This window comes from Gymnogyps californianus, chromosome 14 (assembly GCF_018139145.2).
Source record: "Gymnogyps californianus isolate 813 chromosome 14, ASM1813914v2, whole genome shotgun sequence".
In the NCBI taxonomy this organism is placed as follows: Eukaryota; Metazoa; Chordata; class Aves; order Accipitriformes; family Cathartidae; genus Gymnogyps; species Gymnogyps californianus.
Window position 1 is genome coordinate 13,576,501 of NC_059484.1, and position 121,704 is coordinate 13,698,204.

The 121,704-nt window shown below is 43.7% G+C and overlaps 4 protein-coding genes across 5 annotated transcripts; 2 read left to right on the forward strand and 2 right to left on the reverse strand.

The window, feature by feature from the left end:
- Positions 1-60,046: 60,046 nt before the first annotated feature.
- On the reverse strand, positions 60,047-69,640 carry MRPL22 (mitochondrial ribosomal protein L22). Of its 2 annotated transcripts, XM_050905271.1 has the most exons (8): positions 69,581-69,640; positions 69,451-69,496; positions 67,409-67,544; positions 65,362-65,427; positions 64,766-64,843; positions 63,847-63,916; positions 62,392-62,624; positions 60,047-62,267 (listed from the first exon to the last, which is right to left on the reverse strand). In XM_050905271.1, exons 1-7 carry the CDS (start codon positions 69,606-69,608, stop codon positions 62,413-62,415), a joined length of 636 nt encoding a protein of 211 aa, XP_050761228.1. In that variant the 5' UTR covers positions 69,609-69,640; the 3' UTR covers positions 60,047-62,267; positions 62,392-62,412. The 2 variants fall into 2 exon arrangements, with proteins under 2 accessions (XP_050761228.1, XP_050761227.1); XM_050905270.1 differs by having other exon boundaries at positions 60,047-62,624.
- A 110-nt stretch (positions 69,641-69,750) lies between these two features.
- GEMIN5 (gem nuclear organelle associated protein 5) lies at positions 69,751-88,531 on the forward strand. Its single transcript, XM_050905619.1, has 28 exons — positions 69,751-69,910; positions 70,184-70,338; positions 70,877-71,058; positions 71,813-71,964; positions 72,187-72,318; positions 72,510-72,642; positions 73,124-73,283; positions 73,924-74,136; positions 74,896-74,981; positions 75,487-75,581; positions 76,237-76,373; positions 77,568-77,641; positions 78,041-78,222; positions 78,325-78,464; positions 78,898-79,069; positions 79,332-79,559; positions 80,085-80,198; positions 80,641-80,769; positions 81,357-81,452; positions 81,752-81,889; positions 82,442-82,589; positions 82,707-82,826; positions 83,583-83,793; positions 84,413-84,670; positions 85,336-85,498; positions 86,126-86,702; positions 87,147-87,243; positions 87,912-88,531. Exons 1-28 carry the CDS (start codon positions 69,751-69,753, stop codon positions 88,065-88,067), a joined length of 4,608 nt encoding a protein of 1,535 aa, XP_050761576.1. The 3' UTR covers positions 88,068-88,531.
- A 1,233-nt stretch (positions 88,532-89,764) lies between these two features.
- CNOT8 (CCR4-NOT transcription complex subunit 8) lies at positions 89,765-97,755 on the reverse strand. The gene is made up of 7 exons (XM_050905535.1): positions 97,716-97,755; positions 96,655-96,854; positions 94,835-95,028; positions 93,198-93,359; positions 92,211-92,355; positions 91,433-91,543; positions 89,765-91,139 (listed from the first exon to the last, which is right to left on the reverse strand). Exons 2-7 carry the CDS (start codon positions 96,769-96,771, stop codon positions 90,990-90,992), a joined length of 879 nt encoding a protein of 292 aa, XP_050761492.1. The 5' UTR covers positions 96,772-96,854; positions 97,716-97,755; the 3' UTR covers positions 89,765-90,989.
- Positions 97,756-105,274: 7,519 nt separating this feature from the next.
- Positions 105,275-115,456, forward strand: FAXDC2 (fatty acid hydroxylase domain containing 2). The gene is made up of 9 exons (XM_050905520.1): positions 105,275-105,330; positions 106,432-106,479; positions 109,350-109,441; positions 109,544-109,647; positions 110,387-110,508; positions 110,835-111,040; positions 112,573-112,678; positions 113,772-113,938; positions 115,195-115,456. The coding sequence occupies exons 2-9, from the start codon at positions 106,432-106,434 to the stop codon at positions 115,382-115,384; spliced, it is 1,035 nt and encodes a 344-aa protein (XP_050761477.1). The 5' UTR covers positions 105,275-105,330; the 3' UTR covers positions 115,385-115,456.
- The last annotated feature ends 6,248 nt before the right edge of the window (positions 115,457-121,704 follow it).

The window sequence follows — 121,704 nt, forward strand, 5'->3', positions numbered from 1 at the left end:
TGATAAAATCATGAGTGTTAGCAACTGTGATTACAGGTCATTTCATCCTGCCTCCCTGATTTTTCTGCCTTTCATCCATTAGATGTCAAGTATATTAGGTATCACACAAGTACAACAGCTGCTAAATCAATTCAAATGCCTATTTTCAAAGTGACCACACTAAATCCCCCTTATGAGGAAGAATCGGGGAACATAGCACTTTGAGCAGTACTGAAATTTCCTGCTGTCTTCAACTTGCCTCTCTGCCCAGCCTTGTCTATAGGATATCTTTGCACAGAGCAACTCATGGGGATGGAAAGGACTGCAAAAAAGGCATGGGCTCTATGCTTCTGTACTCTCCTAATCCTATCATGGGTGACTGGGACCTGTTCTTTTGGGATAACTAGCGAAGTCTGAAGGCTGCTCTCATTTGTGCTGCAACAGCCCAAAGCTGCAGCCAAGGATTAGCCTTGTATTAGCTGTACCGGTTAGTTACTTTTTTTCCTTTCACCGTATCTTTTTTGCCCTGTTTGATCTGTAGGAGGGAAAAATAATATTCACAAAAGCTAATATTTAACTGACACCTGGAAGACACTTGGGGGTGACTTACACCATCATTTGGGCCAAATTGCATCTGCAATGCAGGTAACAACAGTTGCACCATCTGGCCCATAGTATGCACACTAGCATATAAACATTGATATAATCAAAAATAATTATAAACTGAAGTTTTCAAAGCCAACCAGCAGTGTCTGGAAATGCTCAATAAAAATCAATTCTTGACTTCCTCTCTGCAGCGCAGGTTTCCCAAGATGTGAATCCAATCACTGAAGGCTAAACAGGACTTATACAAGGCTAGGATGTTTTCAAGGGATGTCCCCATGAAAAAGCCCTAACAAGAAGCACATCGGCTTCCCGACAAGCCTGGGAAACAGTGCTCCCAGCTACCTCCAAGCATAGGTGAGCTACTGCAACTCTCCTCTAACTGCAGATCACGAACAGCAGCCCGAGCATACGCTGGTCCAAGTCCCCAGAAAAACACACAAAACCATACAAACCATGAAATTCAATACCATCTCTCCAGAGTCACCATTGCAGTGAGGAGCAACAGTCAGCGTGGATCAGAGCAGGGCTTTGCAAAGTTGTAGTGAGCACAACGCAACAGTTTCTGTAACCTGGGCTGGGGCTGCCTATTCACAGCTGAAGTGTTAAGAGCTGAGCACTGTCATTAGAAGAGGGGAGAGAGGCCTGATTGCTTCTTCCTTTGTGTACCACAGTAGAAAAATTGCCTTTCCAGACAGCAGAGGATGTGGGGATGGCTCCCTGGGTTCCCCTAAAGGTACTGGTCTTCAGCGCCTGCTTTTAAATTGATTCTGTGCATGACTGTCATGCAAAATCCTTCCCTCACATCCTCTGTTCATTCCCCTCTGCTTTCTCTGATCCCACAGACTGCACTGATTCTTCCTGCAGCCAAGAAAGAGGTGGGGGGCTGGCCAAAGCATTTCTCATGTTGGTTATAGAACAGCTGCTTAAAAGCCAGGGCTAGGTGACACTGTCCCAGGAGTTCAGCTTCCTTTCTCTAGTATTCCCAGCTGCTGCCCAGCTGAGGTTTGAAACAGGCTGGAGACTTGGTTTTAGCAATGCAGCAAAGCAGGACTGTGCCAAGCCTCCTCTTGTCCCCCTTTCAGAGAAGGATGTCAGTGGGAAGCACGGGGAGGTACTTGCTGTACCACGGTGGTCACCTAACTCTGCCCAACCCATTTATTGGACTTCCAGAACCAGGACAAACTAGACTGGCTTGGCAAAGCTCGGAGCAGGGGCAAGTCTGGTGGCTTCAGGTTATCCAGAAGTAGCTGGAGGTGCTTGGTTTGCCCCCACACTTTGTGCAAAAGCTGCCACTGATTCAGTTTTCCCATTAGAGGCAACTCCTGCCTTCAGCACTGCCCCACAGGCATTGCCAGCATCCCTGTGGGCCAGAGCTCAGCTAGCAGTATAAGCCCTGGGCTTCTCTCCCTTCAATAGCTAGCCAAGATCCAAACTAAGGAGAGAAAGCTCACCCCAAAGCTGCCCAGCTAGAGCCTGTCAGATTATCATGTTTGCCTCCTGAGTCTTTCATGCTCCACTCATCTCTACTTGTTAACAGGACGACCTTGCACCTACCTCCACTTCTTGCGGATATTGGAAAGGGCTGGCTGCGACCCATTACTAGGCAAAAAATGGCCCCAATTTATACCAAGACAAGGAGCATAGATCTGCCCTGCTGTCAGCTTTTCTATTTGGTGTAACTGGCAGTTGGAGTAGAAGTCGTACAAAGAAGGCCAAGGCATAAATAGTTTTCTAGTGATTTACTGGAAAACCCATGAGCCAAATTCATCCATGTGGAGAGGAAAAAAAGGCACCTATTGACTCAACTATATATTGGCAGACTGATGCAAAGCACTGAACTTTCTCTCTACCAGCCTGAGAAAGTGCTGTTATGAGATGCTAGCCACTGCACTAGTCTCCTTCCTCCCAACCTTCCCTAGTCTGGAGTATGCCGTGCACAGCCCAGCAGGACAGAGCAGCCATGAGCTTGAACTAAAACGCTGTTTCTAAGATGCACCTGACATTTTTTACCTTCAAAACTTTAAGAAAGGTTTTCTTTTCAATTTTGTCAGCAGGCACCAGATGAGCAGAGTAAAGAATAAAGTAATTGAAATCTTGCAGAGTCCCAGAGAATATATCTAACCCTGGGTTCAACTGTAAGAAATATCTATAGGGCCAAATTTGTTACTGCCTCATACCCAGTGGAGTAAGGGATGTAAACACATGTCCCAGTGCCAAGTGGATGTGAAATGCTGCCAGATCAGATGCAAAGGAACATTTTGAGCCCGCCTGGCATTGGTGTGAATGATAAACCAAGGTGCAAATGAGTGTAAAAATCAGGCTCTAGGAGCCTTCTTTAGATGCACGAAGAATTCACCAGAAGGAAAAAGGTTTAAAACTTTAAGCACAGAGCTCCTGGGAATGTAGTTGTTTTGTCTATAGAAGAACAGAGCTGTCAGAAGTTAATATGTTTTCAATTTGTGAAATCCATGCTATTGGAGCAATCCTCACTGGGTACCTTTTATTTACTTCTTCCCTGGCAAAGTCCAATTACTGAGATGCTCCATGAGTGATGCTCCTGGCCATCCCAGGTGACAGCCAGCTCTGCTGGTGAAAGCAGCAGCTTTTGGGGCTTTTGTGGATAGATCCATTTTATCCTTCTATGTTTGTCCAAAGAAAAGAAAAGCACTAAACGTCCTGGGAGAAATCATGCTTAAGTAAGCTTTCTACATAGAAGAACTGCAACAGAGCTATTATTTAGGAACACTTCCTTAACAATACACCCACAAACAACATTGAGATTGCTAATGTGCCCCAGGATGGCTCATGCTCCAGTGCAGTCTCCTAGGTTTTCCAGGAGATTCCTGCTCCTTCCCTTTCTTGTCTTTCTCTCTCTCTTTTCTCATACGGCAGAAATGACTGACACAGAAAGGGAGACCCGCCTCACTTAAAGTTGCACAAGCATTAGTGATTTGGCACCAAGAAGCACAGTGGCTCCTTCACTCCTGTGCCAATCATCAGGCTACTTTGGCATTAACAGCTTCGTTTTGTAATTTGAGTTGTTCAGAAAAATGACTCCAAAAAAAAAAAATTCTCTGCCTTCCCAGACCACCGAGCTGGCTCTTCCTGCCTTCCCAGCACCTTGTTTTGTTCACAGCTCATCCTGCCAGCGGAGACGTGTTCAGAAACAGAATCGAGTCTCCGCGGCGCTGGCGACGCGCATAATTCACAGCTGCTGAGCAGAAACTTCTCCTGCCACAGCTCCTCTGATCTCCGCGAGGTCATGTCAGCCACGTGCCTGCAAACCGTTTAACAGGGGGATTGCTAGCACAGAGCATTAGTACTTGTCCCAGCGTGACCTAGGTCACATCTACGAGCTCGCCCTGGCCTTAGGTCTCTGCTGAAGAAGAGATGCACAGGGGTCGTACTAAGTGCATTAGCCAGCTGGGGGGAATCAGAGAGCCCCTGCTCTGCTATAATGGGGAAGAGGAAGAAAAGGAAGAGGTCCCTGGGAGGACAGAAACTGGCTGCCAAGCTCCAACATCATTCTTGGGACTGCAGGGACCAATCTGACCTCCGCTGCAGCCCTGAGCATTACTCTACCTTGCAGACAGCCCTCCAAAAGCTCAACTTTATACAAGAAACCCTGGAAGCTCCTCATTTCCCAAAACTGAAGTGCCTGTGCAAGTCTCAGCAAAAGCATAGGATGGGGAGAGCTGGCTGAGCGTCACTTTTTCCTTCTCTCTTGGTAGACCTGGAGATCTGCTCTGCAGGGGAGATGCATTGCCTCAAACAGATGTGAAAGGATCCCAGTGCACAAAAGAAAGCAATCTCAGGCCACAGCAGATGCTAAGGGCATCTGCTCTTCCTTTAAGAAGGAGAAAGGATAATGCTGAGAGAGTTTAAAGAAACTTGTCGTTTAAAGTGTCTATTGTCTACTAGCCACAGCTGCTCTGGCCCAAACATCAATCAGCTGAAATGTTTCTCCCCTTCCTGACTAGAGAAAGTACAAACGAAGGGGAGCATTTGATCTTCAGCTCATCATCCCTTCCTACCTGCCCTGAATCCCCTTTTCTAGGGATAACCATCTTTATCACTTCCCTCTAGTCAAAGCTATATTAAAAATACACACACACACAACATCTGGTGCCTTTTCTGAGCACTTACACTTCAGAAGGACGCTTTTTGAGAAACCACAACACTGGCTTTATTCCCAGCTATCACTCTTTTATCCCCTTTTTACTTTCAATAGCCCTGTCATATATACTGGATTTTTTGATCTCTAGATGCAAGGAGAGCTGCATGCTAACAGGGACCAGCAAGAAACAAGGGTGAGGAAAAAAAATAAATATTCCTGGAAGGAAAGAGAGGCACGATGAACTCCAGTGTACCTTAGAGGTTTAAAATGAACTGTGGTTGAACCCAAATATTTGATTTTTCCAGAAACAGTGTGGTGTATCAAAGACTACTCCTCAAAGCCACATTTCTCTGACAGCAGCTCACTTGGCAAGGTCGTCCCCACACAGCTCTTGGCAACCTCCAATTTGGACACAGACAAGACCTGGTGGATGCTTCTAACCCACCTTCCTGAACAGCTACCACCATCACCCCTGCTCTCCAGAGATCACTGCTGGTTTTTCCTCACCACTGTCATGTCCCTTTCTCAGCTATTTTAGTGATAAGAATCCTGATGAGGGGAGCATAGGAAATGCAATAGTGTGACCCCAATCCTGTCCCCTTTAATACCTGTGCACATGCAGCTCACTTCTATTGAGCTCCCCACGGAAATACAGGGTATTGTTCAACAACTTACTCACCTATTTGATGAAAACATAAATGAGATCATTTCAGATGCTATTTGATGCAAGTGAAATTTCAATCCAAAGAGGCAAACATTTACACTCAAACTTCTCTTTTGAGGACTATCTCCTGCTAAGAACAGAGAGGGTAGCATGTGACCTATAAATGTGTTAGAAATTAGTTAATATGACCAACATTGTGAATACAAAGCACATCTTGCAGCCAATGAGACTTTATTTCAAGGCACTACTTGAGGCCAGGTTTTGCTGTAGTATGCATTCAGATTTGGTAGCTTGTTTGGAGATCGTTCCACTGACATAACACATGTAAACTAAGGACCAAACAACAGATTGCATCTTCAAAGCTAAAATATATCTACATATTTAAACTTATATATTTAAAATGCATCTCTTTTTCATTTCAGTGAGTCTGGTGAAGAAAAGAGAGCAGAATAAAAGCCCTGAAATCCTTTACCAGAGTTTGCAACAAGCTCAGCTTGAGCACCAGCAATTCAGACTTCATCAACTCGAAATGCCAGTGTGATTGCAACTGCTCCAGGGCAGTCACCACTGCATCAGGTTGGTGGACCAGAGATGACACAGCATTGTACCGTTCCCAACTCCCATTCATCCTTGCCATTAAGGGGAGATAGTGCTATTTCTGTTAGAACTCCATTTAGAAATCCTAAATTGCTAGCCGTCTTATGCTAGCAACTGCACAAGCGTTATTAGTTTGGTTATTATCTACTACCTGGAAGCTGATGGGACTGTCACCCATTGACCAGGGGACAGGGATGGACCAGTGCTGCCAAAGTTCATTCCAGCACCAGGCACAAGCCACATCCAAAAGCTTCAACCTCCTTTTCGTATTCTCACCTTACACCTGCAGCAATCCATTTACTTAGGAAAAAAATTAGGGTTTTTATTAAACCCATAATTAGCTCATTCTTCTAATAGGGTTTAGCGAAAGGAAGACAGTGATTTACTTCTAAAAAACTTTTAGCGATATAATATTTAAAAGTTTTGATATTTTTGTTGCACAGGTTGATGGGAAAGCCATCAACAATTCTGCATACACCTTATTAGAAAGGCTGCCCACATCCCAGCTCAGACAGAGCGAAGCCTGATAAAAAGGCTTAATACATAAATGCTTGTTTGTGTTTGGAAAGTTCCTGGAGCTTAGCCAAACATTCAGTGTGCTGAGGAAATACGGAGAGACAAGGGCCTGCTTTTAAAGCAATGTTTGTCTGCAGCTCTGTATTATCCTGAGTGACAATTTGTCCAAGTACAGTAATAACACACGTCCTTGCCTGCCGCGAAAGCAAAAGCCAGATTTTAATGCCTGATGGAAATGTTCTTGCTTTTGGGAGCATCCAGACCTGGGAAAAAACACTCTGCTTATAAAAATTCTGATTTCTTCATGTAGAAACGAGCCAGTTTCCAACAACAAAAGCCTCTCAGATAGTGGGTATAATCTCCAAGCTGCTGCCATGACAGTCTTTTAGTAACACCTATAACTTATATAGAAATGTTTTACCACAGATTGCAAGGAGGCAGAGCACTTATTGCTCCAACTGAGAAACAGGGAGCCTGGAAGCACAGAGCAGGGCAGTGACTTTCACCCAAGCTCATCCAGCAGGTCAGGACCAGGAAGACCTCCAGCCTCCTGAGTCCCAGCAGACCCCAGGCACAGGGTTACAGCTGAGCCACCTGCAAGGCAACCGCTCTCATCCTGATCCAGGGAGAAACCATAAGCACATGGTTTACATGTGTTTGGCTTTTACTGATGTCAGTGATATGCAAGCACAGGAGGAAGGTTTGACCAACCTGCTGAGCTAAGTTCACATGCACATCTAAACGACGTACCAGGCAATCTCACCAAAATATGGCATCTATTTTTTATCCTGCTTCCTTTGCCCCTCTGGTCAAAGGATGCTAGGGTTTAGGGATGGGTCAAGGGATGAGCCGTCAAGAGACAAGTCTCAGGAGAAATCCAGAGCTGGAATTAGTTATCAATCAGAGCCCTGCCATCAATAAACTCCCAGAAAGTAATGATTTTCTCCCTAGGGTGTTGGGGAGGCATTTCTGGCAAGTGGCAGCAAACTCACTGCTTCCCATTGTAAAAAGTTACCCTAAAAAACATGCTTATGCCTGCCTGAATAGTTGTATGTGTGAAAGGCAAGGCTATGGTAAATGCTTCCTATTGCAAATAGCTTCTTTCAATATCATGGATAAGAGTGCTACTTTCATTGCTAGAGTGCTCCCTTTGAGGTCCAGAGCACTGCTTGATGAATCTGACCCTGAGGAGCAGCTCTGAGCTGGCCTCTCTCATTTAACGGGTCTGAATTTCCTTAAGGGCTCTCTCTAGAGTATGGTAGGAGAGCGATGGAGGGGGGAGTAACAGGTCTGTAAAATCAGGAGTGGAAAGGTAGTGAGAGGGCAACTACTCCCAACTTAATAAATGGGGGTGAGGGGTGGAATTTGATGAAATGATCAGCCAGCATGTCTAACACAAATTAAATAAAGTGCTTTTTTACACAGTTAATTTATGGAACTTCTTGACACAAGTTATTGCACAAGACCAATGTTTTTAAAAGGATTTAATAAGGGACTAGACAAAGTCATGAAGACGTAGTACCTAAGGGTATGGCTTGAAAGGCTCTAAACCAGCAATTGCCAAAAACTGGAAAGGTTTATCTGAGACAGGCTCAATGTCTATTTATTTCTCATGCCTTTTTCTACACATCTGCCACTAGATAGGCTTTGGCTGACCAGGTGATGGCTACTTCCATGTCATCCTTAGCAGTGAGCAGGGGCAGAGGAGAGCACGGAGATAAGCCATTGCAAGGGAAGATTGCAGGAGCCGGCCCTTCACACGCAGCATTGGCCTCCAGACAGCAGGACCACCAACCCATTTTCTCCTAAATCACTGCTGAGGAGATTTCTTTGCTTTTCAAAGAGAGGGGCTTTAATTTTGTCTGCCCATGGAGTCACTTTCCCACATGTACATGCCCAAAGGCCAGTCCCATCGTGGCTCATAACGTGACTAGCAGACGGGTCAGAGCTGTCCTCTGGTGGTTTTCATACCACTGCTTAGAGGATCCTTATTAAGTGAAAGAAGATATTTTAAGGTCTTTTTCTCTTCTCATTAAAGCCTCTGTCACCAGAATTACTTGTCACCACAGGTTTAATCTTCTGCAGAGTCCAGCTTTCATGTGTTTGCATTCATGAGATGAGGGACAGAACATGAGGAGGAAATTGGACCAAATTAACCTGCTCCCATGACAGGCCACAATAATAACAAAAGTGGGAAATGGCAGAGAATTAAACTGTTCTTGACAAAAACTGTAATGACCTCCAAGAATGCCTCTAAAGTAACTGTCCAAGTAATAGTTTCCAAGTGTAATTTCAAGGATAGGCTATGCAAACTCCCCTTGCAGAATTTCAAGCTACCGGTTAACAAGCCTGAAAAAAGAATGAATGAGAGGAAGACGTAATCAATACTATAATTAGCAACACTGTAATCTGAAACAGGCTGATTTGGTTAAATAAGAACAGGTAGATTGGATCGGGAAAACTCTAAAGAAAAGAGAAGAGTTTAAATGTGATTTGGTTTTAGCACTGGGAAAGAAAACACTTTAAAAGAAGTTGTACAACAGGGTGCCCTGCTCCATTTCAAACTCAAAATAATAATTGAGTGGAAAAAAACCACCCAAACAAAAAACCAACAAGCAAAGCAAACTGATTTTAGATAGGATAGCCTTAATTAGTCAATCCCCAAATAGAGAGATAGCATCAATCAAAGTCAGAGCAGAATTAGAATGAAAGACCATCTGAGCCTGGGCCAATCCTCCAAATAAAAAGGATGTCCAAAATAGAAGTATTTCCACTGCGTGAAGAATAGAGGCTGTATGCTGCATTTTCCCTTTTAAAGCTGGCTGAGGTAGCCAGGGCTATGTTTTCCAGGGATTAATAAAGGAGAGAGAAAGAAAAACCTTGTTATTGTCCTTGTAACAATGGCTGTGGCACTATCTAAATGCTCCTGTTCAGAATCAATATTTCTGAAAACGGTGTCAGTTGCCATCATGTCAAAGAAGAAATTCAAGAGATTGTCCCTGAATCACAAAAAGAGACTGAAACATCGTCTTCAGGATAATGCTGTGTTCTGACACACCAGCCACAGGCCACATCTAGGTAACATAAAAGCACCCTGGCCATATCAATGCACAGCTGATCACGGCTCAGGGACAGTAGAAATATAAGTTATTCCTTCAGATAAAACCGAGTAGCGATACAGCATTGTCATAATACACCTCCTTAATCTAGTCAAACTCTACAAGAAGAAAGTAATCCTCAGAGGATTTCCACTAAGTATAAACAATAATATATTACCTAGGGGCTTAATACCGCTATACTGACAAAAACCTCTGAAATGTAGTACGACTGAGACTCCCAAATTCCAGTTCAGTACAGTGAGCGCTTCATGTGGGATTCATCTGTCCAACTTCAAATACCTGCAACACGAATATTTACATATGAAAATTCATTTAGACTCCACACATCGAAGAGCTAGGTACTTCTGGAGGGAAATCCCTTTCAGTCCACTACTGATGGATAGACCAAAGCAGCATTGCAGATGACTAACGCTAAAGATAAATCCCATTTCTCCAGTCTAAAAAACCTGGAAACTAGCTCTGTGGCCAAGATATAGAATTTTCTTCAAAACGTGTATAAAACAAAAAACTAAGAAAGCCTCGGTACCAATTAAAAAAAAAATACAGCATTGAGTTAGTCACCAAGTCACTCTTGTCACACAGAGTGAACCAAATCCTTCTTTCAGACAATATCCTCCAACATCATGAGAGGTGAGCCCAAGGGCCTTGCATAGAAGAATATTGGCCAAACTTGCATTTCTTTCTTTAGATACATCTCAGTCCCCCACACAGACAATTAATCTCTGTTTTAGGCGTCAGTCTATGGAGCACAGTTGCAGTCAAAGCTATCATTGCCAAATGAAAGCAGTGGGTAGATGACTTTGTGTTAGATCCCTGATTTTAAACTGTTCCTTTGATAAAAGTTGGCTTTGAGGCAAAAAACCAACTTGGTATGAAGACACATAAGCAAGCAAAAGTCTGAAAGGCACTTGGATCTTGGTGTTAACATCCCAAGACAAACCCTTGGACCAAAACCAGGTCAGACCATACCATAAAATAAAGGAAAGGGAGAGGCACAAGACTTAGACATTGTTTAACATGTCAGTGGATCAGTTCAGTATCTGTTTCTATACTCCTCCCAATTTGTTGAAGCTGATTTTGCTAAGAATGCAAGGGAGAAAAGCCCTGCAATTTAAATAGACCTTTCTGACTGTCAGTTAGATTGATTACAGTTTTCTGCAAACAATACATTTTTAAATAGTTCTTTATAGAGTTTATTTTACTCCCAAAATTTTCCCTATTATAAAAACCTCATAACGAATGCAATCACATTTCTATTCACTGCCTCTCCAAAGTCTTCCTCCCTCCCTTTTCTCTGGCCACCTGTTAGCTCTTTCTTCTCTAAATTTAACTCCCTTAGCTTTGTTTGGTAACCTTCTCCTCATGCCCTCATTATCCAAATTCTGCTCCTGCTGTGGTAAAGCTGGTGGGGGGCTGGATCTGGGTTGTTATTTTGGAAACGGGTGGGGGAGGAGGTAATGAATCAGTCCATCAGTAGAGGTTTATTTATGGATGGTTTTTCCTTTAAAAAAAAAAAACAACCACAACCAACCACCAAGGTCTCTACCACCTTTTACAAAAAGTTCACAGCATAAAGATAACATTGGAATGTATTAGAACATCTCAAAATATGGCTCATTTCTGGGTATCTATTACTTTGCCTGAGTAGTAAAAAGGCATTGGATAGTCCTTTACGGCTGTGAAGGTAAATAAAGCATACTGGAATTGTGAGTCATTTGTTCAACGCTTGCTCAGTGTTAACACAAGTGACCATGGAGAAACTGTGGACAGCACAGAGGCACAGTCCCATGGTTGCCCAAGGCCTCTGCCTATAGCAGGTAACACAGTCCCATTCTCAGCTGGCTGCTGCTGCTTACCCCCATATCTAACTCGGTGCATTGCTTATTCAGCAGTAATTCCCCTCCTATCTGTCACGACATGGTGTTTAGGCAACTGCCTCCTTGAGGAGGCAGGTAACTCCCTTCTTCCTATCCCATCCCACTGACCACAAACGTTCCTCACTGATCCTTGGCCAAGGTGGGCCTGAATGCTGACTTAAGAGTCTCTCCACGAATTGGTGATGATATCCAGCCACCCCTCAGCAGGCACATGTGTGGAAATATATGGTTCAGAGAAAAAAGGGAAGACTTGCAGAATGAAAAGGCAGGGAAGCGAGGACAAGGCAGGTCTAACTGGAGACCTTTGTCATCGGTCACTTCCCAAAAAGGATAACAAATAGAGTACACCACTGAGCAAAGAATACATTGCTTTAAATATTACAGTTCGTCTTGCATTTCACTCGCAGCACTTTTGCCCAAACTTTGCTACATAAACTGCAGCTCTCTGTTGGAGTACCCCATTGACCCATTACACACACAAAAAAACCCACAACCCCGTGGAGATGGAGAGAAGCTCCAGGCGCAGCATGGTTCAGCCATCCTGACCATCAGGGATGCAGGAGAAAACTGTAGGTAGCATGATCCCAATGGAAGGAATAATTGCAGCCTTTCCCCACATCATGTTCAGCGTATCCCGTTCTGCCAGCCCTGCCCAACACATGATGAAGTTTCTACAAACTCCTCGACTGCCCCAATAAATCTAACCTTGAGCTAGTACAATTTCAAGACTCTATGGAAATAGGCTGATGCACATAAAAACCACACAGCTAATGCACAGTGAGGTTACTAAACGAATGAATTTGGATGCAAGTAGGAAAATAAAAGCTATATTTCACCTACAGAGAGAGCCTGGAAAACCCTGCTCCCACAAAGCACAGAGTGATTTTGAAAATATAGTGAGCTTGTATTGGGACACAGAGGGGAGATATTTTTAAAATGCCAAAGTCGCTGGCATGGCACCAGGCGTTGGTTTAATTTCATTCTCATACTTGCTCAGAGCCACAGTGAGTCATCTTCCCCATGAAATATGAATCTGTACACAATGCTAGCTGTTAATTACCTTTCCTGTCTCCATTAAAGAGCAAAGTGACAGTTTCAACCTCTCCCTGGGCGAGCATTGTGTTCTCTCGCTGTCTCCATCCCTCACCAACAAATCTGCTGCTACCACTCAAGTAGCACTTGAGATATTCAGTCTAGCATTTCAACAACAGTATAATAACTGATAATTTGACAACAAGAAGCCATCTTTAGAAAACTCAAGCCACTTGTAACCACAATAGAAACAAATGGAGGTATTTCTTCACAAGGCCTACCCACAGAGAAGCTCCTTTGGCCCTGGCCAGCATTGATCACCCCAAGGCTGGGAGCAGTCATCTCCAAAACATTGCTGTTTTAGCACATTGGCTCCATTGAATCAGGGGTTTTATCTTTCATTTATTTACATGGCTATACCATTATGTACATAATGTTTTGAGAATAACAGGACTCAAAGGACATGATATCTGGCTACAGAGTGATTGCTCCAGGCATCCCCAGCCCAAATACCACTCTCCAGCTCAGAGGAGGTCACCTCTACAGCTATGCTGTCACCTCAGTGACCAGGATCCACTTCTTCTACCACTCATATCTCCCAGCTCTGTTGACATCAGGTAGTCCACCAAAATTTCACAAGTTGCTCAGATGCCTTTTTACCTTTGCACAGTGCATTAACTGGAAGGAATGCAAGGGTTATAGCAGTTGCCACCAATAAACAGTCAAAAACCCTGAACCTTCCGTATTCCAAAAATTACAGTGGCTTCAGACATGACAAGCAAAAACTTAGTTCTGCTTGTTCTCTGGGCTTTCAGTTATATGGGAGAGTCTCTGATTGGGCTCTCAAGACTTCTTATGTAACTATGAAGGGCAGAAAAATTTTTTTTCAATACAAAATAATGCATTTTTGAAACACCCTTTTGAAGAGCTTTATCTATAAAGTGAAATAACATAAGATTTAGAATATAATCATAAGGAAAAAAAAAATCAGGCAACACTGAATTTGCTACTCATTTACAGTTGTAGCAGAAATTCCCTCCTATGCAAAGATGAATCAAGATCCATACAAGACTTAGCCCAGTAAGCCCTTGGGATTCAAATAGATTAGCGTACTTATGCTGAGCCTTCCCAGAAGGGCAAACCTCACCTTTGCGTGCATTGCAGCAGTTAAAGAAACAAAAATTTGTTCGAACTGAAAGCATTGGAATTTGAAAGGCTTCAAAGGCAGCAGGGAAAAAAGTAATATTCACTTCCATTTCTGTTCATAAGTGCAATGTTTTACTGAGCCAGAACAACCTCCACCCAAAACCTCAGAGCAACTTGCTAACCCTAATCAGGTCTCACTGGACACCTCTACATTAGATAACACAGTTAATGCGTCTTTAATACTTTGTGTCACTACAGGAGAAGATTAATGTGTTCACAGCAAGGTATTGGATCGTTTGCTTGTACCGTGCCACAGGTAATTCTCTAAGCTCAGGCTGAAGGCCACTATAACAAACTAATTTTTTTTTTTCTTAAACTAGCCGCACCTGATTTATTTACTTATTCATCTGAATGAGTAAATACATACCTCAGGGTTGACATCTTTATAGCATCTTTCCCACTGAAGAACTAGGGACTCATTATATCAGGATACCCACTACTATGATAAGCCCTTTTTGTTGTGAATTTATTAGTTTGTCATAGTATGTTGTGTATTGAGTAGAACAGCTCCAGCTGAAACCAGTTCATTACTCATCTACTCTGTGGCTTACGGGGGAAAGCTCTGAAATTATTAAAAATAAATACACAAGAGGACTAGCATTATTTCTCAGAGGCAGGGAAATTCCAGTTACCACCCATGTCTTACCTAAGAAACTAAAGAGTACAAGAAAATAATAAAAGAAATTCTTGATCATTAGAGTAATTTCATGAGGGTATCTAAAGAACAATGCAGAAGACTGAAATTCAGCCTTGCAAGGTTAATCATAGAAAATTCATCTATGTGAAACACACTGCCTAGTTTACTGCTGCCATTTTTTTTTTTCCATAAAATAGTTTAAAGCTAGTTATTCATTTCATTGAACTTTTCATAGGGTTGTTCATCACATTTTACCATTGTGGCGAGTGACTAATGACCTTGAAAAAAATAAAAAGTAGCCATATGAGCATTAGCAGAATAATATATACTCCAGATTAAGGAGGGAATGTTCAGCTTTTGCTCAGTGAGGTATGTAGCTTGCTCAACAAAGAATGATTTATAGGGAAAGCAACAGGAAAACTCATGATGTTTTTGAGATACAGAGTAGGCATAAGCAAAGCTGCGGCTCAATGCAAGCAGAATCCAAGGCAGCCACCATGGAAATACTAATACACTTTTGTGCTTGAGCTCACCTAGCCCGTACCTGTCCTATTTAATTCCCTGAATTCAGGGCCATCATGAGTAATAGGCTCTGTTGCATTTTCTTCCCACATACTGGGGAAGAAACGGGAACAGAGTCACAGCTAAACAGGGTAAGACTAGGATCTACTATTTTCCTTCCAAACAAAGGAGGAATTATTCCACAGTGAGTAGCTGAAGGTGCAAGATGCATTACTACAGACTCCAGTGGTGTGGCCTGCTCATTGACAGCTGACTCATAACTCTCACTGTTTAGGATTTTTCCCCTGAAACGTGAGTCATCTCTCAATCTCTTTAAAAACCTTAATGCTGCTAATACTGGCTATCTAATTCCAGGCTTTCTTATTCAGGTAAATAACAATGTTCCCTTCCTGAAACCTTTGGGGGTATGTGTGGGTTTGTAGTGATGAGCTCCAATGATATAGGAGAGCTGTGTGCGGAAAAGGAAAAAGAAAAAAAAAAAAACACAAAAAGGAATTGTAGAATGGCCCTATTTTCACTCTGTCGAGCCTCATCTCAGTCATGCTTTAATGCAATTTAAGTGCTGCCCAATTTGATTCTTTATGCAGCCCCAGCAGATGACAATGTGTTACCAAACCTGAAGATACCACATGCAGGTGAAAGTGCCCAAGCAGACTTGCCCCAGATAGACCCTGGTCAGGAGAACCCAATGGCTGGAAGCAGGGAGGGGGAACCAAACAGAAACAGAAAAAACATAGGATCTTTAAGGATGCCTCTTTTCATCCTGTTTCTATTCAGAGAGCTCATGACTTCAATACAGGAGCAAAAACTATTTTTTCTTTTAATTTTACAAGATTTCATAGGTAGATTAAAGTTTCTCTGTAGTTATTCTCTCTGCATTTGATCTGTCTTATTTCTTTTAATATCAAGAGTTAAAAGAGAATGCATGCCATCTATTTTAATGGGCTTAGTTTTTCCCACTTTTACTTTTTACAAGAACAATCAGTTAAAAGATAAAAGGTAACACTACTGTTCTGACCTGGTAGAATTTTACATCTACTCAGCAATCCTAGAGGTTATTTCAGTTGCAAGCTAGCCAAGAGCCGGACTCTTGCTTTTTGGCTGCCACCAAAAAACTGCCAAATGCAAAAGGAGTTTTTCCAGGTAAAAGTGTTTTGATGGATGCGCGTGTAACTGTTGCACCCTGAAATGCCTTTGGAAACATAAGACACTGTGCCGAGAGGTTGGCCACATATAGATTACTGATCTGGAAAATTATTTTGCACCTAAAGTATCTGTACTTCAATTTTATGGGTAATTAAACCTAATGTGTTGCCATTCAGAAAGCAATTAAGTCCAATATCTAGAATGCGGTGTCCCCTTCCAGTGAGTGATGGGGAGGAACCAACAGGATTCACTGTGCCGATTGATCATTTCTGGGAACCCCCCTTGCAACCTTAGGTCCTCTCATAAAACAGGAATCGGGCAAAACGTGGAGGTGGAGCAAGAGGATGTCCCTTGGGCTACACCTTGCATGCGTTATCAACTGCACGCCCAGGGTGGGTGCATTAGCTGACTCGGGGAGAGCCTAGAAAGAAGATTTCCCTAGCAATTAGACAGCTTTATCTGGATATTGTGGTACTAAGGAGACAGGATTGGCCAAAGATAACAGAGACCAGGGCTGCAGCAATGATTTCTGTTCTTTGTGGACTTCATGTCAAACACACTGGGTACCCTGGAGGTCTTTTCATTTTTTCTGTTGGCAGAAGACACCAATTCAATCTGGCTAAAGGCAGCGAATCCATCAACAGAGGTAACACAGACGTTGCTAAATCACCTTGACCTAGAGCTGTGCTTAGCATGAGGCTCTTAATTCTTAAATACCAGAAACTACCCAACCCTGAGCAACGTACCATTCCTGACATGATGGGGAGCAGCTCCCAGGCCATGCCTACAGCCCCAGACAGACGTGAACCAAAATGGCTGCAGTCCATGACTGGGTGCCCCTGAAGCCCCCCACGCATCCTGCACAGCCCACCTGCAATGATGCAGCAGGAGCTGTGGTATCCACTCCAAGCAGAGGTGCTGCTCTGGGCTCCCTCAGCCCCATACGTTGCATATGGCCCACAGTCCTCGGCCATATGAAGGCTTGTGCTTGGTCCAGACAATCAAGAAAGGTGGCATAAAGTAACCAAACAGCTCAAAACACAGAGGTCAGCTGCCACCAAGGTCAGTGAAAGCTCTGAGTTGTGATCTTCTGAAAAAAAGAGGCAGGCTTATGTCAGAGTACCCATTAATAACACAATATTTGTTTTAAATTCTATTATTAAATATTATTAAATTTAATAACACTGGTGCACTGGGACATAATTGTGATCAAAAGCTTCAGCCAAGGTTAGAAAGAAAGTTGGTTCCAAAGTCACAAAACCAATCTAATCTCTTGCTCTGCAGTCCTATACTTTGGGAGGAAGATAATTGTTACTAAAGCTCAACAGCGGGTAGTCACCATGAATAAAAACTTAATAATTGAGAGTGTGTATAATGCCTATTTTTTCAGCATAACTATGGAACAGGGAAAGAGATCAGTAGGAAAAAAGCAAAATACATCTACCAAACAATACCTCCACAAATATTGCATCAAATCGCATCTCAGAGATGCTATTACAATCGTACTGACCTAGCCAAAGCATTGGTCTTCTTAATAGGAAAAGTTAGCACCAAGCAGAGATTTCTTAAAACATTTTTCTCTTCCTCTGTTATTTTTTATACTATTATTTGAATTCATCAGCTTGCCACTTCTTTCATGACTGGGCAGCTTAGTGATAAGCCAGAGTATTACAAATCTTTTCTCCCTTTTTGAGAGCAATATGTAATATCATTAGATTTCCACAGTTTGCTTTGGCAGTGATATGTTCAACGGACAAGGTGGTCTCCCCGTTGTAGAGATGGGACCGGCTCCGAATAAGCAAGATAGAAGAGGAGCATTAGCAGAAACCTATTATCTCTGTTCAATTTTCCCAAATAGTAACCAAGGCCTCTTCTGCGACAGAGAATAAATGAAAACATTTATCGTCTGATAAAAATTAGTAAGCTGCTCTAACACCTGCCCATACTGGCACATTTCCTTGCCGATTACAGTGCAATAAGGTGGCCTCAGGCGATGAGCAGCAAGCAGCGGTGACAGCCTCAGCAACCGCAGCTCCCACCACCCGAGGACCTGGCTTGGAAAGCATGAGGGTGAAGCTAAAAACCCTGGCACCACTACTGAAAGGATTCATCTAATTGGTGTACGACTCACATTTCTGCAAACAAAACAAAAAAAACCAGTCCTGCTCCTCTGCCTGCCTACACGCTCGCCTCCTCCTTTTGAGCTGGCAATTACCACATCACCACTGCCCAAGCTGCTTTTGGGCCACCAGTTGCTGCACCGTAACGGCAGCACATTCAAAGTAACGTCACCCCTTCCTGGGCACTTCTGGAAGATGAAATTTCTCAAGGTGCCAGGCTTGCAGTCTGTTGCATTGCCTGGCTAGTTTTACACCCTGGCCCATCCACGAGAATATTGACAACATATGAGGTCTGCTAATGGGTTGTATTTCTGCATCAGATCCTCCCGAGCTCCTGCACAGGCTGGCAGTGATGTGTGACACATCAGGAATTTCCCAATTTGTTGACTGTCACAGGTTTGCTTTCACCTTCCTAGAAAATCAGTCCCAGGAGTCGAAAGCCAGATTTTCACTCTCTACTTCAATGCCTCCGTTCAGCATGTGCCGGTTAATGATGGTGCGTAATAATCAATAAACAGCTCTTGGCTTTCAGCTGATGGTGCATTACTGCCAGAGAGGAAGGGGAAGGTGAGCCGTGCAATTTCTGCTAGCTGGGGAAGGCTCGCTCTGTGCATACACAACCCCTAACACCCTCCCTACTTGTCCTGCTGATGTCGTAACCACTCTCCTAGCTCTTTGCTGTCAGCATATCGCTGTATTCTGGAATTAAAAGTCAGAAAGTCACAGTGCCCCCAGTGTTTATTGATATACAAACAGGCAGCATTTTGGTGATTTCCAAAAACTATGTCCCAGCATAGAAGCTGCAACAAGGGTGATGGAGACAGGTTATCCCAGAAAGCTTTATGCTTACAAAACCTGGGGCCCATGTGAATTTGAATCGGGACCCAGTTGGAGCCTGTGGCAGGAGAACATTGCTTCATACAGTACGGGTCTGCAGTGCTCATACTGCAAGAGAGCACCAGAGTTCAGCAGTTGCTTTCTGTTTGTCTCCTGACAACCTCATTTGACCTGATAATACCAAATGTTAAGAATGAAGGAGAAATGCTTTTTGGTAAAAGCAGAAACACACACATCAAAATAAAGCATCCTCCCAGCTGCACAAGATAGCAAAGGAAACGGCCTAAGATTTCATCACACTTATTATCCCATTTCATACCTGCACTTGATACCAAGAGACATATATCCAAACTGTCAGACTTCTTTCCATTATGCAGAGGGACAGAATATGCCACATGCTGACACCTTGAAGCACTTTGAGGTTGTAAGGACAGAAGCCAAAGGGCAATTAAGTGTTTCTTGCATGAGATCAGCCAAGTGCCTAAAACCCTTTGCCTCATAACTTCCAAATAACTCCCACTTGACTCAAGCAAGGCAGCAGGGACACATTGGATACCAAGTTATAAACCAAAAAACCCCTTTCAGGCTTTAACTCCTCAAGATAGATTATCACTCACTACCTACATAATCCATTTGATCAAGTTTGATTCTGCATATGGTTATTTTTACCAGCAGCACTCCAGAAGCGGTACGAGCACCCAGCGGAGAAGCCATCTGAAATGAGTTCCCAACACCAAGGACAGACGGGCAGAGCCTGCGCCTGCTTTGCACGATTCAAATGAGACCTGCCCAGACACGATGGAGCCACACCATGCTCCAAGGGGTAGGTTTAAGCTCTGAAACAGGCAGGATCCTGCAAAGTCAACGGGTAACAGTCCCCTTCAGGTCACTAAGCAGCACTTATCTCCCTGCAGCGTCAGTCAGGGTGAACAGCAGACACCGAATTCAGCCAAGCTGGCGTGAGCTAGTGTGAGCACTTTGTGTGGTGCTCGTGCACTGATGATCAATCATTCATAAGCTGGCTTTGTGCTGAGAAGTTCTCAGGGGCTTTTCTGCCTATTGCCAGACCCACGATGCACTGTGACTGTCACACCGGGTCCTGACGGCACCAGCTGGGTGACGTGCCCTATTGTAGCTGTCACATCTGCTTTGAGGACCTGCCACTTGTGACGCAGCTTGATCCGAGACAGACCGAGTGAGGCGTTTGCTTTCGGAAATTGCAGACTTCATGCCTCCATGGGGAAAGAGCCCAAGAAAAAGGAGGAAAGCAGCTGGGGCAGCACAGATTGTTTTTATTTTACACCCTCGCCCATTAAGAGCAGGTCCAGCCACCACTAAGACTGACGAGCTGTCTTCTTGTTAAGAGCCAGGTTGAGGAGCAGTCAGGTCTGCAAACCCACACAGAGGCCAGACTCTCTGCCTGGGTGAAACAACAGCATAAGGTCTTCGCTCCAGGGTGCGGCTTTGAGAGAGGCAGAGGAAACAGCAGCCCAAGGTTGCTACTTGTTTGCTTTAGACTCCAGGTATTTTTCCTCTCTTACTGAGGACGCTCGGTCTTACTTGAAGAGCAGGATCATGCTTGAAGTCACTTTTCTGTTATTATAAGTTAAATTGTCAATATTCAGCATGTCAGTGGGCAGAGCTTTTTTCTTTTTCTTTTTAAAAAAAAAAACAAACCACCACTGAACTCCCTGTACAAGATTGCAGCTTCTGACAAGCTTTGTGGAGCAGATGATGTGATGCAACTGGAGCAGGTGAGGGGACACAGAGGACTCCCATACTGTTTACTCTCACACAATAAGGGACAATCATAGCAACTCAGTAGCTTAAATAAAATTAATTTCACACCTCAGGTCAGCGTGGACTGAATGGCTGCTCCCATCTCCCTCATGCCAGTGCAGTGAACCTGGGACAAAGATGCATTGTTGAGATACACTGAGACAACAGGAATTTTTGTTTCAGCTCCTGCTAAAAAATTAGCAGAAGTAGCCTGGGAATGCTGCAGAATAAGGCCAACACTTCCTGCATTTCTTTTCCCAGCAGGAAAATAAAAATACAAAAAAACAAAACCCAACCAAACAAAACAACAACGCAGCTGAAATACATCTCAACATTTCCTCGCTTACTATGGCTTCTTCTCCAAACTAGATTCAGCACATGGCATTAAACCCATTTCAGAGCAGCTAAGTGCAATACAAACCATTAACCTGAAGGTGACAAAAGCCATAGCCCATTCCAATGGGCTATTAGGTGCCCTGTGTTGAACACTTCCACAGCGATTAAAGTGTTACATTATTGAACATCGCTTCTCCTATAAGAGTTATACCATGTCATGTTTCTTTAAAATACCAGAGAAAGCCATACCAAAAAAGGCAGACTATAGCCATGGAGAGGAATAGTCAAATAGCCGCCAAGGGAGAATCAAAGCAAGCAACAAGCCACTTTTCTCATCGCTTCTTCTTGATTAGATTTCTTTCCGTCATTTGCGGATGTGGTTCTCCAGTTTACCCCACCACCACCACCAGCTGTTTTTTGCTGAAGTAAAGAATTCAGAGAAAATGTTAAATCCGTTTTTAAAAAAAAAAAAAAAAAAGCATAGTAAGAACTGAACTGCTCCCAATTCAGTCGGCATGTACAGGGACCAGCCCCTACTCTGTATCTGCCTGTTGACAAGGGGGAGCCTGGTGCACCTCACTCACTTAGCAACAAGGATCTTTTCACACTGTGGAATACCCCAAGCTTTTGCTGCAGCTAGAATAGTCTTAGTTGTACCCCCAGGACACAGCATTACTCATTTTTAGGGTTCAGGATTCCAGACTCAGCTCACTAGAACCACCACAGGGTCTGTGTGCAGACGGGCCATGTCCTGACGTGCTGGTTATAGTGGATTTGAACATGGTAGGACTCTCCTGCAGTGAAAGAGCAGATGCAAGCCCTGACTTGTTAATGGGGCTAAAGTGACCGAAACAGGGCTCTGCAGACAGCGCTCCATGGAAGAGCGACTCTCCAAAGGGCTTGTTGTCTCCCAGCTTTCTTCCATCAGCAGAAATCCCTGCTAGCAAAGCTTCCATCTGAGGAAGACTTTTGAAAGATAGAAATGGGTCACCTTCTCTCCCAAACACTCATGCCTTTCTTGCCCTGGATAACCACTTAAAAACATTAGGTGACAAATATTTTGTTGCCAAGCACTGCAGAAGGCCCACGGGACTTGTCTTCTGACTCCTCTGCTGGTAAATGAACGAGTGGCATAACAACATGAGAAGGGATTTAAAAAATTAAGTCTTCCCAGACACTCCCTGGGGGTGCTTTTGCTATGATATGCAGGCTGGCAGCACTGCTGCTCATGAGATGCCATGCTCCCACATTTCTTTGTTTTACAAGAAATTAATTTCTCTGGTTAGTGAATCTTTAATGTGACAAAAGGAAGGGACACTAGTAGTGCTGGAATGCTTTTCTTGGACACCGCAATGCAGAAGGCTGCCTACGGAAGAGCATTCACATTGCTTCTGGACCTCTCTTTGCATGACCAATCACTCAGATCAGGGGGAAAAAAAAAAAAAAAAAAAAAAATCACTTTCAGAAGGAACAGACAGAGTGTGAAGGTTTTGGCTGTGGACTTTTCATGCTGCGAAGTGCTAGAAGGGGAAGCGAAGTTGGAGGGGATGGACAAGACAGGTCATCTGGGCAGGATGGGACAGGCAGGTCCTGGTCTCTCCCCTCCCAGCTGTTCGAAACATGGCAACACTTTCCTCAAGAACATGTAGGAGCCCTTCAGTGACAGTCCACAGCCACCACCAGCTGAAGCTGCGTTATCAATGGCTGTCTCCTCACTTCCAGTACCTGCCACTGTAAATCATACCCCAGAGCAATGCTTAAGAGAAGGCATCTAAATCACAAAATAAAACAGGTCAGAGCTGCAATTATGATCAGTGAAGCAGGCATCAGTATGTTGTGCATAATTAAAATGACTGTAGGACTTCTCTATAAATATCAGCCAGAAAAGTGTCTCTTTGTGTGTGGACATAAAAATGAGACGCGGGAAACAGCCTGCTCTGATGTGACAGCATGACCTTGGAACAACTTTGTTGCCTCCACACCAGAGTAATTACACTGTTGAAATGTCTGATTGTGTCCCTCTTGCCATCAGCAGCAACCAAGCCTTTGCAGCAATAAATGTGTAACGAGTAACAGTTCGGTAAAGATCCAGAGATAGACTAATTTTGCAGTGGCTGCTACTCCAGAGCAAAAGCTCTTGTTTTCCCCTTTAAAAGTCTGAACTGAGCTTGGAGATGAAATCTACTCAAGATGATAAATGGATACCATGCAAAGCTTGTCTTACACACGTCTTTAAATATTTTACTTACTGCTCATCAATCTTCCCCATCTATGCAGCATTCTCAACTACTTTGCAGTAAGAGAGCCAATTCCTTCAGGGAATTTGGGAAGCAAAATACATTCCCACTCTTCTCAACACTATGGTGACAGTAAATATGGAAATGTTAAATGAAGAGTGGTGCTAAAGCAGAGAACTGCTCCAGATCACTGTGTTATTGCCAGACTGAGCTGTAGGGCGAGGGCGGGCCCTTGCTGGTCCCGCAGGTCATGGGCAAATCCACGCAGCACATTTTGGATCTCATGAATCCCAGTATTTGCACAGTTTCATCGGGAAGAACTCAGAGCCAACAAGTCAAGTCTGAAACGCTATGGGCAGGCTCCATTACAAAACTTAACAGGTAAATAAACATCACTATTAATGGGGAACACAAAAGGAGTATTTCTGTTATCACAGAGACAACCCAAAAGTTTGGCAAGTGACAACATGTGTGGTAGATTTTTATTCAAAGCTATTTCAAAACACAAATACTTCAATCGATAATCACTCACCTCCCATTCAATAACCCAGTAATCCCCTTTTGTCCAGCATAATGCCTAGACACATTTTTATTGACCCAGTAGTAAACTCATAGGACGTACCTTTCTTTGACTACTAATGACCGGGTATATTTCTCCCTGCAGTCAAGTATTTATCAGGCAGAAGGCAAATATGTGATTCATTGGCTCATAATATATTACAGATAAATAATAATGAAAGATCTATGCATCATTCTTGTCAATGCGTTGAAAAGATTTGCTGAATGCACAGAGGTTGGGGGGAAGAAAAAAAAAATCAAAAGCGTTAATCTGCAAGAACAGGGAACAGATATTGAGGCATAAGCTGACTAGGGGACTAAAGGGACCCTGTCACCAAGACCAGACTATTAGCACTAGCCAATACACACCCTGATCTCGTGTCCAAAAATGTAGCATCACCACATACTCCAAATGAAATGCTCCAAACTATCCCACAGCCCAAGATGTGGTTGCAAAATATATACTGAGGGGGGAAAAATTATGGGATTTAAGAAATTTAAGGAAATTTTTGTGCATCTTTCACAGGCTGAATGAGGAAAAGAGTATTGAATAAATTAATCCATATAAATGATTTTCCACATGAAATATTAATATGCTGGCCAGCATTCAAAAGTCACAAACAAAATAAAAGCCTGCAATGAACTGAACTGGAACACTGTGAAAAACAGGAAAAAAAATCCAGAGGAAACAGTTGTTATTCTCAAATCGCTCAAATATAGATCTTCCTTATAAAGAATAATGGTGCATCCAAAATGGTCGTCATCTTAAAATAAGCTATATAAAGCACTAAAAGGAGAAGCACATAATACATGACATTGTTGCAGCATTGTCAGGTCACCATTTTCTTTTTAAGGTGTTATACTGCTTGAGCTTCTGTTGGGAATTCTCCCTAATAAATTCCCTTTTTATGTCCCTTTTCAGGACTGTCATTTAAAGGATGCTACAAAAAGATTCAGAGATCTTCTGGAATAACTACATGGAGCTGGTAACCCTCAGCAGACAGGAGCACAGCAGCTCCCTGTCAGATGCTCCACTTGAACGATAACTAGTTTTTGTGCAGGACAGGAGTCGGGGAGTCTGATGAGCCATCTGGACGCTAATGAACTCCGGGTTCAGCTCCTCTAGTGCTCCGGGAAGCCCAAGGTGTGACTGGGAGAGCTCCTCCCAGCAGGTAAGATTTGGGCAAACTGGGGAGACAGAAGGACTTCAGCCTGCTGCAGTGGAAACTTTCTTGATGGGGCAGTTATCTTTCAGAGTTTGTCCCCTATAGAGGAAAGGATCCCTCTTAAACCATTCCCATTGCCTTAAGTTTAGGCCTGAAGGAAACCTATTCTATAGCAAAGCTGATAGGGCATATTCTGTTAGCTTAAGGAATTAATGCTACAGTGTTTGAATTTGTTCTTCTCAGATATACATACATATACATATGTTGTGTATGTATGTAGATATGTCCATATATACATCCATATGCTTGTGTACACATCTCACATACCTTGACTCCACTTTACAAGCCTGGTTATGTATGTGCTCTTGGCCTTCACTCAGGTCAGCATTGGATGCTCCTCCCTTGCACGCACACGGAGCAGGCAGCCAGTTCTAGCGCAACATATGTGCAGCATTTCAACCCCACTCGTGGTGGGAGCAGAGATCTAACATCACAGGGAACAAATGAATGCGAGTTTGCAAAATACTAGGCCAATGCCATTGTAACCTAGTGCCGTGCTAAATAAAGTGGAAGAAACGTTCTTAAATCTCAGCCTCGGCAAGGCACGATTTCCAGAGAGCCGACCGGCACAGCTCACGCAGCAGGCTGGCTGAGCCTGGCTGTGCCTGGCTGTCTAGCAGCACTTTCCGTGTTCTACCAGGTCACCTGTCTCCTGTTGCTCAAACTCAGAGAAAAATGAGATCTGTCTGCTAATCCATTCCTCTGTCAAAGCCTGTTAACTCCCCATCTGCCCTCCTCCGTATCCCTCACCCTTGCAGGAGACAAACTCCATTCAAGGCAAGTAACAAAGAAAGTTCATTTCCTTTGAACTTATTTACAAGTTTTACCATTAAACTTGCCCACATTATGCAAGCAGCTTGCAATCTTCCCTAATTCTCTGACTTTAATTATATAATTGAACAACCTAAAAACTCATTTTTTCCAGGAAACATTAAACATTACCATCTTAATGAAATTCTTAATGAAATGGTCCTCTCTGCATGCAAATGACTGGCACTGGATTTGCTTATCACACTGATAGACAAAAGGACAAATGCCCTTCCTTTTGTCAATCACCAAGAGTGACAGCCATTTCTAACAACAGTCCTCCTAGATGGATGGATAATGCGGACAGAATCACAGACAGGAGGAAGACGTAACAGGGAAGGGTGAGGAAGTGGCCAGGAAAGGTCAATCAGGGTGAATAAACCAACAACAGATCCACAATCAATGCAAACTTTTTTCTTTGAGCTCAGCTAAGTTCAGAGGGGCTCTGCTTCAGCTGAGCTTTAACACCTGGGAAGGGAAGAGCCATAGCCGGGGCTGGATGGATGAAACGGCCAGTGGTCTCAGCAGGGGTCCTGTTGCAGCCATGTGCTGCCCAGAGTAGGGGAAAAAATATTGGGCATTCTAGATACTTGACTTCTATAAATTGTTTCAAGATATGTGGCTCAGTTTTGCCACCTCAAACACTCTCTTTGTGATGCCTTTATCTCAGGCAGTCTCTTCGCTCCAGGCCCCCCTGCCGCAGACACGTTACATTCCCCCAACAAACCAGAAGCCACAGCAGAGCCCCAGACTGGAAGGAGCCCTGCTAGGAGGCACGTCCCCAGCAACAGCTCCATGGTGGGAGCCCTTGTCCTCCCTCATACAGCTGGACATATGCCCATCACATGTCGCAGCACAGAGGGATGCTGGCATACCAAGCAGCTGTACTGCAGGGACCCGAGAGGTCTGCAAGGGTAAGAACTCCAGGACAAACTGCAAAAGAGCAGGGGGAAGACAGAAACCAGTACTAAACTTCTAACATATCTCCCATCACCTCTCTCACCTCACCCACCAACTCACCAGTCCTCTCTACTATACCAGGAGAGGAGCATCCATCCCCTACCAACAGAACGGAGGTAACCTCTCTAGTCTCATGTTCTCTTTTGGTGTGTTCCAGTGACACAGCTGCTGCTGCTCTCCAGAGCAGACCTTTGAGAGCCCAGCCTGGCCATCACTCCAAACACAATGCCAGATATAATTTACACGCTGCAGTACTGTTGTCCTAATACAAACCATTCTGCTCGCTTTGAGCATTTTCTCGCAGAGTATTTTTACACAGCTGATTTCTTGTGCAGTACCAAGCTCTGCCCAGCTGAAGAAATTTTGTCACGAATATTTCAGGTGCGTCCATTCCTTCACTGTCACTTTTTGACCTCTAGTTCTTGTTTTTGATACCTGTTTAAAGACACCAGGAACATCTTTCATTTTTATTCCCGTCAAAAACATGAGTAGTTCGAAGACATGACCTTGGTGTCTGTGCTTCTGCAAACATCACCAGCCTCAGTGCTACACCAAAACCCATGTCACCAAATCAGCTTGCTCGAGTCTCTTCTAAATCTAATTCTTTTTAAATCTAATTCCCACAGATCAAGAGCAGAATAGTTTTATTCAATAAGCATTAATTAGTTAATTTTTCTCCACTCTCCTGCTTCACTGCACTTTTAGTGTCCTACCCCTTTAGCCCAGAGATACTCCTCACCGTGGTGCAGCTCCCAGATTCTCCCGATTATTTATTGACAGTAAAACTCAAGCCCCAGGTGTCTTTCCCTGATTTACACTCAGATCTGCGATTACGTGGGACATGGTCACAATAAACTTTAAAATAAACAGAGATAGTTGGGGCTGGTAATTTAGAAGGAAAGAAGGAAAATCCAAAGAGATGTCAGTGTCCTGGTACTACCCTAACCAGAAGGTCCGGGGAAAAAAAACAACAGACTGGAAGAGTTAAAGATCCAGCAGCACTTTGGAGATGGGGTCCAAACCTGACCCCATGGATGGTCTCCGCTAACAGCATTCTGCTGCCTCAGATTCCTACTACTGTCAGCTGAATGCCTGGTGTTTTTTAAGACATGAGGACAAAATGGTCTTTTCCATTTCAAGGCTAAAAAAGATAAATATTTTTGAGTCAGCTACAAATATTTGACAAGCTAATTGCTTGGTATCATTAGCAGATAAAAGAATTAATGTCACTTAGGTCACGTGTCTAATCTGGGTGAATTTCTTATGCTGCTTTGAAGCAAAAGGTTGGGGAGTCTTGCTTTGACAAGTTCCCCCCAGCAGTCTTGATTTCTCAGCTTAAAACATCTGCTGAGTTCTCCCCATGTTCGCAAATAGATTCTATTTTCTAGCTCTCCATCTTTCCTTAAAGTATTACTCCCCCAGCTACAGCCCTACCCAGTGTCGCACCGGGACGTTATCTGTGTTGGTAACAGAAATCCTTTTTAAAACTCTGTTAGGCAGAGAGGTTCTTGATCCCGTGACAGCTTACGATCCTAAACAACAGCAGGAATATTCTAACTCACAATTAACACAGTCTTGGTGCTCAAACAGTCCAACTGAAACCAACTGATATATTTGCCTAGTAGAGTAAGAAAACATCCACAAAGCACAAGAGATCAAAACGTGGCCCGTCAGGCCCAAATCAACTCATTAAAAAAAAAAATAAATGGGAGCAATTCCATGGGCCTCAGTGGGAATTCAATCCAGTGTACAGCTTATAAAGCACTTTCACCAAGTGCCTTTCATTTGAGGCTCTCTACAAGAGAGGTGCATCATTATTTGCTGTAACCCCAGAACCTTCCTCTGTTCGGGTTTGTTTTTCACTATATGATTCATTCCACTCTCTCAGCGTATTCCCTAGTTGTGCATTTTTGTCCTTGGCATTGTTTTCTGTCCTTTGCATCCCGTGTGCTGTATTCCTCAGCAATTATTTATAGAAGGGACTCATCCACCCCCAGATCCGTGCCCCCAGCCGTATGTCAGTACCGCTCCAGCTGTTTGTCTCCCAGGAATTCTATCACCTTTCTGCTTGCAGGCTGCAGCTCGACATTCACGACAGCTCATCCTCTCTGCAGAAGCAGAGCTCCATCCTCCCAGATATAAGATTTCCATTTAGCCTCCACGACAGCCATTTCCACATGGAGGTATGGACTCTAAATGGGTAAAAGTGGGGTCCTCAGAACCTATTTTTTAGGCTATCGAACCTAGCACAACATTGAAATCCTACCTTACTCTAATATAAAATTTGGCTTTTTATTCATCTCAACAGAAAGCCCTATTATTTTTATCATGGTAGCATTTGTGATGACAAAAAAAGCAGCTCAAAGTGCTCAAAATCACACATGCTTGAACACACCCACCCGAACACAGGGACAGACTCAGTCCCACTTTGCTACATAGACTGGTTTGTTCTTCTGTCCTGTTTGATTTTCTCTATTACCTTTTGTATTGGGTTTGCATGGCAAGGTTTTGGTAGCAGGGGGGCTACAGGGGTGGCTTCTGTGGGAAGCTGCTAGAAGATTCCCCTATGCAATAGCGCCAATGCCAGCCGGCTCCAAGACGGACCCGCCACTGGCCAAGGCCGAGCCCATCAGCGACGGTGGTAGTGCCTCTGGGATAATGTATTTAAGAGGAGGGAAAAAAAACCTGCGCAATCGCAGCCGGAGAGAGGAGTGAGAATCTGTGAGAGGAACAGCTCTGCAGACACCAAGGTCAGTGAAGAAGGAGGGGGAGGAGGTGCTCCAGGCACCGGAGCAGAGATTCCCCTGCAGCCCGTGGTGAAGACCATGGTGAGGCAGGCTGTCCCCCTGCAGCCCATGGAGGTCCACGGTGGAGCAGATATCCACCTGCAGCCCGTGGAGGACCCCACGCCGGAGCAGGGGGATGCCTGAAGGAAGCTATGACCTTGTGGGAAGCCCGCGCTGGAACAGTTCATGAAGAACTGCAGCCCGTGGGAAGGACTCACGTTGGAGAAGTTAATGGAGGACTGTCTCCCGTGGGAGGGACCCCATGCTGGAGCAGGGGAAGAGTGTGAGGAGTCCTCCCCCTGAAGATGAAGGTGCGGCAGAAACAATGTGTGATGAACTGACCACAACCCCCATTCCCCGTCGCCCTGTGCTGCCGGGGGGGGGGAGGTAGAGAAAATTGGGAGTAAAGTTAAGCCCGGGAAGAAGGGAGGGGTGGGGGGAAGGTGTTTTTAAGATTTGGTTTTATTTCTCATTACCCTACTCTGATTTGATTGGTAATAAATTAAACTAATCTCCCCAAGTCGAGTCTGTTTTGCCAGTGATGGTAATTGGGGAGTGATCTCCCTGTCCTTATCGTGACCCATGAGCCTTTCGTTATATTTTTGTCCCCTGTCCAGTTGAGGAGAGGAGCGATAGAGCGGCTTTGGTGGGCACCTGGTATCCAGCCAGGGTCAAACCACCACAGCTCTGCCTTTTCCTTTCCCCTCTATTCTTTGTTTGTAAAGGAAGGAACAATTTTTGCCTTCCCTGGTGGGAAGTCTGCAGTGCCAGGGTGGGGAAGGGAACCCTTTAGCAATGGGAAGGGGAGGACAGCCAAGTGCCTTGGAGATGCATGAAAAGTGCTGACTCTGCTCCTGAAAGCCAGGAACAGCCTCCCGGTCACGCTCCATAGCTCTGACCAAGAAGGATGCCCTTTCCAAAGAAGGCATATTGATGACACGCGACAGTCCCATCACCACCACCCTTGGCAGGAGGTCACTGCAAAACTTCCTCTCGCTCGCGCCTGTCTCGTTGACTCTGCAGAGATTCTGCAGAGTACAGCAGAGCAACTGTATTATTCTGGCTAATGAGAACGTAATGTTTCATCCCGGACTTCCACAGTCACTTAAATCTATCCTTATCTAATTAATTTTGCAAAACAAAAAGTGACTAGCCAAATAAACTCCACCACAGCTTGGCAGTCAGTAAAATTATACGAGTTAATGTTTGTTCAGAAAACAGACTAAGAAAACGTAAGGCGGGGCAAAGAGGAAAGGATGAATAAACTACTTGATATACGATTGCCTTCTAAATCAGTGCAAAAGTTGGGGAGAGCAGCCATGGCACGCTTTGGCATTGCTTTTCAGTTAACACGAAGGAGAGCCACCTGTGCAGGTTGGCACAGCAGTTTGAGCCCAGGTTTGAGCACAAGCACCCAGATCTTGACCAGTGGCGTTACAGGAGTGACTCAGGCACAGCAGTAATTTTCCTGTCCTGTAGAAAACCAACGACCAGAGGCAACATACGTTGGGCATAGCTGCTGGCACCCGCTGCTACCCACACACAGGTGTGTGAACACGCAGGATCACACAGAGACATGGCAGAGGTTTGCTGGAATGACTTTTTCAGTAATTTACTTGCAAAGCCTTGAGCTGGAGCAAAAAAAGGGACAGGACTCACTGCTTCTTGCTGCATCCTTCCTATTTCCAAAGAAATATTTTGCGTGCCTCATCTGCACAAAAGCCAGCAAATTGCTAGTCCTAGCTCTTCTCATTTAGAGAGAGGCAGCACGTCCAAAAGCACTCGGAAGTCAGCGAAGGGAACAGACTTCATTAAAGGGGTAATTAACAAACCTATTCCCCAAAACTTTGCCCTGAGCCTGGGATGGGTAAGGCAGGCGGTTGCACAATTGCCTGTTTCATAAGGTACCACTGTGGGCTTTAAGCAAGAAGCAAAAGGATAACAGATTAGATTCTCAATCCAGCAAGACTTACTTGGATAAAATTAACTTTTGTCTTAGCGAGGAATGCAGGCTGACATCTGAAAAGGGGAAAAAAAAAAACCCTCACAACTGACCCACTTTAGCTCTGTAAAAGTGTCACTCCTATCATCCTGCTATTGAAAGGCACACAGGCTTACGAGTGACAAACAGCATAGCCGAGCTACACAGACCTAAGGCAGCCAGAGCCCATCTCAGGGAAACAAAATCAAACAACATTAGCAATGACCCATTTCCTCACTCGGCAGGGACCAGCAGAGCTAATCTGGCACCGGGAGGAAACACACTGGGGGTTTTCCCGCACCGAGAGATCGCTCACTGCCAACGCACGCAGCGCTTCCACTAATCCACCTCGCCCCAAAACGGTTGACCATTTCTGTTTAAATAAATACGTGGGGATTAAAAGGAGGAAGCCTGAAATCTAACTGACTTGAAATTAAACTGGCAGGGAAAGCAAGCTGCTGAGAAACAGCAATTTGCTCTGGAAAGAGATGCAGAGCTGCTGTGGGGTTGGGGGGGGGTTGTACATGGGGTGTAGCAGTTGCATCCCAACGACCCCCCTGCCAGCATGGGGGTTTGCTCTTTTCTGGGTTTTTTTAATCTGTTTGTTTGGGGGTTTTTAAGTAGAAAAAGGAATTCCCTCCCTGTTCACCTCCGAGGGAACGAGCTTAAATGTAACTTTAGCCACACAGACAGATCTTTCACTTGTGCTGTGGGTAAATGTTTTCACTTAAAGAATCTAAAACTGCAGTGACAGCTGCTTCAAGTGTTTGCTATCATCCTCTCCCCCTCACTCCCCCTGCCACACTTTTACTTGCCTTGCCTAAATCTACAGCCATTTGTATCCTATTTGCTACCTGTTATGTTTGCCCACATTTGCCCTTAAAAAACAGAAGCCAGCTCCTCAGCCGATGCTGACTGGCAGAGATCTTTGACTCATCAGAGCAATGCTCATTTATTCCAGCTGAGGATCTGACCCCAGGACTTCCAGTGCTTGAGCTGTAATAGAATTAGAATCAGACCAGGTCATTACATGTTTGAGAGAGGTCCAAGACACTTTCAGGTGCTACAGAAAGCAGTGCCAGCAATTCTGCAGTTTGTAAGGTTTTCTCCCTCTCTGAATCAAACAGGGGTGATCAGTACAATGGATACGGTGCACAGGGATCTTATCCAGAAAGCTTACTCTTTTGATTAATATACATGCCAAGGTCTGCCATAAGGTTTAGTTGCAGGGTTAGGACTCCAGGGACACACACCAGTCCTTTTCACAATTCAAGGCTTACTTGCATTCAGGTTTTTTGTTTTCAGTCCAAAAAGCAAGAGAGACCCCGTAAGTCAGACAGTCTGGTGTGGTACTGCTGCATAGGCCAAGACCCTTAACATGCGTCACTTTTGGCAAACAGAGCTATCTCCAGATCCAAATTTGAACAATTAAGTTCAATTTGAAAGGAAGTTAAAACTACCCAAAAAATCCAACCAAAGCAAACCACTGAAACAAGAGAGGGGGCACATTTCACACTCAAGCATCCAAAGAAAGGTGGGGTTTTCCTTCTCCCTTTCTTCCTTCAGATTGCACACTTCTATCACGGTTTTTCCCGTTTGTCTGTGGGAAAGACTGCCCGAGACAAGATGAAGAAAGGGCACCAGACACTACCTGATTGTATCTTTAACAATCACATTTCCAACAAGAACATGTAGCAATTACATTCCAGACCCTGAAAGACTGCCTTCCTTGATACACATGGTCCAGTCCATAGTAGAATATTCTACAATGTCTTTGGGGTTTGCCCAGGGTAGAATCTTTGTGGATAATAATGATAATCTTACCCAAACACAGCTATTTCTGGCTATGGCACACTGCATATTCTGCCTAACCCATCTACACAGAAGTCAGAAAACCCTCCCTGGAATATTAAAACACTTAAAACTGGCACTTAACTCTACTTGACTACTCTCACTAGAACAGGCCACTACTATTTGCTTAATAAGGTGTTTTGCAAGACAAACAAAGAGCAGCACAGGATGACAGTAACACAGAAACCAGCCTCAAACCAGAGAACTGTATCAATATGTCACCACATACACAGACCAGCGAAGAGCCTGACCCTGCAGACAGTGACAGCAGTTTTTCCTTACAGGAGGAGAATTCAGCCAAAACCTGACAAATACAATTAACAGGTGAGGAAAGACATGTCCAAGAACAAACGCATTTATTTGTATAGTTATTTTTCCATTCAGATGATGTATTCTGGCATAACTTTCCATACCCACCATTTCTGCACCCTTTCTTTAACACCTCTGCAAGTCTCCCTGCTAGACCAGGAATAGGAATACAGCTCTTTTTCTAAGCAATCTCATTTCTTTCTTAGTTTGTCTATTGCTACTAATGTCTCAGGTTAACTAATTGATTTCAAGTTGCTTAATTGAAATGTGTTAAGTGCAGTGCTTGTTTCTAATGCAGCAGGAGGGGAAAACAACCCAAAACAATGAGTTTCAGAGCTGTCTGCATTTGTTGGCAGTATGGTTTTTTTTTACCTTGATGTAGAATAGGATGTTCAGAACAATATTACGGAGGCTATTCGAATTTCTACCTAAGAATGAGAGAGAAGATATTCCTTTTGTACAACAACATTTCTGTAAATTTTGTTTAGCTTGCGTGGGATACAGTTAATTACAGTAATTTATCAAACTGGCACAAGGTAGTATTCACACACAAAGTTTTTCCTGCAGTCAGAATCCTTAGTTTTATATGAGACTGGTTTGTGCTAATTGAATTTTCACTTGGGTAGATAAAATCTTTAACAACTCTGGAATAACTAAGTGCTCTTTGTTCAATGATGTGGATCAGAATGATTTACAGCACCTTTCACATAATCATGCTAATTTTGCTTTCATATGATTAATTAAAATAATATGTTCTTTCTTTGTAAAATAGAATTAGTGCACCCAAGTAGACAGGTTTTATTGCAAACTTCTTTTTCTGGTAATAAAAGCAATTTTCATGTACCATCTTTTTGGCAAAGTTAAGTAAACACGCTTAAGCGGGCAAGAAAACTGCAGCTGGGGTCAGATGCCTTCATGGCGTACCACCAACGGGTTTAGCAGATTGCACCAAAGATGGTTTAGCTCCAATGCTGTAAAGCAGAGCATAGTCAGCATGAAGCTGGCCTGGACATCCCAAAAGCAGAAGTCCCTTCCCACTGCCATAGTTTCCTATAGACAGGCTCTCTCTCATCACAACTAGAGCCAAACTGAAGGATGTACCTGTAACAAAACAGAAACTCAAATGCTAAATTGGATCATGCTTGTGGTCCAAGCTCTGGATTCAGCACAAATGTGTAATCTTACAGCACCGTTCAAGCACACCTAGAAGGATCAGATTATCTGACTGTGGCGGTCATGCTGAGTCTGACCAACAAGTTGAAACAAAAATAAGGCTGACTTAAAATGGCCCTTGAGAAATCATCTGGTAAAGCAAAGCTGATGTGCTGTCTCCTTGGCTCACTGCTCAACTGTGGGGATGCAAGGCATCACCGAGCCCTGCAGCTATTGGTGGGTCCACAGCTCACGTCAGCTCTTCTATGCCAGGTGGCTTTTGATGCAATACTGGTATTTCCCAGTAAGACCAACAAGCTCAGAACATTGAACATTGTTAGCAGCATTAAAGTGCCACATCTCATCACATTGGTGCTGGGTAATAGAAAAGAATCAGCAAAAGGGAAAAACAACAATAAAGAAAAACTTAGGTGAAACCATGGAATATGTTTTCTATGACCTATCTCACCACAGCGCCATGACTCTACCCCTTTGATCAGAGGCTGTGCAGACACCACTGTATTAAAATTTACTAAAGAAGAACGCAAGTGAATTTCAGGTCTGATCAGCAATGCAAGGAAGCAGGGAGGAATCATCCTCTGCCATCCATATTCAATTCAGCAACTTCCCCTGCACAAGGCTTACCTACTCTTGGTTAAGCGATTACCGAGAGCCACCAGTTAATCTTGCATGGGTGCAGAGACTAATGGTATGAACAAACGATGAATTTTAACAGAGATACTTGGCAAAGACCTGGAACCATCTAGTTGCAGATGATCAAGTTCAACACAGGTTAATTCACCCAGAAAAGAAGTCAGGCTGAGCCAAAATGTCAGGCAAGAGCAGCGCACCACGTTATTTTACAGCCTTTAAGGCAAGCAAAGGGGTTTCTGCCTGGTGGTGTAACCTCACAGGTAGACACACCACAAGCTCCCTGCGCTTTCCTAACAGACATGAAAACCAGAACCTAACTTGGGGTCTCTGGCAAGTTCTGTGGCATTTAAGTAAAAACTAGGATTTAAGCAAGAATTTCAAGCAGCAACAGGGACATAACTAAGTGTCTGTGCACACTCGGTCATAATCGCCCTGGGTGGTCCAGGAACTCCCCAGCTAATCTCTGCGCAGAGGCAATGAAGCAACCTGGAGGCAATGGACCACTTCACAACAAAGCCACTGACTGCTACAAGAGTGGGAATTTTGGACAGTGCTGGAGATCACAGAGTGGTTTAGGTTGGAAGGGACCTTTAAAGATCATCTAGTGCAACCCATCTGCCATGGGCAGGGACATCTTTCACTGGAGATGCCCCTAGGCAGCTCCTGCTGTGCACAGATCAATTGATGGACACCACTCTTCACCTCAGATGCACGAATTAACTGCCTGGGTGGGGAGCCTGGCAGTCCCCAGCAGTTCCTGCTGCTGAAGTGACCAAATTGTACACGGGTAACTAAATTGTCAGTAGAAACTATTCCTGCAGATACAGAAGTGGTCGCTTAGAACCCATGCAGAGGATGTGAGTGAATTTGATAGGGCCTTGCTCTGTGTATTGGGTACCAAAGAAGAAACTGTTTAATAGTTATTTTTTATTACCCCTTCCAGTTTTTATTATTGTGCCTTGACAGGATTATTTAGATCATCTCCTTAAGGTAAATACTGATGAAATACCCCAGATAATGAGACCTGTTACAAGAGAGTGGTGAAGTGGATCCCATGGGGGGCTCTGGAGGAGAGGCAGGTGCTCTGGCTAACGGCAAAAAGTGAAGAGGGACTCTCAAGAGATGCTCTAATAGCACCAAAGGGCTAATTGTGCAACCTGATGCATGAGAATGTAGATTCACAACCATCATTACCATTAATGGCAATCATGTGGATGGCTAAACTCCCCACACAGAGGACTGAATATTTACCTCCAAGTGCTCCCTCCTGTCTTATTTCACATCAAGCCAGGATCGAGGTGCTGGACAGGAACGGTTACCCAGCTCAAAGTTTCAAATGCACTAAGGTCATGGTATCACATCTCTGACTCCAGGCCTGGATCTAAGACTTTCTCTAATGCATGAAACAGTGAAGGAAAGCCTATAGTGTTGTGTTTCTTTTACTTTAACCAATTAAAAACATTCAAAACAAGAGAATTTTATTTCTGTCCGTCACGCAAAGATCTCAAGTCACTTTGCCTGAAGTATCCATGTGTACCAGCAAAAAGAGAGCCCTCAATTGTCAGGGGAAACAGATTCAGGTGCCATTGTTTCTTAAAGTAGATATTTTCATCACATAAAGAGTATAATCCATCCCAGACAGAAAACCAATGCAAAACCCAGAGTCACCCAACTTTGAGGGCTTGCATGCTGCATAAGATTCCCTGCAGTAGAGGAGAATTCCAGCTGCTTATTAAATAATTCTGTTGTAATGGTCAGTTTATTGTGCAAAACCTCCCATAACATTACGAGGTTGAGGGTTTCTTCCCCACCCCAAAGCATACGGTGTACTTCACATCTGAACACTTAGGTAAGAGTGAACGGCCAGACACAGTTTTTCTGCTTGGACCTATATTGCTCACTGGCACTGTCAGAGACAGGAGAAAGAAAAGGAACCCAGAGAGGTGCAGCAGAATCCTACGGCAGTCCAAGAGACACCTACAAGTCCTAGAGTTGGCTAATGACATGGAGTTACTGTGCCGTTCCTCCAAGTAGCTACAAACAAGGTGAACAGCCCGGCAAAAATAGCAAGTCAGGTAGGGCTACAAATATGTATGTCTAATCCTTGGAGCTCAGATCAGAAACACCTTCATAGCAGAAAGCATTTCAAGAAGGTAACCCACCAACCATACCATACAGAGAAACCTGCAGAGAGTAAATACAAGGAGAGTGAAGATCAGTCAAAGCAATCATGGGGGACCAGGGGGGTGGGGATCAACACTGGACAGATTGAAACAGAATATAACTAGTACTTGAATCTAACATCCATGCTAAAATACAGCTGCAACTGCTAGGCAGAAAACAAAATGCATTCTGGAAAGCAACTGTGAAAAATTTAGGCATCAAACAGAGACAGTCCATCAGCAGGTAAAGGAACTCAAGAATCAATCAAGTTTAGGACAAGCACATCCACTGGTGCAAGGAAACATGAGCACTCCCAAAGGGCCTAGAAAAGGCATCTTCTCAGGAAGGCAGTGCAGCTGATATGGATACTGAAATGGAAATATTTAAACCCAGTTCTGATTCCTATAAAAGTGAGATGCAGAACAAGCCAGCAAAAAAATAAAAGGAAAAGGTTTGCATACATGTGTTTCTGTACCTATCAAAAAGTCTTCAAGGATGACTGTACAGGTTCTTTTTAACAAAATAAGTAGTAAACCCAGGGATACCTTAGCTGGAAGAGAACCTCTCAGCACCAGAGTAAGTTTGACAATTGCGGGGAGCATGGCCTCCCCTTATTCTAGTAATCTGTGAGCTAAAACATTTATATTGATTTTAAATAATTAGAGAGTATCTTTTACCTATACCGGTACTTTTTGCACCTGTCAGACTGTCACTGTTTTGCAGACAGACAGACACCCTGCTGGGGTCAGTGAAATATCCATGATTGTGTTTTAAAGTCATATTTGAGTTCTAGAGTGAACAAACTTTTAAAAACAAACAAACAAGCACACCTCACGCATGTATGGCTTTTCCAGGAGTTCTGGCAAGCAAGTGGTTAAAGACCAAGGCATGTGCAAGCCTGCACCATCTGTAACTACATTAGCAGTCACATTAGTTTTGGTGGAACAGCCACAAGCTTTATGGAAAGCACAGTTATTTCGTTGTGTTAGGCACAGAAGACAGCGTCTTCTCAGGAACTGGTCAGAGCCCATGAAGTAAAACAGCTTTTGTGTGATTAAAGGACCATCACTACACTCTCTGCTGCAACTATGTGCCATCTCAGCTTGCTTTCTCCAGCAGACAGAAGAGTGTACGGTTATTTAAAAAATTCCTACCACTACAAATAACTCATTGTGCACACAGTTGTCTCCAGGGCAGAGGATGAGCAAAACAGCAAACTGCATGTGACAGGTCACTTAATGCATTTCATGGCGATGCTTAGGGCTGTAGTCAAACTATCCACTATCAGACTCTAATTTAGGTGTCATAACTACTTCTCTTCAGTGGCTGACGAGCAAGTTGTTGTCTAGGAGCCCTGGCCAGTTCCTGGTCTTAACCTCTCCGTGCTCTCTGGAGCTCATGCGATACAGCAGCTGTGGCAGCTAAGGAAGCTGCCCTTCGATTATGCCTCTTTGATGCTGTTGTCCTGAGGGCACAATAAAAACCCCATCTAGAAAAGCATGGAGAGAACAGACTAACGGGCTGCTTCTAGCTGAGGGTGATCTGGACATTGCCAGTGGTCAGACAGCGTGGTCGGTTTGTCTGTCCTCTCGCTGCCTCCACCACAGTCCCGCTGGAGCCAGAGCGGGCTGTGTGCTACACACCGCTGCCACCTCCTCCAGAGACTGGCATCTTCTGCTTCCGTAAAATTAATTTGATGACTGAATTAAACTAATAATTGCCTCATTTCCAAATACGGTCTCCGGGCGCACTTGACTTAAAACGTGCTTCTCTTGGCAGGTACCAGGGAGATCTAGTTGTATTACTTATGGAATCTGGGCTAATTTAATTAATTTTTGATGGAAAGTGCTCAATTTTGTAGACAGTAGCTGCCTGCTTCTTCTGTAGCCAGGGCCACACACAGTTGTTCATACCTTTTCACTTTCCCCTCTGATGTAAGAGATGATAAAGGGCCCAATTAATAAAGTCACCTTGAAAGGGAGACCACCTGTTAATGGGAGAACCAAAAGTGATTCACCATCTGGGAGAATTCGGGTTTCCTTATTTCTATCCTATCAACCACTCACCCACTGACAATACGCCTTTTGAAAACAACTGAATGCTGAGGGAGTCCGTACGTCCACACTTTCACAAAGTCTTTCAAAGCAAGGTAACGATTACAAGCATAATTACAAATGACATCCCCAAATTGTGCCATTTTCCTCTTTCACTGAGCATCGCCTCCGGTTCCACGTGCTCCCGTCGGAGCTCACCAGCCCCGCAAGCAGGAACATGGTGTTCGCATCCTGCGTCAAAAGTCTGTGAACTTGAGTGCTGACAATGCAGAAATAGTACCAGAGTAAATAATAATAAATAGTTGTTTCAAAAGTAAGCCTGTACTGTTCGGACAATTAAATTCAATTTTCCACTCCCCCCCCCAGCCAAGGGAAGACTCACAGACCTCCATCCAGGAGCATCACACTTGCTTCTGGCACAGCCACCAACATCCAGAGTAGCATCGAATTCATTGCTAGGGCTTCTAGCAAGCTCCCTAGGGAAGGCTGCTCCTCTTCTCTCTCTGCCTTAAATTCCCTACAGAAAAGGGCACGTATTTTTGTTTCTTGCCTTCTGTCTTGGCTACCTAGATCATTTTTTTCTGCAGGCCAAACCACTGCTCACTGTAGGTACATACAGAATCCAGTCCTGCATAAGAAACAGGGGCTCTGATTTCACATGGGATGAGATACCAACATGACGCAAGCAAAATGAAATTGAGCCAGTCAGCATTTAATGGTTAGTGCCTTGTCAGCATGCTGAAGCGAGGTGGAGACTATCATCTCATCCCCACAGCTCAAGAAATCCTGACGGGCACTTCAGTCCGTAGAGCATGAAACACAACAGTAAAGACGCATCTCGGAGCTTGGGATTTACTCTCAAGGGTAAAGTGGTTGAGTTCTGCTGAACCATGCCTAGCTTTAAACAGCATGGAGAATAAGTAGAATCAGCTCGGCTGCTTTCTCCAGAAAAGATGCAGCAGATCCAGGTCATCGTCCATCAGCAATGGGGAGGAAACCTGCCCAGAGAAAATTAGCCAGAGGAAGAACTTCGGAAGTGAAGGTGGAATAGTTCTGCAAAAAATGAAGAGGAAAGAGAGAGCTCTCCAGAGCTTTCATTCCTCCTGCAGATGAATGACATGGTGGATTCTGGTGCCACTGCAAGATGCCGAGTGATTTTAACCCCACTCCCAGATGTGGGCCATTTTCTATTATAACTGGTAAGACTATCATTCCCATTTGAATCTATTCTACACGTACGAAACCAAGATTTGTAAGGTTTTATCCCTCAAACTCTCTCAAAGCACTGAATGGAGGAGTAGATGCAAAGGGAACGGCATGCACAGCGCCATGCCCAAGTCTGGCCTTGGGAACTCAGGCGTCCTCTCCCGAGGCACTGGGTGAAGTCCGCCGTGGTCTGCCAGGGACCCCGCGCCCATCCTAAACTCCCTCTGCTGATATCTCCATGGCTTCTGGTGCCTTCGCAGCAGAGTATCTCACCATGAAACCCTGGCAGTAACAGTTGATTTTTGCACACAGTGCTTTCCTATTTATTACAGAGTCATAGAATAGTTTGGGTTGTAAGGGACCCTTAAAGGGCGTCTAGTCCAACCCCCCTCTCCCCCTCCAAGTCTTGAGATGAGTGTTCATTCTGGACATTCATTTCTATTAATGAGGCTCAGGATCAGAAAATCCAAAACCAGAAGAATGAACGCACACACCCAGCAGCATCCATGCACATTGACAACAGCCAGCCTGGTATCTCACGACTCCCCTTGAGACACAGAGGAGGCCTCGAAAGAGAAAAGCTTGATTCGGCAGCACTGACATTATAAGGCCTCTAGTACAATATTAAATTAGAGGCTTGGTACTCCCTCTAGGACCACATACTGTTATTTGTAATACAGTTGAGCTGCACTTAAAATGAGGACTTGTGAAAGGAATAGACTACCATAAAAAGAATTAATTTTCTGTACTCCAGTTCAGAGCTGCAGCACTCAAGTGAGTCCTTTGGAAACGAATAACCAAAAAGCAAGAAACCTATTAAAAGAATAAACTTATACTGCACCAAAAGGGTGAAATAGTGACCTGTCACATGAATGGCTCAGTCAAATGAATACATTTTCTGTTTCGCAAATCAAAGCGCATTTCCTAGGGAAATGGATCTTTTTTGAACAAATGCTTCTTTTAGGATTAGGCATGTTGGAACTGCAGCTTGACTTTACAACACGGCTGTGCATTAAGCAGATTTTTACTAGAGCAAAAGAAGTTACAGATGTAGTTAGTCAGCAAAAAATTAAAAGAGGATGATCAGAATAGTTAGGCATTAAAGACTGAGAGAGACTATTCTGCATGCAAAATGCTCTGGAGCTGCAGCTTTCAGTCCGGGGCAGAGCGATCGTGTCTGGTACCCAGTGCTTTGGGTGGAGGCACAGACCCCGTTTATAGGCAAGTGCCCCATTTCCCAGTGACTCTGCTGCTCTTGTCTATTTTTTGCCAGTGACAGCTATAGAGTTTGCACCTATGGTAGGTTGCAGCAAGGGTACGTCCAGTTTATTTAAATCTCTGTCCCCCGTTCCCCAAGTTTCACAGCAGGTACTGACCGCTTTCATGTTCTGTTGTACGGACCTCCATCAGGTTACACAGGTCCTGTGCATCAGCTGTTCATCCATTCAGCATTCTCAGCCCCACTGCTCCAGAAGTACATGTACTTAGATAAAAGTCCTAGGATTTGAGGCCAAAAAAACGTTTGGCTTTCCTCCCAGCCTGATGCGGACAGGTCAGATATTCATGATCCACCTATGCAGGTGAAGGTAGGAGGCTCGTACCTTTAAAAACAAACCAATCAGACATTGCTAGGAGCTGCAGTCTTCAGAAAGACATCAGGCAAGGACTCAAAACTAAAATGGCAGAACCAGCAATGGTTAGATGTACCCAAAACACCCCCACGGTGGCGAGAGGGAAATCTGCCTCACCCACAGCCCCCACAAAAATTCATCCAGTGCCTCCATTCTTCCATAATGACAAAAGGTTTATTTACCTAAAAAAAGAGGTATCCAGATTTTGATGAGCTCTTGCTGCTTTTTAATCTATCACTCAGGGAGCTGCTCTTGCAGGGAGTATTTGGCACTGAGCGAGAGGCAGCAGTGCCTGGCAAAGCCTGACTTGCCTGTTTTTATGGTGTCTGTGTTTGAGCGTCCATCAGGTGTGTTGCTCACACAGCCCAGCCAGACACTGCTCTCTGGCCAGTTTGGCAGACATCACAGCACTGTCTCTCACTCAGAGAGAGTGGGTTTTCTTCTCTCACTACCCAGATGAAGGAGAAACCCGAGGAGATGGTCAACCTTCCTCCTCACACCGCTTTTGCACTTCACAGTCTGTCGTGGTTTAACCCCAGCCAGCAACTCAGCACCACGCAGCCGCTCGCTTACTCCCCACCCAGTGGGATGGGGGAGAGAATCGGAAAAAAAACCTCGTGGGTTGAGATAAAGACAGTTTAATAAGACAGAAAGGAATGAAAAAGAATAATAATGACAATAATAATACTGAAAGAATTAGACTATACCAAACAAGTGACACACAATGCAATTGCTCACCACTCACCAACCGATGCCCAGTTAGTTCCCGAGCCGCGACCTGCGCTCCTCCCAGCCAACTCCCCCCAGTTTATATACTGGGCATGATGTCATATGGTATGGAATAGCTCTTTGGCCAGTTTGGGTCAGCTGTCCTGGTTGTGTCCCCTCCCAGCTTCTTGTGCCCCTCCAGCCTTCTTGCTGGCTGGCCATGAGAAGCTGAAAAATCCTTGACTTAGTACAAACACTACTTAGCAACAGCTAAAAACATCAGTGTGTTATCAACATTGTTTTCCTACTAAATCCAAAACACTGCACTATACCAGCTACTAGGAAGAAAATTAACTCTAGCCCAGCCAAAACCAGGACACAGTCATGGCATTGCTGAGCTCTACAAAGTCTCCATCTTTTTCTTGCTCTGAATGTGGTAAAGCACAACATTTTTTATTCCACCTTTAATAACATGGAAACTGGCATTTAATTTTTAATGTTAGCTTAAAACCCAGGTGGTTGCTAGGCTTTACACATCAGCAAAATCAATCTCCTTTTGGGTCAGAGAGTTCAGGAGTCCGACGCTACTGCCTGCAACTAATCCCTTCCTCCCTCTTGTCCCTCCTCTCTCGAACACCCTTTCGATTTTGCCGGACTAAAGGCAGGGGTAAGGTCAGACGACCGGCAGGGCTCCTGGGGTACTGCAGGGGCCATAAACCAACAGGAATTAAAGCAGGATCTATATGCCAGGTTATCAAGTCCATTTCCTGGCCAGCACAGTTTAGTGGCCCACGACACATTCCCTCGTGCTTTATCTACAGCTCTTGAATAGAGCTTGCTCCTATTAATTTCTGGTCACTAGGACTTTGCAGCTCTTAGGATGACCTGCAAGCTGGTTTGATCTTACCTGCAAAGGATGTCTTGTCTAAGGAGAAGAGAGGAAAAAAAAAAAAAATCAGTGTATAAAGGAATAGATAAGAACATATTCCTGCAGAGATGAGTCCCTGAGGTTTTAGGGTTTCATGTACTACCAGCAAGTTCATTGCACTTGTGAGATGTGTCCATACCACCAGTGTTTTAAAACCTACATTAGAGAACAGACTGCTTTTGCTTCTCTTTGGGTTTTCTAAAGGGAAGGATCAAGAGACTGGAATGGAAGAGGGGGCGAAAAAAGCCACAAAGAGGACCAGTTCCAAGAATATCAGCTACTTGTCAGCTCTGCAAAATAGCTGTTAATTTATAGAGGAGAAGCGTGCAGGTTCTTTCAGAGCCATATGTCAAAGCTTTCTCACTATGATACCTGGCTTTATTTGGCCTTCATATTATGGACCAAATTGGATTTCTCTGGTTCTGGATAAACCGCACAAGGGTGATGTACACTGTGATTTATTGCTGTAAGCGCTTAAAATGCCTCCCACTAAATTTGTTGTGACCTTATCACACTATTAAAACCTGAAGTAAATAAGTGCACTGAGTAAAGGTTAACAACACACCAAATAAAACAAACAGCAAACAGAGGGGATAGGACCTACTCACTCACATCGCTGGCACGCTCCAGGGAATGAAATTGCTGTATGTTCTGGCAGCACAAGGGAAGATCCCAGAGGATGCAGAGCCGGACAGAGATGGCAGAGATAAGGAATGGCGTTTAACTCCCCAGACCAGCCCCCAACCCTGCAGCCCACCGAGCGCGACAGCTTTGCCTGTGCTTTGTGAGGACAGGTTTTCACCTCCAGAAGCCCCTGGAGCAGGACCCATAAAGAACAGCATCCCTCTACCTCCAGCCCAGGCTGGGTAAGGCAGCAGCACCGAGGTTCACAGGGCTCCCTCTGCGCAGGGAGCCCGCGTCTCGGATCAAAGCCCAAAAACCACTGAAGAGGACCCTTTACAAAAGCATTAAGGCTTACACGTACTGCCAGGAGGTAAGCAACTAGCAGCCTTTGAGATGGGCCTGAAAGGGACCGTATGACTTATTTGCCTGCATAAGCTGGATCCCTCTTCCTAAGAGGCGAGATGCTCCCCTTCTGGCCCACGATACCCAAAGCAATGAGCCCAGGCAGGTTCGTGAAAACCCGGGTACCATGGAGATCTCTTCCCCTTCTTCTCAAACAAGATCCCCCGAGCTAGAGGTTCCCCATCTCCACACCCTCCTCTAGCTAGCCAGACCCAAAGGGCTGAACCGCTTACACACCAGAGGCGAGAGGGCAGAGCTGCCCATTTCTGGAGCAGACTTAAACCATCAGATAACAAATCAATAACACATCACAGTTATCGCTGTCCCTCTTTCCAGTACACCAGTTAGTACCCCTCTCCAGACACGGTAGTAACTTCTTAAGGAACAGCTCTGCTGCCACAAGGTCCTTTAGAGAAAGAAACTTTACACTGTTGTCTGAAGATAAAGTCATCAGGGACAAATCTAGCCCAGAGTTTTAAACAAGGGCTGAGTATTTTCCCTATAATAATTGTTTTAAGTTGATTTTCTAAAAGACGTTGCCTAGGTTATGCCTTCTATTATCTCTCACAAAGATTTACAAATTATCAGATATCTGAATAAAATTAGTATCAGGAAGTAGAGAAGCCCTTGGAGAAACATGAACAATGTGAAGAAATACAGACACTGACCCAGAGAAAGAAAAAGAATCATTTAAACCACTGACTTAAACAGATTCCTTGCTGTTTTGTAGAGGGAGATGTCTCATCTCCAGGTGCTCATCCTTACAGCCAGAGATAACAAGAAAGCTTTGTGCAACTCAGAGCAACAGGACACACCTTCCCAACATCAGAGCTTGCTCAAACAAAAAGCAAAATTTAGGGAGAAAAAAAAAAAGGGATTTTTCATTAGAGATCCTCAAAAAAAAGTGTTTGAAGTCCTCAAGACAAAAGAAAAACAGTTTCTGAATAAAAGCTGAAGCAGGTTTTATTAGTTTGGCCTGTGTGTTCAGCCCGATTAGAAAAGTTTTTTGTTCCAAAGTAAATACCCATTTCACATTTCAGGTAAGTGTGAAGTTCTGAAAGTTTCTCCCCAAATATAAAACTGTTTGAATATAAAATTTAGTACTCCAAACCACATTTTCTTATGATATACCAGCAAAGGCGAGTCAGGTCATTAGAGTCTCCTTCCTTCTTATTCCAACAGCAGTTGTAATAATAAATTCATTATTTTCATAATTGCTCCATTATAATTTAGTAATAGGTTCACATTAATTTCATGATGCATTATCCAAACAAAATAAGAAACAATTAAAATTAAATTAATCTAAAATCCTACTTAGGAGGCATTACCCAAACAAAGTAAGTAATATGTAGCATGAAATTTATCTAACGTCCTATTAAAAATGATGACTTTGAGGCCAAAAAAAAAATATTTTACTTAAAAGCACACAATATAATTGACTTTTTCTGCTGTATTTTTGAAGTGAGAGCAGATAGCCAGTCACAGTGCTAAAACAAACAGAGATGCTGGGCAGCCACAGAGGCTTCAGCTCCCCAAGGCTGGTCCCAGAGCCCCCTCCTCTCACCCAGCCCGTCTCACCCTCCCAAATATTTTCCTCTAGGAATTCAGGGATGTTATTACACCAGTCACTCACTTTTGCCAGGGCAGCCAGGACTCCGTGGGAAGTTTCTTGGCAGCCTCTTGCTGCCTTCAAGCCTCAGGGTTAAGAAATTCCTCTTCTCCAGCTGCAGGGAAGCACCATGGCTGGTGTCTCCTCCCCACCAGCCCCAGCAGGCAACCACAGCCTCACCTGGGCAGCTTCCCACCCCCCAGAGCCCCGTAGCCCCACGCTGCAGGGCAGCTGTGGGGAGAAGCTCTCAGCCCCTCATCACAAACACCTTTTCACCTGGTTTGACCTGGGTCCCGCTTACTCAGAACCAGAGTATTTCAAGGAGAAAAGATTTTTAAACAATAGGCACCTGATGCTCCTGTCTGCTTTGCCAAGTGTTCATGCACTTTCCTTGCAGAAATCACAGCAGATTACTATTTGTTCCCTAAGGCTTCTGAGATCTTTGTGGCACCATCTACTATCTTGAATCATAAACTGCTTTATTGTTTGCTGCTTCGGGGAGCATGTAGCTAACTCCCACCTTGGACTGCTCTTTTGAGTGCCCCTCCATTAGGCTGTAGCCACTTTAAAATTAAAACTCTCATAATATTTTGTTTTAAGCATGTGTTGAACTGTTCTTGCTGGAGAGATGTATTTTCTCCGCAGCGATGGAACTTGTTGTATTAATGCAAAATAGCCTTTTGTGTAACAAATACATGGTAACCCTAACACGTTTCTACAGTATGTCTCAATAACTAGGTCATATACAGCATTAAGAAAAATGCTACAGATCAGATTCCCACCTGCCGTGCCCCACAAGGGGAACTAACAGCATCATTTTATATGAGTAACTTGATCTCAGCGTCCAGTTTTACATTTGAGAATGTATGTCCATGTTCAGAAACATATTAAAGCAAACACTTAACTCCACCCCTGTCATTTATCTCCGGTCTCTGCCTTCCTGAAATGAGTCATTAACTGCACTTCATCCGTTCAGTTCCAAAATCCTCAAATTCAGCTGCAAAAATGGAACCCCTTTGATCTTAGATTGCCGCTAATTCATAATTGATAACCCAGTCTGGAAGGAAGGGAAAAGCTTCATCCCCATTAGTCGTTCCACTTAATATGTTCTGGTGCTTCAATTATGCAAAACCCAACTCTCAGGGTCTGACTGCCTTCCAAAACGTGAGTCAATGGGGGAAAGAGAAAAACCAAGACCAAATTATTCCAGCTGTAAATCTTTGTAATAGCATAGATGTCACGAGAGTGATAGCCAACACTGAACAATTCTGTTTGTTTTCAGAGCTGTTGCTTTGTAGAATTCCCAAGGCATCCATTAATGAATTCAGAGAGCTCAGCAGAGAAGGACTCATTCTCCCTCACTTATATTTTTTTGGTCAGGTCATTAGGCTGCGTGCTGTAATGACCCTTTTTGGCCCAAGGCACTAAAAGCCTTGGAGTAATATATGACCTGGTAAGTGAGTAAACGAGAAGAAGTAATTAACACAAGTCATTTTGCTCTTTATTTTGTAGAAGAGAAACTGTCACTTCTTTCTGAAAATGTTTGTATTATAAATGTTAAGAGTATGAGCACCATGAAGAAAATAGTAAAATGCAGACATCACTGGGCCAAAGCATGTTTTTCTACTGGGAGACTCCAACAGAAGCAGGACTACGCAGCAGGGAACTCAGCTAAAAAGGCACACACACCTACATCACCTCCTATGAATAACCAGCAATCAAAAATATGTATATGACTGTACCTGTGTTCTGTCACCCAGCAGGCTGTTGGGCTTAAAGAAGAATCATTTGACTTACATTTCTCTTAGACAAAACTGTATAACCACGCAGCAAACTCCCAGGAATCAGGGGGAAATTAAAGAATGCAATTGCATAGGTGCTGTTCAAACGAGATCTGATTGTAAGCCCAGGACGTGCCACTGAAACCAGGTGGATCACCTGTTCAGGACATTTCGGTTCCAAAGTTCTCCAGAATTCACCCCCATTAGCACAAAAAGAAAAAATGTAGTTTGATTTTCTACTGGCTTGTGTCAAGTGACTGATGGACTTCATGCTCTAGGAAGATGTGAACTCTAGTTGAAAGTTTTCCTGGAGTAGGACCAGGACAAGGTCTCTTTTCTGGAGGTCATCACAGCTTTTCTTTTTCAGGTGCTTATAGGATCTCTGCTCTACCTGTCACTGATTTTCTATAAGCTTCATTCTCTTCCACACTTGTCCTCATCTGTCAAACTTGGTCAACAGGTCCTGACACTGCTGGGAAGTCTGGGAGATACGCAGAATGCAAAGGCATAGGCTTCCTTTCTGTAATAAACTATGCTAAAGAAAAACACAAATGTTTTGCAACAGAAAAATTACATCCTCTTTCTTCTTTTCTCTTATGTACAGTGAGTTTCCCATAGTGACAGAATAAAGTCAAAGGCTTAGAGCAAATGGAGGAAACATCTTCACATTGCATTTATTGCCAGAATATGTCAAAGCCATCAAATAAACCTCCTTGCATTTTCTGATACATTTTAAGGGCTAAGCCATTAACCTCTTACAAGGCTAAATCTATCAAGTTCTCCAGGCTTCCCCTGCTCTGTTCTTACTTCCCTGCTGAAACCCTTTCAGTACTTGGAAATTGTGGGGTAGACCATGTCCTTTATAAACAGACAGACGCTACCTGTCCTCACAGACCATCCCCCTTTCCCTCTTGCCTCTTTGCCATGTGCTACAACCCACCTGCTGTTACTTTTGCCCACCTGGCATTCTCATTCCCCACCAATTTCCCCTTATTTCTCAAAAGAAAAATATGCCTCAGCCTTACAGAAGTTGATGAGACCAGTGAACTGTCTGCTTGCTTCCTCGGGCAGCGCAGGCCCTTCCCCACAGCCCAGGGTAGGGGCTGTCCTGCAGGTGATGGGGGTTCAGAGCTCTGGCTTTGCTGGCAGACTTTGGGAATCCCGTCTCGTGGCCAGCAGGACTGCGACCATTGATCCAGGGCCAGTTCCTGTCTTACATTTTGCCTCTCCTGCTTTGCTGCATGTTCCCGTTGTTTTTATTTTTCACAGACACCTGGCAAAAGAAAAACAACCTGCACCTCACAGACGTTTTAATAATTCATATTCAACTTCAGTTACTGCAAGTTTAATAAACAAGTACTTATTAGAATACAATCATTTCTTCTTAAAGTGGGCAGTTTTTAGGAATGAAATCACAATAATTACCTCTAAGAATATGTATGAATAACAAACATTCCATCCTCCTGTTTTTGTTGTTTCGTTCATTTGCATGAAAGCCTTCCCCACTGCTCCCGTTGCCTTTGTTTTAGCAGAGACTTTGCTTTTAATTGGACTGAATATTCAGCTGGGTTCAAACCCAAATTTGTATGTAAAAAAGCTATACATAGCAACCAGCTCATCCTGGAATCCATTAAAAATAACAAGAGGGATTGAAATGAGATTATTTCAAGAGCTCTCTTGCATTCATAGGAAAACAGATTTATTGCACTTGCAGAGAAGCTCTCCCAGGTAAGGGAGATGCAGGCGATAACATTGAGTCCTCCTGGTTTTCGCTCTTGCCCACAAAGCAGAACCATGCGAATTTCCGAGCTAATTTCATACCTGAAAAACAGCTTGCCACGCACTGATAGCCTGCTATCCACTTCTATGCCGAGACCGATTTTACTTCAAGCACAGTGACATACCAACACGCTCTGTTTCTGCAGCCTCCTTCCTTCAGCCCTCCCTCGGGATGCTTTGCAGGCCCCCACGAAATTCAACTTAGCGCTAAATGGAAGCAATGGAGAATATAGTAGCCTGTACAAAACTAAAATAAACCAGACATCGTTAAGTGGCAACTACAATGAACACACCTGCAAGAGCCAGGAAAGCAGGTTGAAAAGCTGACTTAAATCTCTGGAGAAGGTAAGCCCAGCTTCCTTCATGTTCCATCATGCTGCAACAGGGGGTGGACCACATCCCTACCACCCACCCTAGCAAGCACAGCCATCCTCTCACGGGGCTCCAGTGAAATTTGGGCTCACCGCATAAAAAGCAGCATGTTGCCCAAAGGGCAGACCACAGTGCCAAACTGCAGCCTGCCACCTCAGCTGCCATCCCTCTGGGAGGATGCAGGCTGTGTTTTCATTCCAGGGGAGGTTTTTTATTATTTCTCTCACCTAAAAAATAGCTATTTTCATAAAGAGCATCTTTCCTGCACTCCCACTCACAGCAAGAAAATGGAAAAGTGATCCAGAGACTTCAGGTTTCTCTTTCTAGCACTTGACAAGGGAAGTTTCCCAGGAAGAAAAAGAAACCCCACCTTAACGAGATAATGAATTGGTTTTGGGGACATGTGTTGTGGAACTGTGTAATGGAAGAGAACATGGGGGGGAGAACCAAACCAGTACCTTTATAAGTCAGAGGCACACACCCTGAGGCTGTGGCTGAATTTTTGAAGGTCTAGTCCTCCACTAAGACTTGCCTTGCTGGTTGCTCTGCAGTGACCTCATACAGCAGACCCAGAAGAGGCCTTGAAGTCATCATCTCCAAAGGCACAGGCTCGAATGTGCCTCCTCTGAGATAAGTCTGCCTTCCTGGGGAGGATGCACATTTAACTCCAGGGCTACAAGCAGAGGCCAGGGTGAAGTAGCAGCACATTCTCTTGTGTCAGGTAAAGTATGGCCTTTCAAGTGGCTCTTCAAAACAGAACATCTTCCTTTGGACCAGAGAGGCAGACGCAGCTCCAGCTTAGGCTACTGGTGAAAGGTCTGTGCTCAGAGACGCCATGATTAGAGGCCAAATGAAACAGGATAGATTTGTAGTGGTTTTGAGAGCATGTTTTGCTGACTGTCATGCACCCTTAAGTGTTGAAAGTCTGTTGATCCCAAAAGGTTCGGGCCACTAAACAGAAGTCACAGGAGCCAAGGTGGTTTTCTTTGAAGTCTTGCTTCTAGTTGCTTACAACTTCCAGCTCTCAAACTAAATGAGCTGAAGCTTGGCTCTCTCTAGATAAAGGTCTTACATTTGCACTATACCAAAAGAGCTCCCAGAGCACAAAGGAATTCCTCTGCACCATGCAGATTCCTGTAAGAGTTAATCACTGTAAAGCACGGTGGGGTCTTCTGGTGAAAGGCACTAAAGAAGTCAAGTCCCATTTTTGTCTTACAGATTCCACATCTCAAGTTTGTTTGGTTTTTTTTTCTAAGAGCAAACTGAAATGAATTGAACATTAGCATGGCTCAGTTCTGTAGTAGACCCTTAGCTGATATAAATTAACAGAGCTCTGACCCATATTCCTAATTCACACCTTCTTGCCAACCCAGGAGTGGACGTTTGGTGGTGAAACACAACCAAGATGACTACAGTTAACTATACACAAGCCTTGGCTTCAACAAGGTTAAGGACTCCTCAATTTATCTTCGATAGTCCTCATTCCAAAACTAGAAGAGAAAACAGGCTTTTATTTCAGTATCCTAGAGTTTGTCCACTCTCCATATGAACTCAAAAGCGTTTTATAAAAGCCTGTGTGACTTGTGTCTTCTGCCAACTCATTTTCCCTGGTGCATTGGCACAGAAGTGTGCTGGGCAAATGCAAAAAAAAAACCAACAAAAAATAATGACCATGTTTGGATCTAACCTAGTTTGGGAATCCCTGGGATGCAGGGGAATTTGAACTGGCTACCCAGTTCCAGCTGTGTAAAAAAGCCCTGGCTTCTTTTTAAGCTTATTTATGTACAGATCAAACAGACATACTTCCAAGTGCTTTCATTTAACTTTGATGCCAAACTTTGATGTCTTCACCATTTACAGTAATCATTTTAATGTGCATTTAATATTAGTTTTTAGTCCAAAACACTACACATAAAAAGACCAACTTCATTTGAAATATGCAGCATTTTTACTATTTGAAAACTCTGCATTTTTAATTTGTTTCTTATCAGCAGAGTACTTCTGGGGCAAAGAGAACATCAAGTTTTTAATGCCTTTCGGTTGATTTAAATTAATATTTTATGTTTGTATTCAAAAGAGCTGGCTAATAGAAGGGCACTGACATTTTTTCCACACTCTTTCTCTGGCATGTGTTATATGCAAAGTAATAGTTATTTCTCAAATGTTTGGTGCTTTATTCCATGATGAGTACCCAAAAGATGACATTTCCACACAGTTTAATCCACTTGGATCATTGCTCAAAAGCCCTGTGCTCAAGCTGGGGAGGAGACGTACCCCAACCTCTCAAGATTAAGATAATATATCAACACTTTGCTTTAGATGCAAATACCTACCTTTGTGTGCTTGAAAGCCCCAGCCCCCCAAAACAACAAAGTAGGGGAGCATTTCTCTCCCTAGTTCTGTATTTCTGCTGAGCTCTTTTCCAAGAACATAGAAAGCCAAAGATAAGAGTGAAGCTTTTAATCAAAAGGGGCCTGGATGATTTCTATTGCATTTAATAACCACTTCATCACTGTCACTAGATGAAAGTGCTGTATTGGATTCCATAGCTGACCACAGCGGTGAGGTAGAGGATAGTCTTCAATTAGGAAGCTATACCCCTCTCCTTTTAAGACTGATGGAGGAGGAGAGTATCTGAAGTTATCTTTTCACTGCTGAACACTCCAGCTAGCTTTAATCTAGGTAGCTCAGAGGCTGGTAGCAATCTAGTACCAGCAGGATGGAGCTCAGTTTGTATTTATCATTGTATTTATCAGAATTAAGGTCAGAGTGATGCCATGGTCATATTGCCCAGAAATCTTCCAAGATTCTGTTAAGAAGACAGTACTAGATGATTGCTAAGGAAGCTGGGAATCATTTCCAGTAGGCATCTGCTATCCAGAAACTGGCTGAGTTAACTTAGTGCAACTTAAACACTCAGATTTAACCTAGAGGAATCACTAAACATAGAGATGAATCCTTTGCTTCCAAAAGCAAAAATAGCTTTTTAAGTTGGGATTCCTGCCATGCTACTCCTGTTTAGAGCACAACTAACCTTCAGCTCACTGAATCAAGAACATACCTTCAAGCAGGAAGAATTACCACTCTATTCCTGACATACCCACATATTGTACCATTTTCTTTCTGTTTGCATATATACACTGTTATAGCCCTAAACTTCCCAATGGGCCTGACTACTCTGAGAATTTAATGGGCAAACTGGTTTTTTTATGTTCCTCAGCTGAAACTACTGGAGTCAACCTGGACCAGCTGTGCAAATGAGCCAGCAGAAGGTCACCACCTACTTACGCAAAGTCCTCACTGAGCATCTCACTAGGAGAATTTTAGAAACGTTCTGGAAGCATTAACTCTTCTACCACTTTGGTTAACAGGAAGCAGTTGAACAGCTCAGAGAGAAGTCAGCGGAGATGCAAGCTCTCAGACTATCCCTGCTACAGCTATCACAGTCAGGATCTACAAATAAAGGCTGGAAAAGGAGGGAACTTAGAGGAGGAACATAATCACATAGCCAAGTCCCACACAGCACAGGTTACTGCAGTGTTAGCACTGCATTTTTATAGAAAGAAACCATTTATGCCATTATCCAAGAGGATAGAGTACAGGGGAGAAAGTTTTCCTCTCTAGGGCAGATGAAGGAGGAGGAGAGCACTGAGAAGCAACCATTAGTAAAATAATTGGCTGCGTGCTCTGCACAGTTGCCACAAAATGTTTACGCTGTCAGTGCCATGAATGTGTTGGCTTGCCAGTCACAGCTGTGCCAAGGAACTGTCTACCACTGGGGCTGCTGTTGCATTTCACCTTGTAGGTATATACTACACCCCTGGGTCATCACCCCTATTCCCCTGCTATCCCAGGAACCGTATCGGAAAAATTTACTATTAGCCTCCTTCTGAAACCTAGAATTTTGGCCCCCATGATTGCTATCAGGAACAAATAAAACATCTGAAACCCACTTTTGAGAAATGAAGATACTATGCTGTCTGATAAAGGATCTGAATTAAGTATTTTTTTTCAAAAGTAGTAATAAATTGGAAGCCTCTGTGTCAGAGAACAAGAAAAAGACCTGCTGTTTTTTCCTGCCGTAGGCAGAAAGAAATATTAGTGTCTTACGTTCAGGGACAATGACACTGAGTTTATTGTACTGTGCTGGAGTGGGGTAGAAGTGTCACTTCATGAAAGTATTTTTGTTTGCTTTTCCCCCTCATTTTCCAACTAACATTAACAAAGCACACCTTGAAGAAGGAAGGATGCCTTTTTTTTGTATCAAAGAAGATGGACATAGAAAAGAACTCAGAGACCCAAAAGGGGTTAACTGAGCACAGGCAGTCATTGCAAAAATTTCATGAAGAAGTCTCACTTATCAGAGAGAAATCATATTAAAGAAGGAGATGGTCTAGGAAGGAAAGACATGCACCACACAGTAACTTATTCATATACTTCATCTGTAAAGAAAGCTTCTAAGAGCACAATCCTGAAAGATGCTGCAGGCTCCCTGCAAGTTACTGCTGCTCTCAGTTGACCATACCCAGCACACTGCAGGATTTACCTCTAATGGCTCTCTGATCCAAAAGCCAAACTGTTAAATTAATAAAATCCCTGCATGCTAGATCAGGACATGAGAAGATTGCCTGCGTTGCTGAGAGATTAAGATTATCAAGTGAATAAATCTAGCACGCGATAGATAAAACAAATATCCATTAAAAATATAACTCGAGAACACTAGGAAGAGAAATGCATTCCCACCACAGACTCTGAAAGCCTTCAAAAAGGCATATCCAGCATCAGAACAGATGAAGATGAAAAATAATTGCTTTCCAAGCATTTATTCCCACAAAAGTAGTGAGCACAGGCCCCCTAAAGAGACAGATAAGAGCAAAAGAAAAATGAAGAGTATCTTTGAGACAGCTAGGACTTGATGAGAACAGGTGGGAATCTCTGCTTTGAAATGTGACATACTAGAGACAAACCCAGACCTTTCTAGCTACTTAGCCAAGTTTAGATGGTATTGCCTTGATCTCAGACAGAAATTTTCACCAACTTTTGTAGGTAAGAGAGGTGTAACTGCACCAGACTTCTGATCCTTATTCTTGACTCCAGTCAGCCCAAGGTAAATCCAGGTTCCACATCATTTTGTCCCTTCCCTTCACTTTGGAAAACACCTCCCCCTTCTAAGGTCACCACAGTTCTGGTTGTTTCACCCTCAAATTTCTCCAGATATGTCTCACTCAAGAAGTTGCCAGTTGTCTTCCCTCATTCAACTGTCTGCAACCACATTTCTACGTTTACCTAAGGCCCTGGGCACACTCAGGATGAAACTTAGCAACAGTGTTATTTAAGAGGTTGCTACCAACAGGGATCTTGGGTTGCTTCCCCAATTCACGTGGACAGGGCAGACAAAACATGGCTAGAGCATATGCATGGACATACTATTATAACACAGTTCTTCCACTACTATAATACAAGCTGTATGTAGAAGTCATCCCTGGTGATTGAACCTTTCCAGCTCAAGATTCAGTATCTCCAGCTTGTCTTTTTCTTACAGGAACCATGTTACAGGCTCCAACTTGGGGCACCTCTGTCACGGCACAGACCATTGCTTCAGCCTGTGCTCTGAGCTGACAGAATACAAACCCATCCAGGCAGCCTTCAGCCACAATACTAACCTGAGTAAAACCCTGAGCCCAGTCCTGCCTGACTGCTAACTCAGGACTGCCTTCCCCTGCCTGTGCAGGCAGGTTCTTCTTTAGACGGTCTAACGTTCAGACTCACTGAACTAGTGACATATTTCAGGCCTGAAAGAAACAGAAAAGGACTTTTTAAGCCTGTGGAGAGAACCAGAACCATAAGGAATAGCTGAAAGCTAAAGCTATGTAAGTTATGATGCAGCACATTGACACAAGGCATTTAGTTGCTGGAAGGAGAACTACCACAAGGCAGATGTCCCACCTCCATTCTGCACCGCAGTGGGGTTCAGCTACAGCTCCTTTCTAGTGAAAACTTCTGTCTTTTCTGATTTGCAGCCATTTTAAGAATTTTCCAGTACACCTTGCTGTATTGGAATGATTCAGGGAATTCAAACTCCAGAAGAGAGAGGGTAGCAGGATGAGGCTCATTATTAATGATTTAATCAGCCATTTGCGGGGGTTTCTGGGTTTGTGCCAACTCTGCCTTCAGAGTTTTAGGACGCACACTGTGTGAGGGGAAGTAGGACCTCTGTGCGCTCTCTCAAGCTGTTCATTACACCTGATTTATAGCATGACACTACTTGTTCTAGCCCATAACCTTGAGCTTGTAAACTACACAGGGGAAAATTTACTAACTACTGAGTTCATCTTAATGCACGATTGGGAATTTTCAGTGGGGAAAAAAGAAGGCAAGGAATCGGGGGCATCTAGAAGAGCTGGTTTTGAACAGCAATCCTTTAGTGGCCCAGTGCAGTGCACCTCACAGTCCACTCTGTTTTCATTTAATTAAAGTTTTAATTTACATGGCCAGCATACAGTAAGGACCTATGTTTGTCTTGCTCTGAAGGAGATAATCAATAGCAGAGATGTAGACACATTTCACCGCTTATTAGCTGCATACATTGATGGAGTTTACCACAATGGCACGTACAAATGCCTTTACTCCACTCTTAGCTAGCCTAGAAAGAAGCCAGAAAACTGTTTTGCAACTTTTCTATTAGGAAAGAAAATTGTCATCCACATAACAGAACAATTTCCTAGTGGTAGAGGAGTCCTTATTAGTGGATACAGAAAAGCAATGAGAGCTGGAACACAGGTGCCACAGGTACTTACTGCAATTCTGATGAGCAACCTAAAAAGGACCTGGGACTTGCATGAACATCAGGCTGAATGTGAGCCAGCAACACGCTCTCATCACAGATACAGCAAACTGCATACTCGGCTCCATTAAAAGCGTGGCCAGATGACCAAGGGAAGTTATCTCCTTCTCATCAGTGCCAGTGAAGCTGTACCTGGAACATTGAGTCTGGTTTTAGGTCCCCCACTGCAACAGAGACAGGGAAACTGGATAGGGTACAGCACAAGAGCTAGAGAACTAGATTTATGAGGAGAGGTTGAAGCTGGGCTTGTTCCTCCTGCCAAAAAGGTGGTTGGCAGGGTGGTCTGATAGCAACAGGAGAGTTACAATGCAATAAGTCAACCACTTCTTGGTAGCATCAGGCAACAGAACAAAGGACAAGGACAAGAGAGTACAGCTTGGGAGGCTCAGGCTGGGCTTTGCAAGAAGTTTTCACATGGAGAGTAGCATAGCACTAGTAGCATAGCACATAGCACTAGTACAGGATACCAGAGAGGTGGCTGGATTCCCAGTATTGTTAGACAGAGACACAGGTGACTTGACGCAGTGTTGACAATGGTCCCAGCTCCAAGCTAATTTCAAATAAAGATATCATATGAATACAAATATGGTTTAAGCCTCCATTTCATTATTTTTGGAAGAAAGAAAAAGGGAGTGAATCTAAGTTCATATATGACAAATTCATTTTACCACACAAAATTTCATGGCTGTATGACTGTGCAATACACAGAAGCAGCACTCACAGATGTAGTAGTTATTCAGATGCTCTGCCCCACGTTTTGTCTTTAGTTTCAAGAATGCTCTGTTCAAGTGTGTTACACAAACTTTCAGATTAATTTCCTCAGGTAATACTCTGAGGTGGATGCCTAATTTGCCCAATGTAAAGTTACACTCTCCTTGGCTCGTTCTCTTCAACAGCAGTCTGCCCTCCATATTAGCGTACAACTTCCTTGAAACAAGAAGAGAGTGTTGATGTTATAGAGCAAATACAAAATTAGCTCTGCATTTGCTGACTACTCCCAAGAGATACTTTGTTCCTTACTTCAGTCGAAATACTCAAGTCAGTTCCTGAAACTTCCCCTCCTTTCAAGTTATTTTCCCTAGGTAAGGCTCCAGCAAACAGTAACTTGTGTGATTATTATTGCTATTACAGTCTCTTATTTTGTTTAATTAGTAATTATTTTAAATTACATGGCCAAAGTGGAGCTGGATAGATGTCATTCAGCAATAAAGGCTTGTTCTTTGAAAAGCTAGAAATAGGCATTTTCAGTGGGACTATAGCTCATATGGTGAAGAATGTCACACTTTGTTTCTATGGTTCATTAAGGATATTAGGAGTAACCTTATTTCTATTTAAAGGAGAATTCTGTTTGCAAATGACTTTCCAGCATCCCAGCAGTGGATTTTCATAGGGACTGGCAGAAAGCGAACAGTGATTCCTATTGTTCCTTCACTCCAGCGACTGAACGATTTCCCAAGCAACTCCGCAATGCGGAGGTGGCAGTACTGTTACTCACCTCCCATTTGTGCAAACAGGGGTAATCGGAAGATTTGCACTGCGTAACCTTGGTGTAGTCAAGTTCACGCCAGGTACAGCAACACAGCTGAAGCACTGGGCAGAACATGCCTGTCTGTGCCCAGGTGCCACCTGAGCCCTAATGCAGTCCACCTCACAACAGCAATTTCCAGTACAGACCCGACCAGAATCAGAGGTCCCTAACTGTCCAGTCATTGTCTATCACACTCACATTTATATTCCGTGTTTTTAAAGAGGCTGATGATCACTTTGCAACTACATTCATCAGTCTTTCCTTACTCTACCTTTGATGAACCACCTCCTCAATAACTGCCCAGGAGTTTTAAAAAGGAAAAAAAAAACCCACATCCAAAAAGACATCAGGCTGTCTGACAAAAGTATTTCGACTTTCTTACTGGATACTTTAAATTGTTTATGAACAAGCCCAACAGCAGGTTTTTAAGTTTTCCTCAATTAAATCTCACATTGCTGAGCACAGCTCACAGTTCTGCTCTCTTCAGATTTCCCTGAAGCCTTACTATACCTTCACGCATACTTGCTCCTTCTCCAGTTTCTGTAACGTCAGCACATACATACACAAGTGGTGAGTTTACAGTGCCCCCAGACGTTGTTAATAATATTAGCATCAAGGAGAGGCCTAAGGTGCCTCTCTCCCTCCCTTCTGGTGACAGCTCATTTAGGAATGTTCTTTTATTGGAGGTCACAGTAATAAATGATCTTCTGCTGAAGACTTGTTGCAGTCAGCATGAAATCTTCTGTCTGAATCCATATCAAATATCTAACTGAAGTGTAGATATACTAATTACCAAGAAAGCACAGTAGAATCAAAAACCCTAAATTTTATTTATATATAGAACTTGACAGTATAAAGCTTTATCACTAGATCTTACTGAATTTTAAAAAGGTTCAGGCACGTTCCCATACCAACGTTCTGATGCACCTATCACAGAAGCCACTTCAGACACCCTTACCATCCTCCCAGTGAAAGGCAGGGATCAAGCCAGTTCAAGCCCCTCATCTCACCCTATCTCCCATCATTGTACTGTTACAGACACGGCAGTGGAGCTTCCTTAGCCAACACCGTAAGCCAACCACTACGGGTTACGCATCTTTTCGAAGGCAGAAAAGGGTACTAAGGAATAAGAGGAACGCTGAAAAGCATGTCAAAAAGGAGTCTTCCCACTTCCTGTTTTGAGAAAAAAAAAACAAGATGACAAGCAACAACCTTGCTTTTTGACTGAAAAATTTTAAAAGCCCAGGTCTGTTTGTTTAAAGGAGTATCAGGGCCACCTGCTGCATCAAAAAGAAGCTGGAAAAGACATCAGTCACATTCTCACTTCTCTCCCTGTCTGCAGATTCATAACTAGAGCAATGATATCTATAAGGATACAACCTTGTCTGGAGGTCCAGAAGGGATCCGAAGCAAAATCTACAGCATGCAGGAGAAACAGGTACTGGAATAAAATATCTAGAAGGCAGGTTTCACATGCTTAGATGACAAGTGCTTATTAAGCTTGGATTATTTTGCGATTCCTTAGCTTCTCACAGATCACTGACCCCCAAAAAGATTAAGTCATTCAAGTTTGCTACAACTTGTAAGAGATTCAGTATGACAAAAGAGTTTAACAGCAGCTGGCAGAGCAAGGCACAGCTGTTTATCACAGCACACCAGAAATAGTTCTTCAAACACACATCAGGGACTACAGAGATAGAGAGTTTTATCAGGAACATACCTTTCAGACAGAAGTTACTAAATCGTAGCTTTAAAGCAAGTAATGTGTCTGTAAGTGCACTGCAGAAAACCAGACTGCAAATAAGCACCCATTAATGGTACTGAGCTATGCATGTACTTCTTGTGTAACTTCACAATCCTCTAACACTCTTTAACATCCTAAGACCCTTTCTTTGGTAGCCAAAAGAAACAGCTGTATGCCACCTTCATTAAGACAACAAAGATAATTTGTTTCCTTACAGGAACGGTCCCTTTGCCATCATTCAAGTACTGATCAAGATAAACACATGTAAGAAAGGCTACCACTAGTTGGTGTGGTAAAAAGACCCCAATGAGGTAAGCAATCTATCTCCCATTCTCATGTTCCCAGAATGGAAAAGAAAGGTCTAAATATCAGACATTTGCAGAAATAAGCAACTACTCATTCTCTTTTTATGCTGATGTTCACGATCTCTGGCCATCTGAGTTGAAAATTTGACTGGGTGAAATGCAATTCCCCCTATTGACCTCAGTCTTTTTCTCTTCAAAGAAGTAATGATAAAAATAGGATTGTTTTCAGAGAACTGAAAGCCTGGATTTGTATATGCTACAAGCCATTCCATATTAAATCCACAGAGCATTTTACTCGCCTCAACATTACAAAAGCAATTTGTTTCCAGACAGTGCAGAATAATTAGTTCACTCTTCACCAAGACAAGCTTTTCTCCATATCGCGCCTGTTACCCACACCGAGTTTCCACAGAGAACAGCCTGAACTCCATGCACATACCAGACTATTAATGCCATGGTCAGAATCAAGAACAGAGTTTCAACATGCTCCAAGTTTTCACTGCCACTTCCCTCTCTGACAAACTAAACATTGCCACCTACCGACTCTGTCAAAACCTGAACGTATTTTTTATTCCCCACTCCCAGACACAATGCCTAAGATGCACAACAGAGGCTGTAAGGAAAGAGCATTACAGCCCAGATAAAGAAACCACAAATTGATGCCTGATAATCTCTATTATCATTACTTGTTTTGTTGCACTGTTGTAGCTACTTTAAGATGACAAATTTTAGTAATTTTAGTCCATGTCTTGATCTTGCAACATCATTGGCAAGCACATATTTTTACAATAAAAGACCTAATCATACATAACAGACAGCTGCGTGAATTTGAGGACAACCACAGCTCCTTAACAAGCTTCATAACGGCACCGTATGTTCTAGATTTGATAGTCCAGGGTAGAGCTTGAATGCTGTGGTCCAAGTAACTCAGAAAAAGTAACATCTGTTGCTTTTCGAAGATTTTTCCATTCCTATGGCCTGACAAATAAGAAAAAAGCCTATGATCACTTTTGCATCATCCAGCTCCAGCAGCACCAAAGATATAACTGAAACATTATTTTAATTATTCTTTTATACAATTACATTGTCAAACAAGAAATACCTATATAGTCAGAAAAGTTTGTCACAGTGTATTAACAAGGGTTCTACTTCGCAGGTGCTGCACGTATTCTTTTGCTTGGTCAAAACCAGTCCTTGGTGGCTCTGGAGGAGGAGGAGGACCTTCCACCAACTTCACAAAGTAATGGCACCTGACGATTTTCATGATGCCAAACATGCCTTTGCCATGGTAACGAATCTGCTTCACATAGCGGCCTCTGCCCGTCACTGACTCAGCTGAAGGAAAAAGGCAGAGGGGAGAGAAGACTATTCAGTCAAGAATAAACTACTGCACATCTGCAACCGAAACACTGTCTTGCCAGTGTATTTTTCATGACTGCATATGAAAAGTTAATTCCACTCAGGATTCTCTCCTCCATCTTTCTTCTACATTTAGTAGATTACTGCTATAGAGGAACCCATGAGTTGAATTAACACTCTTCAGGAGCACCAAAAAGGTGAATTTAGAAAGCATGCATGCAAAGATAAATATGTAGTAAAGGACAAATCCAAAGGAAGCCACACTGAACACCTACTAGATTATATAGCTCTTCTGAAGGTGGTATTAATTCCACTGCTTTTCAGTAGTTTGTCTCATTAATTCCTTCAGACTTCATTTTCCCTCCTTTCTCCCTTTATTGCACTTATAGGTATTTTCATTATCTACACATCCAGTCCTGCACTAGCAGACAAACCTTCTTATGGCAGAGGCCTGGAAGGCTGTAAAGAATTCTAATCAAATCTGCTCTACAATCCAGGTTACTTTAAGCTTATGAAGTCAGCTTAACAACATTTGTACCATATTTGGCAAAATGCGAATTTTTTTCTTTGGGCCTAAAAACACCTACAAGTAAACATTTCTCTAACATTTTTCTAGGCAAGAAAGTGCTGTAGTTATTACAAGCTTATCCTGTAATCATCTATAACAAAGCCTTTTTATTAAGAAGTCTACTGTCAATATTCATTTACTTTTATACTGTCTCTTACAGAAGTTTAGATTCTGATCCTGCAAATCTAGTGGTACTAGCCACAGACAAAGCTTCCAGCATCTATGTTCACTGGCAACATTAAAAAGTAATAAGAGTTTGCTGCTTGTTGTCTAGTCTTTCATAACGATGTCAAGCATCTTCCTCTTCGGGACTTTCTGTTCACACAGGGAGCAGAAATTCCACTCTCAGATGAATGCACCTTAAAAAACAATGCATCTAGCAGATGCCAGAAGAACACCCATCAGACACCAACTATAACAAACTGATGGTTGAAGGCTCAGCAACCACACTAGCTTCAGCTGTGCTGCAAGTCGGAAGCACGTGCCTTTCATGTTTTGGTAAAGGTAAGTTTACTAAAAACTATCCTCTACTCACTTCTGCTGATTTGAAACAACAAAACCTTATTAAGGATAAAACTTTTTCATAGCATAGGATGATATTTTTCTGCACCAAAATAAGAAAAAATGTACCTATATGTAAATTTGATTTGAATTCCACGTTGTGATTTCTTACTGCCATTTCCTGCGCTTCTAACAGAACCTGTAACAAAAGGAAAAGAAATGGAAATACTGAGCAGGAATTTAAGCAATGCTATTTATTATCTCTAGATAACATGGAAGAAATTGCAAGTTTAAGTCCTTTACAGAAAAAGTATTCTATAGAGATCAAAATTGTTAAAAGACAAACATCTTTTACGTAAGTACGTTCTTCACATACAGACTGAAAAAGCTTCAGGACAACTTTATTACATTTTTTGGGAGGAAAGGGACTGGAAAAGATGGTTCCCACCCGCATCTGTCAGCCTTCCATCCACAGACCTTCGTCTAATTAGACATCAGACTAGAAACAAATTCCAAGGTGGGCAAAATGAACTTAGGCCATGCAATATTTTCAGCTAATACAAGATACTTCTTTGTCATTATTATGCCAGAAATCAATGCTTCTGCCAAGAAAATGAGTAATTTGAGACTCCTAACAACTACGGTGTATGAAAAGCTTTCATGCTGTTACAGAACTCAGTCCTTTCCCTGACAATATCCTTCACCTTTTACAATTTTAAGAACCAAAGCACATAGATGTAGCAGCCGTTAGTGACAAGGATTTTGCATTATTTACCATGAACTTAACACCAAGCATTGTTAGAGAGGGTACCCACATGTAATTTATTATCATTACAAGTTAAAACAGCCAGCACAAGTGACCTCTGCATATTCACAAGTTGCAACATTACATGACTGCTACAAAAATATGTTGTTTGAATGTGCTCCCAACGGGCTTAATAGAAACATAGAAAAACACAGAAATAGAAACATCTCCAAACTTCTGGTGATAGGTATCGATTTTAAAGTTTTCTTGAAACTAGGAGTGTTAAAGAATACTACTACATACCTCTTTGATCACCTTTGCTCCCTTTTTATCACTAAATTCCAACTGAGCAAGAGCCTGATCAATGGACATTCCTTTTATCTGCAATCAAAGTGTTAAAGTTAACTTCTGCAATTACAAATATTTCCCTTCTCTTATTCAGAAGACAGTATTTATTTTGCCATTATAAAGAGCAAATCAAAAGACTTTAGTTTCCTTAATTACCATTTCTTCAATATAATATCTTACATACAGAACTTCTGAGCTAAATATTGAATAAATCTTGATAAAACATTCTTTTTTTTTTTTTTTTCTTAAAAACAGCCTATTACTATCCTTCAAAGTTCCCCCTGCCATCTACTACTAGGCAGAAACTAACACAAAAATCCTCCCACAGTGCATAATCTGCATATGATCCTGGGTACACATTTGAGAGCATACTAGGATAACGCACCTAAACCAAACTACAAACAACTGCTCGCCTGCACAGATGCATGCTCTTCCCCAGGAGTCTATTATGAAGATGCTGATTAGACTGTGATTGAACTAGGCTGTTACGGCAAATACAGCCATTAAATTTGGCATTCTAACAAATACAGTACAGTGTACTTTTTGCTTACCAGTTTTGCCAGATACCACATCTTATCTTTGCTGTATTTTATTTCCCTTCGACAGTGATATATTTCCTAGGTGCAAAAAAAGTTAAAGGATCAGTAATTTTGCTGTGAAAACAAGAATGGAGCATACACATCTTCTCCACAATCTATTTTCTTACTAGTAAGAAAATAAGTATGACTCCCCCTACTATACCATGAACATATCAAATCAGGCATACTTTTGACATTTGAAACTGAAAGCATTAAAAAAAGTAGCTAGCAGACAGAAAATTTTAATACAATCTTATGAGAATTAGTTTATAAACAGAAGTCCCTGAAAAGGATAATCAAAAGATTTTTCATCATCTTTTCCTTTCCTCCTCTCCACCTTTTGAAGCAGCCTAAGACTGACATGCCCATTCAGTCTTAAAAATATTACTCTGCTATCAAGTCAACTTACTGGGATAGCAACTAAACAATATTACCAGAATGAACTTAATTAGCTCTGCAGAAGTGAAGAGGGTTTCAAGTTTGATTGGCATGAAGACCTGTCTCCAAAGACCCATTTAACATTATTACTGTACCAACAGGGACCAAAATGAGCTAGTAAAATTTAACATCAAAGCAAATTTGAAAGAGATGGCATTCTTTATGAACAGGTAAAAAGCTGATTTAATAAGCGAGTTGGTCGATAACTGGATTTTCACATACATGGCATTGGTCAGCACAGTACACAGCATGTATTTCTGCGTCCTAGGCCATAACGTTCACAGAAGTGATAAATGCTGACGGCCCACAAAGGTACATGTCCAAAAAACCCCTATTCTTTTGAGATGCAAATACTTTACTTTGCTGAGCAGTATGCCTAACAGAGGCCACAACACATTAATTCCCAATGAAGAACAATTACAAAAACCGAATCCCAAAATATCAGTTCTCGAGAGTGAGGAAATGCTGAAGAATTAACCTAAAATTCTCCCAGGTTGTGCTGTAGAGAAAGTGGCACTGATTAGTCCCTTCAGTGATCCAACACACAACACTTAAGTCTTCATGTGCAACTTAAACTAAGAGGCTTGCTTCTGTTCACATTTAACTGTACTTCCCAGTTATAAAATGATCAGTAAGAGGGGACAGGGAGAAACAGGCATAAACCTGCTGTTACCAAAACCTAATCTGTTATGATTGCATTTAAAAAATTGATCATGTTACTTATGCTGACTTTTCCAAAGAGTCTTGAACAGCCAGCAGAAGGCCCTACACTGAGCATACAGGTAACAAAAGGATTTTAGGTTCTTTGCTTCAGTTTATGGCTTAGTAAAACACAAGTTATTGTGCAATGGACTGAAGAAACAACTCCACTGTACAGTATACATAAAATAGTTTCCTAAGAAAAAAAACCTCCTGCAATCATATGCCACATCTGACTCGCATGTTCCTCCCCACATAACTTTAGAACCTCTCAGTCCATATTAAACATTTCAAGCAACCACTATGACAGAAAACAACCTCTGAATAGCTTCATTAAGGGGAGACCACAGCAAGAGGCAACACATTATCAGACCTCAGAGAATCTATAACACAGAGAAATTAAGAAATGAAAAGAGCACGCACTCTATTGTGCCTACATCAAACAGCCACCACTAGTTCCACTACTCAAGGAAAGTTACATTTATATGTTTGTGCACAGAAGCAACAATACAATCGCGTTCTTCTCTAGTTATTTACTGTCAGTACAAACAGAACAAGTGCATAATGATACATCCTTGGTAACTGCTACCTCCTTGTAGTTCAGAGACTTCTACAAACAGCTAGGTTTGGTACCTTTGAGCTTGCATCACATATTAGGTAGGTGATCAGCTGCAAGCAACTTGAAGCTCCAATATAATTTAGAAACGTAAAACATTCGAAGTGATGTTAACTTTTACAATATAAATATGTCAAACTGACTAAAATCTTAAATAACAAATAAGCTATCAAACTAGTGCCTTGTGGAGTCACCCAGAGACAGTGACAACCTGTTCAGAAATTGCTAAACATAAACAGGTAAGGAAATTCACAGGCGTATCCTTACAGCTGGTCTGCGAGGTTCTCCAGGCAGCTGCGGAGGGTAAACAATCCGGTTCTTTTTCTCCCACTTCCCAAGTTTCTGCAGAGATGTGCTTGTGTGGATGCATGACAGAGGAAAAAGGCTACTGGATGTTAGCCACCTGCAAGACAAGACCACAGTCTTTGCTGCTGAACACAAGAGTTCTTCATCCCTGCCCAGTTTATCTGGAACATTGTGATCTTACCTGTTTTGATAAAGAAAACTGACACATTTGACTACTTACAAAATAAAACTGTTCAAGTTCTCTATAGTTTATGTTGAAAAGGCTTTTTAATTCAACAAGAAGCCTCAGGCTTCCTAAAGCAAACCATGAACCATAAGTGACATTGGTATAGCATGAGATTCCACATTAAGTGTCCCCAGATCGTCAGTCACCTCTTTGTTCTTATGCGGTGTTCATTACTCACACAAACAATTTATATCTTTTCCAAGACTAGCCAATACTTATTTAACTTTTACCAACAACATTTGTAGCAGTCAAAATTTCTAGTTTTTCAAGGGACTGAGTATCAACAAAGTATTAGAAGTTTATAAACATTCTGAAATTTGAAAGGAAAGATATTCTAAACTACTTTCAAAATGCAATCAAGTCAATATAACACAGTAAAAACCTCCAGTATTCAGTCAGTTCGCTCACCTCAGATTCAGAAAAAAACAAGCTACATTTTGCCCCCTGCTGACTAGACAAAGCAGTACTGGGCAGCCACTCATAACTACAAGAAACAGACGAGTTCAAGACCAGATATTGCAAGTTTTACTAAGGCTTGAATGGCTTCGTGTGGGTAGCCAAACTGTGCAAAGCATTTTAAAAACAGCTGGCAAACAGAACACGTTGATTAGTTTCAAGAGGGCATTGTACACCTTAAAGTTTTCACATCCTATCAGTAGAGAGTAGCATAATATACAAATTTAAATGTTATGGAATATTTTTCCAGATATTTACTAAAACCAGTTTATTTGCTTAATACTTAAAAATTTCACTCATCAAGACAACAATTCATCATCATCAGACATAATATCATCAATTAACACAGGAAAATATTTGACAAGCACATGAATATAATTTTGCAGTTTAACAACTCAAGCAGTAATGAACTAAGTATTGTCTTCCTAGTATTAGCAGAACACATTAATACATTTGACAAACTAAGGAATCTTCCATTCCCTCTATCTTAAGGTAATCCAACCTCATGTGAAGAGCAACTCTATTTATCATAGCTTTAGGACAAGAAAGAGGACACAAACACATTGTAAGCAAAAGAAAACAGTGACAAGCAACAAACAAAAGTACATTATATAGATAAGGGGAATAGGAAAGAAAAAAGCTGAGCACCTTTCTAGAAAGAATCATGCATAAGCAGCAAGTGGGAGACATACAGACTAGAAGAAATGAGCAAAACAAACAATTACCATGTAACTCTGTTCAACTGCAAGGCAGTAAGCAAAGCACAGGCAACATAAGCCTATTTCTTCTTCCTTCAGCAACACAGGCCTCTACAATTGACCTCCACAGGCTCTAGCAGAGACCAAAGCTCTGCACTTTGAGAATCCACATCAGCCTTTCTTCTGAAGCCAGGGATACAGTCAGCAGCGACCAATGCTCCCCCAGCACAACTTTGCCATTCCTCCAGACTGAGGGGAAAGACCAGCAACTACAGAAAAGCAGTGAATGGGGAGAGCACAGAGGGGAGCAACACGTACTGCGTTACTATGACCTACACCACAAAGTCGGAGGAAATCTGGATGCCTGACAGAAAAGGGTCAGGAGAGAAAGAGAGACGCCTCCATCATGCCACAGTCTCCAAATGCATAGAAAGACACTACAGAGGCACGGAGCGACCTGTTCCCCACAGCTCCGGGGCAAGGTGAGAAGCCAGCAAGACGGCCGAGCCAGGCGACCCAGACCTCCAGCCCCGGCGACCCCCTGAGCGAGGCGGCCAGCGCCCCACTGCCCAGGGCGCCGGAGGAACGGGCCGGCTCCAGGATCACGGCAGAGCCAGACTCACCTCTCCGGCCGCGCCCAGCCGAGGAGACCACACGCCCAAGAGCTACCTGAAAGGAAGCAGCACAGTGAGCAAGGAATAAGCAGGTGAGACCCTTCGAAACCAGGGCTCCGCTCCCTCCCCTCAGACATACCCGCACCAACTGCCCACCGCACCGCCATCTTCCCCGCCTCGCTTCACGGCAGGCGCTCTCGGCGCACGCGCAGCGAGGCGCGTTGTTTGCGACAGCGTGCGCGGCGCTTGGCGGCAGCACCCGCGGCGGCCTGGCGGGGTGCGTGGGGCGGCGTGGAGCGGCCCGGGGCGATGGCGGCGGCGGCGGCGGGGGTGCGGGTGCTGCCTGCCTCGCCCAACTGGTACAGCAGCCGCTGCAGCGACGCCAGCAGCGATGGCTGCCTCTTCGGCTTCGCGGCGAGGCACCGCGTCTGCCTGCTGGATATCGGCGCCGCCGTACCCGCGTTTTACGGTACCGCCACAACCCACTCCTTGCGGGGAACCGGGGCCCGCCGGCGGCCCTCCCTGATCCCCCACGTTTTATAGGAGCGCCCCGGCCCCACAGGGCCGCCCCTCCGCCGGGAGCCGCCGTGCGCCGCTCGGGCACGTGGGGGGCAGCGGGAGCGCCGGGGGCTAGGGAGGCAGCGGGAGCCGCGGGGGTGGGGGGGTGTGTGTGGGGGGGCGGTTTAGGAAGGTGCCGTGCGCTCACGGGGGGTCCTATCGCGGTCTCTTGGTGTCGGTGCAGGAGAGCTCATCGGGCACACGGAGAGGATCTCCGGGTTCGCGTTTTGCCACTGCCCCGGGCAGAGCAGCCTCTGCGCCAGCAGCTCCGACGACGGGAGCGTCAAAATCTGGGACACGGAGGCCCTGGCTCCGGTGGCGGAGCACAGCCTGCACCAGGTAGGGTGCCCACCGGGAGCCGCCGCCGCGGGGACGGGGAGGGTGAGACAGTAAGAACTCCCAGGGTGGGGTGGGGTTTTTTTAGGTCTTGCACACAAAGCAGGGTGCTGTTGCTTTAACCAAAGGTGAATTTCAAACCCGATGAAATTAAAACCGTTGAATGCTTGTGGCCAGCTTTTTGTTCTAGCCTTAGGTCTGCAGCATTGTTACATCACCTTAACAAGCTGTTAGTTACCATCAAAGCCTCAGTAAGCAGATATGCTCAGTGCATACTCATTGCCACTGAACCCAGCTTGCTTTCATCTTTTCAACAAGTTGTTGTTCCACCCAGGACAGACCAAGAACATACTTTTGAACAGTTACTGTCACTCAGGGCAGCGTATTGGCAAATACGCCAGTCATGCCAAAGCCCAAAAGAACTGAAACGCTTTGGAACTAATTCAGCTGATGCTGGGGAGTACTCACAGATTTTCTGACTGTCGTTCTTTGTTAGATAGTGGTAAGACAGCTTTAAATGTATTCCATTGTCTTTCTTCAGAACACCATCTCAGCATTGCACTGGTCACCCCTTGTGAAAGATTTGATTGTATCCGGTGATGAAAAAGGGATAATTGTTTGTTACTGGCATAACAGAAGTGACAGCCAGCAGTTCTTCCCAGAGCCTCGGACAATTTTTTGTCTCACTTGTTCTCCTCACCACGAAAACCTGGTGGCAATTGGGTAAATATTCATTACGTTTTATTTTCCATTCTTCTGCAAGAACCTTATTGTGAATTTTTGTTACACAATTGCAAGGGGAGGTTTTTTTCTGTTTTTTTCTTCTGGTATACAACAATTCAGCAATAACATTTAGATTTGGTAGACCTGCAAGACGTAGAAATCCATAACAATGTAAGGGCCGAGGTTTGGTTTGAATCTTTGAAGTTTCTTGAAACTGTTATTTTTTAATTAGACTTGACTGGTGTTTGTCGCATTATAGGTTACTTCATCTGAAGATAATTTCTTAGTTTGACTAGGCCTTTATCAACCACTGCAGTTCCAGTCCTTTAGATAGCCAAGCCTGTAGTGAACAGAGCAGGAACATAAAAGCCCTTTAGACTTAACGATACAGTTCTCTTGAAGGAGAACAAACACAAGAGAGAAGGAATGAAAGTGATTTGTGGTAAAGGGAAAAGCTTTCCTTGTATGAAAGCTGCTGTAGTTTTTTAAGTCTCTGAAAGCTGTATTACTAATGAATTAGTGTCATTCTTGAAGCCAAATGTACTGGTTGCACTTCTTGAAAAGGCAGCTGCAGGTACGCCAGTGCTATAGTGGAGCTCCCATTGACCATTAGTCTGCTAGTCCCATTGCTGCTTGTGATTTGGCTTCTCTGTGTAATACAGAGATAGTGATCCTGGTAAAGAGCTCAGAAATCGAGTCAGATATTCCGCAAGGATCCAAGAATCTCTTCATTAATTTAAGTCTCTATTTGTAGCTACAAGGATGGCATGGTGGTTATAATTGATATCAGCAGGAAAAGAGAAGTTCTTCATCGGCTAAGAGGCCATGACGATGAAATACATTGTCTGGCCTGGTGCCCTGTGCCTGGTGAAGAAAGGTTGCCTGCTTGGCAAGATGAGCTCCAAGGTATGTAAAAGTGATTAATAGTTTGTGAAGTGATTTTTAGTTCATGTAAATGACCTTCTAGAGAATTGAATTCCTTATTCATAGAAAGTCAGTAAGTAGCTAATCGAAGGCAACCAATAAGTTCAATTAAAATATGTTCTGATACAGAGCAATATCTTTTCAGTTAGTTTTTAGAAAGCTTTGAATTTTAAAGTATAATAACATGATTTCAATGGTATTCAGTAGTTCCTTCAGAGGAAGGCCAAGTTCCAAATGGGGAGCTGACACAGGACACAGCCATGAAGAAAGGTTGTTACCTGGCTTCAGGAAGCAAAGATCAGACCATACGAATATGGAGCTGTACTAGAGGCAGAAGTAAGTAAAATTAATAATGTGAGATAAACAATAACAATATGGTGGAAGAGTTCTCTAACTGCAGCCTTCATTTGCTAACCTGATAGTTTAAAGCATGAGGAGTGTATTTAAAGCCTCAGATTCACAGGACTTCTTTTTCTCTCAGAGAATTTTGATGTACTAGGTCTAGGTGACCCCTCTTGGTTCCATAGGTGTCATGACTTTGAAGTTGCCACCCACGAAGAGAAGAGGTGGAGCTGTTGATCCTGCTGTTAAAGAGCGCATTTGGCTGACTGTTCACTGGCCGCCTGGTCGTTCCACAGAAATTGTATCCAGCTGTTTTGGGTAAGTAGGGCACACAGCAGCCTGGGGACCGTCAGTAGCTGCAGATTCATTTATTGATACTTAAGGAAGAACTGGGTAGGTAACGTTGACACCCCGTTCCTCCTTCCTTCCCAGTATAACTGGAGAGAAGACAGGCCAAGAGTTAAAGTGGGAGTTCAGACCTCTAGAAGACTACTGTTTGTCCCATAATTTGTCTGATAATCTAACTGAATATTGACTGCTAATGGTACTAATTGTGTTTTTGCCCATCTACTGGGAGCAAATGACATGTCAGTTTTCAGTGTGGTTAACCATGGATATCATTTGTAGGGTGGTGTTTGCATGTGTGTATCTGTGTATAGTAGTACACAGATACGTAGTGGCTGTGTGTCTAGCTGTATTACTCTTGTACGTGCAGTATGTATACATGTAACATAGTTTATATATAGCCTATAGTATTCTTCTGAAGTGAACAATGAAGTACACACTTTAACTTTTGCAGAGGAGAACTGCTACTCTGGGATTTGACCCAATCTGGAAAACGCAAGTGGACTCTTCTAGGATCTTCAGAAGGACAAAATCACTCCCGTATTGTGTTCAACCTGAGTTCTGTGAAGCGTCAAGACAAAGTGCTCCTTTTTTCCATTTCAATGGACAGAGATGTAAGAACCATCTATGAAATTACCATAAAAATAGCCGTACCTATACAGTTTGACTGAGTGAGGCTACCCCTTTCAGGGCCACATATTTTCTCTTAAAGTGGGTTTATTGCAGCATTTTAGAACATCATTGCTTAAAATTTGTTCTGAGCACAGGTTGTGTATATTTTTGTTAGTTGATAAGCTCAAGCTCTTACCATGGTGGAGTGAATGGTTATGACATTCTGGACTTGAATGGTAAGCATTTAATAAAGGGAGTTTACCATCTCTTTTTCCTGGATGTTTCATTTTAAAAAGACCTATTTTTCCTTCTTAAAATCATTTACTTGTACAAACTAAAGCATCTATTTTTTTATATGTGGGGTTTTTTTAACTTTTTGCCTTTTACAGGCAGCAGAGCACCTCCTATTTTGAAGTCAGAAGAGGACCATAGTATTAAAATACAGTAATTTTGTCCATTCCATTACAGTCTTCCAACTATTGCAGCCCTGTCTGTGACATGTAATCCTCTGGGTGCAGATCACATACTATGGCAAGCCTTGAATTTGACCCTTTGATTCTTCATCTCACTCATGCTTTGTTTTTCCTTGTCATAGCAGTCACTCTACATTTAACCATTCCTTGTTCCTTAAATATTCTTCAGGTGAAGTGCTGGGACCTATCAACTCTCGATTGTAGCTGGACCATGCCCTCACTTGGGGGATTTGTCTATAGTCTTGCCTTCTCCCCTGTGGACACAGGCTGTCTTGCCATCGGTGTTGGAGACAGCATGATCCGGGTGTGGAATACTTTGTCCATGAACAATATTTATGATGTTAAAACCTTCTGGCAAAGCATAAAGTCCAAGGTTACAGCAGTAAGTGTGCTCTTGATTCCCCCTCCCCTTTTTTTTCCTTGTCTCTTCTCTTTTCACTCCTTTTTTTTCTTTCAAGAATATTTTTCTCTCTCTTTCACTCTGAAGAAGGTTTTCCCCAACTAAAAATATATAAAGCCAAGTTGTTCCTTTTGTACTCAATTCTTTTGGTATACAATACATTTTAGAATCTGGCAACAAATTTTTAGACCTTTTTACAACCTTGGATGCTTGCATTACATCTAGTGAAAATCAGCTGAAGTCCAGCTGTCTGTTACATTACTCTTTCACTTTTATCCTCAGTGATCGTTCCTAGCTTCATCCATGGTTGCCCTTGCTCTGCTACAAAGTTTGACACGCACAAAAACCAACATGCATGTCTTCAGTTTGGGTTTAACCAGCGGTTGGCCAGAGGCTACTGCCTGGTAAAATTGGTGGTAGCAGTAAAACATGGTAGTTATTCTTGTTCACACCAAAAGTTTTGTCACCATCCTACCATATTCTCCATTTCTATTTTGTAATGTAGATGTCAAATAGCATTTTAATGATTTTAGTCCCTTTTATTGTATCCCGCTATAGCTGATAGGGGGAGAGCCTTCGATACTCATAGCAGAGTGATCAAATCAAGTGGCTGCAGTTGGAAGGGTGGGTATAAGGGATGGTGCTTGCTCATCAGTTTCAATGTTTTCCTTTTGTTTACTATTTAGAAATACAATGTCTGTAGCTTGTGTCATTATGGGTCTCTTTCTATTTTGCTTGCAGTTATCCTGGCATCCAACTAAGGAAGGCTGCTTGGCTTTTGGAACAGATGATGGAAAAGTTGGCATATTTGACACCTTCTCCAGCAGGTAAGAAAGTAGCTTTCAAATTCATTACTGTCCGATCCTGCTGGTATGTTACCATGCATAGGTGGTGTGGTCTTTCCTGAGGTATATCTTTACTGTTAGACAAGATTAGGATTGAATTAAAACTAGTTAAACAGTTGGATTTTCAGTGCATCTTTTCATCTCTCCATTATGTCTGGTAGCTTCTAAGGTAATTTTTACTTAAGGTAAACTTAAAATTGCATGACCAGAGATCACCTGTGGAGGACATCAGTCAAGGAAAACTTTAGCCAGAAAGACATTTTCAGAGAATGAAGAGCAACGTGCAGGTGAAGGTCATCAGGACAGTTTTGTTATGATTTTAGTAGTGTCCTACAGGAGATGTTAGAGTAGGCTTGGTTGAGCCATGGCTTTAGTATGTTAAAGCACCTGGTGTCTGTTTTCACCACTGGAAATATGTTGCTTTGATTTTTTTAAATTTCCCTTTGCTGAAATCTGACTGCCCCTGCTTCCTTATCTTCCTGCCCAGTGCTAAGAATAAGCCACCTCAGATCTCCAGTACTTACCACAAGAAGACTGTGTACACACTAGCCTGGGGGCCTCCGACTCCTCCTCTGTCTTCTGGTGAGTCTTCCAACACCTTGTGACAAAATAGAATATCCATGCAGAGCACACAGATGCCATGAAGTTGGTATGCCCTCCCTTCTTAGGAAAAGGAGTCCCATTTGCTTGGTAGCAATCCTTTCTAGCAGCTAAGAATGCATTCTGCTTGAGGAATTGTTAATAGTTTTGCAAAGGAGCAAACCAATCTCTTCCAGTTTTTGAATTCTAGTAGCTTCAGGAAATAGGTGGGAGTGGTGTACCACACCTCTGCGCTTACTTCAGGGTATTACAGACCAGTAACTGTCTGCACGGGCTTCCTGCAGTAACTGCGTCAGATCAAATATGGGTTCCTTAGCTCCAGAAGTATGTTTCTACCATTTGAACTAAACAGAACAGCTCCATTAGCTCTTCTTACACAACTTGAATTTTTTTAAGGACCAAACTTTAAAGGGAATTTTAATGCTTGCAGTGATTGTGCTATAGAGAGATCTATTGGTAGAAATGAGAAGTCCTTTCAGAGGATTGTATTGTGAGAATTTCTTGCTGCCGGATCACAGGCAGCTGAACCATGTATATAGCCTTTTAAAATAACGTTTTGATTTATAGTGGGAGTGATTACTTCTGGGAAAACTGATGAAGAACATAGTATATTTAGCTTTTTTTCTCTGTTGGATAGGAGGAGAAGGTGAACAGCCCTCTGTAACTTTATACAGTTGTGCTGGAGAGGGTATTGTTTTTCAACACAACCCCTGGAAGCTTAATGGAGAGGCAAATGACATCAACAAAATCATCAAAGACACTAACTCAATCAAAGTGAGTATGATTTTGAGGGGGTTTTATGGATTCGTGGTAACCATACCATAGTTTCTATGGCCTTGTAGTTGTAGGTTTCTGATTTTGCCTTCATGATGTATCTGTTACAAATAAAAAATTTGAAACCTGCAGTCTCCACAGATGAACTTCAGAGACACTTATTGACTCAAACTATTTAAACAGTTCATGTGTTTGCCTCTGAAAAAGGGTCTTTTTTTCCCCCCGATGTCAACATGACACATCTGTCCCTGGCATCAGTTACTTAATTTTCTACTGTGTAATTTACTTAACCAGAAAAGTTAAATTGAAGTATAGAGTCTGGTTTTAAAGCTGTGTGTGGCTGTTTAAAACAATTAGTTCATCCAGAGCTTTCCAGTTTCAAAGCACTTGAAGTAATCTCCTAAATAATGTCGTAGCTTAGATCACGTGGTGGGCATGCATGAGTTAACTACCTCAACTTCTCCAGTTCTCATTTCAAACATTAACTTCTTTTTTAAATAAATTTTGCAGTAAAGGCATTCATGATTTTGCAGGAGTCCGTTTCCATTTACACTGCAGCTAACGTAGAGTGGTTGGTGATAGCTGACCATAACGTCTTCTCAAGTATGATCAGTCATTTCTTAGTTGAAAGTACAAAATAAGTGAAGTGGATTAGATCTTCAGTTGCTTTAAGTCAGCATAAGTCAACCGAAGTCAATCAAACTATATTGATTTATATCAGCTGGGTTTTGGCTTCTTCCTTGAGTAGAAGACTCACTGGGGGTTAAGAGACTAGTGTCACAGGCAATGAAACGATCTAAATTGTAAATTGTAAGTAGCTTTCGTCTGAATTAGAAAGAGTAGAAATAATTACAAGTAAACTGATTTCTTTTGAAATACAGAATTTGCTTGCAATGTCTGGGGCTTTCCAAGGAGCATAAGGAGGTCAAGCATCGAGGTCCTACTGGAATCCAGACAAACTTCCTTTGAGACATTTCACTGAACTGATAAAAATAATCACTGATTCTTGCATCAGTTCATTCAATCTTTCTTAATTGCTCAAGCTTATGTCACTGCTACAAAGGCAATGGACCCTTCTGTGACTTTCATTTTGCAGACTAATTGCAACTCTGTCCAGTTGCCAGTCTTGCTCTGTTGAATGTGTGCAAGAGAGATTTAAGAGTTTTTGGCAATAGTTGTGTCTTCTTTCTGCAGCACAAACTGCCGGCGCGTACAGAGATCAGCTGGAAACCAGATGGCAAACTCTTGGCTCTTGGCAACGAAGATGGGTATGTTTCACTTGTAGGTCAAGGTGGTATATGTGCTGATCTTGACTAGAATCGCTGTAGTGAAGCAAAAGTACTTCTTGTTGCCCTGGTTTGTCTCTGTTCTTTCGCTGCCGATGTATTTGAATTGTGATAATACAGCATTGCTTGCTGTTATTTGGTTTAGCCACTCTTGGCATGGAGGATCCACGTCATGATGTTAAATTATTTTTCAAGGATCCACTCATGGTTGAAACACACTTTTGCTGATGTACTAAATGAGGGTTTGAGTTGAATCCAGAAAAGAAAAACTCATTCAGCTACTCTGTTTCATGTTCTGTTATTCTGCTCATGCAGGATAGCAAAAAAATTCCCATTTTCACTGACTAGTGGAATTCTTACACTGTTGTTCTTACATTTCAGCTCAATTGAAATATTTCAGGCGCCAAACTTGAAGTTGCTCTGCACTATCCAGCAGCATCATAAACTGATTAATGCTATTCGTTGGCATCATGAGCATGGGAGCCAGCCAGAGCTGAGTTACCTGATAGCTTCAGGCTCAGTCAATGCCACTATTTATGTGCATAATCTGAAGAACGTCGTAGGTAACGGTTTGCAGATTATATTCCAAGTCTTGGCATCTTGTTTTGGTTTACTCCCGGTTTGTCTTGCTGGCCATACTTGATCTTTTTCTTTTTTTCTTTCAGAGAGCACTTCAGAAAGTCCTTTGACAATAACAGAGCCTTTTCGAACTCTGGCTGGGCACACAGCTAAAATCACAAGTCTTTCTTGGAGCCCCCACCATGAGGGAAGATTGGTATCTGCTTGCTATGATGGCACTGCACAGGTATTGTTCCACAGCCACTCAATCATCTATTCTACAGTGTTTTAGAACCAAGCTGACTAAACAGCAAAGCTTCTTTTGTGAGATAAACTACTGAAGTCCTGCAAATTTACCCTTGGTAACCATCTCCTGGTTCTGGATACCTGATACACAGGTATCCGTATGTTTTTGCAACTTGCAAATTGATTTGTAAGTCCAGTCATTATTGTTTTCATATTAGCACTTTTGGATCCTTAAAAAAGAAAGATGTTATACAAATGTATCGATGCAAACAAAAGAAGCCCTGAATTTTCTCCATTTGCATGTTGGTATTTGAAATACCTGGGCAAATGCCCTAAAAGAAGCTCCTACAAGTGCAAATCATGGAAGAGAAAATGCAGAGTATTAGGGCAAGATGAGACTTTCTGAGTAATTGGATTTCTTTCTTGTTTATAAGGTATGGGATGTTATGAAGGAAGAGCCACTCTGCAACTACCGAGGGCACCAGGGCCGGCTACTGAGTGTCCAGTGGTCACCAGTGGATTCAGATGCTGTTTATACAGGAGCAGATGATTTTTCTGTTCACAAATGGCACATCTCAAAGCAGGAGCATACACGGCCTCCTCAGGGTAAGTATATTTGAACAGAAGATCCTTTCCTAAAGATGATGTTGGAGCTGGGAAATAGAGGGTTGCCACGTTGAAATGGTATGATAAGTTCTTATGCTGAATTCCAAATCTGCCTGCTGCCTCTTCAGGAATAAACCGTGTCTAGGTTTAAATTGAGTTGTATCCTTATTTGGAAACTAAATGTTGATCTTGAGAGACAGACAGCTAATACACTAAAAATCTCTACAGATATTATCAGGGTAACTCTTGCAACCTTTTACAGGCAAAAAGAGTATAGAATTAGAGAAAAAAAGAAGTATGCAACCAAAAGTCAAAACCAAGAAGAAGAAAAAGCCTATAGGAAAGAGTCCAGCCAAGCAGGATCTAAGTGATGCCGTGAATGGAGATGAGAGCGCGAAGGAAATGTTGCCAGAGGAAAATGGAGTGTCGGACCATGAAGGAGAAAAAGAAGCTCAGGAGGCAGAGTTGCCTGATAAAGTCCCCATGACTGGTAATAATCAAATCATCTTAGTTCAATGGTTCCCACACTGTTTAGCCCTCAGAGCATCACCAAGTTTAATATTTTCATGCAAATTTTCTCATAATATGGTTTTATTGAAATAGTCCACTTGAAGGAAATACGGTTTTGGAACGCCTTTCATCATTTTCTAAACTAGTTTGGGACTAATTGTCTTTAAATAAGAAGATTCTGGCCTAGTGAACAAAGTTACTGTATTTGGCTTGAAACGACGTCATTTTTGATCAGTGTTGCTTTCTGGTGATAAATCTTAAAATACTGGTGGACCTTTGTTAGTGTCTGTTGACATCTTATGTAGCTTTCTGACAGTTCTGTAATCTTTTCTTAATATTTCCTTTCCCTAAAAAGCTATTAAGTTCTATGGCAAAGCAAAGCTTGGTTTCTGTATATTTTGAAATGAATGTAATAGAATGTGAATATGTCAAGTATTCTGCTATGGGCTTTTCCATGTATTGTTTTTCCCTTTTTTTATCACTTTTTTATCATTTAACTCCACAGTGTCCAAGGATACCTCTTCATCTGCATATGATTATTCTTCATTCAGCTTGCCAAAGCCTTTTGTGACCCAGAAAGCCACTCCTGTGAAAAAGGATCCACCTAAAGAGAAACCAAGTTAGTATGTTTCAGGGACTTCTAACAGTTCTGCATCAAGGCAGAGTTCCTCATTCTAGGCTTCTGTTTGGCTGCAGCTTCCCTTCCTAATGTGACAAATAAGCGCCAGAGAAAGAAGAGCACGCTTTAAAAATCTCTTAAACCTTTTAAGTTGCTTCTTATTTGCCCTGCTTGTCAGGTCAATTGAGTAGTTGTTTAATGTGGGCTTAGATATTGCCTTTTAGTTGCTAGTTTCATTCCAGGCAAGATGGGCAGAAAAATATGCAAAGTGATCAGTATTCACAAGTCAGAGTTGTCATAATAGAGATGCATGTGGCACTTGAGCATCTGTTTTTTGTTTTCCTGTGTGAGGAAGAGGGGGTTTTGGAATACGTTGGAGAGTTCTGCTGTAGGAGACTCTTGTAACTGTGCAGCAGCAACTAAAATGTATCTGATTTTTCAGCTCCTGATGCCTCTCTGAAGAAGAGGAAGCCTCGTTCTATTCTACCCTTCAGCACATTCATGGATCACAGATCAAAAGATGAATTGCATCAGGACTGCTTGAGGCTGGCTACCTGTCTGAAAACCAAAGGTATCAGTCTAAAACTAAAATACTTAAAGGGCAGGTGCTCTAAAGTATTCAGAAGCATGTGTCCAAGGACTTGACTTTGACCACTAGGCATTATTTTTTTAAAATCCTTACCTTTATCAAAGTGTGTGACTAGTTGCGGTCTCTTATCTAACTTGTCTTGCAGTGTTTCAGCACTCTGTAGCCACTCCAGACAGGTTTTGAGTAGGATCCTATGTTGTGGACATAGGGTAGAATTGTCTGCATACGTGCAAAGTGTTCTTCACCTTCAGAAGTATAATATGGACAGGAGAAAATAAGCTATGAGGGAGATGTTTGTATTCTCACAGTATTGTTCCTTAGAGCATGCAAAGGAATGTGCTATGTTTGATTTAGAATATATGTTCTGCACAAACATGGTCCTTCTCATCAAACTCAGATGTAGGTTCTAAGTGTTGATCTGCAACTTCTTAAATCTGCTATACAGGAAAAAGGAGAAGGCATAAGTATTTGCCAACAGTTGAGTGTGATGGAGTGTACAGTGACTTGGCAGGTCCCAGTTCCCAGTGTTGTACCACATCTTAAATATTCATTCTTTTTATCTGGTTTAGATAATAATGAAGATGTGTCCCTGGACCTCAAGGATCGCATCCACTTGGGGCTGTTCACAGACAGGGCTTCTCTGCACAAGATGATTGATGTGGAAGGTGAGTGGAATAATGAATCCACTTTGATAATATGTCCATTTTAACTGTGACATTCAAGGAGAAAACAAATTGGGAAAAATGCTTGAATTTTCTTTACTGTGGATTAACGTGTAGGATTAAGAATGCAGGTCTGTGTGAAAAGAAGACAAGATCTATTTTTCCCAAATAGTTTTTATATCTTTTAGATGCAAACCTGCAATACCTTCAGCTTGAATTAATCTCACTTTACCAAGTTATCTTACTATGGCAAATAATGCTACTGCACTCATGCTGATAGGAAGTGTGTTTGCTTCCAACAGGAAAACATCACTTGGAGAATGGGCATCCAGAGCTCTTTCAGCAGCTCATGTTGTGGAAAGGAGATATGAAGGGTGTCCTCCAGGCAGCTGCTGAGAGGGGAGAGCTGACAGACCAGCTGGTAGCAATCTCACCCATGGGTATGTTTGTTCTTGTAACACATGAACAGATGGAATTAGCTGCCAAGGGTAGCCTCGTTCTGATTGTTCTGGGTTGGAAACTCATGATTGTTCCAGACTGGAAGGAAGTTGCTTCTTTAACTGCCTGATAACAAAAATGAAACACAAAACATATCCTATTTATGACAAAGACCTGGATGTTTCCACAAGTGCCCTTAGGTTGGGATAGCAGGAAAGAGAGTGGTTTCCTTTGGGACTTCTTGAAGGAGCAGGCCCATCCTTCCAAGCACAAAGTTGGTTCTTTGTAATATGTAGCAGTCCTCTCGGCTTGTTGTTGGTTTAAATGTGCTTTTAAGTTATTTTACTGGTAGTGAAGTCCTACAGTTGTGTTCAAGCCGTAGCTTTGCCCTGTTTCATTGCCTCAGTGACTTGTATTAGGATGGTTAAGAAATAAGAAACTAATCTGGGGCAGAGAAGAGGTTCATGTTGAAGAAACCAGCGATCATGTCATCCCACAGGAATTCTTCCAGTTTTAAAACTTTGCCTCCAATTGTATTGCCTTCTCTTTTGCAGTTGGATATCAGGCCTGGGTTTGGACAGTAGAAGCCTTTGTGAAGCAGCTGTGTTTTCAGGAGCAATATGTGAAGGCTGCCTCCCATCTCCTGTCCATCCATAAAGTGTATGAGGCTGTTGAGCTCCTGAAAGTGAACCATTTTTACAGGTTGCTGTATATTTATGTTTGGGATTTGCTCGTTTCCTAGTGGGGTAGATTTGACATTTTAGTTCACTTGTACACAGTCAATTAACTTTTCTATCTGGTTTCTCTTATGTGCATTAGGGAGGCAATTGTAATTGCTAAGGCCAGGTTGCGTCCAGAAGATCCAATTCTGAGGGATCTCTACACCAGTTGGGCAGCTCTGTTAGAGAAAGATGGTCATTATTCCATGGCCGCCAAATGGTGAGTGTTACTGGGAAGAAGACAGAATTAGTTCCATGCCTGAAACAAAGAAGGTTCTTGGTTTTGTAGCAGCTGAAATCTGTTAACTGCTCTGGTCATTATTTGTCTAAGGTGCTTTCTGAGCCTGATCTCACTAGAGTCCCTCTTGAAGCTCCAGAAGGCAGTTCGGAGCCGAAGGTCCAAATGCCATACTGCAGTCGAGCCATCTCTTTCCATAGACATTACTGGAAGTCTTTGAAAACTAGTCTAGCAAAACTAAGACTAGGATGTATATGAAAAGACTATGTGATGTTTCCAACCTTTCTACTGGAAATGTGCAGTGCAACAGTTCATCTTGAGCTTCTTGAGGCCTTAGCTAATACCCTAATCACTGAGTTATACTCCTCCAACTAGAGTGTTTCAAATTTGTGACTACCAAAATTACTAGTAACACTTGAAATATTTTGGCTGGAATAGTGTCCTTTGCTTGATGCTGATGTCAGTTCTGGCTTTTTTGAGGGTGTTCACGCTTGTGAAAGGATTCAGATGAAATCCAGAGAAATGCAGTCTATCACCAACAAGCTGCTACTAGCCATGACGTTCTTAAATTTGTCTACCTTACTATGTCTATAGTAAACTTTGGTAAGGCAAAGTGATGAGAGCTCTGAGAACCTGTGGAAAGGTTCTTTGCAAGACAATTGCAAACCTTCTTTGCAATACAATTTTAAAATGGTATTTTAGTACTAATCAAGTCGATTTGCTTTTATCTCTTTTCAGTTATTTGGGGGCTTCCTCACCCTATGATGCAGTTAAAGTGTTGGCAAAAAAGGGGGATGTGACATCCCTTAAAACTGCTGCTGAGCTTGCACTAATATCTGGAGAGGAGGAGTTGTCAGCAACTTTGTCTTTCAGATGTGCCCAAGACCTGCTGTTATCCAGGAACTGGGTGGGAGCTCAGGAAGTCCTTCAGCAACATAAAACTTTATTTGTGAGTCTGGTCGTTTCCTTTCTGCTTTCTTTAGTGTTGTCTCTCTCCAGATTAACTTGGCACCACTTCCCTTATGTTAATAGTCCACAGGTAGTGCTTTGAGCTGGTTTTGCCTCAAAATATATTTCCAGAAGTTTATTGCAATGACCCTGTGAAAAAGCATGTGCCTTTGCAGAGGCAAAGGGCCCATGGTGGGGAGGCACGTAGGTTCTATGCTTGTTAGTTATATGAGAGGTAGCTGAGAAAAGTGGGATTTTTTTAAAGTACGTAATACTGCTCATAAGAAGAAAGAAGTGAAGGAAGTATTTGCTGTTTACGTTAAAGAAACAAATGAGCTAACTGTAAGTCCATCTGCTGGAGGTTTAATCGAGAAATTTGTTTTCATGCGGACTGAGAAGCAGAAGGCTAGCTTAGCTTGTTCTGAGGTTTCCTTGTGACCTTAGAGTCTCTATCAGCGTTGTTCTTTGGTAGCTGCAGTTGTGAAACAGTCTATCACCAACAAGCTGCTACTAGCCATGACTTTCTTAAATTTGTCTACCTGCTGTGGTCAGTAAGGGATTGTTTTTCTTTTAGCAGCAGCTCAGTACTACTTTTTTTTTTTTTTTTTTCCTTGTTAAAGGGACAAAGACTTGTTTTCTGCCTTAACGAACTGCTTTGCAAGTGCCTTAGTGAAAGAAATCCCTGTGACCGGAAGAGCCCCGTGCCTCCCTGTTATCACAGCTGGGAGCTGAACAGAGAGGCCTCATTTTTTGACATGGTGATAGAAGTGTGGCAGAATGTATTGGGCATGGACACCACTGAACAAGCCACGTGTGCACAGGAGCAGCTGCGCAGTATTGAGCATCCTCCTTCTACCAGCAACACACACCCAAAGCAGGTAAGTGGATTGAGATCTGTATATACACTAAGCCTTACTATGGCATACGCAGTAAAACGCAGCCACTTTGTGGTGGTGTGCCAGCCATTCCCAGGGGACTGATATCTGCACCCTGCTGCAGGATGAGGTTATAGTCTGGGAGAAGTAAGATGATAGGCAGCTGAGATGGCTTGCGTAGCCACCAGTTTGTTTCTGCATTTGTTTCTGCGCAGGGTAAGAACTGACGTACGGTGTCGGTGATGAGCACTGAGATCACAGAGATGTCCTGGCTGGGTGGGAGTGATTGGCATAGCTGAGTAGTCTCAGCAGTGATTCAGGGTTTTGTGTCAACTGTTAGGAGAGGCAGGGCTGCTTGTTGTTAAAATATCCAGGAGTTCAGAAGGTCTGTTCATAGACTGGTGCTCCTGCAGCTCTTCTCTCTGACCTTTGGTGTGTTCTCATCTGTTTCATAGGACACATACAAGCACGGCTGCTGATTTTACAGTTATAAGTAATGTAAAAGTGCTCTATCTCCTGCATGAGGGAGACTATGTAAATTGCATTGTCGTTAAAATTGCTTTTGGTTAAGTCATGTGCTTCTGGGCCCTTCCACAATGCTCATAAGCTATGAGTCATTCATACTTTGCAGTAAAACTATTAATCATGTTCTCTGGTGCTTCCTGTAGGTGCTTTTCCATATCTCCCATGACCTGACCCTTGCAGCCCTGAGCTATCAGACTGCTACCTGGGATGAGGCGGTGAAAAGTATCCTTGGAGCTATGACCCGCAGTTATGATGCTGGTAACTTCACTCTGATGCAAGAGATTTGCAGTATCATCCTTCCTGAAGGTCAGTCTCTTCTTGTGTATCTCCTGGCACTGACAGATAGGGGGATCTTCCTTGTAAGCACAGCTGTGTGTCCATGAATATTACTAGGCATAATAATGTTTGGGAGGAGCAAGACATACCCATATATACGGAAACCTGTGGAATTTGGCTAGTGCAAGGGCCGTTGGGCGATCAAAATTCCTGACTGTGGAAGGAAGCTTAGCAATGTCAGCTGGCGTGGGTGATGCCGGAAACTGAGCAAATTCTGTTCTGTAAGGGAGATGGGGACATTGGAAAGCTGTGTTCATCTCAGTTACAAATCACTCCAACCGGCCCTTCCCTTCATTCTCTGCAGAGTATGCAGCACATTTATTTTGTGGTTCTTGAGAATATCTTGGATGTGCAGCTTGGGACCAAGGAAGTTTGCTGTAGATGATGAGAACATGCAGTTTCATGCTAGCTAGAACAAAGTATTGTGTTTAAAAAGATGCCAAAGATGTCTGCCTTTGCTTTTCTTCTTCCTGCACCACTGCCAGCATCTGAGTAAATCTCTGGTCTGGGTCTCCAGGATAGCTGCTGATTTACCAGATCTGCTCTTTTTCTTTGGAAATATCTATAAACAATTTGTAATCCTTTTTTCATTATTAGGCTGTGATAACCTGAGACACAAAGTGGACAGCACAGATTCTCAGAGCATGGACGCTTGCAGAAGTTTAGAGGCCTTTGTGGCTTACGGACTGCTGTACGACCTGTGGTGGAACCCACCCAAAGACTCCCTTGTCTTGCACAAGGCTGTTTTGGATGCTGTGCAGTGTCCCAGTGAGCAGACAGCTCTTGAGAAGAGTTACGTTTCGGGTCAGTCCTCCTCTGAAGAAACTCCTGATCAAACTGCAGTTGAGATGGATGAAAAACTCTGCAATACAACTGAAGTTCATAGATGTGAGACAGAAAGTGACTCAAGAACTAGCTCAGTCAATGTGGTAGACAAACAGTCAAAACTGAATGGCTGCAAAGTGCTTCTTTCGGAAGAGGTTGCTGCTTTACAGAACACCCAGAGAGATATAGCTGAGGTCCAGCAGATTTTAGCAGATATGATCCGCCAGCATCAGCAGCAGAGGAACAATCTCCAGGAAAACACAGATGGAAGTACCCAGGAAAGCAACCTGCAGCAGAGTTCAGAGACTGAATCAGACAAACCATGCTCTGACAGCAACCAGATGAATTGGTAAGCTTCAGAACATGAATGAATGGATTGAAAAGCATTGCTTTTTTTGTGTTTGTGCAGCAAATTTCTTGTTTAGCTCAGATTGCCTCTCATCTCAGGCTTGTCACCCAGGGACACTTCAACATACAGCTCAAAAGTCTTGCATTTCCCTGGGGCTGAACTACCATGTGCATAAACTTACTACAGCTGAGTAATTTCCTGATACACAGGGTGTGTTGGTACGGTGAATAAACAGGACAGCTTGAAAAGGGCAGGATAATGAAAAGGACAAGCATGATCCAAGAGGTCTGTCTCTCTGTTGAACAATTATTTGGGACTTCGGCAAGAACGAGCTAGAGCGTGTAACACTTGTCCAACCCTCTCCTGTGCTCCCTGTACAGGAGGGAGGCTATGCAGTCATTTAAGCCAAACAGTTACTCATGACACCTACTCTTTTCTTGACAGTAAAGATGAAGTAAAGGAACCAATTACGCTCCCTGAGCTAACGAAGCAGCTTCTAAAAGCAAAGCAGAAACTAGCAGAATTTCCAGACAATTTAAAGGTAAGTTTTCAGAAGAGGCATTGTGGTTCTGAAAAAAGACAGTCTTCTTGTAAGGGCAGCCTCATCACAGAATCCCTTTCATACAGAAAGTAAGGAACAGTGACTTTCTTTGTGATCCTGTGGCAATTTTGAGAGAGAATTGACATATGGCATCAGGGTGATACTTTTCTTTCCAGCATAACTTTCTCCATGCAGCTAGAAAGTGTAGGTAAAGCTCCTGCATGGGAGAACTCAATGGGATATTCCGTATGAATCTCTCCCATGCATTTTAAAAGTAATCCCTTGCTACTTAGAATTATGTATGCAAAAACAGTTTTGATAAACAGTGAAATCAGGAATTTAAGGTATAAAATGGCCTTTATAGATTAGGAACTGTAGAAACTACAGATCACATGTTTGAAAACAATGTTTCCTAGGCTGTCTCATCTCCTCTGTTCTCTAGTCTATAATATAACTAAAGGTAATCACGGTGATTGTGCAAGAGGGGGCAACCCTGGTTAAACGTGAGCTAATGCACTGGAAGAAGAGGAAAAAATGCATCTAACTCATGGCTATCTGTTCAAAGATACTATAAAGCAGTGTCTTTAGAAAGCTGGCTGCCTGAATACATTGTAGTTGAACAATTATACTTGAAAGAGTAGACATCACCTCGTTCCTTTTTTTTGCAGGTCTTCCCGTTCCCTGACGTGCTGGAGTGCTGCCTTGTACTCCTTCACATTGGATCCCGCTGCCCTCCTGAACTACACGAACAGGCGTTGGATCTCCTTAGGAAACACGGTAGCGCTAATATTTACAAAAAGGCTGGCAGGAGGTTCTTGACATGACATTTTGAGACCAAACTGTCTCCCTTGAGCTGCCTACAGCTACTTAACACCAAGGCTGTTCTTTCAAGCGAAGGCTTGTTTTGATGGCTGTGGTTATTGTGGATAAAACTACAAAAAATCAGGTTTATATACAGAATCACTTGTGGTCATCAACAACTACTACTACTTAAGGACTGTGTTAGAAAATTGAAAAGCAGTAGGTTGTGGCCTTGAACTGCATACAGGATTTTTGTATAGTCTTTTTTTATTTGTTGGAAGTTATGCTAATGAAAACTCTTGCTATTTACATGTAAGAGAAACGATTTTGAGCAGCTGTATCAGTCTTTCAGCAGAGGAGGAACAGTAGCTGCCCTCAGGAAAAACAATGGTTTCTGTAAGTGAACTGACCCTTAAGCCAGTATTGTTCTTAAAAGCATTGTGAGTTTATTTTCCCTCCTTTAAATAAAGTCTTCTACCACCATGAATTGGCATTTAATTTGATGGATAGAAATCAGTATCAATCGAGGGCACATCCATTAAAAATAAGCTGGGGGGTGGGGGGTGTTAAATGTACTACATAAATCAAACTCAGTAGATAAAACAAGCGTGTGCTATGACTTCGCTTGGCATGGTGAAGCCACCTGTACAACATAAAAGGGAAGGCAAGACCTTTTATGTTTGCTTCCAGCATGACTAGCAAGAAATAAGGGATTTCTCCAGGTCAAGATAAGTCCCTGCTTTTGGCAACACCCATGGCTGAACAAACTGCTTTTTGCTACAGTGATGGTAGATTTGAGGTACTATCAAGTTCTCTAGAAAAGCTGCTATTCTAGAAGTGCCAAAACCAATCCTAGATTCTGGAATCGTGAACATGCAACATTTTGACCAGCCTTACAGGCTTCACCTGTCTTGTTAGAAAAACTAACTCTTCCTCAGAAAAGAACAAGGCTGCATAAGCCTTAGTCAGCATAGCAGCTATCTATCTTAGTAATTTCTACAAGCAAGTTTTTAAATGCAGCAAAAAAGTTCATGGTGGGATGGGGGGGTGATGAATTTAGGAAGTTTCTAAGTATAATAAAGATTATTTAAAGTAGGAGGAATGGATTTTTTAAATCAAGAGCTGTTCCAGGTTGTTCCAGGCAGAATGCAGACTTGATACTGATAGATTTCCTGCTCCAAGCTGGGTAAAGCCTCAGAACAACTTGAAGAGCAGTAGGTGAAAGCCAAGGGTTATACTAAAAGATCCTTCTGCAGATGTCTTAATCTACTACTAATTTGAACATGCTACATTCTGTACAAAGTACTTGAAAACCAGGAGGGGGAGCTAGTGCTTAACTGAACAGTCCTCCTACACTTGAAGCAAGAACCACCAGAGTTCAGATGGCGCAGGACAACTTCACACAGGACAGATGAGCAAAACAGATTTGTCACTTTAAGCGGCTATGCTGCACTGAAAGAATACTCCACAATACTGCCAGCTGTGCCGAGAGACAAGCAGAAAGAGAATACAAGTCCCCCAAAGAGATCTTAAGCTCAACTTTCATCAGCTACTGTACTGCTCAAAAGCAGATTTCACTAAAAGAACTGCCCCAGTAGCACATCATAAATGGTAAAAGAAGAAACAAACTTGAGCATCTCTGAGCATGTATCACTCAAATTCAGATTCCAAAGCCTGAACTTTGGGAATTTTAGTGCTTGATGGAAAATCCAAAACAAGGCCTGGTTTAAAAAAATTTATTTTACAAAAATTAAAAACAAGTAGTATTTACAAGCATTTTAAATACCAGCTCTTAAACCTCAACTCCTAATAATGGATTGTTTAAGCTTGTTTAAAATGCAAGACAAAGTCTTAAAATTTAAGTTTGCCATGTCCAAAAGGGGTTTTATTTTTTTTTTTTAAGAAATGTCATTACAGAGCTGTTGGGGGAAAAAAAAAAGATACTATAGAACAGCTCATTTTTAAAAAAGTCAGAATCCCAAGTTCTTATCACATCCTCTGACACTACTTTTCAGATGTTTATAATGAAGATAAATGGAGCTGTTGCTTTGGCTGTTGTTAAGCATATAGTAAAATCAGGGGCTGCAGAAGCAGGGGGGAGAAGAGGAACAAGTATTTATCCATCTGCTGAACTACTTGTTTGCAAGGAGAAGAATAAAATTTGTAGGTTAAGTTAAAGAGAAAACTGAAGTCAGAGTATTAGTCCAATCCCCTGTCAAAGGTGAACTTTTAGGCCTCTTAATCTATTTCCAGAACAGTTTATTATTACCCATAAGAACTAAGCTGAGGCTCAGTATGGGTCAAACCTGTACCATACAGAATTAGAAACTACGGAGAGCTGATCAAATCAGCTCCAGTAATATCCATTCCCATTGTTGTTAAAGCAAATCTCTGAATATTTTTAGCTGCAAGGATCATTTTTAATGTTATCCGTTCTCAAACCTCTGCAGTGATCAAAGGGAGCAATTTCCACAGACTACACAAAGATAAAATAAGCAAAACATGAGGTGAAGCAGTCAGTCACCCTCACAACATGCAGAAGTTTTAAAATAAGCTTTATAAAGCACATTTTGCAAATTTGTGTGCATGTCTGTGTCCGTTTTCACTGGATTTCCAGACCCTTAGCTCTACTGAATATTCTACCGTTAAGTCTTCCTTGCAGATTCTGTACAGTATAAAGAGGAAAAAAAACAGAGGTATACACAGTAGGTTCTGTCTTTTGCCCTTGGTATTAAAAAGATGGCAAACCACAAATGCTGGCATTAGGAATTCAGTCAACACTCTTCTTCTGGGTTTCAAATGAAGATGCAGCTCTTCAGCAAAACTGCAGGCCTTCTGCAGGCTGTACACTGTAGATGCCTTTTGTTTGAGACACTATTAGGGAAAATGGTTGAGGACAGCAGCTGCCAATATGGTAACCACGTTCTGCTGAGGGGTACCGCTTATCACGGCTGCATGTTGTTGATAATAGCCAAAATGCTCATTTTCTCTTGGGCCGAGTCCACATCTTCATTTTGTTTCTGAGCCACTCCTGTGCCGAGGCCATACAGCCGCCCACAATACTTTGCATCATCAATTGTATCCTCAAAAAACAACTGCAGATTAAAAGAAGAGGGGGAAGAAACAGGTATTGTTTAATTGTGCCTCTAAATCAGAAAGCACCCAATGTTAATTAAACAGCTCATTTGAAGTCAGCCACCTCTAAGATGCGGTGTGAATTAAAATAAGCACATGAAAGAGGAGTAAACAGAAGAAGTCTGTGCCAATATCAACAATTCCTATTATTGACAGTTTGAAGTGTGATGGCCACAAAAAACACATTGTGCATGTTGACATTTATGGATAGGAACCGGAGAAAGAAGAACCATAAAGAAGAATACCGCAGTACCTCTTTCATTCTGAAGAACGCCATTCCCGTGAGAAGAGAGTCCGATCCTGCCTGGTGTTGTCGTCCAATTCGCTGCAAATCCAGCTGATCTGCCACTTCTTGAAGGCCGCCCTGCAATGAGAACAGAACAGATTTTATTTTGGAAGATCCATCTCTTACCAAAATTGCCATGCTTCTCCAAAACGTGAGGGCAAACACTGGCTATGACAAATCAATGCAGATTCCAGCAGTACACGTACACCAACTGTGAGTGAAACACAGTGGTAAATACTGTTCAATAATGCATACTCTTCTCAAATTGAGGTACCTTGCTTTCCTGCTGCAGATACTTGAGATGACTGTGGGTACATTCATAGGTTATAAATGCTGGACATTTCCCTTTCCTCAAACAAGGCTGTGATTCAGTAAATTACTGTCAACCCTCTGAGTGTCTACCAGTTAATCAAGTCATGTAGTAGTTCATGTAAGAAGAAATACTCCACCTTGCATAGGGAAGATAAGCATGCTGAATTATAATTAGCCTCTGAAATTACTGATACGCAAACCAGAAGGTTATGGGAATGTCCCCTATATAATATACATATTGATAAGTCTAAAACTGGGGAGGCAGTGTCTGTTAGATACAAACTTAGTCATAGGTGCTTATGTGTGACTACTAGCTTTTATACACGTTCCAGTTTTAAGACTTGATATATGCAGCAGTTCTGTCACTTGGCTTACTGTACGTTGACAGTGTTGATGCCCATCCATCACTTGCTTGCTGGGGAGATACAAGTACCTTGAGGTTTTTGCAGCTCTTCATTAAGTACTTTACATCATAGATAGACGGGAAGAAAAGGTTCAAGATATGGAAAAATTCATGTTCCTCTTCTGGTAACCTGGAATCTGTCAACAACTTCACCATGTAGCCAAAGTCATAACCACTGAAAACAAAAACATACAGAAACCAGGTAAGCAGGCAACACTTATACTCAGTCGGTACCAATATCTCATTTTTCACAAGAGTTTTACATGCTGTAGCTTTCAAACCTTAACATTTTCTGACATTCATAACACTCCTCTGGATCAGAGCCAGAATTCATCCTGATCATACATGTCAATGTAGGACTTCTGAATGCTCCCTGGGTGCCTCCGCTAACCTCTTGCGGAACAGCTAAGCCATTGGGAAGAACATATTTTTTCTTCCCAACACTGCAAGTTTCTGTAGCTATGGGCAACACGGAAAAGTAGGAAACCCCATAGGTATCTGTTGCCACCACCTCCTTCTCCCTCAAGTCCTTTCACTTGTGATGATATCAAGGACCAGAGGCTTTGTAATCAAGTTTCCTGAAACGCTACAAGAAAGACATCTTAACTACACAGATTTCTTCCCCTACGTAAACACAAGATGGAAGATGAGACCACCACCAACACTGTAAGGAAGAAACAAAAACCTTACTTTACAATGCACACAAGTTACTAAGTGTAGAAATCACATTTTAACTTGTTAATAACTTCTTCCATAGAGGAAGACTGTAACAGCAAAAGGACTGGCAAGCAACGCATACACAAAATTCACACCACAGTAAGTGCTAGTACAAAATGAAGCGCCAAGTGTCCTTACTTCGTAAACTTGGCCTTCGTATCTTTAAGCTTATTTTAAGAACTGCAGAGCTGCTAATTCTTCTCCTTAAAATCTGTGTCAGTCTCCATGGACAAAAGCAGCAGTATTTCAATCAAAAAGAGATTTCTCACTGCACAGCATCAGTGACCATCTCAGACCTACCTGTGGAAGGACAGCCATTTCACACTGTCACTAAGGACGACCCCAGATGTCATAAGCAACTCGGCAAAATGCAGGGTGTCGATCCCTTCTTCTTCATGCTTCTGGAACTGCAGCCCAGAGCTGGCAAGGAGGTCTATGGAATCCTGAGAGTACATGTCCTCCCTGAAGGAGAAAAGCAGCTTTGCACTCAAGGTGCTACCAAGTCAGGCTCACTTTAGAAAAATGCTCCCCACACTGTATTTCAAAAACTTGAGTGACCAGTAGGCTATCTCTGGGTTCCACATTTGTGTCTCTAGAAAATTCAAATTGAATCAGTTTTAATACCACTACTGCAGCCTCCTACATCCGTAACAAGCTATTCTGCGATCATAACTAGTTAATAATTCTGCTGCTAGTGCAAATTCCAAAGATTCCCCCTCCATAGAACTGAATGACGTTTTGAAAAATGTCACTTCTGCAAGGCGAATGGAAGTGCCACAGATGAGAGCACGGAGAAAAGGGGAGTTCCCCAAATAGGAAGACACGCAACTCTAAAGCACTGAGCATCATTCCTGTCTACATTTTTCTTTTTCACTTCACAGCACGTAACGCCTTATCATCATCTCCTGTTCCATCTCCGGGAGTAAACAAAATTGCATAATACTTGACTAATGAAGGAGGACAGGGATGAGTGATGATACGCTTGGTGGGAGAGCTGAGCAGGAACCTGACTTCTATACTAGTTTGTTTCATTTGAGGGTGGGGGGAGGGAAGGACATGACAACACACACAGCAAAATTCATGCCAAATATGATAATTGAGTCGAAGTGATCACACTGTGAAAACCAGTTCACTCTGATTCAATACTTCTACGAGGCTCACAAATTTGTGGAAGTAAATATTGCAACTTTTGGGTTCAAGAACTGTCTGATCTGCACATACGAGCTATGAATTTTTCTAATGTTTTCCAATGACAGTTCCATAGAAATACTGACCAATTTCCTAGAAATGTGTGTTTTTGCCAGATAAACCCTCTCTTTATTTACAGGCAGCTTTAGTGGTAATTATGCTGAGTTTGTCTTTACAATTACAGGGGAAGGGATAAGGAAACTTGTTCCAACTGTAACCCAGGATATTGCAGTATGGAGGAGACAAGAAAACTGCCACGCTCCATTTAACAAGATTCATTCTCCTGAACAGGTGTGACGATTACACCAACATTTTTTTTAGATCCCAGTTTATATTTTAGCATAGATTTGTAAAGAGGTATTTTCCTTTTCACTGAAAACAGCACCTCCATTTATTTTTAGCATAAAGATGGATTTTTTTATATATCTATATATATAAAAATGTATAAAGTTTCAGACTAAAACATTGTTCCAGAGAAAAAGTTTAAGGCACATAAAATTACTGGCGATAGGCTATTTATCAAGGGAAAGGGTATTAAGGATAGAACTTTAGCATGGCTTTGACTTCAGAAATACTGCAAACTCCTGTCATGCCAAAGTAGGTTCCCACATAATCTGTGTTAGAATCTGAATTTTTATTGCTCAGAACCAGCCAGCGATGATGAACATACGGACACCTGCATTTGCCAAAGGAAAGCAGCACTTCAGCAGAAGAGAACAGGCAATTATTCCCTAGCTCAAGAGACTCACGTAAGGTTGAATTTAAAGTTAAACTGCCAGGTGTTGATGCCAGAAGGATATTCTCCTTTCTCATTTGTGAAAGTCAGGCCCAGCTGGATAATTTTCAGAAGGTCAACATTACACCGAAGGAGCTGATATTGATAGTCTATGGAACTGCGGAATTCACCAATTGGCCTTACAACAACTCCAGGAAACTCTGTGTCCTAGGAGAGAAGGGAAAAATCTTATTTCACCACTTACTCTGTTAGGAGTCATTATCATCACTCTATTAGGAGTCTATTCAGTTCCACACTTGCAGGTCTCAGCACTGCATTCTGTGAATTCTTCTGTTAAAAAATCACTTTTTTTTTTTTCTCCTTTTCTGTATTCATACAGCTTTTAAACTGCTACAAGTCAGACACTAAAAAACCCTACACAATTTGTTAACTATTGCATTAATTCATTTATTACAGGTATCCCTTCTTACAGTTTTGTTTTATTCCAAAACAAAAATGTTATAAAGTCATCCAATATGCACTACTGTATAACCTAAACATCTCTCTCGCGCGAAGGACTAACTCTCTCATTTTCCCTAAATCTACCAAAACGGACTTTTTTAAAATTTATTCAGTATTCTTTCATGTTCTAAATAAAAGTTAAATTTAGCACTCTGACCATCTTCATCCGATAGTCCAGATAGCGATAACGTTCACTGTTTTTGAGGAACAGCCGATACCTACATTAACGAAAACTACTGCCAATCAAAACAGATCTTAACACAGCAACCATCGATCAGATGAAAAACGTTTTACTTAGCCAGTGATTGTGTGCTGAAACCCAAACTTCCATACTATTTTTACTCTCAGATTAGTTCATGTAACTTCTACTGACTAGAGCGTATACAAAAACTTTCATGAAGAATCCAGTGCTGTGTATCTAACAAAATTTCTCCCTTGCCCAAGATCTTTTTGTGTCCACTCTTACAGCACAGCCGCTAAAACAGGTCATAAGCACACTTTCAATGAGATCAAACAGAAGCAAGAAAGCTCATTTCCCATTGACCTATGATAACAAAAAGTCATGTTCACTTACATATCTGCGTTCTACACTGAAATACTACACGCTCTGCAGGGGCACGTGTTTTTATGCCACGCTTTTATTAAGGATTTTTCATATCTTGAAGTTTAGCGTTCCTAAGCAAAGTTAGCATAACTTACAATATCATAACTAAAACCAGTTATTTATGTAAATAACTGGCTCCTGCCAAGCAGATACAGACTTTTAAGAGCAGGAAGAGATTCCTCCCACCTTGGGGAGATTCTGGTCGTCTTAAATAAAACTTTCTGAACACACTGTCATACCTACAGCCAGAGTATTCTTCTTCCCTAAGAATCAACATCTGACCTTGTTAAACAGGAGGCAGCCCAGCTGACTAGTTGTCACTTGCAGGCCTTTTGTCCTACAGAACCATGGCATCTTCCATAACCAAACGGAGAAAAACATTCAAAGGACAAATACACCGGTGGAAAACTAAAGATTTAAACCCAATTGTACATCTGACTTGTTTCATTTTTCTGTTGCACAAACTAATACATTATGAATAGCTAAATATTAAATGAATTCAGGTTTTTAAAGTGGTCTCTCTCTTCCCCATCTTTCATTCAATCCACACTCAATGCTACTTGTATTAAATTCTGGAAAGCTTCTACTGAACAGCTTTCTAATTTTTCACCACTTAACTACTAGGACTGGGGATAGGGGGAAATCATTTCTCACTCAAGAATCAACTTATTCCCCCACCCAAAAAAATCCCTTGACTAAGGCAATTAGGTCAAGTATAAAATATTTACCATTGCAATGTAGCTGTAACTTAGAACAATCTCTCGAATTTTCCTCATCTCTTCTTCCAGATTGTTCGCCCATACTTCACAGATAACCTGGCTGTTCTCTGCAAGGGCTGCTGGCATCTTGCAGGGACCAGAGTAAAGACAGCTGATGTTGAATTCAGATGACAGCGCAGAATTGCAAGCTGTGTGATCTTATCAGTGTGCTGTGTTAAACAGATAAATAAATAACGCCTTATATGAAGAAAGATCTACATATAAGAATGAATGCTCTGTTGGAATCAGTCACACTTCCATTTTCAGCTTCAAATAGCCCGTTTAAAGTTTACGCCAAGTTTTTTATCACTTCCTGTAAACATGCTGAATGAGAAGAAAATCTAGAGCATCTGTTCAGGTTACAAGAGTGGACGCACAGTTAACAGTCATTTACAAAAAGAGTCATTCTCCCTGTCTTTCTTCTTCCCCTGCCATAAGCTCTGAAACTTTGGGCATAAGATGTACAAGCAGGGAATCCTCCCATTTAACATTCAGCTATTGCAATAGCTTTTAAAAACAGTAACAGAATGCTTTACAGACTACATTTATAGGCATGAGCTTCTCTGGTGTAATTCAGGAAAGACTGAAGTATGGCATCTCAGCTTACGCTAGCGGCAGTTCCAGTGTGCTGCCCCTAGGACAAGCCACCGCGTGTTTACCATTTCCTGCAAGAACACGGGCAAAACGACCCCAGGTTTCCACAAGCGGGGCTCAAGCGCTCCAGCCAACGGCCGGGCCCTGCGCGCCCCGTTACCTGGGGCTGCCTGCGGCGGTCGGCGGCACTTAACCCAACCGCCACAGCTCAGCCCGCCCCGCGGGGTGTCCCCCCCCCCTCAGCCCGCCGACAAAGGCCCCGCTGCCCCAGGGCCGGGCCGGGCCCGCCCCGCCGCCGCCGCCAGCCCCACGCAGGGCCGGGGCCGCCCGGCCGTGGCTCATCGCGGTCGGGAAGCGGGAGGGCTCTCCCCGCCCCTCCCCCGCCGTCCCCTCAGCCGGGGGGTCCCGCACAGCGCCCGGGGCCGCCCCGCCCGCACCTGCTCGCGCGCCGCCGCCGGGCCCCGCCGCTCGCGCTCCGGGAGCCGGGCCGCCCGGCCGCTCTAGCCCTCAGTCCCCCCCGCGACTCGTCTGCTCCGGCGCTCCCCATCGCCTTCCCTGCCCCCACGCTACCTGCCCGGAAGCCGGGGCCGGGGCCGCTCGCCTCCGCGCAGGCGCGATGCGGCCTCCGGGAGGGGCGGGACTTCCGGGTTGCCGCTTTGCTCTCGCGAGAGATATGGCAAAGCCGCAGGGGCGCGCGGCGGGGTACGTTGCTGCGCGCGCCTGTCTCGCGGCCGCGCGCGCTCCCACGGAGGGGAGGGGAAAGGGAGGGGGCGGGGGAGGCGGAACGCCACGCGGGGTTCTGCCCGGAGTGCGCCTGCGCAAAGCCGCTGGCCCTGTGATCCGTCGTCTCGCTCCCCCCTTCCCTCCCCCCCCCCCAGTGCGGCTAATGGACTCGCCCGGGCTGCCTGCGCTGGGAGCGGCGGGCGAGTCCAAAGTGCGCGGGCGGGGGGAGGGATAAGGGAGTTAGGTGCCCTCCTCTCCCTGAGGGAACAGGGGACTCGAGGCTGGGCGGCCATGGGCTCCGTGGACTTCCAGCAGGCCGGTGTGTGGCGGCACACAGCAACCCCGCAGCCAGGTCCCCTGGGACAGGGACAGTGCCAGGCCCTGGCTGAAAGTCCCCAAAAGAAATAGCGTCCGCCCCTCCCTCCCCAAAGGGAGAGGAGTGGGTCACAGCAGAGACCCTTAGGCTGTGGCCTGCGTCAGGCCTGGGCTGCTGCAAGGCATGAGTCTCCCCGCGGACTCACAGGCCTTTGCTGCATGGCCCAGCCATGGGCGCGCAGGGCTGCAGAGCGGGATGAGGGTGTATTTTTCAAGGCCACGAGGGCAAAACGCTGCTGTCCTGGCATGTGTTGCTCATACCTTCTAGCACGTAGCAAGCTCATTAGTTGAGGAGGTTCTGCCTCTTCCTGCAGAAGCTTAGAAGTCGTTGTTCACGTACCTACTATGTCTGCAAACTTTTAGGCTGACTTCTCCTGTTCCAGAAATGCTATTTAAATTATATTAGCGGCAGAAGTTTTTATCCGGTAAAACAGCGTAATGTAACTTCTTGTGTAACATAGCTGCTAACACTTGCTTTGCTGGCTGATGCTGACAGCAGATACTGAATTTATTTGGAAGCTTGTCTACTAATAATTAAGCTTAGATAGCATTTCCTTTCGTTTAGACTGCCAGCCTTCTGGTCAGGGTTGCATCTGTTATAAAATACTGCAGTTCTGGTACTGCTGCAGAATTGTTATCTGCCCACCATTTGGGAGTCTTCCACTGAATCTCAGCAACTTGCCTACCATTTTGATACAAGTATCTGGAAAAAACAAATCTTGGTATCTTTTACACTTCAGACATAGTTCAGTGTCTCAGGTTTAATGTTCATACGTCAGCAGAAACATAACTTAGAAAAGAAGAGGTTTTTCTGAGTACTGCTCTCTATCGAGTGACCTTGGTGCTGTCAGCGTCTTACGACATCCCATTATTGAACATTATTTTGATTCAAAGTTTATCTTCATAGATGATAGATATTTACCATTTTGCCTTCTCAGCTCTGCAGTTTCTTGTGTTGGGTAATGTATATATTATGCAATATGCTAGATTGGCAGAAAGTAATCACCTTTCTTCCCGTGGTCACTTGAGTTTGGGATTTCGTGCAAGAAAACGTACATGTTAGCAGGTAAATACAGCAGGTTAGATTACGGCACTCTGTAAATATAAGGTTAGATTATTTTTTTCCTAAAGAGTTCAGAGTAAAATACATACATCATTTTTCTTGTTCATAAACCCAGCGCTTGAAGATATGTTGAATCCAGGGAAAAAGGGAGGATGAATCTTCTCAGGACACCAAAAATATGTGTGCCTTGCTAATAAAAAATGTATTGCAGGAAATAAATCACTTGTGATAAATTATGCTTGTAATGTTTAACAGTTTGCATGTAGTTTAAAAAAAAAGCTATTCAAGGATGTTTACAAGCACTTGTGGTAAGAGCTGGAAACATATTTTGCTTAAGGAGATCAGAATTTGTTTTTTCAATCATGGCTAATTTTGGTCATGGCTAATAAAGATGAAGAATAGCTGGAAAAGGCACCCCGCTCTTTAAAAAAGTCCCATGGTTCTTGTATTTGGAAGTTACCAAACTTTCTTCCAGGTCCAGCACTCCAAAGCAGGTTCTTGAAGAGTCTCCACACCCTCTATACGGTTCTGTTAAGACCAGAGTAAAAAACAGTTTGTGTGTGCAGACCCACTACATCATAAGTTGCAATAAAGGGCTTTAGCTCAACATTTTCACATTGGTCAGCTTGAGCTGCATGTCCTGGATTGTGCCCTGTTGAAACGGTTGTGTGTTTCCTTTAGAGCTTACTAACAGCACCACAAATGGTAGAAAACTTACTTATGGAAATCTTAAAACATGAATTGAGAGTTAAAAGATGCAACTATTGCTGAATGTGTTTGAACTGTAACAGCAAGGCCATCATTTCCATTTTCCTAACCCTTCCATTGCTCCACAGATGCTTCCAAAGCGTACCGCTGCACTACTAGGTGCTGGCACACGTGTGCCCTGGCAGATGGTTAGAAATATAGTTCAGAATGCAGGAAATTAATGATTAGGTGAGGCGCGCCAAGTTCAGATTCCTCTTTGACATTAGAGGAACTATCAGTGTGGGTTTGTACAATCCTGAAAGATAATTCATAGTTTTTCTCCTAATGTTTTTTCCAAACAGCGAAACAAACAGTGACTATTACAAAAACTGTGGAGAGTAAACAAAAAGAAGTTATTTTATGAAGCGTCTGTTCAAAAAGCCTTTCTGCTGAGAAGAAATCAGACTTCTTGCATGCCTCAGCAAAGATTGCACTAAGGTTGGAGCGTTTGTGGTGAAGACGCCAGTGCAGGGCAGAGGCTAGCCAACAGATAGAAGCAGCTTTTAGATTACTGCCAACCTGCGCTAGATACAGACTTGCAGCAGAAGGTAAATTACATTTACATCCTTATGACTAATATGCTGAGCTGCCTGTTCCTATTGGGTATAAATATTTCAGAGATAACCCACGTCGGAATTGAACAGCGGTTAAAAAGAAACACTGAGGTCTGTGAAATTCACTGGCTTGTCACCTACTTTTGGTGATCAGATGAACAGTCCTCCCAGTGCAAGCTCAAGTCCAAATAAAGATTGGCTCAGGACAACATTCATATGGCACTCCTCTTGAAATGCCAATTTCCACTTCCTCCTCTGCACGTGTGTAAATGGTTTGAAGGAATCGCATTCCTCCCTGTTGAGTCTGCTGTCTATGATAAATAACAACTAGTAGCAGCGGCTAAGAATTACAAACTCTTTCCCTTCCAGGGAATAGTTAGGATTAGTCAAGAGAAAGTGTCAATGAAAACAGTAGCAGTCTTAAATCTGAAATGAAGCAACAGCAGATGTTTGCTGCACTAAGAGGACAAACAGCGTGAGGCTGGGAGGGGAGTTCTGGGAATACTCTCCTTCCAGAAAAAATTTAATTGATAAAAATACAGATGTAGTGGTAGGTACAAGAAACCAGGCGCAGACAACGAGGCACCACCATTATTCCTGCTTGCAGATCTCTCTGCAGCTCTAGCTCCTGCTAGCCGGAGATATTGCTTACCAAACAAGAGCGTGTGTTGCTTCACCTGTGAATGGCCATACAAGGCTAACTGTGAGGCAGAGGTGATATTCCTTGGTTTCCCTTGTGTGGAAAAATAAATTTGGAAAGTTATGGCAAGTAGCACCCTCGATTCTCAGAGCTTAGTTCATAATAGGGCACTGTATATTGGGTAAGTAACATAGATTGGGGCTACATTTGCATAATAAAGACCAGTGCTACTGCAAATTACATCTTGCTCTCTGCAATACCATAATTACAGACTTTATGGTCTGTAAACATCATATTTAAAAGACAACTGAGCCCAAGCACATGCTAACCTATTTGCATCTTGTCCTTACAGATGGAACCAATACTTGTAACTGGTTGAGGAAACTATGTAGCAACAGTGTTGGTGTAATTTATACCCTTAGTACAACACAACGAAAACTGGACTGCTGGGTTTTTGCCAAATTCCACGGTAACCTTTATTGCTTTTAACAAATACACCTTTGACCCATTAAGTTGCACTGGCACTAGCTATTTTGTGCTCGAAACATGAGTTAGCGCATTATAAAAACTACTTATCTTTAAGGTGTAGGTGGCTTTTTTGTTCTCAGATACAGCCGTTAACTCCTGATGAAAAATTCTTACCTGCAGAGATGTATTCCAAATGCTTAACTGAGTGACAGCACGCGCATATGCACAGGGAACACTGCCAGTACTAACAGTGACATGGCACTGGCTTCACATGACTTGTCTGGGAGGGGACAGCCAGCTCCTGCTTGGAAACACACCCCCGTCGCCTTTGCCTAAACCCTCATAAAGTTTCCACAGCAGCAGTGAAAGGTGAGGAGTTGAACTCTGGGCTCTGAATAGACACAAAGCACCTCTCCTAGGCTACCAGCAGCAGGAGGTGAGCAAAGAACAGGCAGCCAGAGTTCAGGGGTGTAGTAGCTTGAAAAGATACGACAGAAACTTTGAGGAAGTCATTAAAAGGCAATGATGTCATGTGTCTGTGTAAAGTGTGATTGTAAGCTTTTCTAGGAACTGTAGTTGCCTTCAGATCTGTGCAGTGCTTGGCGCAGTAGGACATCCACCAACCACGACATCTAGTCCTGGGTCTGTCCGCATAGCATGGCTGATATGCAACTTTTCGGGTGACCAGGTAAGTTGTCTTTATGTTTTCCTTTCTATACGTTCTGTACTTTCATGGATAGTCGTAGCCTTTTTTCTCTCAGGCGTGGTTGTTTTCCACGGTCTATGCATTATAAAGGTTGATTCCAGTGAAATAAGGTCTACAACAGAAGATTCAAGCAGGAGGGAAAAAGGAATACCAAGGAACTGTGGTAGGCAGCCAGTCCATCGCAGCAGACATACTGCACCTGCCAGCAGCAGGACTGCGTGGCTGGTGTCAGGAGAAGGAGCCAATGCGACACAATACCGGGTACAATACAAGGAGAAGCAGGCACTTGTGCAGCCTCAGCTTGGGACTGTCTGAGCAACAGAAATGTAAGGGGACAGCAGAGATGGGACATAAATAATAATGTAAATGTGAAAACAAATGTAAAAAAATATGGCAGTTCTTTCCTTTTTGGATTATGTTGAGCATTTTAAAACATGACTTAGACAAACTAGTTTTTTCTGACACCTGAAGTGGAAAATTCAGTGAAAATAGATCTGTGACTTAATGAACAGTTGTTGGACAAATGATGAAGTACATGGAAATAATAAAAAAAAATGTATCAGAATTCTTTATTGACTAGTGTACGTTTCTCCTTTAACGTCAAGAGACTGATTGGAAAAACAATTACTTTAGGGTTGAGAATTTGGTTTGGATCAAATTTTATGTTAACTAATTTGAAATAACCGAAAAGGAACTTTTTTGTTAAACAGCACCAGTTCTAGCTAACATTTGGAAATAGCTGCAGGCAGCGGAGATCTTCACTGGCTGTTTCGAGGCTGTATAACACGCCAACATGAGATCAGTGCCAAGCAGCTGAATGGCTTTTTTGTTTGCCGAAACAGCCATGGTTACACGAATGCTTTTTTAGGGTATTATTTGGTGTATTCTGAATCAGAAGAGACATTATCCAACAAAAAAGAGTAGGTAACGAGATATTGGGGAAAACCTAATCCATCAAAATTTATCCTGTTTTAATGTAAATAATGTAAAATTTTATCCTGTAAATGTGACTTAATAAAGGTAGTGTACTGAGATTTTGAGGAGAGGGAGGGTAAGAAGACATGGCAGTAGCGTTTCGAACTGGAAGTCTTTGCCCAAGCAAGACTTCCATCATAATTTGATTATTTTAAAAGGAGTACTACTAGAAATGTGATTATAATTTTAACTCTTTCCTAAACTCACAGAATATGAGACTCAATCAAGCAATGGCTCTTTCTCCTCCTAAAAACTCAAAGCAGAGCCACATTTTCTACTGTGCTCTGCTCTCTAGCTGTTTGCATGCAAAGATTCAGCAGGGTTTGACTCAGCACTGCTGTATGGAGGAACGATTCTGGAGCATCAGCCTTCCAGCAAGCAGCTAACTGAGATACCCCTTTTATGTCTGCCTCTCTAAGATCTAATGTTGTCTGCTACAAGGTCATCAGAGTAGAATAATCTCTTTAACCACAGAAAACTATGGCCAACACTATTTACTGTACTGTCCCAGCAGAATAATTTCATATTGCTGTTTTCAGCTCCCTACTGGGTGGTTGTAGGGAAGACAGGGAGGTGCCCTGCAAAAGGGCAAGGGATACGCGTTATAACAAGGGAAATTCTGATTAGATACTGGGTGGGGGGGGAAATTACAGAGAAGGTAGTCAAATAGTGGAACAGATTTCACAGAGAAGCTGTGGAATCTCCTCCATGCAGATACTCAAAACTCAACTGTTCAAGGCTCCGAACAACCTGCTAAGAAAGCTGGAATGGAGCAAAGCCTCAAAAAGGAATGGATTATTCAAGCTTGACGTATTTCAAGCATTAGTAGTGTTTTCTTGGAGACAGTGGGCACACCTGCACTGAGAGGACCTGTGTGACAAGATGGGCATATAGTGCATGTTATGTAACATAAAATGCATCATTGTGATCAGAAGGTCTTTTGGAAATGAAGATAAAATCAGTCTGTCCTGTGGCAAGTTATTTACACTGTTCTGTTCAGGCTAGCAGGTTATTTGTGATTGCTACTTATAGGCATTCTTCATCAGATATGTTAGAGTCCAACTATATTTTTTCAGTAAGGTTGTGGTTGGCAAATTTGATATATCGGAGAAAAAAAACATACAGAAGATCTCATAGACTGGCTCTAGTAGCTCACAAAGTCTAACAGCGAGGAGCTCTAGATCTGGGGAAAGACGAGAAGTCTTAGGACACTGTGACTTCCGTTACACATTCTCATTTTTAAGCAATAGCACCTTAGGGCACCTCTCACACTACTTTTTTTGGCCAAGGGAGACAAAGTTAACTGGTTTATTTTTTTTAAGGCTGCTACCAAAAGTTAGCATGTCCCATAGGAGTACATACAACCCTAGTGTTGAAATAGGGGGTTGGGAGTTCAGGCTCATGGTTTCAAGTTTCAAATCACTTTTTGGCTGTTTTTTTTTTTTTTTTTCTTCTCAGAACCATTTAACATCAGTTTCTTCTACTAAAGTATGTGATTTGGTGGACTGGCCTTGTCCTTTTCTGTCCATGAGTAAGCAGGAACCCAAGCAGGAAGAAAGTGTCCAGTTTTTCTCTCTTGTGCCCCTTGACTTGCATACTAACATGTAACGCAGGGAAACAGAGCTGGAAACACCCGTAAATAAACTGAGTTGCATTTGTAAGAATGTACCCAGAAATCTATCATTTCAAAGCTAAAGTATAACCCCCTGGCTAATACGGGGACCTCTTTTTGGCAGTGTATTCCTCCTTTCTGAAACGCTGCAAGAGGAGTACTCCCAAGAGGCTTGCTACCATCATAAAGGTAATAGAATATCACCTTTCTAATGAAAAATTTTCCAACTGTTTTTCTTTGTACGTTAGACAGGTGCCTTTCTACCTCCTTTGTACTTTCCTTTGTTACCTGAGGTAACACGGTTTGCCTGTGCTTGAATATTATTCTGAGTATGAAAAGCAAAATGGATTAAATTCTGCAATCCTCAGTAGTCTGGCCTTAATATGAAGAATTCATATTTATTAGAATTCATGTGTTCTTAAAGGTAAGAGTGCAGCAATATAAAAACAGCTACACAATAATCCCTAGGACAGCCACAGCACGTCCTGAAATACAGAGATCTTTCCATGGCTGTGGACAGCAGTGAAGCCTCAGCAGCTACTTAAACTTTGGGTTTGATTTTTTTTTGTTTTTTTTTAACCAAAACCAGCAACAAATGGACAAGCCAGAGCCAAATGCAGGGAGATTTATTACAACATGGCCACCAGTCCATTTAGGACTGCAAACCCTCAAATTGACCATAGTGGGGCTTGAAGCAAAGATGATTTTCTCACTTACCACGTTCTTAAGCTGTAACTTAGAGTTCCTCTGCCACGTGAGTGCACGCTGTGAGGGGCTCTACTGCGTTAATTCTTCGTGGCACAAACTCACTTTGTTGTCGTTGGATTTTTGTTGTCATCCTTGTTAGTTTAATAGCATGTCATCGTTACGGAAGAGCACGTCCCATATCATCATTTCCTTGCAGTCCGTGAAGGGCTGGAGTTCCCACTGAGTGCGATGTATTCCTGGGCCAGATCAAGGGAGGCAGCTGTGCCACAACACACCAGTGCCACGATCAAAAGCTTTGGTTTTGGCTGTTCTCCCATTTTTCTTTGTTACCCTTGCATCCCTGCTAGTCTTCTGGGACAATACTAACTCACCAGGAAATAAGGGGATTTTTCTTCTCAAGAGCTCAGCTTTGCTCCATGGCCAACCTGAAGGAGGGAGCAGGACAGGACAGAGTACGGAGAGTAAATATTTTACAGTTTTGCAACTGAACTCAAAGTTGAGGGGATTTGCTGTTGTCAGCAGTGTATTCTTCCACTCTGCAGCTGTACAAAGTTCACTTACTTAGATCACCTCTTATTTCAGATGAAAAGAGACTCTGGATATTCCACCATGGCTGAGCAGCAGAAGCAGGTAAAGGCTCAAGGTCACCTTTTGAAGGAAGCGTTATGCAGGTGCTTTGGAAGGCTGGATGTGTTGAATCATCTTCTAAGAGAAGTGACAGACACATCCACGCTCTGATCACTTTAGCACAACTAGGAGCTCATCTCTTATCACTACAGCAACATTTTCCCAGCATTTGTCCCTTCCAGTGGACTGCAGCTACAGCACCAAGTGGTGAAGGGCCTGTTATCTTTGCTTGCGTGGCAAGAGACCACAACACTCAACTGCAGCCAGAAGCTGTGCCACCTGGCTGGGCCCAGTCCTCAAAGTGGTCCTGCTAAACAATACGTTTCCCAGCTGATGTGCCCCAGTCTCTTTATCTCACAGGCAGCAACCCTGTTCTGCACTTCAGGAATTTGCCAACTTGTACAAGCCCTTTAAGGGCAAGATCTCAAGCGATCCATGGATCAGAGTTTGGAAACTACTGTGCTGGAGCAGTTGGCATGAAGAGAAACAGGGTGTTAGCACTTGGACTTGATGAACAAGATTTTTTTTTTTCCTATGTAAATGTCTCTGCTTCTACAGCTCATGTACTTATGCTGCGTGGGATTCATTCACGTAATCACTTCATCACATGCAATAAAAACACAGCCTCAAAACAGGACAGTTTCTAGCCAAAGGGATTTTAAAATAGTTTGAGTGCTGAGCTTTAGCTACTCTCTGTCCTATCTCAAAGCAGCACATACACAATGATGAGTATTAGGAGTTACTAGTTTTTGAAACTCTGAGTTCTTCAGCTGGAAGATGCTAAAGAATCTGAAATACCATTTGGTCTAACTAAAAATTCTGACACTTGTAAGACATCAGGGTTTCTTTGCTATGTTCTTTCTTCATCCCAGGAGAAACAAGGATTTTTAGGATACAATTCTGTTAAAAAGCTCTAAGCTTTTTATAGCTTTTGTAACCTTTTTTCTAAAGAATATGTAGACGGTGTTACAGGGTCTCAAGATTAAGAAACTCTTATCTCATGTCAGCATACGTGAGGCATAACACGGATGCAATTGGAAGTGTGAAACTGCTAAGAGAGCGAATCTCCAGCCCAGAATCCAGCATGCACTATCTGAAGCTGGAATAGATGGCTTTCGCCAGCCTTGCATTTGTAGTTCAGTGCACCCAGTGATAATGCTGACAACTAATTGCATTGCTTCTAATATAAACCTATAGGGTTTACAAACATCAAGCTGTAGGGCAAGAGTCCTTTAAATTACTTCCTCCCCAGCTGCTAACTTGGGGGGGTGGGGGGGAGAGAGAGAGATGATAGGAAGAAACAGTTGTTTGTTTTAATGAGGAAAGTTTCAGTGCTAATGAGCAAAGTTCTGTCCTGGGACAGATAAATATTGCTGACAAGTCCTGGGCGATGTTCAATGTTCTGTAGCTGTTACAGAATCTTAAAGAAGCTCTTAGCACTGAAAACCGTGTAGAAAGGATTCCTCTATATTGCACTACCCTAAACACACCTGCATTCAACATTTACTAGTGAGCTGTCTCTCTTGTTTGTCCTCTCTGACAGGAGACAAGCAGGACAGCAACTATGAATCATGCTATTTTTATTCCAGTCTGTGCAGCACAACAACACAGTTAAAAAACAGGAAGGACAGAGTAATGAACAAGACACTAGCTGGTTGTTACACTATATTATTTTAGAATTGCATTGATTTTTTTAAAAACATTTATCTTGCAGATAAATATAATGCATATTCACCCAAGAAAACCCAAACTAAGATTGCTGAGCTCCAGAACCCATTCCAACTTGGGCTACTCTAAAAGACAGACAGTTAATTATACATTTGTCATATATTTGCTAAACAACTTGGTTTTGAATATTTAAATGCTCAAATATATTGAATACTGCTTTTTGAATATACTTATTCCTGGAATCAAAAGGTCTCACTGGTAATTTTCTGACTCTCTTGCAGTTGCTTTGTATAGTTAAAATCCTTACTGTGATAAAAGAGTGCTACTAACATCACAGCTGCCCTTACGCTGTACACAGGAATATTTTGTCAGTAGATAACATTTCTGTGACAGAGAGCAGGGGTTTAGAGAACTTTATCCTTTTAAGAAGCTGAGTATTTTAGCTCCTTGTTACTGTGCAGCTGTTCTATACAGATGGCACGTGGTACCTACTAGCCAAGTTGTACTCTCAGTACTAGAGCTGAGTTGTACCTGTGATGGCCTAAAGGCACAGCAAAGTGAATTATGCAAGGAAAGGTAATATCCTGTATTAAACCTCTGTTATACTTGGGGAAAAAAAGGCAAGCTTCTGGGCGCGTGAGCTTGACTTCAGAGTCAGTCTTCAAAGCAAAGAGGAAAGTTGAGAGGAGTAGTTCTGGATTAACTGGAGCTGTTAATCAGATCATCTGAGCACAACAGTTCTTCACTACTGCGGGGAGAAAGCATACTGCATACTGGGCGGGAGAAAATACTGAGTGAGGGAGGTGCTGAGATGGAGCACCGTTCCTTAGCCCCAGGTCTTCCTTTCCTACTGCTCTGAGTTATTGAGAAGCCCCTTATATTATAGTCCTCCAGGTCCCGAGAAGCATGCCAAATAAAAAACAAAGAGGGAAAAATCAGTGGTCCTTTCTCTCCCTTTGGTTATTCCAGAGAAATTCCATGTCAGTGACACTTCAGGTCTCTGTAAGCATGACAGGTGGATGTGTGTGTACCCTCCCCCTCAATTACACACAATATCCCATAACAGCTTTGTTGTTATGTTCTTTAGAGAGTTTGTGAAACAAAACGGGCCATCTGAGGACTGCCTTTGCCTCCTGCGTTTCAAATACAAACGATGCTAGTGTAGGACACAGCAGCACATGCTTACTCTTGTTGCTTGCTCACAGGAAGAGAAGCTGTGGGATGCCATGAAGATCACTGCCTACGTCCTTGGTACAGGCCTGCTCATATTCACTGCCTTAGTGAACTCTGTTTCTTGGTAAGATTGTTCGAACAAAGGGGCTTGAGGAGAAACTTTTCTGTGGAGAGGGGAAAAAGCGATGATGAAAAGATGGGCAACCAAGAACACTTATTCCCACAGGTACGTGCAGAATATCTGGGACAATTTAGGCCATTTCTGGCAAACAACATGGCTAAAGTTCTACTACCTGTTTGAGGGAAAGGAGTGGACAATCTTCCTCCTTGGTGAGTTTTAACAACTCTCTGCTGTAGGAGGAACGACCCATGTATTACGTCTAAAAGGGGGACACGTACATGCCTTCCCAAACTCACTAGTGGTCCCACTGAAGAAGCACATGTAGGCTTCAAAGCCAGCCACAGCTGATGTAGTGCAACTGTGCTGCCTTGGGACTGGTTCACCATTAGAGCCCCTATACAGATTAAAAATTTGATCTTTTTGCTGCTGCTCTGAAATGGCTTCCCTGTGAAGACACTTTCCTCCTGTGAGAACTGAATGACTCAGTAGAACTAATTACTGAAAATTAAAGTAAAATTAGTGAATTTTACTCTTGCTGTAGCACCGATAAAACTCTTCTCTGTCTGTAATTAACAGCTGGTGAACAGGCCTGGTAGGGACCTTGCCAGGTCCCAGGGATCAACTCAACCTTATCCAACTTGTATTTAAAAACCACCCATGACAGAGATCCCCCAGCCTCCCAGAAAAGCCCTTTCTTAGCCTCAGTTGTGGCGAGTTTCAACCTATGAGACATTTGTCTACTCTAACCCCCTCCCCATTCCCGAGGTCTTACCTGGATGTCAGAACTTACCCATATTCCATTTTAAAGCATCTCAGGGCAGGGGATACGCTCCTGGCACATCTGGGTCCCAGCAAGGTCCTCCGCATGCTATGCCACTGTGTTTTGTTTCCCATTTAGCCATAGCTCTCAATTTATTCACACACCTCTGCCCTTTCCTCACGCCACAGGCGCTGCATTGGTGCCTGGCCTTGCTTTCTGGTGCTTCAATGGAATCCTTATGGTGGCTGACGTAACAGGAAAGCCAACCTTCATTACTCGCTATCGCATTCAGCCGGGCAAGAACGATCCTGTGAGTATTTCTCACTCTGCCTCTTCTGCTGGCTAAACACTTCCTGCAGTCTCTTAGGCTAGGAGCGGGGAGAAGAACCTGTTACGCTTTTCTCCTGGAACCAGATAGGATTCAAGGTGAATCAAGCTGAGTCTTGTATATCCACAGCAGAGAGGAAGGCATTTCTTGTAATTAGGCTACTGATCAGATCTGGATTGACTGCTTGTTAAAAAGTTGATCCCAAAACTATTACGAAAGCTGCCTACAAATCTTAAAGCTCTTTATCCTTCCAACTCAAAGCTGCGTTGCTTCTGACTTAGTCTCAAGTCCTGAATTCTCTTTTGCAGGTGGACACAAAGAAATTGCGCCAAGCCATCTACACAGCGCTGTGTAATCAGTTCTTTATCTCCTTGCCCATGCTTGTGCCCATGTTCTACGTCATGAAATGGTGGGGCAACACCTTCAGCAAGGAATTACCCACCTTCCACTGGTTTCTTGTGGAGCTAAGCATCTTTACCTTAATAGAGGAAATTCTCTTCTATTATACACACAGGTGAGCTGAGCACAGGAACAGGACTCCGGTTTTCCTCCATGCCTTTAAGCTTATACCCATCTCCTGCAACAGCAATAGTCCTAGTCCCCCCTCTTCCACCAATCTGGTATGTATATGGGAAGATTTACAAGTGCTGAAATCCACCCTTACAACATGAGGCTTTGGTGCCGCCAGTAACTACAGTAAGCAAAAGTGGGTAAAATTACAAAGGTGGAGCAGCTTAGAAGCTAAGGAAGAAACAAAACAGGTAGCTTTACACAAAAGCTGTGACCCAGCATTCTTTGAAAAGAGAAGAACAAGACTGACTGTCCTGAAAGAAAAAAGCTCAAGAAGAGGTCAGTGACTGATCTCCTGTGCGCTTGTATGGCACTGTCCTGGTTTCGGCTAGCACAGAGTTAATTTTCTTCCTAGTAGCTGGTATAGTGTTATGGTTTGGATTTAGTAGGAAAATAATGTTGATAACACACTGATGTTTTTAGTTGTTGCTAAGTAGTGTTTATACTAAGTCAAGGATTTTTCAGCTTCTCATGCCCAGCCAGCAAGAAGGCTGGAGGGGTACAAGAAGTTGGGAGGGGACACAGCCAGGACAGCTGACCCAAACTGGCCAAAGGCATATTCCATACCATATGACATCATGCCCAGTATATAAACTGGGGGAGCTGGCTGGGAGGGGCGGATCGCGGCTCGGGAACTAACTGGGCATCGGTCAACGAGTGGTGAGCAATTGCATTGTGCACCACTTGCTTTGTATAGTTTAATTCTTTTAGTATTATTATTGTCATATTATTATCATTATCATTGTTTTTCATTCCTTTCTGTCCTATTAAACTGTCTTTATCTCAGCCCTCGAGGTTTTTTTTCCGATTCTCTCCCCCATCCCAGGGGTGGGGGGGAGTGAGCGAGCGGCTGCGTGGTGCTTAGCTGCCGGCTGGGGTTAAACCACGACAGGCACCTATGAAACAGGGCCTGGCTCCTGACACCACAGGCTTTCTAAGCACTGACACCAACATTAGAGGAAAAAACTAAAGCAAGGAAGAAAAAAGCCTGCAAAAGACCGTGCAGAAGCAAGTGCAGCATTCTCAGAAATATGTAGGTTTCCCTTTTGGACAAATGCACACAAAAACCATAAAAAGCCATTTCTTATGAAGGACCCATGGAACCTAAAATTCTGACTCTAATAGTTGCCAGTAGAAAAAGTCAAAACAGTGAAAATATAAAGCAAGTCTTCCCCTAAGTAGTACTCCCAGGTTTGAGTAAATGAGTCATTCAGGGACTTTGATTTATGGGATTTGTCTGGACTTAAGTTTAACAGCAGCCAGTGGACACATCAATTGAGCGAGGGCTCAGTATTAAAGAGAGAGAGAGAGAGAGAGGGAAGCCAGGAATCCTACACTCTTACTCCCAGCGGCTCTCAAATCTTTATGTTAAAGAGGAGACATGAGCAAATCCCCAGCAGAAATTTTGTGTTATGTTACTCTATGTTCCTTTCTTGCGCAGCTCAAAACCTGCCTTTCTCTGTTTTCTCTACTTAGGCTTGTTCACCTCCCGCTCCTGTATAAGCACATTCACAAGAAGCACCACGAATGGACAGCCCCCATCGGTGTGGTCTCCATTTACGCTCACCCAGTAGAACACATAGTAAGTGGATTCTCCCACGGTCACCCTCCAGTTTCTGCGCGGAGTGTGATTTCCATGGGATGAGGAGGAGTGGTAAGAGAAGAAAAGCAAATGCGCCCTTAGACTCTTCTTTCTTAGGAAGAGGAAGCTAAGCTGCTTTGCCAAGAAGCTTGGCTGTAGAAGGGTTGCAGTACCTGTTTATACTGGACTCCACTAGCTTTAAGAGCACAGATCCAGGGGCCTCCAACAGATAAGGAACTGAATGGTGCTTCCCTGAGCACAGAGAGGGCTGGGAGCACAGATGGTGCTTTCAGCACAAGATGTGACACTTAGACAGTCTGGGTTACTGCATGGACTCAGAATTCTGTCATGATTTTCATGCTGGTGGCTGGGATCGCTGTTTGCAGGAGTGTCTCCCAGCGCTGCTCCAGCTGAGACTTCTCATGAAAACACATCCCACCTTCGGAAGATTCCACTTATAAGTACTATCTCCCATTAACAATAGTCCTGGGCTGCAGCACCAGCTCTGTGAGTCTCCCTAACTGACAGTCTTTGGGCAGCAGAATGACTTTTTATATTCAAGAGTCCAGCTAAGCCTGTCTGGTGCAATAAGCTTGGTCTGGGCAGCAACAGCCATTTGTGCCACTGGTAGGACACAATGAAGTGATGCAGCCGTGATCATCACGTCGCTGCCTTGACCGCGCATGTCCCCAGGCCATGCCCTTTTACAGCTAGGTTTCCCAAGAGCAGCTTCAGCATTATTCCAAGGTGAAGCTGAAATTCGGACCTCTGACTCCGGGGTGATTTACTGGAATCATGCTGCCCTCACACCCCCGGGGGCAGCATGTTGATCTCACATCTAACTTCTACTACAAGCTTAGGGAGCTTGGGCTGCGACTACGTTTTGCAGTGAGTAGAACTCAGTTAGCTCAGAGTAAATTATTTCTTTGATGATTCTGTAATTTCAGTAAGGTGTTTGCAGAGGGATCTTCCCTCTATGCTGTTTGCACAAAACTAATGGGATGTGTCACTCAGGTGAAACAATTCAGCTCCTAGAGGAGAGTCTGCTTGTTGAGGACCCATTAATGAGGTACAGTTTGCTTCTCATTTCTAGCTCTCCAACACACTGCCTGTCATGACTGGCCCGATGATCATGGGGTCTCATATTGTTTCAATCGCAGCGTGGTTCTCCCTTGCTCTCGTAACAACAAGCATTTCGCACTGCGGCTACCACCTGCCCTTCCTACCGTCGCCGGAGTTCCACGACTTCCACCACCTCAAGTACGTCTGGGCACTGCTCAGCTTCCCCTTCCCCTCCTGCCTGCGCCCTGGCACCGCTGACGGGCAAAGCTCCTTTGTGAGGGTCAAGTGGGTTTGCATAGCTCACATACAAGCAGAGAAGCCTATCCAGTTCGCCCGATAGCAGGCTGAACGCTGTCGGTTTTTAAAGCAGTTAAACAGAGATGAGGATTTCAGAGGACTCCAGCCCACTGCCCACGCAGCTGCCAGACACCTCACTGACATCTGCCCTCCTCCCTCAGCTGACTTGGAAACTTTCTCCAACGCACAAACACCGCAGCTGAGGCTGGGCATTTCAAGTTTCCTAAGATTACACGGGAGGAAAGCACGTAGTGTCTGAAGCAGCAGGTATCACCTGGACTTTCCCGAGCACAAGCACAGGGTCAGAGACGGTTCTCCGCAAGGCTCTTCTCAGAAGTTTAGAAGACACTGCATGTGATCTAGAATAAAGACAGAGCAAGGGCAAATTGCACAGCTGAAATAATTTGTAGGGAGCCTCCCTGTCTTTCTCCCATACACTGGGATTAGTAACATGGATCGGATAACACCTTGCCCAAACAATCACAATTAACCCTTCCTGGCAGAGATGCCCAGCCTCCTCCTGCACTGGAGAGAGCAGAGTTTCAGCAGGTTGTTCAGGGATACACACCACAGTAGTGGAAGCAGCTTTCCTGCCTCCCAGAAGCGCACTAAATTCATAGACATACTCCCTCGAACAGTTTGCCTCTCCTGCAGAAACAGCCAATGTGCCAGTTCTGTCGCCACCCAAATGCTGGGCAACACCCAAACCATGGTGCCAGTTCTCGTTATCAGTCATTTCCTCCGAAGCTCGGCTCATGCCAGGACATGGATCCCTGCAGAGCCGAGACGCTCTCTGGGTGGAACGGCTGTGCCGGCATCTGCAGCGCTGGAAGCACGGGAGCTCCGCGTCCTGGGGCAGCTGGGCCTGGGGAGCACACAGACACGGCAACATGGCTGTCCAGCTGCTCTCGCAGCTCTGAGCTGCCCGGGAGAGACATGGCTGTTGTTCAGGGCCACCATTTCTGGGTAACGATGGCACCAGAGAGGGAAGTTGCAGGAGAAGTTTCACCCAGGCTTCATTAGAGCTGCGAGGCAGACTGGTGCAGTGGCAGAAATCGCGTGGCTGGCTTATCAGGGCTTTGAAAGGAGATGGAAATAGGAAGGGCGAGGTAACCTCAGTAACTTCCAGTGATGTTTATTCTCTGTTTGGTTTCCAGGTTCAACCAGTGCTACGGAGTCCTGGGAGTGCTGGATTATCTGCATGAAACAGATACGGTGTTCAGACAAACCAAAGCCTACGAGAGACACAGGGTCCTCCTCAGCCTCACACCACTCTCAGAAAGCATCCCCGAGGCACCCAAGAGGGCAGTGAACCCAGCAGCCTGCGGTTCTTGGAGAGCCCAGTGACTAGCAGAGCAAGAGACAATGATTTATGCCAAATAGTATTTTAATTGGGAAACAAGTTATTGTTCACACGTAACAAAACCTGAAGCTGAACTTAAACATGCTACTTGAGATGACTGCACTTTTGCTGTTATTTTCTACCTAATGCACAAAACCCCCCTGCTCTAGAAAGCTATTTTTAAACAAAGTTTAGAGGGTTTTTCCCTTAATTACTTGCACTGTTCCTTGGTTCTAGCTGCCTGTGCATCAGCCAGATGTGTTCTGGGCCACATGGCTTTGGGGAGTTCCTGGGGAGTTCTCATTATTAAGGTTTTAACACTTCAGTTTTTACCTGCCATGCTTTGGCCTCTTTCAGCAGCATTCTATAGAAATGCCAGCAAGATCACTATAACTACATGTGATAGGATTAAAACCACTGTTTTTCTGAGACTTAGAACCCCTGGGATACGGGATGCAACCCCATGGAAAGTCAGTGGGGCCACAGACTTAGAAACACTCTCCCCTGCACACGTAACAGAGGCCTGACCTCCCCCAAGCAGTTTTTCTTCATGCGAGAGGTCAGTACAGGTCTGAATTAAGGGCTGTCACGTCCTCATCTCTGCTCCACAAACTAACGTCTGCAAACATAAAGCAAATTTCCCCTCTCGTAGGGCAGGAAAGGAGAGGTGGGAGCTGACGTGCTACGTGGCAGAAGCCCTGGTACATCACCTCCTCCTGCTGAGCCTGATCTCGCTCCCCACACGCCAAAAGGAGGCACAAACCAAAACAAGCAGCTCTGTACCATGATAAACTACGGAAAGGGACTTTCCGAGGAAAGAAGTGTCGCTGCTGTCCTGAGCTGTGTGGAGACCAGTGAAACCCTGTAAGAAAGGACCCAACAAAAAGCACCCGTACCTTTATGCACATCCATAAGTACCTACGCCACCGGCGTCAAGACTTGCTGCAAATTTTCTCCAGGATCTTTTTAAGTCTCAATCCTGTCTGGGGGCCTGGGACAAAAATGACACCTGCCTCTCACCATTGCTAGACCCATGTCCTAAGCAAGCCCTCCGAGGAGAGGACACGCAGGGCTGACCTGCACTGCGCTTACTGCTGTGAGCCCAGCTCTACCCATGGAAGCCAACTCTCTTCCTCCGCCCTCCTCCAGTCCCTACAACCACACAGGGATGAACCCAGCCCGATCATCCGCCCACGGCCCCCTGGGGAGGGCAAGTCAGCAGAACAGAAAACCCAGGCTGCATTGTCTTTTGAAGTTTTTATTTTTATACATTTTTTTTTGTATTAAAAAGGAAAAAGCATAATTACCACAAATTACAAAGGACTAAAGCATTACTAGAATAATGAATCACATCAGCCTAGAAAGCAGATACTCTGAATAATATTAATGTTATAATACAAGCTCTCATTCAAGTATTTTACATTTTTCTCTTTTCCTTTTATATGTGATGATGATCCTAGCACATGGGTCAAAGATTATGTACTATCGACAGAAGATGGATCATGTACAGCGGGCCATATTAACAAGATTTTCCTCCCAAGTGATACATGGTCTGTGATGAGTCATTTTAAGTTTGTCTCTACGATAAATGCAGCTGAAGAAGGTTGCACACACTTTCTAGTTTTGGGAAACAGAAGGCTGAGGTTGGGACACACAGGGTTTGAGAAGGGCCAGCACATCGAACCATCACCCCTTTTGCTCCAGGCGAGCGAGCAGAGGGCCACCCGCGCCGGGGTGCAGCTCAGCGGGGGTTTCTGAGCCACAGATCCAAAGGTTTCCAACCCCAACGGGACCGGGACAGGCTGGGAGAGGAGGGGGAGTGGGGCTGCACCGGGGAGGCTCAAGGGACCAAGTGGTGCCAAGCACCCCCTCCCACGAGGGGCACCACCGGCACGAGCCAGCCCTCGTGCGGGGCCGACACGGGGAGAGCGATCCGCAGGGGGACAGCGCGGGGACTCTGGGGTTGCCCCGAGCACGCTCCGCACGCCGCAGGGGGCTGGCTGGCACCCGGGGCGCTCCCCGCTCCTCTGGAGCTTCCCACCAAGGGATGTGCTTGTCACAGATACATCGGTCCTATGTTCAAGTGTCTGCAGAAAGTGAAACTGTAAACTACTCATTGAAACACTGCCCTCCAGCCACCCGCTCCACACCACCGAGATGAACATTTTCTTCTCAAAAAAAAAAAAAAAAAAAAAGTCATTCATCTATTACCTGTATTGGAAACTTAAAAAAAAAAAAAAAAAAAAAAAGAGTCAGTGAGGCATTTAACATCAAGTGTAGCAACCCTCTCTTAAAAAGAGCCTAGCATCCATTTCAAAACAGTGACAAAGTGACATAACCAGTCTCAGAGGAGACAGGAGAAAATAAGCATTGCAAACACAGCTTGCTACATTTACAGTTTTCCTTTTTTTTTTTTTCCTTTTGATAAAATAACTGGAAAGGCATTAACAGCTAGAAGGCCCCCTCTGCACTGCCATGCTGAACGTGTACCGACACGTGGCAGGATACTGAGGTTAATGCATCATTTTGTTACAGTACAGTCGACCAGTCCCAAGCAAGACAAGCAGTTGCTGAAACTCAAGGGACCCCAAGGGCTACAGTGACAAGCCGCCATCGGGGGTGCGAGGGGGGCAGCAGGGAGAGGGACAGACAGGCAAATGGAGCAGCAGGATTATTACTTCCCCCCCCCCCAATGAGCATGGCAAAGCAACAAAGGCTCCTCCGAAACACACCTTCCACCTCCACTCCTGACCCCATGCCAGAGCTCTGTACCCATTGCAACCGCCTGCATCCCAAAGACGGGCTGACACACAGGACCTCGGCAAGGAGCCCCGGCTGTAGCAGCCGGGACCTCCCAAGAATAGGGGCGAGATGGGGAGCACTCCCCCCGCTCTGCCTGCAGGCCTGACGGCCTCCCCCAGCCTTTCCAAAAGCAGCCGGGGCTCCCTCCGGCCGTGCCGGTGGCCGGGTGCCAGCACCGCACAGCCCTCGTGAGCTGCGGGACGGATCAGCGTTCACAGGAGTACGCACGCCCGACCACTCAGACCACCAAAATTAAAAAGAGCACAAAACATGATCGTGGTGAAGCATCCAAGCTAAAAGCAAGGCCAAACTCCCGCCTCAGCAGGAGGGCAAGAGCCTCCTCAAAAGCAAAACCCCTCTCTGGACAGCTGTCCCTTTGTCCAGCAGTGGAGCAAGCCATGTGCGATGCCTTCTGTACGCAGCCACGCAGTAAGAGGTCAAGTGCCTCTGCAGACCTGTTCCCCGTGCAAGCCACAGGACAAGGGAAAGCCTCACTGCGGCCAGCCCCTCCTCAGCCTGGCACGGACCACGTGCTCTGCAGCCCCGGCCTCGCCACGGCCACCGCACAGCACAGGGGTGCAGGATGCCGCCCCGTAACCAGAGCACCGCGGAGCTCCCTGCCCTCTGCCACCGCCCACACCGCGACCGGCGAGCATCGTGCCCCGGCAGAGAGCAGAAGTGAACGGCCCTGTGTTCCCTCAGTCTGGAAGACAGGCGGGAGCAAGCAACAGCTGCCTCAGGCGGTCATGTCCATCTTTCCTTTGCTCCCTGGCTACACTACTGCCCAACAGATAGTAAAACAAGGCACATGGTCCGCAGATCCGGAGGGCGGCGGGACCGCTGGGATTGCTCTTCTGACCCACCTTCCCCTGGGAAACAGGGCGGTTTCACACCGGGCCCTCAGCCACACTGATGTGACAAACCACTGACTCAGCAGAGGGAGGGGAAAAACTCTTCCGTGCCAAGCCTAGAGTCTCAGCCTTAGAAATTAAAAAAAAAAAAAAAAAAAAAAATAAAAAAAAATAAAAATCAATTCAGATTTTGGGAAATTCTCTGGGAAATTTCTTACCTCTTCTACCACCCAAGCAATTCCACAGTCTGCTCCACAAGCAACAACTCCACAGCAGGAGCTCATTCCTCCTCATTTCCTATTTCATTTGTTGCTAAAACACAGACAATGGGCTTCAAAAGAGAACACAAACCGACGAGAGGAGCACAGGGACAGAGCAGCAAGGATCACCCGCGGCATGTCCAGACTCGCTTCCACTTGCAAACAACCAGCAAATGCATCTCCAATGTCCTTGATCAACCCCCATCTCCAGCCTCCGAGGCTCCTCCTTCCCACATCAGGGGCAAACCCAGCCACATCCATAACCTCAGAGATCTGACTCCGGCTCACAAGAGAGGGGAAATCCAGCGATAACAGTCACAGCCGCAGCACTGTACCAGCATTACTTGCCCATCTGGCCCAGTTACCACCCTGCAACCCCAGAGCACTGCTGCTGTAATGGAGCAAGCCACGGATTCAGACAGGTCGGCGTGCCGAAATTGGGCCTGCGAGCGGTACCAAGCTGCAGGGTGATGTGGCAGGGGCGGACAGACCAGGGCAGGATCACACCACCAGGAAACGGCAAAGTAGCAGCTACCCAGCCTCACTCAAACCCAGCTGTGCTTTCAATTCTAGCAGCAGTTCACGAAGCTGCTCCACGCGGACCAGCCCGCCTCCCCCCCCACCTACTAAAGCAGCATCTTTGACGCAGTGTCAGTTCGGGAAGGTGATAACTTCAGCCAGGGCCCTGTGAGCACCCACAGCCACCGCTGATCGACAACTTGCCCAAGCTCACCCTCTTGATCTCTGCTCTCAGAAATACAGCTGCTCTTATCCACCAGCCCCGCAGATGTACAGGGACAGCCCTGGAGAGATGACTCCTCCTCCCAGCTATGAGACCCAGCTCTGGATCAATTGGATACTTTGGGAAAACGCTGTTCGTTACCAGCTTGTGATTTTGCAGAGAGGGTAACGCAATTAGCTGCACCTCTGAGTAGCCTATTGCAGTGCCCTCTCTGCACCACGCACAGGAGCACACTCTGCAGCTCACGAGGACGGGGTGCCGGAGCCACAACCAAGCCAGCTGCAAAGCAGGTATCCCGACCCAGGAGACAGAGCACAGCGGCAACAAGGCAAGTGGCTCTGGCTGAAAAGGAGCTTCTACCCTTACAGCAGGAGCATGACTTTCCAGCGCTACTTCTGGGCCCCAGGAGCAGATCTCACCCCTCCGACATAGCCACGTGTCTGCGAGGGAACGCAGCTCACAAGCCTGGGGAGGGTTTGCCTGCCGAAGCCCAGCCGGCGCTGGGCGGAGGAGGAGAGTAAATGCCACAGCAGCTCTGCAGCCATCCCCTTGCCTCAGCTGCGCAAGGAGCAGTACGGTGTTATCTCAGCCCTCGGAGACGCACAGGGATGCTGCCCTGAGCGGAGACTCCATGCAGCTGCCCGCCAAGACATGACGCCCAAGGAAACCCAGGCGAGAGCCCTCCTTTGCCATGCAGGTCTCCCGCTCGCACCCAGCGCAAGTCCCACCAGCGGCCCCGGGCCAGTGACGGCTGCAGGAGACAAGAGTTCCCTGGAGCTGCATCGCTCCCTTGTCAGGCTACAGCATTAAGTCACACCAGGGACTCGCCAGCCCTCCCACTCGCTCACAGCAAGGACCAGTCCCTCCAGCTGCTGTGACGGATCTCCCCGCTCATCCCTTGACCACGCTGGAGGCCCAGACCGGAGCAGACAGACCTCCTGCCCCAGCCTGCCCCGAGAGGGCACGGGGGGTCCGAGCGAGGCCATAAGCATGTACAGTCGCTGTCGCAGGGAGGATGCTACAATGGTATATACACAACATAGCGGCTTCAACTACTTTGTGAGCACAAGTCTTGGATTTGACTGCCCTCGGCACCTTCCCCCATGAGAATCAGGGCTGGCATGGGGTCTCCGCAATGGGGGGGGGGGGGAGGCATCCGAGCGAGCTGCGGGATCAAAGGAAAGGCCGCAGGGAAGATCAGCTCGGCAGCAATGCCGTGAGGAGTCTCTGGGCCGGGGGGGGCCGAGAGCCCAGCGCGCCCCAGGGTGCAGGAAGCCCGCGAGCCTCCCTGGTCCAGCTCCACCATAAGGCAACTTTTTTTTTTTGTGTTTTTTGTTTTGTTTTTTTTGTTTTTTTTTCTTCAATAGTATTTCCAAGGAAGAAAGCAAAGGGAGATGGGTCTTTTTAAAGAGTTTTTTGTTGTTGTTTTAGACGGGTTTGTGGTTTTTTTGTTGCTGTTGTTTCATTTTTCCAAGGAAAAAGGAAGAGAAAACCTCCTTCAGCAAAGTCCTGTCTTTGCATGCGATGGGCATTCCTGGGGCAGTGGGTGCACCGTCCACGCAGGCTTGAGTCCAGGTGCCTGCCGGCCTCCCACCAGCCGTCCTTGCAGGAAGGAGTCAGAACAAGCCTATCCTTGGCAAAGGTCCTTTGGTTGACTTCCAAATTGTCCG

Excerpts from the sequence above, each read along its gene's own strand:
- MRPL22 (XM_050905271.1), bottom strand. The coding sequence starts at position 69,608 with ATGGCGGTGCGGTGGGCAGTTGGTGCGG. Across the intron at positions 65,428-67,408 it reads GAGAACCTCGCAGACCAGCT|GAAATATATCACTGTCGAAG; the intron begins GTAAGGATACGC and ends TTTTGCACCTAG. Across the intron at positions 63,917-64,765 it reads GAGCAAAGGTGATCAAAGAG|GTTCTGTTAGAAGCGCAGGA; the intron begins GTATGTAGTAGT and ends CTTTTGTTACAG.
- GEMIN5 (XM_050905619.1), top strand. The coding sequence starts at position 69,751 with ATGGCGGCGGCGGCGGCGGGGGTGCGGGTGCTGCCTGCCTCGCCCAAC. Across the intron at positions 83,794-84,412 it reads AGCAACATAAAACTTTATTT|GGACAAAGACTTGTTTTCTG; the intron begins GTGAGTCTGGTC and ends TCCTTGTTAAAG. Across the intron at positions 86,703-87,146 it reads GACAGCAACCAGATGAATTG|TAAAGATGAAGTAAAGGAAC; the intron begins GTAAGCTTCAGA and ends TTTTCTTGACAG.
- CNOT8 (XM_050905535.1), bottom strand. The coding sequence starts at position 96,771 with ATGCCAGCAGCCCTTGCAGAGAACAGCCAGGTTATCTGTGAAGTATGG. Across the intron at positions 95,029-96,654 it reads GTTACAGCTACATTGCAATG|GACACAGAGTTTCCTGGAGT; the intron begins GTAAATATTTTA and ends CTTCTCTCCTAG. Across the intron at positions 93,360-94,834 it reads AACTTTAAATTCAACCTTAC|GGAGGACATGTACTCTCAGG; the intron begins GTGAGTCTCTTG and ends TTTCTCCTTCAG.
- FAXDC2 (XM_050905520.1), top strand. The coding sequence starts at position 106,432 with ATGAAAAGAGACTCTGGATATTCCACCATGGCTGAGCAGCAGAAGCAG. Across the intron at positions 111,041-112,572 it reads CTCTTCTATTATACACACAG|GCTTGTTCACCTCCCGCTCC; the intron begins GTGAGCTGAGCA and ends TTCTCTACTTAG. Across the intron at positions 112,679-113,771 it reads CTCACCCAGTAGAACACATA|CTCTCCAACACACTGCCTGT; the intron begins GTAAGTGGATTC and ends TCTCATTTCTAG.